At 45.9% G+C, this 144179-nt stretch overlaps 3 protein-coding genes across 6 annotated transcripts; all 3 read right to left on the bottom strand.

Annotated features, from left to right (window-relative positions):
* Positions 1-58058: 58058 nt before the first annotated feature.
* On the bottom strand, positions 58059-100646 carry LOC134406531 (RNA binding protein fox-1 homolog 1-like). Of its 2 annotated transcripts, none has more exons than XM_063138002.1 (12): positions 100410-100646; positions 83205-83426; positions 70199-70339; positions 69156-69209; positions 68061-68153; positions 67064-67124; positions 65623-65676; positions 64062-64197; positions 62882-62921; positions 61942-62018; positions 61457-61529; positions 58059-58522 (listed from the first exon to the last, which is right to left on the bottom strand). In XM_063138002.1, exons 1-12 carry the CDS (start codon positions 100494-100496, stop codon positions 58436-58438), a joined length of 1125 nt encoding a protein of 374 aa, XP_062994072.1. In that variant the 5' UTR covers positions 100497-100646; the 3' UTR covers positions 58059-58435. The 2 variants fall into 2 exon arrangements, with proteins under 2 accessions (XP_062994072.1, XP_062994073.1); XM_063138003.1 differs by having other exon boundaries at positions 58385-58527.
* A 6182-nt stretch (positions 100647-106828) lies between these two features.
* On the bottom strand, positions 106829-116638 carry JOSD2 (Josephin domain containing 2). 2 transcript variants are annotated; one of them, XM_063137716.1, is made up of 5 exons: positions 116518-116638; positions 115517-115703; positions 113235-113360; positions 112315-112509; positions 106829-107949 (listed from the first exon to the last, which is right to left on the bottom strand). In XM_063137716.1, exons 1-5 carry the CDS (start codon positions 116627-116629, stop codon positions 107847-107849), a joined length of 723 nt encoding a protein of 240 aa, XP_062993786.1. In that variant the 5' UTR covers positions 116630-116638; the 3' UTR covers positions 106829-107846. The 2 variants fall into 2 exon arrangements, with proteins under 2 accessions (XP_062993786.1, XP_062993787.1); XM_063137717.1 differs by lacking the exon at positions 113235-113360.
* Positions 116639-122044: 5406 nt separating this feature from the next.
* Positions 122045-142443, bottom strand: ASPDH (aspartate dehydrogenase domain containing). Of its 2 annotated transcripts, XM_063137697.1 has the most exons (8): positions 142362-142443; positions 139101-139160; positions 134615-134759; positions 132028-132112; positions 127350-127499; positions 125980-126206; positions 124696-124835; positions 122369-122502 (listed from the first exon to the last, which is right to left on the bottom strand). In XM_063137697.1, exons 2-8 carry the CDS (start codon positions 139153-139155, stop codon positions 122465-122467), a joined length of 840 nt encoding a protein of 279 aa, XP_062993767.1. In that variant the 5' UTR covers positions 139156-139160; positions 142362-142443; the 3' UTR covers positions 122369-122464. The 2 variants fall into 2 exon arrangements, with proteins under 2 accessions (XP_062993768.1, XP_062993767.1); XM_063137698.1 differs by lacking the exon at positions 124696-124835 and having other exon boundaries at positions 122045-122502.
* Between the last annotated feature and the right edge of the window lie 1736 nt (positions 142444-144179).

Raw genomic sequence — 144179 nt, 5'->3', positions numbered from 1 at the left:
TATGTCTCCAGGAAGTGCTCACATCAGCTATGCCAATGGCGTAGCTGATCTGAGCTCCTCCGGAAGACACAGAAGACCCTTGTATCCTCCCCCCCACCCCTGGTATATTGGGGGCCAGCCCCAGCTGCCCTGGAGATCCCACTTTTCTGGAGGTCTCCAGGGTTTTCCTGGTCCTCTGGTCACCCTAGTTATGTGTCTAGTGCTGCATACTAAGGAAGCAACATGCACACAAATCAAAGCAAAAACTGGAATTAAGGAGGACACGTGTGGGGTGGGAGGTTCCATGTGGGGTGTGTCTTAGCGCTTTCCTCGCCAAGTGTGCCACTGATGGAAAATTGTCCATCCCCATCGCGTTGTAGTTAAGCCTGAAAGGGGGGAACTGGCATCGGCAGTAGTGGCCACTCTGGGCTCAGAGAAATAAATCTGCTTCCCTCGGGCCCAGGCCAAGCAGCCTCCCCCGGCCTTTAGAAATCCTCCATGGCAAATCCACACTAAATGCAAACTGGGGGAGAGTTCTGTTGCTTCACAGTCAGTTTGCTGCACTGGCAGGTTGGTGGGATATTATTGAAGGCATGTTAGGTGCCAATAAAAGTCAGGGAGTCCTGCTTGATCACTGCCTGTTTTGCTCCTGCACAGCAGGATAAAGGCCTTCATTTGTGGAAACACAGGGCAGGGCCTATTCTGTAGTGGGACCTCCTTTTTGGCCAAGCAGAGGTTGATTGCGAGAGGCACTTTCTGTAGCCTTATTGGCTCAAAGGGTGGAAATGAGAAAAGGGTTCTAGTGAAATGGCTTAATCTGCATTATGTTTTCTAGACACAACCTCAGCTGGTATTGAACAGTTTGAGCTCCAGCTGGAGGAAAGGGTGCACCTTTGAGTGTAGGTTTCCCCTACTCAGAGTAGTGAGGAAGGGCTAGCTGGTTGCCTAGGTTGCCATTGTGAGGTCAAGCCAGCTTCCCTCATCTCTCAAAAGGCCTTTGTGATGCGGGAGTGACATCAGGAAGAGAGTCCAGCTTGGGCCCAGATCAGTTGGCAGATAACATTGACATTGACATGAGCCTCTTGTTAGGAAGGAGCAGCCCTCTGTCTCCTGGAATGGATGAACCAAGGATGAACCCTGCTAGCATCTCTCTCCCGGAGGCTGAAGCCATCTCCCCTGGTGGAAGCACCAACACCCAAGGACTGTTGTCTCAGCTGGACTCTCTTGGAGGTGAGCGTTTCTTCTTTTTGCCTTTTTGAGTACCTCCTATCTTAAAAGGTGCTGTTACGCTAAGAGAGGCTGTTTACCAACACCAGGCACACTTGGACATTCTCTTACTGTGGGCCTCCACCCAAATGCCCACATCCCACAACAGCCTCTCTTTTTGAGGGTTTTTTTTTTGGGGGGGGAACCCAGTGAAGCAGCCAGACAGCCTCACTAAGTCTTGGGTCTCCTGGTCTGTGGCTTGAATTTCTGAGGCTTGGAGCTGAATTTCTGAGATGAGGCCAGGATCAGTTGGGAGGTGTCTTGCCAGGGAACATATCAGACTATCTGTGTCTTTCTGTCTCTCCACAGGTTCTTCCTGCAGCCCTCCAGAGCCCCAGGAACTCTCTGCTCCCCACGTCTCGCCAGCCATACCAACAGGCTCAGGAGGCTGTGATGGAAATGAGGAGACAAGCAGCTGGGCAAACCCAGGAGCTGCCAAGCAGGTGCCATCCGCCTTCCCTCTGCCACAGGCAGAAACACTCCTGTCTTCCCAGGATTGGGCACATGTTGAGCCCTCCCCTGGAGAAGACCTCCTGCCTCCTGGGAATGAAACTGGGATTCCAAAGCAAATGGAGCCCTCCTCGCAGGATACAGCATCTAAAATAGTGATGGGAAAGCTCAGCCACCCTACAATCATCCAGACATCCAAGGAGCAGGATGATGTCCAAATCCCAGCAAAGGACAGAGGAGTTGAAAACAGGCCAGAGGAACAACTGCCAGATGCCACCCACTCTGCCTGTGGCCAGGAAGACCCACCCCATCACTTCTTCCCAATAGTCATCGTGAGAGAGAGGGCTGAACAGTTTAAGAAGACCCACGAACAGAAATGGAGGCTGCTGGAGAGGGTGAAGCTGGGCGAAAGGGTACCTTCCCCAGAGCCCTGCAGCGGGGCCAGGAACAGCAGAGCCCCTGGAGACCCAGGCACCCTGGCCCTCAGCAAGGGAGGGGTGACCAAGGAGAGTCCAGTGAGGACCCAAATCCAGGCTGCCGCCTCCTCCTCAGCCCAACAGGGAAAGAAACGTTTCAAGTTTTCCTTGCCATCGTCCTTCAGGCAGGCCTGGGCCCAGATCTGCAGGGGCAAAAGAAAACTCAATGTTTGTGCCTCATGCAAAATCCACCCCTTGCCTAATCCACATTAAATGTGTTCATCCTGCTCACCTGTTTGTAACAACAATATTATGTTTTAAGTTTGTTAATATCAAAGAAATAAATGGCTTCTATTCTCTTCAGTCTTCCCACCTTTATGAAACACCCCTTTAAACACTACCATGTGATTTTGAATTCAGACCTTCCCTTCTTGGAATAGCTCTATGTGAAGCAATGCTGGGCTGAAAATTTCTCCCATCCATTCTCATTCAGTTTCACTTCTCACGGATTAGGTTCAGGGTTCTTTTGCTTACCTTACTTATGAGAGGGCTGCCAAAGTAGTGTGAGTACCCTGTCAGGATGGGTACGCCTCCTCAGGGGCTGGGCATGTTGGGGTGGGCACGCCTCCTTGAGGGTGGCCATGTTGTCCTCCTTTTTGGTTTCCCAAAAAGGTGGGACAGTATTGATGTTAGGAGAATGGAGCTCCTTTAGTTAGGGCATTCTTCCGAACAGTTTACTTATTATTACATTTATAGTCTGCCTTTTTTCCTCCTTAAAGAACTCAAGGTAGCATACATAATCCTCCTCCGCTCCATTTTATCCTCACAACAACAACCCTGCAAGTTCGGTTGGGCTGAGAGTCTGCGGACTGAGAGTCTGTGACTGTCAGGGTCTGGGGCGTGGGCGGCAAGGCCTCACAGCGCAGGAATGCTGGGGCTAGGATGGACAGTGGTGGAACTGACAACAGAGTCCAGGAAGGGCCAGAGGCAAAGACAAGGTCCAGAGTCCAAAGGCAAACAGAATCCAAGCCGGGCCGGAAGCGAAAGGCGTGGGCCAGAGACGAACAGGGTTCAGAGTCCAGGAACAACTGGGTTCAAGCAGGGCCGGAGGCGAAAGGCGTGGTCAGGTGAAGCAGAAGGTCAACCAAGGCAAGGTCTGGAATCACAGGAAGACAGGAATGAGCTGTCAAAATGTTGATTCATAACTTAAGTTTAAGTTACAATTTGATGAAGACACTGAACAGAGGTCTAGGAACTCAGCATGTCTTAAAACCTGTTCTTTGAGCATTTTAAACAAAATTAAACTGGAATACCAAAGGCCAATTAGAAGTGAGCAAAGATAGCTTTGGGAGTATACACCATTGATTGATTGTCTTTGAGACTATCCCATGGGAAATGCTCTGGGTTGGACCCAGATAAAAATAGCTGAATTTAGGTATGATTAAGATCACCGTTAAGACCTAATTTAATCCCAATGATTTTAGTGGGAACTAAATGCAAGCTTTCTAGCCTGGATCCAACCCACTCATTTTATGGTTCTATGTCTTAATTGTTTGTAGTCCAGTAAAATGGGACTCCAACAATGTAATCCTATGCAAGTTTATTTGGAAGCAAGTCCTGCTGTTTTAAATGGTTTTATGATTTGCAACTTAATTTTCCTACAGCCCGTTATTTTCTACCTACTAAACTGTTTTCATGTTTATTCGAATGGGCAGGTGCCACCCCCTTCGGAATGTAACAAAAAGTGTCTTGCTGGTTCCAGAACCAAAACAAAGGAGGGGGAACAGTTCTGCTGCTATGATTGTGCTCCATGTCCCCAAGGCACGATTTCATCCCAGAAGGGATCTGCTTGGTGTAAATGAGCCCATAATCTACTGGCCTTAAACTTCCCATTCATTTAAGATTGAATAATCAGTGCATAGAATTGTTTGTAGGAAACACTCCAATCCACATATTAATTGTACAACCAGAATTGGCTCCAAAACCATGGCTGTAAAAAATTAGTTAGTTAGTTTAACCATTTTTTAAAAAATAAATTAACTAAATAGTTGCATGTAATTAAACTGTCAACACTGAGTATTTTAGTTCATTTTTAAATACCAGTAATTATAAAACCTGCAGATGGTAGACACAACATACTGTGTGACATACATATGCACCCTGTAAAATAAAGCAACAAATTTGTTTTTCCAACATTAGTGGTTTACTAACATGCACACTTATGAAGATCTTGATTTAAACCTATTTCATTGATCCAGAGGGAGAGGCAGGAAATAAATAAATAAATAAATAAATAAAGTTAATATTATTATTATTGTTATTATTATTGATCAACGAAGATTTTGTTAAATGCCTGACAGCCCTACTCACAACTCCTCTACACAGTAGGTGCTAACTTCCAGCCAGCTTACGTCTGGTACTTCCATTTCATGCTACATTGATAGATCCTGTCCAATACACACTTAGCCTATATCTCTTCTTCTTCTTTCAGACATGGATAACTGTGTCAGGTGCTCAGACCATCACTATCCAAATAAGGACCAATCGCAATGCATTCCAAAGATGATAAGCTTCCTGTGTTATAAAGATCCTCTGGGGATGAGCTTAGTCTTCTTTTCTCTTTCTTTTTCTCTGCTCACAGTATTGGTCCTAGCCATCTTCATTAAGCATCAGGACACACCAATCGTCAGAGCCAACAATCAGAATCTCACCTACGCTCTTCTCATCACCCTCCTGCTCTGCTTTCTCTGCTCCTTGATCTTCCTCAGCCCACCGGAGAAAGTGACCTGCCTTCTCCGACAAATGGCTTTTGGTGTCATTTTCACAGTGACTGTTTCATGTGTGTTGGCCAAAACCATCATTGTGTTCCTGGCCTTTGTGGCCACCACACCAGGGTCCAGAATGAGGAAATGGGTGGGGAAAAGACTGGCAAGTTCCATTGTATGTTATTGCACCCTTATCCAAGTAGGCCTTTGTACCGTGTGGCTGGGAACCTCTCCCCCATTCCCTGATTCTGACATGCATTCCGTGATGGGAGAAATCATCCTAGAATGTAACGAAGGGTCAGTCACCCTGTTTTACTGTGTCCTGGGCTACATGGGCTTCCGGCCATTGTCAGCTTTGTTGTGGCATTTTTTGCCAGGAAACTGCCTGATAGTTTTAACGAAGCCAAATTCATCACCTTCAGCATGTTAGTGTTTTGTATTGCTTGGGTTTCCTTTGTTCCGGTCTACCTGAGCACAAAAGGGAAATACGTGGTGGCTGTGGAGATCTTCTCCATCTTGGCCTCCAGTGCTGGCTTACTGTTCTCCATCTTTGCTCCGAAATGCTATATTATTGTGTTGAGGCCAAATCTGAACAGCAAGGAGCAGTTAATAAAGAGCAGATAATAAAGTATCCTATCATTTCTGTTTTCTGTTACACTGCAATATGGTTAATAACTTCCCTGCTGTCCCTCATCATACTTATTATTTCTATTTATGTGTTGTATTTTCTTTTTATTTTGTTGGCATCCACTCTGAGATGTAAATTCCATCCAACCTAGGATTACTATACCAATATAGTCCAATTACCTTAAATTTCTCCAATCCATGCTCAGCCCCCCTTTGCAATTGAACAAAAGTTTAATGCAGAATGAATGAATGAAGTAGATCTAAATATTAGGGGTGTGCACAGACCCCCCGCTCCGCTTCACTTGCAGATCCGCCATTTTCCGGATCGGGCCGCTCCGCCCCGCCCCCGCTCCACCCACTTCCGCTCCGCTCCGCCCGGAGCTCCGGATCCGGATCCGGAGCTCCGTTTCCCCCCCCCATAGGCTTGCATTGAAAGCTAAAAAATTATACAACTTTTTTTCTGTTCAAGTTAGAAACCTCATGTTTGGCACCATGACACCTCATGGGGATATACACACGCATGCCAAGTTTCAAAGCAATCCCATCATCCCCTGATTTTTGGCAAATTTTTGAAAATCGGGCACCCCACACACAACATCCCTGCGAGGTGGGCAGGGGAGGAGGGAGGGAAGGCAGGCAGGCATGCAGCTGGCATTTCTGGGGGCATAAGGAAGTGAGCCAAGGATAAGCCAGTAATGCATATAAAATGGAATAAATCAATCAATAAACAAAGGAGGGGTGGAATTAAAAGCAGCAGTGTTGCTCAATAAACAACAAGAAGAACTTTTTTTAAAAGGCTATATCTGTCTTTTACCAGCAATAGGGGGACGTGCCTGGGGGAGGGGGAAGTAGCTGCCAGTTCAAGACACTGACAGCCACAGCTCTGAGAAGAAGTAAAACGCTCACTTCGACTCAGAACAGGCATTGCTCCACCACTGAAAAGTGACCATTCACTTCAACTCATGATAGGCATTGCTCCACCGTTTTACTCTCTTTGGAAGGCTCTAATGGCCTTCCAGTGCAGGAGAGAGTGGGGGCACGTCCACGATGAGATGCCCTAGGGGAGCTCATCCCCTTGCACCACATCGATTCAGTTGTTCACCAAGGTTAGGGTGGGGAGCAGTGCTGTGTTTCTATCTCTTATTCTTGGCTTAGTATATGATTTCAGGTTGTGTTTGTGCATTTGGTGGGGCTACTGTGTTAAAAAACACGGGGAAAAGCCCGTTCAGATGAAGAAAGAGAAGTTTCCCAGAATCCCAAGTTACCTGTTTTGCCTATGCCCTCCTCCAACTTTGGGATCATCATGACCGGGAGCTGACTCTGCCCCTCAGCCCTTTGAAAAAGGTATTTTTCCCGCCGATTTTTTAAAAACGTCTAGCCCGCGACCCGTACGATGCAGAAAGTTGAGAGTGGTCTCAAAATGACCCCCATCCACGACTCTCTGTGCACAAGAATTTTCAGAACGATAGCTTAAACCCCCCCCCCAGTTATCCCCGATTCTTTCCCTCAATGCAATCCTATGGGCGAAAAGCCGAAAACGCAGTTTGAGCCGCGCGGTTGACCCGATTTTCACAAAAATATAGCCCGCGACCCGTACGATGCAGAAAGTTGAGAGTGGTCTCAAAATGACCCCCATCCACGACTCTCTGTGCACAAGAATTTCCAGAACGATAGCTTAAACCCCCCCCCAGTTATCCCCGATTCTTTCCCTCAATGCAATCCTATGGGCGAAAAGCCGAAAACGCAGTTTGAGCCGCGCGGTTGACCCGATTTTCACAAAAATATAGCCCGCGACCCAGACAACGCAGAGAGGTGAGAGTGGTCTCAAAATGACCCCCATCCACGACTCTCTGTGCACAAGAATTTCCAGAATGATAGCTTCAAAAACAACGTAGTTATGCGCGATTATTTGCCGCAATGCAATCCTATGGCGAAATGTTTTCAAGATGGCGACCGGAGCGCTCCGCCTGAACTCGGAGCTCCGAAAAATGGGCGCTTCTCTTCGCCTTGCTTCCAGGGGGTCCGCGGTCCGCTCCTACTCCGCCTCTGGGTAAGGCGGAGCAGGCCAATCCGCTACTGCTTCTACGCTCCTAATCGGAGCGGAGCACATCCCTACTAAATATGGGTTTGTGCCTTCAGTGATACATGATCTAATGCCCGTTTTCATCTGGCCTTTGGGGTCTCTGGTTGAATCACCCTGTCAGAACCTGGTGTCACACTGGAAGACAAATGCGCATAGCACAGTGCATTTTTGTCAGTCCTTTTTCTTGGCAGGCCTTTATTAAACAGGCTTCTGTGTAGAAAGGATTAGGCCAACAACAGGTTTCAAGTGCATTATAACTATTACAATTTTTAAATAAAATTTTGCATGCTCATCCAAAACCTATTAAACTTCCTGCTTATATTGCTGACTAGGATAAAGGTGTGTATTGTGTGACAGAGACCAGCATGGTCAAAGCAGCCTTGTACTGAAACTGCCTTTTACTGAGTGAATCCATTGGTCAGTGTTGCTCAGTGTTCTCTACTTTGAGTGCCATCAACTTTCTAAGGTAGGATGACCAGATGACCAGGAAAACCCCAGAGACCTCCAGAAATTCTGGGATCACCAGGGCAACCGGGTGTGGCCCCCAATTTACCGGGGTTGGGGGAAGGGCATGCAAGCGAGCACTTCTGTGTGTCTTCTGAAGGTGCTCTGATCTGAAGGTGCTCTGATCAGCTACACCATTTGCGTAAGTGCTACGCCATTTGCGTAGCTGATCTGAGCACTTCCTGGAGACATATAAGACATACATGTACACACACACACGCCCTCCCCATCTCTCACAAATTGAAAGGGCTTGTATTGGGAAAAACGTGGAGCACATCTACGTGCTTTTTTGGGGGGAAGGGAGGAGGAAAAGGTCTGTGGGAAGAGAGGTGGAAGAGGGGACCACGGGGGAGGGAGGAGGACACAGGGAGGAGGAAAAGGTAGTTTTTGCTTTGCCTGCCACAATCTGCAAAAATCATCCTGAAGAGATTATTATTGTGTTTATAATGACCTTAGCTACACTTATGGAAAGGTGGGATCTTAAAATGGAAAGCAAAGAATCTTTTTAAGATGGTATTGCTTTAGTGCTTTTGGGTTTTTCTGAGGCTGAATGATGTATGATGATTTGGGATTTTTACTGGGATTGAAGCTTGTGGGTTTTGTAATGTTGACGTTGTCATGTTTTAATTGTAATATTCTATTGTTATTTGAAATATACTGTACGAGGTTTGTAAGCTGTTTTAAGCCCACCCCCAATCTTTATTAAATTAAACCAGCAGGAAGCAATGGGGGGTATTGGGAAGGGTCGTGTGTCGGTGCCTGAGAAAGATGGAAGAGACGTTTGTGAGTGATCCAGAAAAGAGGAGTTTAGATGGATCTTGAAACAGAGTGAGTGTGGCTTTTCATGTTCTTGTATTGAGGAGAAGGGAGGTGTGTGTGTGTGTCGGTATACAAGCATGGACATATAATGGGTACACAGAAAGATTGTTTGTGTATGGATGGACAGATGGATCTGGTGTGTGTGCGTGAGAGAGAGAGAGAGGGAGAGGGAGAGTTCTGAGATCACAAATATAGGATTGCACTGTTCAACTTGCTTAAATTCTATCGCAGTGAAGATTTATCATGAACAGCAATAAAAATACTAATGGCCCTGTATGCACCTTCAATCAAGGCTAATTATTTTATAGCAGGATGGGCTTTGATAAGAAAGAACTAATTTATTAACAGTATAATCCTGTATTTGTCTGAACAAAAGTAAGAACCATTGATTACAACGGAACTTGCTCTTCAGTGAGTGAGTATTGCAACCTAAAATGCCTGCAGTAGCCAGTGAATTAATTGATACATGCACGTAAGTCTAATGGCCAGGTAATCTATGTTATAAGGTGGGAATGGGGAGGGAACGGGAAGGGTTGCAAAATAAGTATGGACGTGGTTTGTGTATTATAAAATAAATAAATAAAAACTGTAAAAAAAGACTCAGATAAGTGACTAAGGCCATGCCCCCTTGGGGTGGTTATGTCAGGATGGGCACGCCTCCTCAGGGGCTGGGCATGTTGCGGTGGGCATGCCTCCTTGAGAGTGGCCATGTTGTCCTCCTTTTTGGGTTCCCAAATATGGTCACCCTATATTCTGGGAGCCTCTATTGGCTGAACAGTGGAATAAAAAATCCTGCAGATAATGAAATAAAAAGATGACATAAATGGTGGCTGTACAAAAAGAAAGGCAGGTAATGGAATCAGGTATGAGGAGCCTTAGAAGCCACCGTGTTGGAGAAAGATATTTCAAGACTCTGGAATCTACACTGGTGTTATTCTAACGTTTTGAATGGGTTACTGTGACGCATAGCGTCACTTGACCCTGGGTCTCCAACGTTGTAAATGAGTCGTACTTACAGGTTCTGTTTCTTAGTTTCAGCATGGCTACAGATTCATGTGCCTCGTCCTACCGGTAATTCTCCTGTCCCTTTCTCAGAGCTGCTGGGTTTGCTCCGCCCACTTCCTGTTCTCCTTCCTTTGCCCCGTTTGCTATCTTATCTGCTACAGCAGATAAATCACACCAGCCTTATACTGTACAATCACTGACAATTGCATGCAAAGGACTCAGAAGTTTTCCACCTTAGAATCTGCTTTTATTGTGAAGTACTCCCATGCATCCTGCCTTAAAATTTGAATCAAATTGGGTCACTGGTTGATTTTTTATGATTTTTTTTTTAACATTTCCCCCCTCTCTGCAAAGGAGCTGAGGAGCACTCAAAGGATCGCTGTAGCTCCCTGCAGGAAAGTTAACAAGGGTCCCAAGTCCAAAACTCATGACTAGCGGGACTTAAATGCGGCTGCTGCTAAAACTTTTCAATTTGGTTTCCCATCCCAACCCTGACCAGACCTGACCCTGCTTAGCTTTAGTGAAGTGGCTGACTCCTACGCGTTCAGGCAATTCTCTGGGACTGGTGTTAAGATGTTTTGAAAGGGAGAGAGTTTGTATGTGCTTATGACAATTGCCCCGCACAGCTCTCACAGAGGAGGGAGAACAACGGAAGGATTGAACCATGTGCCCTGCAGTAACGTTATAGCTACAGAGAACCGATACAGAGAACCACGTTAGAAAGGGACACTAACAACGTTATAAGACTAGTGTAGATCCGGCCTAGGTGAAAGTGGAATTTAGCCAGCTGCCTATCAAGTCCAAGTCAAGTTTATTGTCATTCGCAACCAGCCATTATACAGTTCCACGTAGAGCCGTCCCCTTGGCCTTCGTGTTCAAGAGCATGGCCAGTACAAGAAAATTAGTAGTTCTAAAAGTTATGTATTCATTAAAATTGTTCAATAAGAATAGCCTTTCAAGGGATGACCTTCCTTTCATCCAAACCCGCAAAGGAAGGATATAAATTTTCCTAAAGTCAGAGTTCTAAAAATAAAGGTGGTGATGTCTTCTAAAATTAAAAGGTTTAGAGCGTTGGTGCAACTCGGTCAGTATTGCCTGCCCAGATCAGCTGCTGGGTGAAATTGCTTTAAAGAGGATTAGGCATATTCCTGAGGACAGGAAAATTGGAAGATTCTGTATGAGAGACAGAATAAATGAGCTTTCTGGGACTGAAGTTGTCTACAGTTTACAAAAGCATATATGGCAATATATTGTCTTGTTCTATCTTGCTTTAATGTAAGGGCAATTGTCCTTGGTGCACTCAAGGGGCTCATCTGTCTGGATAGGAAGCTAAATTTAGCCCCTTTATCAGTACTGAATGCTATCCCTTCCCCCCACCCCATTGCTGCCTGGGGGTGGGCTTCATTCATGGTAAAAATGTCATGTTTACGTTGCTGCGCAGAGAGTCACACCCTGACAACGTTATGTGTAGGGTAAGCATATTTGGGAAACCAAAAAGGAGGACAACATGGCCGTCCTCAAGGAGGCGTTCCAGCCCCAACATGCCCAGCCCCTGAGGAGGCGCACCCATCCTGACAAAACCGCCCCCAAGTGGGCGTGGTCTTGGTCACATGTCTGATTCTACAGTTCACAATTAAGACAAACCTGTTCTACATAATATGTTGATGTTAAAATCACTGAAATAAAGAACACGTATCAGAAGTTATACAATATCCTCATACAATATCAATAGAACACACACACCAGATCCATCCACACACAAGCAAACATCCTGTGGACCTGTGTACCCATTATATGTCCATCCTTGTATACCTACCGACACACACACACACAAACACACACACACACACCCTCCCTTCTCAATGCAAGAATGTGTAAAGCCACACTCACTCTATTTAAAGATCCATCTAAACTCCTCCTTTCTGGATCACCCACAAACCTTTCCTCTGTATTTATTTATTTATTACATTTATATACAGCCCCATAGCCAAAGCTCTCTGGGTGGTTTACAAAAGTTAAAAACAATGAACATTACAAAGAGATATACTAAATTTAAACCCACCAAAAGTATAAAAACAACAATATCCATTTAAAAACAACTATTCTCAGGCACAGCACACGACCCTTCCCAATACTCCCATTGCTTCCTGCTGGTTTCCCATTGGAACCCTTAGCTCCCCCACCCCCCGCCAGAAGCTTTCATTTAATAAAGATTGGGGGTGGTCTTAAAACAGCTTACAAACCTCGTTCAGTATATTACAAATGCTAATAGAATATTACAATTAAAACATAAAACTTAAACATTACAAAATCCACAAGCTTCAATCCCAGTAAAAATCCCAAACCTTCATACATCATTCAGCCCCAGAAAAACCCACAAGCACTAAAACAAAACCATCTAAAAAGCTTCTTTATTTTACATATTAAGATCCCACCTTTCCATAAGTGTAGCTAAGGACATTAAAACCACAATAATATTATCAGGAGGATTTTTGCAGATTGTGTCAGGCAAAGGAAAAACTACCTTTTCCTCCCCTGTGTCCAGCCATCATCCTTATTGGAGCGCACATGTGCCCCATGGTTCTCCCAATACTCACAAGTCCCTTCAATTTGTCTGAGGCGGGGAGGAAGTGTGCGCTATCTTCTTTGTCTCCAGGAAGTGCTCACATCAGCTACGCCAATGGCGTAGCTGATCTGAGCTCCTCTGGAAGACACAGAAGACGTGTGTATCCTCCCCCCACCCCTGGTAAATTGGGGGCCAGCCCCAGCTGCCCTGGAGATCCCTACTTTTCTGGAGGTCTCCGGGGTTTTCCTGGTCCTCTGGTCACCCTAGTTATGTGTCTAGTGCTGCATACTGAGGAAGCAACATGCACACAAATCAAAGCAAAAGCTGGAATTAAGGAGGACACATGTGGGGTGGGAGGTTTCATGTGGGGTGTGTCTTAGCAGCCTTTAAGAAGCCCTCCATGGCAAACCCACACTAAATGCAAACTGGGGGAGAGTTCTGTTGCTTCACAATCAGTTTGCTGCACTGGCAGGTTGGTGGGATATTATTGAAGGCATGTTAGGTGCCAGTAAAAGTCAGGGAGTCCTGCTTGATCACTGCCTGTTTTGCTCCTGCGCAGCAGGATAAAGGCCTTCATTTGTGGAAACACAGGGCAGGGCCTATTCTGTAGTGGGACCTCCTTTTTGGCATACCCTGAGAGCTCTTGCTGGGATTCAAAGGAACACACACTCCTCTGGCCAAGCAGAGGTTGATTGCGAGAGGCACTTTCTGTAGCCTTATTGGCTCAAAGGGTGGAAATGAGAAAAGGGTTCTAGTGAAATGGCTTAATCTGCATTATGTTTTCTAGACACAACCTCAGCTGGTATTGAACAGTTTGAGCTCCAGCTGGAGGAAAGGGCGCACCTTTGAGTGTAGGTTCCCCCTACTCAGAGTAGTGAGGAAGGGCTAGCTGGTTGCCTAGGTTGCCATTGTGAGGTCAAGCCATCTTCCCTCATCTCTCAAAAGGCCTTTGTGATGCGGGAGTGACATCAGGAAGAGAGTCCAGCTTGGGCCCAGATCAGTTGGCAGATAACATTGACATGAGCCTCTTGTTAGGAAGGACCAGCCCTCTGTCTCCTGGAATGGATGAACCAAGGATGAACCCTGCTAGCATCTCTCTCCCGGATGCTGAAGCCATCTCCCCTGGTGGAAGCACCAACACCCAAGGACAGTTGTCTCAGCTGGACTCTCTTGGAGGTGGGTGTTTCTTCTTTTTGCCTTTTTGAGGGCCTCCTATTTTAAAAGGTGCTGTTATGTAAGAGAGGGTGTTTACCAATACCAGGCACACTTGGACATTCTCTTACTGTGGGCCTCCACCCAAATGCCCACATCCCACAACAGCCTCTCTTGCCTGAGCTTTTGGGCGGGGGGGGGGGGGACCCAGTGAAGCAGCCTCACTAAGTCTTGGGTCTCCTGGTCTGTGGCTTGAATTTCTGAGGCTTGGAGCTGAGTTTCTGAGATGAGGCCAGGATGAGTTGGGAGGTGTCTTGCCAGGGAACATGTCAGACTATCTCTGTGTCTTTCTGTCTCCCCACAGGTTCTTCCTGCAGCCCTCCAGAGCCCCAGGAACTCTCTGCTCCCCACGTCTCGCCAGCCATACCAACAGGCACAGGAGGCTGTGGTGGAAATGAGGAGACAAGCAGCTGGGCAAACCCAGGAGCTGCCAAGCAGGTGCCATCCGCCTTCCCTCTGCCACAGGCAGAAACACTCCTGCCTTCCCAGGATTGGGCATATGTTGAGCCCTCCCCTGCAGAAGACCTCCTGCCTCCTGGGAATGAAACTGGGATTCCAAAGCAAATGGAGCCCTCCTCGCAGGATGCAGCATCTAAAATAGTGATGGGAGAGCTCAGCCACCCTACAATCATCCAGACATCCAAGGAGCAGGATGATGTCCAAATCCCAGCAAAGGACAGAGGAGTTGAAAAAAGGCCAGAGGAACAACTGCCAGATGCCACCCACTCTGCCTGTGGCCAGGAAGACCCACCCCATCACTTGTTCCCAGTAGTCATCGTGAGAGAGAGGCCTGAACAGTTTAAGAAGACCCACGAACAGAAATGGAGGCTGCTGGAGAGGGTGAAGCTGGGCGAAAGGGTACCTTCCCCAGAGCCCTGCAGCGGGGCCAGGAACAGCAGTGCCCCTGGAGACCCAGGCACCCTGGCCCTCAGCAAGGGAGGGGTGACCAAGGAGAGTCCAGTGAGGACCCAAATCCAGGCTGCCTCCTCCTCCTCCTCAGCCCAACAGGGAAAGAAACGTTTCAAGTTTTCCTTGCCATCGTCCTTCAGGCAGGCCTGGGCCCGGATCTGCAGCTGCAAAAAGAAACTCAATGTTTGTGCCTCATGCAAAATCCACCCCTTGCCTAATCCACATTAAATGTCTTCATCCTGCTCACCTGTTTGTAACAACAATATTATGTTTTAAGTTTGTTTATATCATAGAAATAAATGGCTTGTATTCCTTTCAGTCTTCCCACCTTTATGAAACACCCCTTTAAACACTACCATGTGATTTTGAATTCAGACCTTCCCTTCTTGGAATAGCTCTATGTGAAGCAATGCTGGGCTGAAAATTTCTCCCATCCATTCTCATTCAGTTTCACTTCTCACGGATTAGGTTCAGGATTCTTTTGCTTACCTTACTTATGAGAGGGCTGCCAAAGTAGTGTGAGTACCCTGTCAGGATGGGTACGCCTCCTCAGGGGCTGGGCATGTTGGGGCGGGCACGCCTCCTTGAGGGTGGCCATGTTGTCCTCCTTTTTGGTTTCCCAAATATGGTCACCCTTTCTAAGGTAGAAATCAAAGTCGCTTTCTCAACCTGCTCTTTGACATCCTTTCCAAACGGGGAAGCCAGAGGTTGAATGCCTAGTATGAGTTCTTCCACTGAACTATGGGCCCTCCCCAAAACAAAAACAAAAATGTATAACACAATTCCACATGGCACAAAACAATTTAGTGGGGCTGCAGAGAACATATGACAACAAATTGTGGTTCGTTTGCACTTTCTTCTATTTTGTGTCTAAGCACAATTCAAGGTTCTGTTTATTACCATATTATTATTAACATCACACTGCTCACGTCCCCTGTCCCAAACTCCTACCCTGCCATTACCTCATTAGTAGTTCGGGAAAGTGAACCTGACCTGAATTTCATGTTCTTTTCCCCCTTGTGGTTCACTTTGCCATGTGGGACAGTATTGATGTTAGGAGAACAGAGCTCCTTTAGTTAGGGCATTCTTCCGAACAGTTTACTTATTATTACATTTATAGTCTGCCTTTTTTCCTCCTTAACGAACTCAAGGTAGCATACATAATCCTCCTCCGCTCCATTTTATCCTCACAACAACAACCCTGCAAGTTCGGTTGGGCTGAGAGTCTGTGGACTGGGAGTCTGTGACTGTCAGGGTCCGGGGTGTGGGCGGCAAGGCCTCACAGCGCAGGAATGCTGGGGCTAGGATGGACAGCGGTGGAACTGACAACAGAGTCCAGGAAGGGCCAGAGGCAAAGACGAGGTCCAGAGTCCAAAGGCAAACAGATCCCAAGCCGGGCAGGAGGCGAAAGGCGTGGGCCAGAGACGAGCAGGGTTCAGAGTCCAGGAACAACAGGGTTCAAGCAGGGCCGGAGGTGAAAGGCGTGGTCAGGCAAAGCAGAAGGTCAACCAAGGCAAGGTCTCAAATCACAGGAAGACAGGAACAAGCTACAGAAGACTGTGTTGCTGTGGCAAAGGCACAGGTGGAAATGCCTTTCTTATATCGCCCTTTCCTGGCTGCTCTGCATCAGCCCATCTGGGAGTGCTGCTGATATGGGCCTGGGTCCTGCAACTACTCTGCAGCCAGCAAGGTGCACTGCGGAAACCAAGTGTTGCTGCAGGACAGTGACTGGCCCAAAGTCACCTAGTGAGCTTCCATGGCTGAGCAGGGACTAGAACCTGGATCTGCTAACTCCTAGTCCAACACTCTAGCCACTACACTACACTGGCTCCCAGTCATCTTTGACCATCTATCTTCCTGTATGTGAAGTTATGCCAGAGTTCTGTACTCCATCTGCTTAACAATAATACTGTTTTCAAAACAGGGATGCCATAGAAGCTTGAACACAAAACAAACACCCAGCTTTTATTTTATGAACAACTTTTATGTTTCCACACATATACTCTGGTTTCTCTGGTTCCAGAAGTCAGGGGAATTCTTTAGTCCTTGACACATATTTAAAGCTTATGGTACGAGAACAACAAATTTGCCACCGCAGCAAATACAACTACCCCATTTAGGAGAACTTTAGCGTTCCTAATTAGTTACCAAACAGGTTCACGTCCTCCTTCCTGGTATTTTCCCAATATCCAGCTCTTGTTCATTTATTTTTCTTCATTGTGGGTTATTCAACATGCTGTCCAACAGAGGCCACATGTGGTAAGATATGACAAACAAGTTTTCTTCCATTCTTCTGATGTGCCTGATGACACAGAGAAATAATTATTATCTCCCCTGTTATTATCACACCCGTGGTAATTGAAACATCTTTTGGGAAGGCCTCCATAGCATTCCAGTGAGCAAACTCTGAGGTCTAAATGCAGTTATTAAAAATCCCTTCTGTCACTCCAACCAAGCACTACAATAGTGGGTGAGGCAGTATTCATTTGGTTGGTCACAGCTTTTCTCTCAAGTTATATCTGAGGCACCAGGATTTTATGTGATGTATTGGTAGAGCCAAGTGCCATTTAAGATTACACTAATGCTAATATTGTAGATAGAAACACTGGAGCTGGTGGGTTGGATCCAGATTCATTCATGACTAACTTAAGTCCCACTGATTGCAATCAATGTATTCTAAGTTTGCCTCTGTTTGAAAGATTTGTGCTCAGTATGGTGCTATTTATAGTGTTAGTAATCTTGCTCTTTCCACATCCGGTGCACAAGGCTCATATCAGCTATCGCACCACCATCAATGATCCGCTCCGTATCCCACACCACTACTATCAGCCAGGTGACCTTATCATTGGTGGGGTTATTTCTCATCTCTTATCCTCTCTTGACAACGAAGCCTTCAAAGAATGTCTGCCCATCCATCAAAATCTTAATCTCTTGTAAGTACTTTATTTTATTTTTCAATTATCAGGTGATTTACATGACTAATTCCTAACAGAAGTACTTCTGTTAGGAACAAAGCAAGGAAATAAGAGGAGAAAGTGGCCAAGACTTTAGACACATCAGCTGAGAGCCATCTTTATTTCCTCTTCAACAACTCAGGGCTCATCTACACCAGCTGGATATTCCACTATGAAAACAGTATGAAAGCGGTATATAAAAGGCAGGAGCCACACTACTGCTTTATAGTGGTATTGAAGTGCACTGACAATGGTTGGGGCCCATTGACACATACCATATACCACTTTCATACTGCTATATGCTGCTTGGTGTGGCTCCTGCCTTTTATATAACGCTTTCATAGTGGAATATCCTGCTTGGTGTAGATGAGCCCTCAGGTACAGGCACCCAGACTTCTTTCTTAGGAGCCCTTTTTGACTGGGCACCTGCATTTTTGCACTCCTCTTTATAGATATCATTATGACTGTAGCTTTAGGATAGTTTACACTAGCCAGAGTGCTGGGGAAATCATTTTAAATAAATAAATAAAATATGGAACCTTAGGATAATTATCTCAGTTCATGTATCCTCTACATTTCTCCTCCCCCACTCTTATGCCTAACATATAAATTAACCATGTCCATTAAAATCTATTTAAATATTGTGAATCTTAGTGGAGGTGCCTTTTTGAGGACTCTGAAAGAAAAGAGCGGTTTGCTTAAGATGGGATACAAAACAACAACCAAACACTCATTGCTTATTGGAAACCTTTTAATATTTTTTCTGTCAGGTCTGAGAATAATGGAATATTTCCTATCCTATATCTGAAATTCTTTAGAATATGAATAAGTTGAAAATCCACCAGAGTTTGGAAGGATTTTGTTATGAAAGGCCACCATGCTTTTCCATACCTGCTATTTGCTGGAGGAGGAGGAGGAGGAGATATAGCAGCAGCCACGGATCGTCTCCAGTTCTGTGAAGTCCCACCCTTAGGATCTGTAAACTTGCATCTTTATGACTCTGTAATTTTTCTTGATATTCCAAAGCTCAGTCTTGGAGCCATGATAGAAACTGCATGACTTCACCAGCTTCTATTTCTTTTATGATATTTTATGGATGACATTTATAATATACCGCATTTGCAAGTGTTCTCAAAGCACTTTGTGCAGAAAGGTTAAACAAAATGAATGCTGGGGATTGGAGAATCAGTGAAGTTGAAGCATGCTGTGGTGCTCAGAGTTCTACCTCGAAGCTCTGTCCACCTCATTTTCATTCCTGATTGTAAGGTGACGGTTGTTGTTTGTGGGAAAAGTGCACATTTGGACGGATACAAAAGAGGGCAGGGCTCCTGCAGCTTTAACTGTTGTGATGAAGATGAGAATTTCACCAGGTGCTAAATGCATACAAATGGCACCTGCTGAAATTCCCCTTTCTGTACAACTGTTAAAGATACAGAAGCCCTGTCCTCCTTTCCATAGGGTCACCCTACAATAAGCAATAACCAACAATTCAAAAGTTCAACGAAATAATTTTTTTTACTTGTCTTTGCAAGGAAATAAATGAGGTGAATAGACACAGTGGCAAGGCCAAAATCAAGAATCAGGATGTCTGGAACAGGTCTAAAACTAATGATGAGAAGTTATGAATCTACTCAGGCCTTATCTACACCAGTGATTTATTCCGGAATAATATCAAGGTTGTCCCTACCCCTCCACATGACGTTCACCTACTCCTGCGGTGATGTAGGGATGACCCCTCAGTTATTCAGGAATATCGCTGACTGCTTTTGCCATGGTTTTGCCAGCTCTCTCGCTACAGTCCCAAAGTCCGCGGCTGGTGTGCCCCCCCTTCCCGAAGCTGTGACTGTTCAGCACGAGCTCCTGGATTGGCAACCCACAATCAGGGGTGTGTCCAGGAGTTTCAGACATGTGCGGCAGTGGGCAGCCACCATTCTCGGCACAGTTTTTGAAAGGCTATTGATGTCTTTTAGCACTGACTGTGTGCATTTTTTTAACACAGCCATATCAATGCGCAGGAGCACATCTTTGACACAGTACCTATCCCTCCCTGCATTACTGTGTATTTGCGCTGGTGCGCATCTTGGAGGAGGTATTTTAAAAAATCCATGCCCTGTATTCATCTGTTATGACCCATCCACTTCTCCTGAAACAGCTTTGGAAGCACCAGCACGGGGTGCACATCCTCTTGCAATGGCTCTCCTTTATGCACAGGAAAAATCCCTCGCATGTGCTCCATGAGGGACGATCGTGGACACTGGAAACCTCACAATTATCCCTCCTCCATTGCAACATGGTGATAGGTGTAGATTAGGCCTCAGTTAACCCTGCTCTCTGGCCTACCACTAAGATCCTTCAGGCTGCCAGACACCAGAGACTGGGCCTTTTAAGTGGTGGCCACAACACTTAAGGAATTCTCTCCTTATGGCGGTACACATGGCCCCATCTTACTAGCCTTTAAATGGACACTGAACATATTTTTGCTCCAGTCTGCCCTCCATTGAAGTATGATGCAGATTTACACTCCTGCTGGAGTGGAGTTGGTATACCGCATTTAATAGTTTATGCTACTTTAATGTTGTGAGCTGCCTTAGGAGGGCTATGCCCTGAAAGTGCCGAAAAAATCCAAATAGATAAATTACATTAAACCATCCATAAGAGTGGAAGTCATCATGTCAGGATCAACTAACGTTCAAGGGAACCAACAACAGAATGCATGCTTTTACTTCACAGAATCTGAAAGCTTTTAACAAAGTACACATCATAAGTCCATCAAGATGATTTTAACAAGAACTACACAGTAAACCAAGAAAATGTATACTAATGGGAGTTAAACCCTTTCAGCGTAACGTGACAAGAACTGAGGTTAGTCTAGATGCCACATGTGATGTTTCTTATAGCCCCGTGATTCCTGGTTGCAACTCTCATTGCAGCGTCGTGCCCAAGAACTACCAGCATCTTCTGGCCTTGGTGTTTGCCGTCCAAGAAATCAACGAGAACCCCAAGATCTTGCCAAATGTCACCTTGGGATTCCACATCTATGACAGTTATTTCAATGAAAGGATGACTTATCGGGCCACTCTAGAGCTTCTCTCCACACAGGACGGATTTGTACCCAACTACAAATGCAATCGCCAGAAAAATCTGATCGCCATCATTGGAGGACTTGACTTTCAAACTTCTCACCACATGGAAACTCTTTTAGGCATTTACAAGATTCCCCAGGTAAGAGATCAGCTTGATGATTTCACAACACCTTTTTTTTAATTTCTATTCAGAAAATTCTAATAATTTAAGAATGACATAAGCTCACACCTTCAAACTGTATTTAATAAAAAACTAGACAAAGGAGGGGAATGCAACCACTGCCTTCAGGGGTTGCACATGTTCATCAGAATAATAATAATAATAATAATAATAATAATAATAATAATAATAATAATAATAATTCTTACCCACCTCTCCATTTGGATCGAGGCAGAAATAAACAATAACTAGCTTAATTGATAACTAGCAAATAGAGGGAGAAAACGTGGAGGCAGTGACAGACTTTGTATTTCTGGGCGCAAAGATTACTGCAGACGCTGACTGCAGCCAGGAAATCAGAAGAAACTTCTTGGGAGGAGAGCAATGGCAAATCTTGATAAAATAGTTAAGAGCAGAGACACCACACTGACAACAAAGGTCCGCATAGTTAAAGCAATGGTATTCCCCGTAGTAACCTATGGCTGCGAGAGCTGGACCATAAGGAAAGCTGAGCGAAGGAAGATAGATGCTTTTGAACTGTGGTGTTGGAGGAAAATTCTGAGAGTGCCTTGGACTGCAAGAAGATCAAACCAGTCCATACTCCAGGAAATAAAGCCAGACTGCTCACTGGAGGGAATGGTATTAAAGGCAAAACTGAAGTACTTTGGCCACATAATGAGAAGACAGGATCCCCTGGAGAAGAGGCTGATGCTAGGGAAAGTGGAAGGCAAAAGGAAGAGGGGCCGACCAAGGGCAAGATGGATGGATGATATTCTGGAGGTGACAGACTTGACCTTGGGGGAGCTAGGGGTAGCAACGGCCGACAGAAAGCTCTGGCGTGGGCTGGTCCATGAAGTCACGAAGAGTTGGAAACGACTGAACGAATAAACAACAACAAACATAAAATACATAACACTAAATTTAAAACATAATATACATTATTAAAACATCCTAAAACCATCCTAAAATCCCACTGGATAGGCCTGCTGGAATAGATAAGAAGGTATGAATGGAGCCCTATGCATATATAGTTGTAGATCATAGAATCATAGAATAGCAGAGTTGGAAGGGGCCTACAAGGCCATGGAGTCCAACCCCCTGCTCAATGCAGGAATCCACCCTAAAGCATACTTGACAGATGGTTGTCCAGCTGCCTCTTGAATGCCTCTAGTGTGGGAGAGCCCACAACCTCCCTAGGTAACTGGTTCCATTGTCGTACTGCTCTAACTGTCAGGAAGTTTTTCCTGATGTCCAGCTGGAAGCTGGCTTCCTGTAGCTTCAGCCCGTTATTCCGTGTCCTGCACTCTGATGCATAGCTTCAGTCCATAAAATTTGACAGTTCCATTCGGAATTGAGTCAGGGTCAGGTGAGCAAGTTGCTGATCACTAGGTTGTACATTCCCTTAATTAACTTGACATGGACAGTTTGGCATACCAGGAGAAGCGGCTCCCAAATACAATATATTGGCCACTGCTCTCATTCATGTAGGCACACACACGTATTCCATCTATCACCTTTATGAGAAAGAACTATTTATTTCCTTTTAGTTTAGTTATGGCTCCTTTGCTCCAGAGAAGACTGGCCAAGCCCAGACCATTGCCTTCTACCAGATGGTCCCCAAAGAACTCTATCAACACCACGGTATTGTTGAGTTGCTTCTGCATTTTGGATGGACATGGGTTGGATTCCTTGCGATGGATGATGAGAGTGGAGAGAGATTCATGCAGGCCCTGCAACCTCTGCTTTCCAAGAGAGGCATTTGCTTTGCCTTCTCAGAGAGAATGTCAAAAGCCTCTTATTTATCGGATTCTTATGACATGCATCCCAGATGGCTCCAAATCTATCAGGTTCTTTTGGAAAGCAAAGCCAATGCTGTTGTTGTCTTTGGGGAGACCAAGTTCATGGTTTCTTTGCGACTATTGCTAGCAGTAGGTGAACTGGAAAATAGTCCCAATACTACTTTAGGCAAGGTATGGATTATGACCACTCAGCTGGATTTTACAGCAGTGATCTATCAGATGAGCTGGGATATGCAAGCGTTTCATGGCTCCATCTCCTTTACGGTTCACTCGAATGAGGTGCAAGGATTCAAACATTTTGTTCTGGGCAGAAGTCTTTCCAAAGTAATGGAAGATGTTTTTCTGGAGGAGTTCTGGGCGCAAACATTCAACTGTTTCTTACCAAATTCCGTTATGGAGAAGGAGAACAGTGAACCCTGCACTGGAGAGGAGAGGCTGGATGACCTCCCTTCTTCTGCTTTTGAAATGAGCATGACTAGCCACAGCTACAATGTCTACAATGCTGTGTACATTGTGGCACATGCATTACATGCAATGTACATATCCATGGCAAAACACAGAGCAACGGTGAAAGGCTTGCTAGAGCCTCAGGATTGGCACCCTTGGCAGGTAATGGCTTTCTTCAACAAAAAAAGGGAGAAACGTCTCAGGATGCTGTAGACAACTTTATTGTCACTGACTGCTAATTAGTTTCCAGGCGAAGTATAAAGTGTTGGTTATTACCTTTAAAGCCCTACATGGTTTGGGTCCAGGTTACTTGCGGGTTCCCATACAGTCCGCACACTCAGGTCCTCTGGGAAGGGTTTACTCCAGTCAGCCGCAACTAGGCTGACAACCATTACCCAGAGGACCTTCTCTTCTGCTGCTCCCAGACTGTGGAATGGCCTGCTGGAGGAGACTCGTCAGCTTAATGCTCTCTCTGAGTTTAAGACAGCTGTGAAGACTCATCTCTTCCGGCAGGCCTACCCAGATGAATTTTAAACCTAAGAATTTTAAGATGTTGTGATTGTTATTTTAATATTGCATTGGTTTTATATGATGTTATATATGCTCTTATAACTAATTTAATGTATTATATTTTATTTGGTGTTGTTCCAAGCCTCGATCCAGAGGGAGAGGCGAGTAATAAATATATTATTATTATTATTATTATTATTATTATTATTATTATTATTATTATTATTATTATTATGCCCAACACGTTTCAGCCTCTGGCTTTCTGTTTCTACATATATGAACAAATGAATGGGACCATCAAGCATTAAAATTATTATAACTGAAAAAGCACATTGCAGGCAAGGCCTGTGCATATTAATAAATTATAAAACCGTATTACATCTAAAATGTTTATAGGGCACATTGTAAACAAGGCCTGTGCATATATTTATAATAAAACAGTTTAAATATTAAATACTCACTTGCAACAATGTCTGCAGAAATTATCTCATATCTGTACACTGGCAGCTACATGGGATGAGTTGAAGCTATGTTTTTTATACTTTTGTACAAGTTTTTTCTTATAGGGGTTGCCATGGCAGGGCAATTCACTCAAGATCTTCTCATATCTGGACTGAGCTGCAAACACCAGTGAGTGTCTCAAAACCTACAGGCAGTTTCAGGAGTGGTAGAAATTCTAACCTGTTGGGCTTGTTCACAATACAGTTGTCTACAACATCCTGAGACGTTTCTCCCCTTTTCTTGTTCACCTTGGATGCTTAGCCACCTTGCACCCTAATGGCTTTCTTGAGACAGACAGGAATGATTTCCAGTGCAACAATAGTGGAGAAGATCACAAACCCGCTCTTCTCTTACTGATCTCTTGAACTCTTTCCTCTTCCCTTCCATCTTTCAATTCAAGAACGTTTCACTTTGTCTCCTGTGCCTTTTCTCCTTGGATAATTTGTTGAAGAGTGGAATGGTTCACACTTCAACATCCTTTTCTTAAGTCCAATTTATAGAGAGAGATTGTGGGTTGGGGAGGTCTAAGCTTCCTGTTCACCCTTGAGTGTTTGTGTCTTGAGTTAGGTACTCAGGTAAGATTGGGGATTCTCTTGATGGCATACCACCCACCCCACTGCCCATTGTTTTCCCTACCTGAGCTGAGAGAAGTGGTATTAGAACTGCACTGGATCTACATTACTGCTTTATAGCAGTATTGAAGTGCACTGATAACTCTTGGGCAGGGCCGGTGCCAGACTATTTTGCGTCCTAGGCAAGGCGAGATACTTGCACACACACACACACACACACCGCAAATTGCATGGAAGTCCGAACGTGTGTGCCGAGTGGAGAGCTGGGACTAGCTCACTTCAATTTGGGACCGAGCCGTCTGGAATTCACTGGGACTTACTTCTGTGCGAATGCAAGCCGCTATGCATCTTGGCGTCCCGATCCCCTCCGCACGTTTACTCAGGGGAATAAGGCTTCTGAGTAAGGAGGCATAGGCGGATCAGGCCACACTGGTGCCTCCCAGTGCAACGCTTTCTTGGATGCAAGTCCCGTTGATCCACGCATGCAGGATTGGGAAGCAGGAGAGTTTGCCTTGCGAGGAGTCCACAAGTCCCTAGCTTTCCTGGGGGAAGGGAGAGGGAGTCCCGCTTGCCCACCTGCCCAGACATCGCGGCCTGTTTGAGGAGAGAGGTGAGGCAACCTGGTGCCCTTTCCTCGGGAGTAAGGCAAAGGCTGGCTTGAGCCAGGGTCGAGCTCGCCACGTGCTTCTTCTTCTTCTGGCGGTGGCGGCCTCCTGGCTCTGGGAGGGCAGCTTCCGGGTGGCTAGAGTGGCTCTGGGAGGGCAGCTTCTGAGCAGAAGTCCAAATGTGGAGCTGCCTCCCTACCCCAGCATCCCTGGCTTCCCTTCGGCTGGGCGGGCGTGGGGTGCCATCTCGCCCGCCCAGGCCCAGCTGAATCCTCAGGCCAGCCTGGGCCGGCTCACAGCCAACAACGTGCGTGAGTGCTGCGTGGTGCTCCTCTTAGCTTGGCGCTCTAGGCGGCCGCCTGAGTGGCCTCTATGGTAGCACAGGCCCTGCTCTTGGGGCACATTTCACATTCCAGATACCATGTCATTGTGTTGTTTCCTGCTTTTTATTCCACATTCGCAGTTATTTGACACACGGTGTAGATCTGGCCTTGGTGTTGAGGACTCACAGGATGGTTGTTTTGAAGGATCTCATCATCAAGTCAAAGCCATGTGGTTCAAGACAATTGAAGACGTTATACCCACCATGACCTGACACATCATCAGCCTAACACATGTAGTCTCTTGATTTAGTGTTCTTGATTGGGAAGGAGAAGGGTGATCTGGAAGTTGGGGGTTTAGCATCTATTCCCTTGTCATGGTCAGATCACCTCCGACTGAGATTTAGGCTTTCAGCAGCATTACACTTCCAGAAGGATGTTAGGCTTGTTAGAATGGCCCATCCCTGAAGGTGGATGGACTCTGGAGGAGCCTAGTGGTGTATCCTGCTGGTACGGCTAGTGCTTCTGTCAAAAGCATTGTCATTCATATGATGGCTCAAGCAGTTGACATAAATACAACTGAGAAGTCTCTCCTTCTGAGCAGACCTTGTGCAGTTCCTAAGTATATACTTGAGCTGAGGGCAATGAAACAAAAGGGGAGACAGCTAGGACACAGGTAGAGGAAGATGCCTGTAGTGAACAGCCCAGAGTGCTTCAGCTACTGGGTGATACAGAAATTAATAAATAAATGAATAATCTGTTTGAACACATGTTTGAGGTCATTATTGAGTCTATTCTGTGGAGGTTATAATGGTAAAGAAAGAGTTCTTTTCCACAGCCATCTCATCTTATCAGAGCCATCCAGTGGAGTTTTTTCCCAGGTGTTGTGAGGCCTATTGCAATGTGGTCCAGAGAAAGAGGTAGTGGAATCCTTGGTAGCCTGTTGAGACATATTTGCAAGACATCTTGAAGATAAAAGTCATTGCCATCCATCACAACCTAGACTCCATAGGTAATGCAGTTCAGTTAGTGGAGGTATCCAGAGCACTGTCTGTTCCTGTTCTGGATCATTTTCAGTTGTTGAGGCCTTAAGATGTGGACAAGGTTCTTGGCCATGTCTGGTCAACTACCTGTATGCTAAGCTTTGCCCTTCTTTTAGATCTAATAGGAAGTTTGGCTGTTTTCAGGAGGTTGTACATTCCTCCTTGAGAGAAGGGGGTGCCTCTCCTGAAGAAACGTAACAACTATAGGCCAGTTACAAAATCCTTTTTCTAAGCAAAGTGCTTGAGTGGATGGTGGCCTGTCAACTCCAGATGCTCCTTGATGAAACTGGATTTGATCTACTTCCATTTCAATTATGTTTTAGGTGTGATATTGGAACTGAAACTATATTGATCACCCTGTGGGCTGTGTCAAGAAAGGGACAGGGGAGTGTAACCTTGTTGGTTCTCTTGGACAATGGCTTTCAGTGACCTTGTTCAGATGACACGCTAAGCCACAGTGGTTAAGCATTTTGAGTTAAACATTATGGCTTAGCATATGATGTGAACCACGACTTAACTTGCCTTGTGAATGTGAACCATTCCTAACCATGATGGCTACATAACCATAATTTAAACTTGCTAACTAGCCATTTGTTGCAAAAGGGTTACCAGTAGGGGTGTGCACGGACCCCCCGCTCTGCCCCGCTCCGCTCCTCTTCGCTGCGGAGCTCCGGCTCCGAATCGGAGCTCCGCAGTGGAGGGGAGTGGTGCCAGGTAAGGCCGGGAGAGGAGGGCGGGGAGGTTTACCGGGCCCTGCCGCCGTCGGCACCCATGCGGCGACGGCGGCAGAGCCCGGTAAGGGACCAAGGGGGAGGGGGGCCTTACCTGCCTTCGTCCGCAGTCCGTCGGCTTCTTCAATTGAGCCCGCGGTTCAGCCAGGAAGTTTGGGCCGCAACTGCTTCGGTTCCATAGGGCTTTATTTTATACTCCATGTTGTTTAATACCTACATGAAACTACTGGGGAAGTCATCTGTAGGTGTGGACTGAGGTGTCACCAATATGCAGATGATATCCAGCTCCATCTTTCCTTTTCATTGAATCCAGGTGAGACAGTAGCTAAATCAGGTAATGGGTGTGGTAATGGACTGGAAGAACAATAAACAGAGAGTCAATCCAGACAAGCCAGGTGCTGTCAATGAACAGTATGTCTGTGCAGTGAGAGGTGTCCCTCTTGTTATGGAGGGGGTTGCAATCAAAGCAGTTCACTAATATAGACCGACCAATGGTATAACTTTGTACAGCCAGCTTCATGTGTCAGTATAAACAAACTTCCATGGATGTTCGCATAATGATTTTCAGGATCTAGGGTCCTTTCAGATGAGACTTTCATTGGGCAATCACCCCGTACCATTCATCAGAATTTTAAGGGTAGGGTGTGGTCTGAACAATATAAGAACATAAGAAGAGCCCTGCTGGATCAGAGCAGGTTCCATCTAGTCCAGCATTCTGATCACGCTGTAGCTAACCAGCTGAGCATGGGAAGCTCACAAGGATGACGTGAGTGCAACAGTGTCCCGTCCCCCCATGTTCCCCAGCAACTGGTGTACATAGGCATACTGCATCTCATTCTGGAGGTAGCATATAAATATTAGGGTAAGTAGCCATTGAACAATGTCTTCCACTTGTAATCCTCCTGTTGTCCCACTGCTTCTTTCAACTTACCACGAAAAGGACATTGAGGGTGGGGGGGAGGACTTTTTTTTATTGATACTGCTAGGTGGTGTCTGGAGGCATCCCTAATCCAAGCTTTAAAGAGCTGACTCTGTCCTAGGTGAACGAATCCATGAGAAAGGCAAGGGGAGATGTTTTATTTGAGCTATAGGTAATTGTCTCTTTGTGTCTGTTTCGCTTTCAATACAGCTTCACCATTTTCTTAGGAGCATCTCCTTTAACAACAGTGCAGGAGAAACAGTATCTTTTGGTGAAAAGAGGGGATTAGAAGTTGGAATCGATATTACCAGCTTGGTCACATTTCCAAATAACTCTTTCGTGAGAGTCAAAGTTGGAAGGATGGACCTCCAGGCTGCTCCAGGCAAGCAATTTACCATCGATGCAGACAAAATGGTGTGGCACAGCAGCTTTCGCCAGGTGGGGACATGATTGCAAAATCCACAACAAAATAGACTATTAGTATGTTGTAAATCACAATTTCAGTGTGTTCTAAGCAACGTGCGCTGCATCTCTGAAACACTGGTGAGCTGAAACCTGCATTCTTTCTTATTCCCTGTTTATGTAGGCCTATATACAGTATGTGTAGTGGGGGTTCTGAGCAATGATGTCGAGACATTACCAAATCCACACATGCCAAAGCCACCCCACCCCAAAATCACACCCATTCTAGGATTATTGAATAAAAATTGATCTCTTACTTTGCTTAGAGTTCTATGAATGCAGCATGAGTAGGGTGACCATATGAAAAGGAGGACAGGGCACCTGCAGCTTTAACTGTTGTGATGAAGAGGAAATTTCACCAGGTGTCATTTGTATATATGGAGAACCTCGTGAAATTCCCTCTTCATCACAGCAGTTAAAACTGCAGGAGCTATACTAGAGTGACTAGATTTAAAAGAGGGCCGGGCACCTGCAGCTTTAACTGTAGTGATGAAGAGGAATTTCCCCAGGTTCTCCATATATTCAAAGGACACCTGTTGAAATTCCCTTTTCTATGCAACTGTTAAAGATACAGGAGCCCTGTCCTCTTTTTCATATGGTCACCCTAAGCATGACGATATGTCCTAGATGGAGCCCCAACCATATGGAAATTATTCTTGGGATGGTCTCACAAGGACTCAAAAATAGCTTCCTGATCCCACATAGAGTTTGAACCCTTCTCCCAAAGGAGAAGTCTAGATTGTTTACCGCTAAAGACTGGCAGATATGGCAGTATGAACCTTTATGGATCGCTATTTTGTATTCGAAATGGCAGACATCCCCCTCCAATCTGGATCAGGCCCATAGCAGGAGGGAGGGTTAAAGTCCTCATGCCCTCTCTACCAACTCTTAGGCTGCCCATACCCTCCGGAAAATTCCGGAAACCTCCTGGGAAAGCTGGGGGTCCGGAGGAACCGGACTTGGGGCCCAAAATACTGGGGTTGTTACTCGGCCCGCAGCAACCCCAACTTACCAGGCCTAAATTTCCCCAGCGAGTGGTGGCGGCCATCTTGAATTTCGCCCGAACTCACGCGAGATCTCGGCAGCTGGCTGGGAACTCTGCGAGACCCAGCCAACAGCCGAGATCTCACGTGAGTTCGGGCGAGATTCAAGATGGCTGCCATGAGGGGTGGGCGGCGAGGGCGAGTTGAGTGGTTGGGGGCTACGTGCAGGAACTTCCAGCAATGCAGCCTCCAGCACCCCACCCCCCAGCGCAGAAGAAGCAAGCAGGAGGAAGAGAAGATAGAGTAGGAGTTAAGACTGAGGTTTGTGTATGTGTTTGTGTGTGAGAGAGAATGTGTGGGTGCATGGGGTCTTTGAGTGAATGCATGTGTGCATGCGTGTTTTTGGAGTGAGTGATGCTGAGTGTGTGTGTGTATGTGTGCGCGCACACGTGTGCTGGCAGTGTGAGTGTTTTGATGTCTGAATGGGATGCCTGGTCGTTTGACTGAATGAATGCATGTGCATGTTTGTAGTGGGGGTGGCTGTAGTTTTCTGTGAGTTGGGGGGATGATTTGGAGGTGATGTTCCTATTAAATAATGCATTTTAGACCCATAGACCTTCCTTTCCAATTTGTTTACTATAATTGGCATGATGTATATTTTGTAACAGTGGCTGACAATTGTTCATCCTTCTTAAAGAAACTTTTAAAAAATTAACAGGGTTGCTATCATCGTCATCATCATCATCATCATCATCATCATCATCATCATCTATCTCTCTTTTCTTGCTTGTGGTGGTTTTTCTAGATGAACATGATGGGCTTTGCCAAGTCATGTTGTCTCTTACTGATTCAGAAATGTCCTGACTATTGAACATGTTTTAAGTATGACTGCTTTCTGGATGTTGGCGTGCATGTATTTTGGTAGGCCTAATTTTTGAAGGTTTTCTGTAAAAACAACCACGATGTCATGCTGGTGACTGATGTAACTAACAAATAATTGTAAGTTTTTCCTGTTGCCATAGTTCTTTAACTTCCATATCCAGTGGTGTATATTTTTCTTTTCTGCAACATTTTTGTCATTAGGTATTGCAATTTCAGTGTAGGTGTGTTTTTCTCGGTTGTTTTTGACTGTTATGTCTGGTTGAAGTTGAAACAAGCTAAGACACGCTTTAATCCATTTTGTTCCATGGCTAATGTTTGCAGGCTAATAGTAGTTTATACTCTTTCTGAATGCTTGGTTGTTTGGTTGTTGTATACTTGTCAACTGCTTCATTTGTTCAGTGGTAGCAGTATGCAGTAAGGTGATGGGGAAACAATGTTAAATGTTAGGAAAGGTTAGACTATGGTCATCCAGTGAAGGATTTGCAGTCAGAAAAGATATTTGAGGGAAGGGAAGACTGTATCACACACAGGGCTCATCTACACCAAGCAGGATATTCCACTTTGAAAGCGGTATAGAAAAGCCAGGAGCCACACGACTGCTTATAGCAGTATTGAAGTGTACTGACAACTGTTGGGGCCCATGACACATACCATATACCACTTTCATAACACTTTCATAGTGTTATATCCTGCTTGGTGTAGATGTGTCATGGGCCCCAACAGTTGTCAGTGCACTTCAGTACCACTATAAAGCAGTAGTGTAGCTCCTGCAGTGTAGTTGAATACCTCTATAAAGTAATAGTGTGGCTCCTGCCTTTTATATACCGCTTTCATATTGGAACACCCTGCTTGGTGTAGCTGAGCACACAGTATAGCAAAAGCTTCAACATACAGCAAAAGCTACAGAAGTAGGAATGAATGGAGTTAATTTCAGATACATTGAATGTCTCACTTATACTTTATTTCAGTGATTTTAACATTAAGATGTTATGTAGAACAGGTTTGTCTTCATTGTGTGCTGTGAAATCAGACCTGTGACCAAGGCCATGTTTGGGTGGGCACGCCCCCTTGGAGGCTGGACATGCTGGTGGGCACGCCCCCTTAGGGGCTGGACATGTTGGTGGGCACGCCCCCTTGAGGCTGGACATGTTGGTGGGCACACCCCATGGGGCGGCCATGTTGTCCTCCTTTTTGGTTTCCAAAATATGGTCACCCTACCTACTCTAGAGTAAAAATGAAAAACGAAGTAGATACTAGGGATGACATGGGCTTCTCCACATTCAGCAAAAATCCTACAGCCTTACGGAGGCTTTGTCTTCTGGACCCTTCACAGGTTTAACGACCAGCACAATACACATGCTCACCCCAACCTTGTTTTTGCCATATGTTTCAGTTCCACTGCCAGCAGATAGCGCTGTTTTATAGCGCATTTCCTATTCATTACTGCATTTTCAGGGTTTTCTAAAATCATGGATTCCCGCTTGAAAACAGTGGGTCAGGCATCGGAGGTTGATGACGTCATGAAAAGGAACTGCAAACTTCAATGAGTGACCAATCATGAGCGTGGAATAGAATGCTCATGTGGAAAGCTCATGAAGAGCGCCTACACTTCAGAAGGGAACATATTTTTCCAAGTAATTTGGTCTTTAAGATCACTGTTCAGAACATGTTCCTCACTTACAAAAATAAATAAATCATTCATATCTAAATTGCTGTTGCCTCATCTTCTGAGCTCTAGGGATGTCCTTTGTCATATTGAATGGCATTTTATTTCATCTCATTTATGAAATTTCTGTACTGCCCAAGATCTCTGGGCAGTTTACAAAGATTGCAAAGCATTAAAAACACAGGTTCTTTTTTTTTTTACATTTAGTGGTCCACAGCTGGCTATTGCATTCCAAATATTCTGAACATCCAGCGTATCATTTCTTCCGACCACTTGATGGCTTGCAGCCCAGAAAATGGAAGTCCAGTTCTGTGAAAGCCCCCTATTTTCTGTGTGCTAAACTGTTCTCATGTCTCATTCAAATGGGCAGGTGCCGCCCCTCTCGGTGTGTAACAGAAATTGCCCTCCCGGTTCCAGCAGAAAAAAGGAGGAGGGGAAGAAATTCTGCTGCTATGCTTGTGCTCCATGTCCTCAAGGCAAGATTTCATACCAGAAGGGTAAGAGACAAGACAGAGTTTTCAGAGATCCGTCCTGTTACGTCTTGTGCAAGACGACTGTGGCAGTGTGGAAAGTGTTGCCATGGCTGTTATTAATGTCTTCGGCCTTCTGTGCTCAATGAAGCTCATGGCCTTGGGATTCCACTAACTGTCCATTTGCAGAACATATTGGCACAATACTCTCAAACCCCATTTGGGTGAAATGGCTCTTATTAAGGTGGCACCTGTTGTATAGGGTGACCATATGAAAAGGAGGCCGGGATCATTTGTCTGCATGCAACATTCGGGTGAAATTCTCTCTTCATCACAACAGTTGAAGCTGCAAGAGCCCTGCCCTCTTTAGCTAGAGTGACCAGATACAAAAGAGGGCAGGGCTCCTGCAGCTTTCACTGTTGTGATAAAGAGGGAATTTTACCACATGCTGCATGCATACAAATGACACCTGTTGAAATTCCCTTTTCTATATAACTTTTAAGATACAGGAGCCCTATCCTCTTTTTCATAAGGTTGCCCTAGTATTACCTACTGTAGCAGCAGCACAAATAGGCTGTGTCTACCACATAACACAGCTTTCTCCAACCCACTACTTTCCAGATTTTGGGGACTACACCAGATTTTTGAGACTACAAAGCGGTGATTCTTCAGTTATCTGGGACCCAAGTCTTTCAGAGCTTTGGAGATAATTACTAACACTTTGAATTGAACCCAGAAGCAAATTGGCAATGAGGATATAAGTCACAAAAGTAGGATGACCATATGGAAAGGAGGACAGCGGTCCTGCATCTTTAACAGTTGAATAGAAAAGGGAGATTCAGCAGGTGTCATTCGTATGCATGCAGCACCTAGTGAAATTCCGTCTTTATCGCAACAGTTAAAGCTGCAGGAGCCCTGTCCTCTTTTGTATCTGGTCAGGAGGCCAGGGCTCCTGCAGCTTCAACTGTTGTGATGAAGAGGGAATTTCACCAGGTGCTGCATGCATACTGTCCTTCTTTTCATATGGTCACCCTACACAACAGTTGCCATCTTAATAAGAGCCATTTCACCCAAGAGGTTTGAGAGCTCCACTCTAACTCATGCTGAGTTTGTATCTGTTCTTTTTTCAGACATGGATAATTGTGTTGGGTGCCCAGATGATCGCTATCCAAACAAAGACCAATCTCAATGCCTTCCAAAAATAATAAGCTTCCTAACTTTTAAGGAGCCTCTGGGGATGATCTTGACATTTTTTGCTCTTTCCTTTTCTCTGCTCACAGCATTGGTCCTAGCCATCTTTGTTAAGCATCAGGACACACCAATCGTCAGAGCCAACAATCGGAATCTCACCTACACACTCCTTACCTCCCTCCTGCTCTGCTTTCTCTGCTCCTTGCTCTTCCTCAGCCCACCAGAGAAAGTGACCTGTCTTCTCCGACAAATGGCTTTTGGTGTCATTTTCACAGTGACTGTTTCGTGTGTGTTGGCCAAAACCATCACTGTGATTCTGGCCTTCGTGGCCACGAAACCCGGATCCAGAATGAGGAAATGGGTGGGGAAAAGACTAGCAAGCTCCATCGTGTGTTATTGCTCCCTTATCCAAGTAGGCCTTTGTACCGTGTGGCTGGGAACCTCTCCCCCATTCCCTGATTCTGACATGCATTCCGTGATGGGAGAAATCATCCTAGAATGTAACGAAGGGTCGGTCACCCTGTTTTACTGTGTCCTGGGCTACATGGGCTTCCTGGCCATTGTCAGCTTTGTTGTGGCATTTTTTGCCAGGAAACTGCCTGATAGTTTCAACGAAGCCAAATTTATCACCTTCAGCATGTTAGTGTTTTGTAGTGTTTGGGTTTCCTTTGTTCCAGTCTACCTGAGCACAAAAGGGAAATCCATGGTGGCTGTGGAGATCTTCTCCATCTTAGCCTCCAGTGTTTTCTTACTGGGTTCCATCTTTGGCCCCAAAAGCTACATTATTGTGTTGAGACCTAATCTGAACAGCAAAGAACAGTTAATAAAGAAGAGATACTAAAGTATCCTAGCATCTCTGTCACACCACAATATTGTAACAGAAAATATGGTGCCCTCCAGAAGTTTTAAAGCAACTTCCATCTTCCCCAGCCAGCATGATCAATGGTCAGTCCCAAAAAATGGTGTAGTCCCCAAAATCTGGAAAGTACTGGGTTGGACAAAGCTGTGTTATGTGGTAGACACAGATTATTTGTGCAGCTGCTTTAGTAGGTAATACTAGGGTGACCATATGAAAAAGAGGACAGGGCTCCTGTATCTTAATAGTTATATAGAAAAGGGAATTTCAGCAGGTGTCATTTGTATGCATGCAGCATGTGGTAAAATTTCCTCTTTGTGACAACAGTTAAAGCCACAGGAGCCCTGCCCTCTTTTGTATCTGGTCACTCTAGCTAAAGAGGGCAGTGCTCCTGCATTTTTAACTGTTGTGATGAATTTCACCAGGTGCTGCATGCATCCAAATGACACATGCTGAAATTCCCCTTTCTATACAACTGTTAAAGGTACAGGAGCCCTGTTCTCCTTTCCATAGGGTCACCCTACGTAGAGGGTAATTCATAGGGTGACCCTATGAAAAGGAGGACAGGGCTCCTGTATCTTTAACAGTAAAGTGCAAAAGGGAATTTCAGCAGGTGTCAATTGAAGAGGGTGAAATTCCCTCTTCATCACAGCAGTTAAAGCTACACTAGCTGTAGTAGAGTGGCCAGATACAAAAGAGGGCAGGGCTTCTGCAGCTTTAACTGTTGTGATGAAGAGGGAATTTCACCCCCTTCAATTGAAACCTGCTGAAATTCCCTTTTCTATATTACTGTTAAAGATACAGGAGCCCTGTCCTCCTTTTCATATGGTCACCCTAGTAATTCAGCAAATCAGTAGTCTCCTCAGAATATCATGGGACTAGGGTGGGTTGTGCTGACTTCATTGCAAATGCCGAAAGCACTAGGCAATGTGGTCAATTATTTCCCAAAGCAATTCTTTGCAGACATCTGAATTATGAACACAAGAAACTAGATAGGATTAGGCCCCCACTTTCCATGATATGAATCAATTGTGTAATTTAGACAACACTTTTCCAAACAAACTCTCTATCTTATGATTTTTTGCATGCTTGTGCAGAATGCATTAACTATCATTTTCTATTACTAAGCGATATTGCAATAAAGCCTGATGTACGTCCATTAGCACTCCATCTTATTTATTTTTCTGATTTACATGCTACCTTTCAATACGCTTGGTCACAGCAGCCCTCAAAGTACAGAAACAGGCCAGTGGTCCATCAAGCTCACTGTTCGTGCCAGGAAAATTCCCAGCCACCCAGGCTCAATATAAATTAGCTCCGAATACACCAAACCATTTTGTCCCCAAGTCAGGAAATACTGTATCTTTTCCCCAAGATAATTGAAATCATCTTCCCACCCCTCACTTGAAAGCCTCCAAGACCCCCTCCCTCAAACCACTTACGTAAAACTCTAAACACCTTAATCTCTTTACTATCACTTATTTAACCTCCTGTCAGGAACTTCTGTGTAGCTTCCCAAGTGGTGAACCTTTGAATTGTAGGTGGCAGCTTCTCAGAGCATCACTACATTGAGGAAAAACCCTGCACCCTTACCATTTTTCTTCTTCTTCTGGGTTCTTTCCACATTGACTATGGCTCCTTTAGGTGGCGACCAATGGCCACCCCTTGATTTGTAATTGAAAATTCTTGGCAATGCTCCATAAATGAAACAGCACCATCTAGTGGCCTGTGATGTTCCACAATAATTTTAAATGGTACATTATCTCTCACCATTTTAAAAGTGAGATTACCAGGGGAAGGTGTGTGAGATGTCTTGGAGGTTGACAGCATCATGTAATGGTCCTACAAACTTTTGCGAGTGGTCAGTCACGAGTGTGTAATAAATCACTCATGTAGTGAAGCTCTCAGTGATGTATCTCCAGTCCCTAGAACTGAGTCTACTCACCCAGACTGACTATTACATTCTCTAGGACAGGAAGGAGTCTAAGTGGCCTTTGTGTTCCAATTGAGCCTTGCTTGGGCAACAAGGTCTGCCTGAGCTCTGGTGTGTTCCTATATTTTTATTATTATTTTGTCCTAGTTTCTGGGTTGCTCCTCAATCCTGCCTCCTGGCTTATTCTCTGATTCTTACTCCTAGTTTGTTCCCTGACCCTACTGCCTGGCTTTTTCTTCGGTCCTGAGTTACTCTTTGACCACCCTGCCTTCTAGTTTTTTCAGTTGATGGCCAGCTCAAGACATTTTGCTGCCTGAGGCAAAGACCAAGTTTGCAACTTCCCCCATCCCATATACAACAGCTAATCAGACAGGCACTTGAATCTTCAAGACATGTCCTTGTCTGCTATTGCAATGTCTCCACGTAGATGGTTTTTTTTAGGGGAAACCCCATTTTAAAATTTCCCCAGGTTTACTCAAGCATGCTGTGACTTCCCTCTTGTTTCTCAGTGGCCCTGTTCTGATTCCAAAATTATTCACACTCAGCCACCTAATTTTGCAAAGCAAAGGAATGATGCTGAAATTGAAGGCACAATTGATAATGATTCTGTATGAATCTCAATTCACTGCAATTGAATAACCATTTATCTTTAAATGAGAACTAAAAGGGGAGTCTGAAACTCTATTTGTAGCACCACTTAGGCACTCTACATCCAGTTGTCCAGTTGGGTCAGAGAAGTTACATGCAGGCTTTAAAAAAAATTAAAAGGAGAGAAGAAACCAAATGTGGTGTGTGTGTGTGTGTTTAGCGGTTCCTAATCTCAATAGGTAGGCTTCTATTCTCAGATGCCGGCAAGTGGAAAACAATTCACCTTTCCCGACATCTGATAACTCCTTAGAAACACTCAGCAGACATCTCTTCAAGAAGTGTTTTGACATTAGGGATGCAGAAAACATCAGGGACCGTTCCTTCTTTCACCACCTTCTCACCACCACCATCGTAGCTTCCCTTTCTCCATCTCCCCTTCTCCCCATTTAGCCCCATAGAGATTACCATCAGAATTTTCTGGATCTTTTCCGAGCTTGAAAAAAGCTACATTTGCAGCCTGGCTCTGTCCCAGTCCCAATAAGGACAAATATTTGAGTTTTAAATAATTGTCCCTCTGTTTCTGTTTCTCCTGCAAATGCAGCTCCAACCCTTTCTTAAGAGCGTCTCCTTTAACAATGGTGCAGGAGAAACAGTTTCTTTTGGTGAGAATATGGAATTAGAGACTGAATTCGATATGACCAACTTGGTCACTTTTCCAAACAACTCCTTCAGGAGAGTTGAAGTTGGAATGACGGAATTGAAGGCTGGCCCAGGCAAGGAATTTCACATTGATGAGGACAGAATAGTGTGGCACAGAAGCTTTCACCGGATGGGGCATGATTGCAGCATTCCAGCACCCATAGGTAAATAGAATAAGATTACATTGCAAGTCCCAGTAGTCTCAGGGTCTTCTAAACAAAGGGTGTGACACATCTTTGATGTACAGGTGGGAATATGGGATCTCTGTTTTGTTTATTGTTTTAGGAGGAGTTTGGGGTGACTTGGCAGAATGGGATCACCATTTTTACTTCAAATGTTAATCAGAAGAGTATATGCCTTTGTAGGCCAGGTGAGCCTTGAGCAGGGAGTCTACAGTTTCAGGAGGGGGAATGTGAAAAATCCTATGTCCCTCTAACACTCTCTCAGGGGCCATAGGATTGCTATTTGAGTTACCTTACAGGAGTCTAGCCAAAAGCATTTAGACAGGACCTAAAGCCATCAAATGCATTGTGCACCTAGGCAATAATTCAGGAAACCTTTAGGAGAAGCTGCAGTAGCAACTGCTAAAAGTGATAAAGAGCAGGATGGAGGGAGCAGAAGAGGAGCCTGCCATAACTAGCAGTGTATCCCATGGTTATTAAACCTAAATGGACCCTTTCATTTCATGCTGGACAATTCATGTAATGGGAGAATGAAGTTCCACTTGTAGTTACCACCACAGTCCACATGTTATAAGTCTTCCACCAAGAGTTGGCTCTTCTGTCCATCTATAAGGTGGCTTAGGGAGAGCTAGCAAGCAACACCGTATATGCATGACCCAACATATCACATTATATGATTTTTTTTCTGGAAACACCTCTGCTACAATTTAACCCAAGTGTCTGCATCTCATCTTTTATTTCAGATATGGGTACCTGTGTTCAGTGCCCAGAAGATCAGTATCCAAATGAGGACCAATCACAATGTACTCCAAAGATGATAATCTTCCTGTCTTTTAAAGAACCTTTAGGGATGGCCTTAGCTTTCTTGGCTCTTTCTTTTTCTCTGCTCACAGCATTGGTCCTAGCCATCTTTATTAAGCATGAAGACACGCCCATCGTCAGAGCCAACAATCGCAATCTTACCTACATGCTCCTTACCTCTCTCCTGCTCTGCTTTCTCTCCACCTTGTTCCTCAGCCTACCAAAGAAAGTGACCTGCCCTCTTCGACAAATGGCTTTTGGTGTCATTTTCACAGTGACAATTTCATGTGTGTTGGCCAAAACCATCACTGTTGTTCTTGCCTTCATGGCCACCAGACCAGGATCCAGAATGAAGAAATGGGTGGGGAAAAGACTAGCAAGTTCCACTGTGTGTAATAATAATAATAATAATAACCTGCCTCTTCCTTTGGATCGAGGCGGGGAACATTAGAACAGGAATCAATACATCTTAAAAATTCTTGATTTTACATTGATCTGGATAGGCCTGCCGGAAAAGGCTAGTCTTCAAAGCTGCCTTAAAATCACACAGAGTTAAATTTACGAATCTCCTCTGGCAGGCCATTCCACAATCTGGGGGCGACAGAAGAAAAGGTCCTCTGGGAAACTGATGTCAGCCTAGTTTTAGCTGACTGAAGTTCACCCCAGAGGACCTGAGTGTGCAGCGCGGACTGTATAGGAGAAGGCGATCCCGCAGGTAACCTGGACCCAAACCATTTATTGCTCCCTTATTCAAGTAGATATTTGTACAATTTGGCTGGGAACCTCTCCTCCATTCCCTGATTATGACATGCACCCTGTGATGAGAGAAATAATCCTAGAATGTAATGAAGGATCAGTCACCCTGTTTTACTGTGTCCTGGGCTACATAGGCTTCTTAGCCTTTGTCAGCTTTATCGTGGCATTTTTAGCCAGGAAACTACCTGACCGTTTCAATGAAGCCAAATTCATCACCTTCAGCATGTTAGTGTTTTGGTTTCCTCTGTTCTAGTCTACCTGAGCACAAAGGGGAAATTCATGATGACTGTGGAGATCTTCTCCATCTTGGCCTCCAGTGCTGGGTCACTGGGTTCCATTTTTGCCCCTAAATGTTACATTATTGTGTTGAGGCCTGAAGGGAATCTCAGAGAGCAAATAATAATGAATGAGAGAACGTGATATTTGGAGAGAGGATTTTGTTTTGTAACTCTTCTCTTTATTTCTTTCCAGGTGATTCTCTAGTAATATTACATCAGGAATGATAATTCATACATTGTGTGCATGTTGTTGTTTTTTACTTTGAACTTAATCGATAATGGGTATTTTTAATGTACATTTTATAAGATGGGACAGGATAAATTTTGTTAGTTTTCCATTAATTTTCTATGAATGGGCTTTTCATCTCTCTGGGTTACCTGAGCTTAGCCTTGGACCTGTTGAGATTTGCCCAGGACCTCCTGTTCTCAAGATTATCTTTAACAAAGGCTGAGGGAGCAGCCAGACACTTTTTCTAAGAGACAGTGTTGTAGTGCAACATGGCTTGCAGGGACAAAGCAACAGTACTTTTTGACTTGCAGGGACAATGACATCATCTTCCAGCCTCCTCAGATTTTGCTATTCCCTCTGAGTTTAGATGCAATCCTCACTGTGGTCCTGAGTAAAAGATTTTCCAAACAGCACATTGATAGATATGGATCAAAACAGCTGCCTGCATTTTTTAAAAAATCTTCTTGGGGCGTGGCTATGGGGGCTCTCATTATGAGCACCTGCACTTCAACATTTATCACTCCACCACTGCAAAGGTGTCTTCCATCTTACACCTTCTCCTTTCTCGGGAGATGAGGTCATCAAGTGGTTAATCTGTGAAGAAGATGGCAGTATTTGGGGAAAAACTCAGACTGATGGGCTCTTCCAGACAGACAGCTCCAAGCACTACTAGTCAAAAGGCATTGCACAGCTATTGCATCTTTCTCTCTGAATGGGTGTTTTGTGGTAACAAGAAGATGAAAGAAGTGGGAGGACACAGGGGAATCAGGGCCCCTAGTGTTTGATGCAGAGGTGTGTGGAACATGGTCTGAAAGGGTTTATTTTGACCCTGTTCAAACAACATGCTAAGCCACGGTGGTTAAGCATTTTGAGCTAAACATTATGGCTTAGTGTGGCATGTCAACCATGACTTAGCTTGTCATGTGAACCATTCCTAACCATTTGCTGCAAAAGGGTTAGTAGCCTAACCATGGCTTAGCATGTTGTCTGAACAGGCCCTTTATTAATTACATTTCTGTACTGTCCTATAGCCAAAGTTAAAGGACTTTGGCTGTAGCCACCACTGCTCCCATAGGTTTGTGTATAGGACTTGTGTTCTTCTCCTCCTGTCAGTCAGTTCTGTGTTTGTGAACCTCTGTGCTCGTATTTGTTACTATAATTTAGGGCTTCTCTAAATGAGCTATTCATTGCATGCTGGTTTCTGGCCACTAACTGAAGTTTCTGGGTCTGATGCAGGAGCAGTGAACTTTGGGACCCCTGTTGGGGTGGTAAACTGTGCTCAGATTTTATATTCGTAAATAAATGCAAATATTACAAAACAGCAGTCTCCAGTAATCTCATTCCGAGGAAATCACTGAGGCATTTGAATCTCTGAAACCTCATTGCTCAGAGGATTGGGGTGCACGTAAAAAAGTATGGATGAATATTCTGAAGAAAGCCAACATTCTGAACATGAGCAAAATTAAGTTCATTTTTTTTATTACGAAATACAGTATTGTCACACACAATTTGAAAGTCTGTAAAGTTCAAATGAGGAGATCCATCATTAAAAATTAGAACTGTGAATTACATTCCATGACCTGCTTTGGATAATGAATACACCTGGGCTACTGTAAAGTCACTTCTCCTCTCTGTCTTGATAACTCTAGGGTATTAATGTGTCATTTTCTTGGCATTTCCGATCCTTAGGTGTCTTTTTGTCAGGAACATGAATGGTGACTTCGAACCACAACATTTCATGTGGGAAAATAAAGCCAGAAAAGGATTGGGGGGTGGGGGCTGCATGTTCTCATAGACTGTGGGGTGGATACAGCAAATACAAGTATGCAGTTTAGCTATGTGCCACTGTTGTGTAGCAGTTAGAATACCAGCCCGGGACCAGAGAAACCTGTGTTCAAATCCTTGCTAAAAAGCAGTGGGGGAGGGGTGCAGAAAACAGGGGGGGGCATAACCAGTATGAGGAAATAGAGTTTTAAAAATCCAAGCCAATGGGAACACACAAAAATGTGTTTTAATACTGTTACTTAGTTCCTAATCATATACGGTTTTGGCACTGCCTTGGACAGGGGGGAAATCTCCCACACAACATTTGCTCACACACACATACATGCTATCTTTCATCCATCCCTTTGCAAGAGGAGCAGTGTCTCCAAGTGAAGTTCACAGCTTATTTGTTTTATTTCCAAACCGTGGCTCAGCCATGAAGCTCAAGAGGCTGGCTTTGGGCAAGCCAAACAAACCCATGAACAGAAATGGATGTGGGTTTTCTACTTTGGGGAAAGCTCTGCTTCCCTCTGCCTTCACTTCTCAAAGAACACACATAACGGGCTCCAAACTGAGTGCTGACTCTTGCCAATACACACAAGCACCTTGCATGGCTATGCCATCAAAGTTTTAGAAACTCAACATATTTCAACAAGAAGTTCACCAAGAAGTGGGGGAAGAGGTGGCTTTGTGAATGACCCAAGAGCCAGCCAATCAGTGCTGTGCACAGCCCGGCTCCAAGAAGGGGGAGGGTGGCCTCATGATTGATACAAGGGCCAACCAATCTGTTCTGTACAATCTGGCTCCAAGAACACTCTGTGTGGCTTCATGATTAACGAAGGAGCTAGCTGATCAGTGTTCTGCACAGCCCGGGTCCAAGAACAGCGAGGGTGGCTTCATGATTGACATGTGTCAAACTATGGTGAGTGTATTTCCATAATGGACTCACCATTAAAATTATGGCTTGAACACATACCAAATCTCACCCTAGTCTGCTTACCAGAGTTCTTGAGCTCCTTTATGGATGGGAAAGAGGCGAATGTGATCAAAGCAGAAAAAGAATCACTCAAGCAACTGTTTTAGCGAAGAGTTGAGTGCTTTTTCACATGTTTGATCATAGCTTGATTGTATGAAAGAGCAATAATGGAGTAGCTCTCTTGCCTTATTGCATGAAGTATCCGCCACTTATTATTTGATTACCACTAAATAAGTATCACTTCAACCGAGTGGCCATTATAGAGTAAATTGCATGCTGCATAGTGGTAGAACAACTAAATTGAAGAGGAATGGAGGAGGGAGAGGGGGGAGAGGGAGAGGATAGAAAAGAATGGAAGAGAGAAAATAGGAGAGTGCAGGAGAGCAAAAGAAAGGGGTAAGATGTTTTAATTTTGTAAACCGCCTTGAGTCCCAGTACTGGGGAAAAGGCAGGATGATGATGATGATGATGATGATGATGATGATGATGATGATGATGATGATGATGATAGAGAGCAATTAAAGTGACTACTTGTGCTCAATAGCTCTTGGGTTGTGGGGAGTGGTTCATACAAGGCCCCACACACCACAAAGAGAATTAAGCACCGCCATCATTAAAGATGATTTGCAAGAGAGAGAAAAAAAGAGAGAGGGAGAAATGGAGGCAGCCAAGAGGAGCAGATGAGAAAACGGAAGTGAGCAGGGGTACAAGGAGAAATGTCACAGGGAAGGCAAGAAGGGAGTTGCAAGGAAAAGAGCGGGGAAACAGTAAACGAAACAGTGCACTGGTTTTCAACTGCTGGGTTGGGATTCACAATCAGGTTGCACCCCACCCTAAATGTAAGTCCTATCAGTGGCACCCTCATCATTTTTGCTTTCTTTTTTTTCTCTCCTTTTAAAGGAGTGTTTGTCTTTTGAGAGGCAAGAAGCAGAAAGAGAGAGGCTGAAGGTTTTGTGATGACATGGGGTAAGAGACTGGGAAGCAATGCCTTCCTCTTTGCGGTTGCACATGTGCAATAATTGCAAGTAGATTTCCAGGAGCAGCCAACAGATATCTGAGCACTGCTGCCATCAGGACAGGACTTTCAGGCAGATGTCGAGAACCCCATTCAACAAAATGAGCAGGAGGGCTCCCAAACGTAGTGGGGCTGGCTTATCCCACTTTGAAGTGATGCACGATCATCTAACCGGGAACAGTGTAAGTCCATTAGGTCCGGAGTCTAAAATTACTTAACAGCACCGGAGGGGGGTGTAAATTAGCCCGGGGAGAGAGAAAGCAGTAAGGGGGTATGCAAGTAGGAATCTCAATCAACTTCTAAATCATGCCTGGCACAGGGATAAAAACGACAGAAAAATGTGGATTCCACAAAAAGACAAATGAAAAGAACGAGTAAGAATGAAGAGTCGGCAAGGAAGAAAAGCAAGAACCCTATATGAGTGAAGCAAGAATAGGCAAGAAATCATGCAAAGAAAAAGAGAAAATCAGTGAATAAGGTGAGCAAGAGACAGAAAGCCAGTAGCAAAGCAAAGACTAACAGGGAAGTAGCATGATCAGAGGACAGGCATGCGCAAGGAATTAAATCTTTGTAGCTTCCGATATGAACCACGCGGACCTGTACGTCTTGCATTAATGTACAGGTTGGAACATAGCTAGGCATTAGATTTTGCACTTCTCTGAAAGTCACAACAGAATCTTCGGCACAAAAATACGTATCAGAATGGATTTAGAAATGAACATTTTGGGAGCTACACATGGACTTGTGAGTGAACATATGCACCAATGACACAGACCAGAAAAAGAATGATCTGTCTATCCCTACCAGAGGGAACCCATTTCAATGGGCCTTATGCCCAGTTATAAGAACATCACAGAAGTATCCCCAAGAAGAAAAAGCACTCTGATAGCACCTTAAAGACTAACCAATATATTGTGGCAACAGCAGCCTTCCTTTGCTGGAGACTAGTTCATCAGATGCATACTTACACATGATTGGTAGGCCTGTCCTTGCTTACAGCCAGCCTCCTAAAGAGACAGGGCTACTCACCAGCAACAACAGGCCAGTACAAGACACAGAATCTCATGGACTAGGCCCTGCAACTAACCTAGATGCCAGCTTTGCTCCCATATCCACCTAGGCAACACTGTAAATCTGTTCGTTCGTAACATACTACATGAATGCTTTTTGTTGTTGCATTTCAACAAATTAATATAGCTTCTCCTCACAGAAATATCTAGGTATTCCTTTTGTGGCCACACATTGCTACACTACCACCCACCCTGCTTGAGGGAGCATCATTGGAGACACTGCATGAGAACGTAGGGCCACACACACACACGGGATGAGTGCAGGAATCATCCAGAACTACTTAAACAATTCATGCTTAAATTAGAAAAGTGTTGAACCAGGCCCACCTCAGCAGTCCTGGAGTAGAAGGAAGGACAGAGAGAGAGAGAGAGAGAGAGAGAGAGAGAGAGAGAGATGGTGGGTAGAGAGTGGTAGGGAAAAATAGAGGCAGCCAAGAAGAGACCACTGGGCAAAAGCAGATGAGTGAAAGGAAGTGTACAAGGAGAAATGGCACAGGGCAGGCAAGAATAGGGGAATGCAGAGAAAAGACAGGAAAACAGCAAAGTATACAAAACTATGCATTGGTGTTCAACCGGTGGGTTTGAGTCACAACAGGGTTGCATCTCAACCTATATGGTGACACCCTCACCATTTTTGCTCCCCCCCCTTTTTAAATGAGTTGTTGTCTTTTAAGAGCCAAGAAGGAGAGCCTGAGAAGGACAGGGAACAGAAAGCGAGGAGGAAAGAGTAAGAAAGAAAGGGGTAAGGACAGAGGAGAAGATGAAAGATGGACATATACAGTAGGAAATTTAAATGTAGGTCCTATGTTACGTTTAAAAAGCAAAGGAACAGAGGATATACAGAGTCACTTGTACAAGTAAAACCAAAGAGAATAAGGAGTTTTCATAGGCGATACTATAAAATACATCTCATGCTTTGGTATCATTTATGAATGCAGTTAGTGTAAGAAGAAATTTGGATGAAATAAAATATAAATCCCAGCCAATGCTAGTTTTATACTGATGATAGCAGAAGATGATTTAAAGCAGAAGGCGATCTAAAGATCATGTGAAAAGACATTTGGAGAAAAGAATCAGTGCCCGAGGAAGCAAGAGCTAATGCCAGGGAGCAAAGAGGGGAGAAAGGAAATAGCAGGCAAGCAAGAGAAAGAAAGACTGTGTCATTCTGATTATTCTAGAGAGCAATTGTAGCAATTTCCCCTTTACCACTCCCATAGCACTACTCCCGATTCAGCATTGGCAGCTTGGAAATTGTACAAAACCTGTACAGGAAGAGAAGAAGAATCTTGCTGAGAGGACTGCAAGAGCCTAACCATTCCTACCCTCTTTCCTAATTGCAACTGATTCTCCTAGAGCATCATCACAAGGGAGAAAATCGTGTCTGCTTACTGTCACTTCTCCACCCGCATGTTTGTCCCTCATTACTTCCTCTTTTGAAAGAAGAAGTAAACAACATGCACGTGGCCCATTCAGGGGGCCATTTTGATCCTGCTGCTTCTCCTGCATGCAGCAGGAGATGGCAGCAACTTCCATCTTTAAAATAGTTGGGCTTACTGGGGTGTTTTTTTGTGGCGCAAAGGTTAGAAGGGGCAGGAGGCTTATGGGAGGCAGACAACACGATGAGAGGGACCCACGAAAATCCTTGAGTGTCCAGTAACAAGTGTGCAATAAAACACTCATCTGAAGGAGCTCCTAGTCCCAGAAAATATTCAATCAAGTGGTATTTCACCTTTAGGGAAACTCTAAAAAAGGCAAATGGTGGAAACTTGTTGAAAAAGGAGAGAAGAGAGAAGAGAAACCACGGACAAGCAAGCAAGCAGGCCATTGTGCAAATGAACAAAGCGTGTCTGAGAAAATGCAGATGTAAAGACAGTAAGAGGTTAAGTCAGAGGACGTGCAAATGGGACAGGAAAGGGACACAAAGGAAAGAGCGCAAAGCAATAGTACTCTGTATGAGCAAAAGAAAAAGATTGATCAGGCAGCCAAATGCAAGATAAAGACCAGCAGCATGGTAGAGGATTTGGACACGGTTAGAGAAGTGGAACGTATGCACACAGAAGGAATGAGAAAGGACAGTAAGGCATTGACAAGAAATCATGTGAATGCAGGAAAAGGGAGAAAGAGAGCCTGAAAAAGAGATGGTGGGAATGGACAGAGGGGCCTGGTTCACACCTAACTTTAACTCAAGGTTTATTTAACCTCTAGCACATTGTCCGCCCCAAGATTTGTCTGATAGACAACAGAACAAACCGTAGCTTGTTGTCTTAATCCCTGGGCTTTTTGTTTCCCTTTATCCATTCCATTTAGACTGCTGCAACGTGTTCTATGTGCAGCTACCTCTGAAAAGAGGATCTGGAAGCTTCAATTGATGCAAAATGTGGCAGCAAGGCTGCTAACCGGTGCATGGAATCAAGACCATGTTACACCTGTCTTGGAAGACCTCCCCTGGTTGCCAATTGCTTTCTGGGCTTAGTTCAAGGTGTTTGTTTTAACCTTTAAATCCCTAAACAGCTTAGAACCTGGCTGTCTAAGGGACCACCTGACTCACTATAAACCTCCTTGAGTATCAAGATCTGCAAAAAAAAGGGGGGGGAGGGGAAGGGTCCTCTTGAGGACATGATTGCCCACTGGTTGGCCTGTGGGTGACCAGAATGCTGGACTAGATGGACCCTTGGTTTGACCCAGTATGGCTCTTACATTCACATTTTTATAGCACATGCATACTAAACACATTTGAGCATCAGTCCAATGAAGAGTTAAGCTCATTTAAGCCTGTTCCTTTCACTTATGGACACTACCAATTGGCCACAGTCCAACACAGCGTGGAGCTTACAGAACAGAGGCAGGCAACCTGGTGCCCTCCCCATGTTTTGCAGTACAACTCCCATTATCCCTGCCCATCTGCCATGCTGGCTGGGGTTTATAGGAGCTGTGGTCCAAAACATCTGGAGGGGGGACAGGTTGCCTATTCCTGTATTCTGTAGTACATTTTACATAGAGGGATTTAGCAACGACATGCCCAGGATGGAGCTACAACCTGTGTAAGCTTCTATTTGTTTCAGGGCAGATGCATCGTTGGGATGCATTGTGTGAAGTGGGTCTCTAGGTTAAGGTAAGCCCTTTACTTGTAAAATCAATTTTAAAAGGTGCAAAACATAAAATAAAAAAGAAAGCCCTCTATGGTTACAGATGCACAATTTCCATAGAATTTAAGAGTTGGATGGGACCTTGGAGGCCATCATGCGCGAGGCCCTGTTCGATACAGGTTCTGCAAAGCAGGATGCATCTACACCATGCCTGACAACAACTATCCAGCCTCTATGAAGCATTCTTTTCTACTCTTGAACGCCATTTACCATTAGGGAGTTTCTCCTGTTTCACCAAAATCTGCTTCCCTGCATTTTCTACCCAATTCATTCTAATCCTGCAACAAAGAACAAGTCTGCTCCGTCTAGGAAAGGGCAAATAAGCGATGTTTGAGATCGCCAGGATTCTCCTAATGTTGTCTCACTGTTCATCTCTCAACTCCCATTCCTGTTTGCGATTGCCGCTCGCTTTGTGAGAATGGAAGATTTGCGCAAATCAAGTACTGACCAAATGGGAGATTTGCGCAAATCTCCTGAAATTTGCCCAAATTTCCTCCATAGACTAAAGCTGGGTTGATTTAGTCCACTAGGAAAATTTGCCCAAATTAGAAAATGTGTGTGAATCAAACTTTAAATCTGGAAGATGGACAACTGCGAGCATGCACTGGATGATTTGCGAACATTTTCGGTGGAGATGTGATTGCATCCGAGGCCTCGAATGGGCTATACTCACGTTTTGTGAGCAAAACCAAAATGCTCATACATCCCTAGCTTCATCTTCTGCACACCCCTTTCGATACTGAGGCTGTGAGCCTACTGTAGAACTTTGGGCACATGTACCCTCTTCCACCTTGGATCATGTTCAGAGGAAAATTCATTCTTCTGGTTTTCACCAGAAGCAAACTTTGAACAGTGGCGATGTCACCTTGCGCAGCCCTTGCACAGGGCTATGCACAGCGCTGATGGGCTGGCTTTTACGACCATCACAAAACTACCATCTCCCTTCTCAAAGCAGTTTTGAAAGGGCAAAGACAATAGTTAAAAATAATGATGAGCCAATAAAATTTGAGCAGATCAATATGCAAGGTTCAGGCGGAGTGGGGGAGGAACAGAAAGCAAGCAGCCCACTTGATGTGGGGAGGAGAGTAATGTTGTATTCAGAGGCTGTGCACATGTCGTTAGAGCCAGTGAGGAGCAGAGCGCCCCCCCCAATGGAAAAACACACACCCCTCCTCCCATTTGAAGATGTGTCTGCCTACAGCCTCACTAGATCAAATCTAATGGTTAAAAAGTGTCCCTTTACTCTCTTCCTCACCCATTTGCTTCCAGTTCTTTGTTCGCAGCCCTTGGATGCTTGGAGAGCTTCAAAAGCCACACACAGAAAACAGAGAAAGAAGGGGCAGGCAAAACTCAAGAGAAGGAGAGATGAAGAAGCAGCATGCAAGCAAGAGAAGAGAGCAGGCAAGCAAAACTGGGCAATTGAGGGCCAAACTGGATGTGCACGCCTTTGCTCATCGCATAAGGTCCCGCACACGTAACGTCCCCAGGTTGAGCACAGCTGGTTATATTAACGCAGGATTTGCCGTCTTTACATGTGAACCGGGTCACGGAGCCTGCCTTCTCACAGCCACGATCACCAGCTGTTCTTGCTCCACACCCGCTTTCTCATCTGTGCTACCACTTGCCTGCTTGGCAGGCAGGGAACCAGTGAGCTAGCAAGCAGCGGCATCTGCTGCTCCTTCTCACCAACCACCACCATTGTCTGGACCAGAATGAGAGAGACAGGTGAACAAGCAGGCTGCCAGGGTGGCGAGGAAGAGCAAAGTGAGGGGGCTCCTGATTGTGGGCCCCTGATGACATGTGGGCGTTTGGCAGTTGCCCAACAATGCCGACCCTTGACACTGGCCCTGAACACACCCATTCACTGGCTTGGCTAGAAAGCAAGGGTGGTTTTTTTTTTTGCTTTTGTAGGACCTGCCTCCCACCAGTCCTCGTAGCCAAACCGGTCTGGTTTGGTTCTGAATAAGTGATCCAAAAGGATGGCATTGAGGTCAGGGTAAGAGAAAGGCAAAGAGCTTGCGAGAGCTTGAGGCGAATGGGGAAGACAAGCAAATAGTGCAGAGAGCAAAAGGAGGTGGCGACGCAGCCAAGGCAAGAATGGAGCTGGAGAGAAGAGCAGCAGGCTAATGGAAAGAGAAAGGACCTGGGCAAGGGAGGGAAAAAGAAAGATAGAAGGAAGGAAAGAAAGATAGAAGGAAGGAAGGATAGAAAGGGAGAGAGGGGGGGGAAGACAGATGGAAAGGAAAAATAGAAGGACGAAAGGAAATAGAAGGAAGGAAAGACAGAAAGAAGGAAGGAAGGATAGAAGGGAGAGGGCGGGGGAAACATAGATAGAAAGGAAAAATAGAAGGACGAAAGGAAGGAAGGAAGGAAGGAAGGAAGGAAGGAAGGAAGGAAAAATAGAAGGAAAAGGAAGGAAAGACAGAAAGAAGGAAGGATAAAAAGAAGGATGGATGGATAGAAAGGAAGAGAGAGAGAAGGAAAGACAGATAGAAAGAAAAATAGAAGGAAGGAAAGACTGAAAAAAGGAAGGAAGGCAGCATAGAAGAAAGGAAGTATAAAAAGGAAGAGGAAGGAAGGAAGGAAAGAAGAAAAAAATAGGAAAGACAAAAAGGATAGGAAGAAAGAAGGATGGATAGAAAGGAAGAGAGAGAAGGAAAGACAGATAGAAAGGAAAAATAGAAGGAAGGAAAGACAGAGAAAAGGAAGGAAGGCAGCATAGAAGAAAGGAAGAGGAAGGAAGGAAGGAAAAATAGGAAAGACAGAAAGGATAGAAAGAAGGAAGGACGGATAGAAAGGAAGAGAGAAGGAAAGACAAACAGAAAGGAAAAATAGAGGGAAGAAAGGAAAGAAAAAGAAAAAGGAAGGATAGAAAAAAGGAAGGATAGAAAGGAAGAGGAAGGAAGGAAAATAGAAGGAAAGACAAAAAGAAGGATAGAAAGAAGGAAGGAAGGAAGGAAGGAAGGAAGGAAGGAAGGAAGGAAAAAAAGGAAGGAAAATTAGAAAGGAAGGAAGGAAAGATAGAAAGAAGAAGAAAAAGTAAGAAGTGAAGTGATGAGGAGAGCTGGGAACTGGTCCCATGGCATGATTTGAAGGCACATAATAACACCATCATCACTTTAACATTGTTGAAGCTAAGCAAGGCTACATCTGATCAGTGACAGGATGGGGACTAGGAGACATACATGACTGCATTGATCTAAAAACAGCTATATAAATAAAAATTAATAAAGAGCAATAAATAAAAACATTAAAAGTAAAATAAATTAATAAAAACAAAGCCCAAAAGAGACGTGGCATATAGATACTTGTATTCATGCCACACACACACACCCTGTCCTCAAGCAGAGGGAAGGCATTTGCGTTAAGAAAATGGTGCTGGCAGCAGGGAGGGCCTCTGTTCCGATAGCTGCCTGTGGACTGGTTTGTTTGTTAAAATAATACACCTCAAGGTCCTATCATGGGGCTCTTGCACAATGTCTGATTTGGCCCTCAAACAGGGAGAGAGAGGGAAGAGGAGGAGGAGGAGGAGGAGGAAGAAGAGGAAGAGGAGGAAGAGGAGGAGGAAGAGGAAGAGGTAAGAGGGAGAGAAAGGAAAGAAGAGAAAGCCTGAGAGAGGAGGCAGAGAGAAAGCAAAGTGGCACCAGAGAGATAAGAGATAGTAAGAATGTCAATGGAGATGTCGGCTAAACAGAGCGCAAGCAAAGCTGGAGACAGACAGAGAGAGAGAGAGAGAGAGAGAGAGAGAGAGAGAGAGAGAGAGAGAGAGAGAGAGAGAGAGAGAGAAGGCATGCAAAAGCTGAAGCCCGGCATTTTTTGTTGCCCCCAAGCCACGTGCATGCAAGGCGAGGTCTCACCATCATTTTCAGCTGGTGACTTTTCCTCCCCTGATGACAGCCCAATATAGCAAGAACTTGCTCTTACAGTTTAGCAGGTAAGGTGGCCACATATACATCACCAGAAATGGGAACACAGTGTGTATAATATTTGAACATGCTCTCTCTCGCTATATATATATATATATGAGTGCAAGTTTAGAAATGGGTATTATAATTAAATAGGGATACAATCCATCTCACCATTAAGAAATAATTATTCTTATTTAAGGAGAAATACAGGACATCTCATCATGGTGGAGAAGACTGCAACCAGGTATTGCGCCTGCCTGCCTGCCTGTATCGATGGGTGACTTCAAGGCCTCTGGGTGCTCTCCCTTCTGAGAGTTCTTGATCTTTAAATCGGACTTGAACCAGACACGCTTTCCAGGAGTGGACATTTTCAAACAGAGCATGGTCCTCTGGCAGCCTTTCAAATAGAGGACTGTCCTCTGTAAAAGAGGACACCTGGCCATCCTAACACCGGGAGAACTTGGGCAAGGAGAGGAGCAAAGCGACGACGACTGATCATAGGAGAACAGGAGACGCCGGCTCATGCTTTCATGCTGCATTGACTTATCGCAGGATTATGAAAACATGAGCAGACGCGCCTGGCTGAGTTGGAAAGAGAGCGACAGAGGGAAGGAAGGCCGGCAAGCCAGCAAGCGCACATAAGAAGACAGGAAGCAAAAGCGATGGAGGAGAAAGCAAACGAGAAGCGAGCGAAGGCAGAGGGAGTGAGGAAGAGAAAAAGGGGGAAGACAGAGAGCGCAGGATCAGGCTGAAGGCCAAGCGGATGAGGGTCAAACGAGGAGCAAGATGTGGTCATGTATAAGATTTCCTCCAGTATTTTCTTTAAAAATATATATAAATGCAGCCTCAGGAAGCTGTGAGTATAAGTGGAGAAAGAGGGAGGAGGAGAGTGGACAAGAGTTGCTTAAGCCAGCCTTCCCCAACCAGGTGCCCACCAAATGTTTTCAACTCAGCCCCAGCCAGCACGGCCAATGGACAGGAATGCTGGGAGTTGTAGTCCAAAATCCCTGGAGGACACCAAGCTGAGAAAGGCCAGTTTAAGCTCTCCAGACATTTCTCTGCTCAAAATCCCCCTGTAGCTGTTTTAAACCCTACAAGGGTAAGACTCTCTCTCTCTCTCTCTCTCTCTCTCTCTCATATATATATATACACACACACCGACCCTCCAATCAGAGTAAACAGATGGGTGATCTTGAGAAGAAAAATGGGCAGAGGGAAGAGGTCCAGCCATTCCGTCTCCACCCCCATCCCCATCCCTTCCCTTCAAGGAAAGGGCCGTAGCACAGCGGTAGAGCATCTGTTCTGCATCCAGAAGGCCCCAGGTTCAATTCCTGGCAGCTCCGTGTAGGCCTAGGAGAGAATCCTGCCTGTAACTCACTGCCAGTCAACGCCGACAATACTGGGCTAGAAGGACCAATGGCGGCTTGTTCATTATGTCTATTGTTTGTCTAATTCTGACCGTGTGTGTGTGTGTGTGTGTGTGTGTGTGTGTGTACTAAGCAAGAAGAGAGCATGAGATAATGAGCAAGCAGGCAAGCCAGAACAGAAGGAAGAATGATGGGAGATGCACAACCACGAGGTGAAGCAACAAGGAAGAAGAAAGGGAAACATGTGAGCAAGCAAAGAGGAGCAAGAGAAAAGAAGAGCAAGCAATGAAAAAGAGAATGAGAGGAAGTGGCCAAGGAGGGAGTAAGGCTCAGTGGTAACAGTCATGACAGCAGTGAACTGAAACAATAATTTCAATAATAACTTCAGTAGTAGTAAATTGAAATAATAATAATAATAATAATAATAATAATAATAATGCATTGAAATTGTTTTTAGCTATTTAATTGTCTTAAATTTTGCATCTTCAGACCATGTTTTATCATAATGTTTGTAATACTGTAGTTTTTGTATTTATTTTTAGGAATTGTTGTGAACCTCTCAGAGAGCCTCGGCTATTTGGCAGTATAGAAAATAAATAAATAAATAAATAAATAATAGGTAAGTGCAGACCTATTTCTTTGAGAGGCAAAATGCCTCCTTTCCAATTGAAATCGTATCTGCTCCATTCCCTTGCGGTCAGTTTCATATTAAATTCTGCCAGGTGCTAACTTGGAGCCAAGTTAATCAAAATAAGCATGGCCAGAGGTCACATGCAAACCAGTTTAAAAGCAAAAACTAGAACTCCCATGTGGAGCAGAACACAGTTTTTTGTTTTTGTTGTTTTTTTTAAAAAAGGAGGAGGAAATGGAAATCTATGGTTTGTCTCTAGCGCAAGGGTGGGGAACCTCCTTCAGGTGGAGGTCCGATATTCAATTTCAGAGCAGCTCTCGGGGGCTGCGTTCCATTGGTAGGTGGGGGCAAAGGGCCGGGCTTCTCCACTAGGGGAAGATAGATGTGCTGCACTTCTATTTAACCTATAGAACTTGTTTCCAAACTTGCATCTCTATACATACAAATTAGCATGTGCAAATTACATGCAAATCAGCACCCCAATTTGTCTTTCTTTTGGCGATGTCTAAGCTGCCGCCCTACACAGCAGGCAAAAGGGGAGGGTTTTTTTTTTTTTTAAAAAAAAAAAAAAACCTTTTCTCCCCCCGTGTTCTGATTTAGTTTCCTATTTGCAGGAATTTGACGTTTTTCCTGCATGGACACCTTCCAAAATGGTGTTCCCCAACTGCAGCCTGCACCTCAGGTGGCCAGAGGGGGGAGAAGAAACCCTACACAAATCTCCTTAGAAATGATGATAGCAGAGGTAAGGGAAAGAAGCCGCATATTTTGAAAACGTGTGCATCTCTCTTGGGACATAGAACTGGGCAGAGAACTGAAATCCCACCCTTTCACTGCTTTCATAGATTTCAGAAGGCATTGCCCACATGCTTTCAAGCTCCTTGGCCACAAGGACTAGAAACTTACGTGTTTTTTTTTAATTTAAAAAAGAGAGGAGAGGAGAGGAGAGAGAAGAGAGAGAGAGAGAGAGAAAGCTTGGGTTCTCAGGGAACTGGATTCTGAGCCTGACACTCATCCAGAAGAACACACAAATTGCTGTGGCTATAGAGAAATCCTGGCCCTACAATAAGGCTCTGTGGCAGTTTAAGAGACAAAAATGGCTGATACAGGTTTTCCCCGCTCCAAAGAGCAGTAGGGAAGCTACTCCACCTGTGTTACCCCTAACAGTCAAGTCTTCTTAGACTGGAAACAGACAAAGAGTGTTTACAACACTCAAAAATGATTTGACAGAGGCATTATTTCCCATGGCATATACACGGTTCTTTTGGTCTGCTATGACCTGTGGTCAAACAGGTTTGACAGGCTTTTTTGTTTGAATAAAAGAGGGGGGAACCTTCCAAACCTATTTAACAAGAGGCCAAAAAAGGGGAGGGGTGAATGTCTGCACCCAGAGCAGTGATTCCTCTTTTTCAAGCCACTTTCAGCTCTCTGGATGAAAGTCTGCCTGTCTTCAGACTCAATCTGCAACCCCGCACCTCCACACACTCACACACACACTCACGCACGGATACGCGCACACACACCTCATCCCCTGCCAACCAAGAGTGGAGAAATGGAAACAAGAAGCAAATCATCAGTCAGGACAAGGAAAGAGGAAGCAACAGAGGAGGACGAGGAGGAAGAAGAGGCAGAGTAATAGAAATTAGCCAGAATCAGGATTTTATTACAGTAACAAGGAAACAGTGAAAAGAAGAACAAAGCATCTACTTAGAAGGGTTTCCCTGAGATATTGCACCGTGAGCTGAGCAGACACTGCCAGAGACACTAAAGTCCAGAAATACATGTGAAGCAGAAGTGCTAGGAATAGAAAACAGGTTCTGCTTTGGGATCAGCAGCCTTCTGGGGAAAACAAAAGCTCTGGTAAAGACATATTCCAGTTCTGGGGGCGTTTTGGGCGTTGTTTCAATTGCCTAAAAAAAAATCAAAGGCTTAAGCTTCAGAACTGCACTAAGTTACATGCTTTATAAAATATGCATTAATACCCATTTGCTTCACTGGGACAATCTACATCTACATCCCAGCATTCTAAAAAGTTCTCAAGGTTACTAATTCACCGATTTTTTTATATCTGATATGACACACACACAGAGTATGTGTATACACACTCATATACACGCTGCAGTCCTATACACACTTATCTGGAAGTAAGTCCTATTGAATGCAACAGGACTTACTTCTGAGTAATCATGCCTAGGATTGCGATGCTAAATTATTTTCCAGCTATATCCTATATACATACCGTATTTCTTCAATTGTAAGATGCCATCGATTGTAAGACGTACACTAATTTCAGTACCACCAACAGAAAAAAAAACCCCTAAGACAGACTTGCAATTCCAAGACGCACCCCATTTTTAGGGATGTTTATATGGGGGGAAAAGTGCATCTTAGAATCAAAGAAATAGGATATATATATATATATATATATATATATATATATATATATATATGGTTATGAAGGAGCAATCCATGCAAAATCAGGCACTTAGAAAGTCCCATGGATTTGAATGGGGGAACGTGAACAAGATTGATACCAACAGAGTGTAGAAATGCCTAACTGCATGGATTGCAGTCTACATTTTCTGAAAATGTTTAATTCTTGATGTAACATTGACCAGGATCCAGAACTCGTGTGTGTGTGTGCGCGCGCGCACACGAGCGCGTGTGGATACACGTGCTTCTCCCTGCACAGATGTACAAAACCCTTTCTATGTGCCTAGGGGAGCTGTGCAAAACAGAATCCGCTTGTTGAATAGCGTCACATGGAATCTATCCCTTGGGTTGAGTTTGTGTTTTCTTGATGCAAGGACAATCTCTGCTATCCCTGTGCGCAAAGCCATTTCTCTGCATCACAGCGATTTGAGGGGGGGAGGAGGACAAAAACTGAAACATGCTTACATTTTTCCATGATAAAATTAAAAGTAGGGAAATAATATTTATAAACAAAATACTATGATTTCCCCCTTTAAAATCATCATCATTAAAAAAAAAAAATTCAAAAGTTTTCACAGAAAAAAAAGGAGGCTTTGCTTCAACCACTCCCTGTCCTGAGCTGATACCCAAAGCAGATCTGAAATACAGGTGAGCACACAGAAAGGAGTACAGCAGGACCACAGCATGAAGGAGAAAAATATACAAGAGCAGTCAAAGAGAAGGAAAAAGACAGGGAATGAGAGAAGGAAGGGGAGAGTGCCACAGGCAATTCTGAACGTGAACTAACCCCTATGGCAGAGGCAGGGGACCTGTGGCCCTTCAATGTTGTTGGATTACAACTCCCATCAGCCACAGCCAGCAAGGCCAATAGTCAGGGATGATTGGAGCTGCACTCCAGCAACATCTGGAGGGACACAGGCTTCCCTTGCCCTGCCATATGATGTGTCTATAACACAAAGACCTCAATTGGGAAAACCATATTTCCCTTCTCCCCAGGGAACCCTGGGAACTGCCACGTGTGTGTGTGTGAGGTGCCTCCGCATTTTGAAATGACAGTTCCCAGGATTCTTTGGGGAAGCTAGGACTGATAAACGCTTGTAGTGTGGGTGGCTCTAAATCCAGGGACTAGTTTGAAAACAGTTCCGAATGGCATCATTCCTCCGCACACACCAGAGACTATCACAGCATCCCCCAATCTGGTGCCCTCCTGATGCATTGAACTACAAATCCCAGCATCCCCCAGGAGGGCACCAGATTGAGGAAGACTGGTCTGCCATTTAGTGCAGGGCTTGAGTATTCATGGTTAAGAGACCTAGCTCCCATCTTGAACGTCTTCCAAGGTTGCTTAGCAGGACAATGGAACTGTTAAACCGCTTGGAAGCGGTTTCAACATTCTGGGAGAATCAGACAAAGAAGACCCAATAATGAGATTGAAAGCTTCCCTAAGCCCGCTGCGGAGCACAGAGAACTGTAGGATAGGGTTCAAAGAAAGGACTTCGACGAGACTCAAATTCCATTCCCCCACCCCCACCCCATCATAGGAATTGGCGATCCCAATTCCTGAAACCTACAGGAGCTGGGACTGCATGTTTTCAGTTTGTTCTGCATCTGAATTTGGTTTGCCATCCAACCACTGGCCTCGGTCTGACAGCAAAACGCAGGAGAGACCAGAATTGAGAGTCATGCTGAAGGTTGTTATGGGATCCATGGGAAACTCCTGAGCTGTCCACAGGGGCCACGGGGAACTCCTGAGCTATCTCCAGTGTCAAGTGTATTACTGGTTGTGAGGTATCTGAGCCAAGCCCCTCCCTGCCTGTCTTTCTCTCTCTCACTCACACACACACACACACACACACACACACACACACACACAAAGTTCTCAGCGCCGGGTCCCACCATCTGTGCCATCAGCTCACAGGCGCCTCCGACTTGCTCAGCACCAGCGCTTGGTCCTTCAGTATGGAGTGAAGCGGTTGCATCCTCCTCGGTACAAGCTGGCCTGCCAGAAAGAGAGAAAGCAGGCATGGGAGGCGAGCCTCCAGTCAGAGAGAGAGTCTACATGAGAGAACAGGAAGGAATCCAAAAGCTCTGGACTCCCCCACACCCCGCCTCTCCTGTAGCAAACACCCTAGCCATAACGCAACTGCTTCTCCCATTTTCTCCCTTTCCTCTGGAGTCTCTTGCATTTCAAAATATTACACCATCAGCTCCAAAGGGGGTGGGACCTGTCCACTGAAGTACACAAGTCTAGAAAGTGCTATATACATTTTAGCCATATACTGTATTTAAACAATAGGATCTGCAACAAAGTGTTGCAGTGTGGAGTGCTGGTGTTCTGGGTTCCAGCCAGCCACGCCCCTTTCCATGATACTCTATTCCATCCCGCCCCAATAGTCCAACAGCATTCCACTTTGAGGGTTCCCTGCCCTTAAGGTTTTTCTTTCTCTTTTCCTGAAGTCTTTTAGTACTTCCACAAATTCCAGGGCTCCCCCAAGCCTGTGGATACCTCCCCCTTGTGAGTGGATGGTGCCATTTTGGCTATGTAAGGGTCCCTACTCAGAGAATGAAGTTGGTATTTGTATGTATCATCTAGTCCAACCCCCTTCTCAAATATAGCCCATTCACACAAGCCACCCCTGTCCCATCACAGATCAACCCTGAATGTCTAAAATAAAGCACGATCCACCCAGCGAAGGGTGCACATCCCGAAGAGGAAATAACTCCAGATGATTTGGAAGGTCCACATGGAGAGGGGTGGGTGGAGGCAGGCAGGCAGCACAAGCACCTCATGCTTCCTGTCTCTACGCTTCTCTTTCACATCTCAAAAAAGAACTTCCATGCATCCCTCCTTTGGGGAGCTGCACGGCTGTCCTCACATGTGAAGCTTGTGCAGGGATATCCGAGAGAATGCCTTCTCCCGTATAGACCTGTCCGGCTGCCTCGATTATCAGCAGAGGCCCTCCTGGTTGGCCACATCCTGCAGATGCCCATCTTGTGACAACCAGGAAGAGGGCCTTCTCAGTGGTAACACCCTCTCCACCCAAAACCAAACATTTGCCAACCTTGCTGCGATTTAGGCGCACATAGAAGCCTTTTTCTTTTATTCGCCTCTGCATTTGATGATTTGCAAAGACCTGTTATGATTTTTAACGGATGGCCATCTGCTATGGCTTTAGTGTTTTTTAGTGATTGTTGTCTATTGATAGTGTAAATTTGAATATTGACGTTATGGTTTGGCCTTCAACTTCCAATCCTGGATAGATTTTTATGTTGTATACGTTTTGACAGGCGATCTAGAACATTTTTTGAATGAATGAATAAATAAATATACAAGAGATACAAAATTTCCATATTGGATATGCCACAGAAGACCAAGGCAATTCTGTCTTGCAATTTTTTTCCCCCATTGGGACTTGTTAAATTGCTAAACGTTAAGCATCAGAATTGGAATCCCACATAGGACCAAAGAGTGTGAATGTGAGTTGTACTCATTATGAACCTTGGAAAACCCTAAATGGTCAAGCAAACACTACCATCTGCTGATCATTTTGCAACAATGCAGCCAAGCAACGCCTGATATGGGAGCTTTCCCCAACCTGCAGATGTTTTGGACTTCAGCTGCCACTGGCCCCAGACAGCATGGGCAATGGTCAGGAATTCTGGGAGTTGTAGTCCAAAACATCTGGAGGACACCAGTTTGGGGATGGCAGCAATATAGTGCTGGGAGCTCCCCAAAAAAGTTTTCTTTTGAGTTCCCAGTGACCAAAAAGCAACCTGAAACCTTGGTTTTCATGAACGCTGAGAGGATAAAGATTTTTTGCCCTTCTGTATCTTAACCCTGCATGAAACACTGGCTGCTGTGTACAGATCAGAACTCTTCCTTTGCATGGACATCTGTATTCTTTGGCTCTAAGAATACAGTGATTGTATGATCGCCGGTGATTGTATGATTACGCAGCTATTTAGGGTTCTTTTTGCGAGAAATCCTTCATAAAATGGCAAGGTCAGCCTGCTGCAATTGTTGAAAACACTGAAACTGCTTCTTGGTAAATTGCACAGAAGAAGCTCCAGTCTCGGGAACAAATAACAACAACAGATCGAAGCGAAATATTCTCCCATTCTGATTTTCAGGTTTGAAATCACTGCGAAGGGAGGAGGAATATCCCCACCTCGGGGGATGGAAGGGACGGACATATTCTCCCAAGGAAGGAGTTTATCTTTTTTGCAATCCTGTTTACAGATCTTATTTCCCCTCAATTGCTGCTTCAGCAGCATTTTCCCCTCTTGTGATTGCATGTTCTGCCTCCGCCCTCCTTAGATACCTGAGCAATAACCCAGTTATGGCAGAGGTGGACAACTTGTGGCTCTACAACTCCCATCATCCCTTACCATCAGCTATGCTGGCTAGGGGCTGATGGGAGTCGGAGGCCCATCTCAGAGTTACGGAGTGTAGGGGCTGCTGTCACAATGCTGCATTACCAAGGACAACTCAAGCCAGTTAAAAGGAAAGGCACTCACTCCTGAACACACCATCATTTTCCACCTTTTTTTTTTTAAGTAGTCACCTAACTTGGGCTGGGGTTGGTTTTTTTGATGGAGGTAAAAATGTTCAACAGGGGGTTGGGCGGGTGCAGGAAACCACCCCCTCCCACTCTAGAGCAAGTCTAAGACAGAATCCTTCTTTTGGGTGGAGGCTGCCTTCCCATGTGTGAGTCAAGCTCACTTGCCTTCACCATCGCAAGCTGTCTGCTCTTCAAGCAACTTCCCTCCAGTTGAACTTGCACAGTGCTTACATGGCCAGGGCCTAGGCAGATCCCTGGGGATCCAGCTTTGCAACGGAGGATCGGATGAGATGGCCTTCTGTCCCCCCACCCAGCTCTGTGATTCTAGGATCAAGATGGGACACGCCCAGTGATACAATAGCTCACCATGGCACCGACTCCATAGGCGGGCGTCACTGCGTGGTGGTAGGGCTCGGCAGTAGTGTAGACCCGTCCATACCTGTGCAAGAGGGGGAGGGGAAAGACCCAAGAGGACATCTGTAAGCAAGCCCTAAGAGCAAGGGTGTTGAACCTTAGGCCCATGGGCCGAATGCAGCCCAACTGCAGGCCAGGGCCGACAGCCCACCCCCCCGGTTGCGCCAGATGGCCCCACCCCTGTTTCCCCTTGGCCCCACCCCCACTTCCTCCAAAGGCCAACTGATGACGGTTTTCTGGACATTGCATTTTGGGCCCACCCTTTTCCTATAGCCCCGCCGTGTTTACTTTCGGCTCCACCCGCTATTGGAATGCAGCCCCCGAGAGCTTTCTCCCAAATTGATTTTGGTCCATAGGCTGAAAGAGGTTCAACACACACACCCCGCCTTAGGGGCACCGGACTAGAGACACGAGGGATTCTTCTGCTTCCCACTCACCCATCACTATAAGCTGCTGCTGCTGTTGCAGCTGCTGCTGCTGGCGTCTGGGCCACTCTGTAAGCTGCAGGGTAGCCCTGCAATTCAAAGAACAGTGAAGAATCAGACCAATTGCCCACAATGTGTGTGAGTCCAGAAACCTCCTCCTCCTCCTCCCAATTTCTCAAAGGAAAACAAGACTTGCTCCAGACAGCTCCTTTCCCCTTTCCTCAACCAACCAAGCATGAACCCACCTTTTTATTCAACCTAACTGCATCTACAGTCCACAGGGTCACTTTTTTGCCAAAAAAACCCACTCCTGCCCGGTGGGTTTCTCTCCTCCTATGCACTCCCTTTGCATCCCGGAGACCTGCTATCCCGGCCTGCCCCAACGTGGTGCCCTCTAGATGTTTTGGACTACAACTCCCAACATTCCTGATTCTTAGCCATGCTGAGGCTGGTGGAAATTTAAGTCTAAATCATCTGGAGGGCAGGTGGCATAAGAATGCGAGAAGCATGCTGCAGGATCAGATCAAAGGCTCATCTGGGCCGTCATTCTGTTCACACAGTGGTCAACCAGCTGCCCACAGGAAATCCACAGGAGTCCAACAGCACCTCCCTGCCCATGTTCCCCAGGAGCTGATATATAGAGGCTGACCGCGTATAAGGCAGCTTCCTATGTCTCCACCCCAGCCTCCTTCCCCATGCCATCTTAAGCGTTGTTCCTGGAGCATCCCTTCCCTCCTGCTGACTCCATCTGGCCTGCCGGTTTCACTAGTGCTATTTGCTAGCTCACCCATCCTCAGAGCTGCCCCAAAGATCCACCCCACGGCCCTTCCCCTTCAGGGCCCAGGAAGGCAGCGCCTCTCCCCCCACTTTCTCTGCCCTCAGACTGCTGGCCCCAGCAAACGTACAGGACCTTTGAATCCTGCTCCCTGAAGACAACCATCTACGGACTTACGTAGAGATCAGAACCGTACAGACCCTCAGGATAGAGTACGCTGGGTGGGTAGAGAAGGAGAAAAGAAAGCGATAAATCAGTGTGAGGACTGGGGATGATAAGAATTGTAGTTCCATCCCTGCGAAGAACCCTCCGGCCTAACCGCTAGCAGCCACTCCAGCAGGGCTGTACTGAATGATTTGATTTTTTTCAGCCTCCCCTTCCCAATCCTTTTTCCACACATGCCGTGTCTTCTTAAACTTTAAGTCTGCAAGCAGGGACTGCTTTGTTTTACTGATTATATGTAAGCCACCCCAGGCTGTATGCCAACGCCATCCCAACTATCAGGACTATGTAGGAGCATTTGCAATGCCAAATTATATGTCAAGCCTATCAATTCCCAAATATAGGGAAGCTTTTATGTTAACCAGATTAAATGTTCTATACTCCTCGAAGGCAGATATAATAAGATCCCTGTTCAAGAGCGAATATGCCCTTGTGACATGGGAAGTGTGGAAATTGAAGCCCGTGTATTACTCCACTGTCTTTTTTACTGTGACCTCCGTAAAGATCTTATTACCCCAATTCTTTTTTTAAAAAAAAAACCAGGGAGATCTGAAGCATTTCATTTAAAACACCTATTATCAGATGTAGCATGATTCTGTGCTTCTGCTATCACCTGCAGAAAAATTATGATAAACCAAGGATAGTAAGCCTCTGCAATTACTATTTCGTTTATGACATTTTGTGTTTCGGATACATGATTCCTGTTCTTCAGTCTTTAACAGGACTGTCTTTACAATAGTTGTAATTGTAGTTATTCTAACCTGATGGTTAGAGACTGTTAGTTGCAACTTTTGTCTCCCTGTTCTTAATTTGGCTTGCTTTTATCATCACTGTATTTTGCTTTTAAAATGATTGTATTTCCTGCTATTTTTATTTTGCTGGTCTCTGACCGTAATACATTTTGAAAATTTGAAATTTGAAAAAGCCACCCCAGGAACTTTTTTAGCTGCGCAGTGGAGAGAAAAAACACCTTTAAATAAATAAATAAAAGCACACACGCACACACACACACACACACACACACACACACACACCTGAAAGGCACCAGGGTAGGGTAGGCTGTTTTATGGCCTCTCCCCATGAAAAATAAACAGCCAGCAGGGTCATCCTCCCACCTTGCCCCTGCGATGCTCACCTGCCATAGGCTGGAACTGGAGAGGGGGCGGGTGCCGCTCGGATGGGATTATAGATGGCAGCTCGGCCCCTCCCCCGCAGGGCCCCGCGATAGGCCAGGGCAGCCGGTGCCATCATGGGGTAAGGGATGCTTGCCACTGGGTGGGAGGGAGCAGAATATGCAGAGGGAGAGGGGCGGGGCAGGAGAGAGAAAGAAAGGATGAATGCACATCTCATTAGGGACAGAAATGGCCGTGGGGGGGGGCAGACTTGAACATGGAGGTCAATAGAACTGGGTGCAATCTGTAGTGGCCCCTATGCTCTGGAAAAACCCTCCCCCCGTGTGGTTTGGGAGGCGGAAAGTGTTATAGCTTTTAAACGCCTTCTAAAAATGGGCAGTATAAAAATGTAATAAATAAATAAATGAGAGCACATTGTGAGGTCTAAAGCATTTGCCAGAGAAGGGGACAGAAGAGCCCAAAATGCCCTGAGGAGCAAACTACACCTTATGCTACATTGTGTAGTATGTAGCGCAGGGCTGGGCAGAAGGTCGTTTTCCAAATGTTTTGGACTTCAACTCCCAGAAGCCCTTGCCAGCATGGTCAATGGCCAGGGATGCTGGGAGTGGAAGTTTGGAGTTCCACTTTCTGTTCACCCCGTAGCTGAATTTTTTGGGGGTGTTGGGGGGACACCTGAGGCACTTTCAAAATCCTGCGCTGCTACGGTATTGGTATGGGGAACAGCTTAAACCCGGTATTGTCTCAGGGGCAAGAGGCTTCAATGGGCTTAAAACGTTGCAAGAGAAGATAGGATACCAGAGCTCTTGGGCAGCAGGACTGCAGCGGGACAGGAGGACGACTCAAATTACACATAGTAGCTTAATTAGGTACGAACAGTAGCTAATTAGCCCATGCGTGTGGCAGGGTATCATGGACTACTTAAAAACTAAGCTACTGTCCGTAGCTTATTAAGCCATCCTGGATTAAAGTGACGTCCTAACCTGCCCTCTGCCTCTTGGCAGAACCAGCGCTGCAGAGGGTCAGTAGTAAGAAGGGGAGTCATCAAACAGAGCTTACGCAACTCCATCCTAAATACATGCAGGGATTGGGAGCTGGGGTAAGTGGCCCAGGAGGGTCAAGCGAGGGGAGAAAATGGGACTGCGACCAGATAAGGAGGGGGAGAGAAATGGCAGGAAGGGTCCGTTGTGATAGAGCAGGGGCGGGCGACCTGCGGTCTGGCAGGTGCTTGGGCCTGCAATTCCCATCAGTCCCTGGCAACATAGCCAGTGGCGAGGGGTCATGGGAGTTGTAGGCCAAAACATCTGGAAGGCTACAAGCTGCCTAGCCCTGAAATAGAGATTTAGCAGGATCCCGGGCTTCCAGTAAGAACAGACATAGCTTCTTACAAACCTAAAGCAGCTTTTTTTCATCTAAAACACGACTGAAGCTTAGAGCTCTTAACTAACTTTGGCGTTCTGCTTCCCATGCTGCCTCTGGGAAGAAGATGCCCCCCCCCTCCTAGAAATATTAGCTGTTCACTCACCACAGTACTGTTGCATGCACTTTACCACAGAGCCCACTTACCCGTGTACAGGTCAGGAGCGTAGACGGCCCCAACGACAGGATTGATCTTCCATCCTACAAAAGGACAGACACACCGGGGCGGAGAGGATGTGTGACACAGAAAAGAAATCCGTCCCTTAATTGTCGTTACACTCACCCGCACATAATGATACTCGGATCCTTCCCACTGCATCCAAAAAGAACCTCACCAGAACACACACCAGCCATGGCAGAAAATGCCCCCCTTCACAAGCAAACACCAAAAATTGCGGAATCCACTCCCTGGGGCGCTATACCACACCACTGTTGTTCATAGAATCATAGAATCATAGAATAGCAGAGTTGGAAGGGGCCTACAAGGCCATCGAGTCCAACCCCCTGCTCAATGCAGGAATCCACCCTAAAGCATCCCTGACAGATGCTTGTCCAGCTGCCTCTTGACTGCCTCTGGTGTGGGAGAGCCCACAACCTCCCTAGGTAACTGATTCCATTGTCATACTGCTCTAACAGTCAGGAAGTTTTTCCTGATGTCCAGCTGGAATCTGGCTTCCTTTAACTTGAGCCCGTTATTCCGTGTGAATGCTACAATTATGTGGAAGGGACACATAATGTGTGAATTGTGATTATGACACATTATGTCATAATGAATTATGAATTATGACATCTTATGTGTGAATGCTACAATTATGTGGAAGGGACTGAACACATAGTCAGGAATGGGCAAGAGATGACCCCTGGGCATCACACATGCACACACCGGGCCTTTTTGGCAGCACCCGCTACCCCTGAATTTGCTGCTGCAGTGGCCAAAAAGTGTTGGGCTCTCTTTAGGACAAGGTCTTGTTTATCCTTAAAACAAGGAGCATGTGCCTTTGTTTTGAAGCAAAAATGTGCTCCCAGAAGCCCTAGAAGGGGACAAGGGTGAAGGCCCCAGCAGGGGCAAAGAGGCCCTAAGCTGCCCATTCATGACATAAATCTTTCCCACATGCTCACACAGTGATCTTACCCATGTGTTTGCAGCTTCACACACACACACACACACGCTACCGAACCAGGGTATAGCACCATGTGTATGCACATGAGAGACAGGGACCTGACAGACTAAATCTGTCATATAAAGCTAGGCCTGCTAACTGCGCTTTGGTTTAGACCTTTATTTTAGATCTCTACCCCTTAAGGCACTTCTGCTGAAGAATTGGGGAATGGACAGCTCAGCAACACTGCCATGGCAGAGGCTTCTTGGCAGAGGCTATATATGTGAATGAAAATACAAAAAAGACACAAGGCTTTGTCTAAGCCAGGGCTCACCTGTTTTCAGTCTCAGACTGGGCAACAGGACATATAAAGTAACGATAAAGTAGAGAGGGACTCGATCAGCGTCTTTCCGTTTCTGCTAAATAACCGAAACTGGGGCGGGTGTGTGTGTGAGAAGTTTCTGCATCCAAGGATACAATGTACGTACCATTCATCACAGGTGCTGCTGGGGGCTTCTTGGTGACCAAACGGGCAGTGGCGTTGTTGACCTGGAGCAGAGGGGGAAGCAGAGGTGATCTCTCTCTCTCTCTCTCTCTCTCTCTCACACACACACACACACACACACACACACGTCAAGTTGTTGTCAGCTTTTCCTCAAAGAAGCGGGACAGACACAGGCTCTAGCCACTCAGACACAGTCTCGAAGGTGGGAAATTTAGAGTGTATTAACAAGCGTTAGATTGTTTATGGCTATGATGGTATTCCTTGAAAGTGCATGCAGGTACACACGCACACACACACACACACACACCGGATCCTGCCTGCTGGACAGACAAGGAGAGCATTAAATCATCTAAGTGGAACCTGCAACAAGATGTTGCAGTGCGGAGTGCTCTTTTCCAGGATACTTCATTTCCCCACCTCCAAAATTTAACTTAAGGACCAGCATTTGGAGAAATGGATTTGCTATTATTCATGGATCAAGGCTCCTCTTTTATAGGACTGAGCAGTAGGGTTGTGCATGGCCTGCCCTACCCACTTCAGAGGCCGATTCAGAAGTTCCGAATCGGCCCCACTCCACCCCATTCTGGATCCAGATCTGGAGCAAGAGTCAGATGTCCAAATTATCTGGACATCCGACGTGCCCACGATAGCACCCCCCACCAAATAAGCCCCGCCATTGCGTGATCCCCCTGCTCCTTACCTAGACCTACCATAAGTGCCTGCAGCCATCTGGGCCTCCTCAAGGGAGTCGCCAGTTCAAAAACTGGCAGGCGCTTCAGGAAGCTGGAGCCAACCTGCTACTGTTCCTGACAGATTTGGTTCGAGTCGGCCTGCTTTGGCTTGGGATTTCGATTCGGAGCCGAAGCAATGCACAGCTGCGCTAAGCATCCCTAACTTCCAACAGCTTCAGTTGGCAGTCAGAGGTTATAACATTTGGATGCTGAAACACACCACACACAGAGACTAAGAAAGAGCCTCACCTCAATCTTCCTCCCTTCCACAATGCTGCTATTTAGCTTCTCCCGTGCCCGGTCAGCATCCTGGCTGTTTTCAAAGGTGACAAAGCCAAAGCCCTGGGAGAAACAGACCCTTGTAAGCATGGAAGCCAAAAAGATCTATTTGTGAATGGAGAAGGTGATACCAGCTAATTCCCCAATGCACACCAACATTGAACCCCCTTCGAATTTAGCAGCCGGGGAGTATTTATTGTATAGCAATACAAGGATGCAGAACCCAATCCGGTCCCCAGGGTTCCCCAGACAGCCACACACCCCTTCCTCTGCACTCCCTCACCACCAATCATTCAGTGCTTTCCTGGCCTTTCCGCCCCATTCTAGAAGGTTGAAATGCCTCTCCTAAGTCTTAGTCACTGGTAGTAAGAGCTTTAAATTAAAATATGCCAGTATTTTGGAGGGGGATTTTGGTCCCATCCCTTTGCCCCTGCCCCCAACTAGAATGTGGCCCCCAAGAGTTTTTCCAAAATAGAATTCAGCCCTTGGGCTGAAAGAGGTTGTAAGCCTATGCGGCAGGGTCTTGCTATTTACTGTGTAATCTGTACAGCACCATGTACATTGATGGTGCTATATAAATAAATAAATAAATAAATAAATAAATTAATAATAATAATAATAATAATAATAATAATAATAATAATAATGTTTGACAGCCCTGGACTAGAAAGTTAAACCTTTGGTTCAATCGAGCAGAGCAATTCTGCTATGGCAGCTGACATTCTCAGGATCCTGAATTTGGCACTCGGGGGGCATCTCGGGCCATTTTGCAACTGACAAAACCTGCATCGCATGATCCCAGAGAGGCTCTCCAGAATCCCTTGCAGCATCCCAGAGGATGCTGGGGCACAACCAACAAGACCACATCGTGTGTCAGAGGTGCTCTGAAAAACCACTGTGACCTCCTAGCCACCCTTGGGTGGCATTGCTTGTGGGATGTGACTGGCCCTGCCAACACCAAATCCTGCACCTCTGTGGTGCCACTCTAAGAGCATAGACACTGCACAGCTTTGCCACAGAGACCCTTATCTTCGTGTCCCCCCGTTCTTGGCAGCAGCCGGGTACCTTAGAGCCACGCTCGTTGAAGATGATCTCCACATCCAGGATTTTCCCAAATTGCTAGAAAAGAGAGGGGAAAGTCAGTCATTGGCAAAGGCAATAAATAGTCCCTTGCTTGCCCAGAGACCCTTTCAGGACCATATGTAAAAAGGACAGGCGAAGTTTTTATGTCAGTGGTACTGCTAGGTCTAGGCTTATGGCCCCCCGGGCCCAAAACTATTTCCCAAGACCCCAAATCTATTTCCCAGGGCCCCCCAAGTGTCTATTGATGCCAATGGGAAACATTTTTTTCCTAAGCTTAATTGCTCTTCAGGGGGCAATTTTCAAGGGGCTTACAGCTGGCGAGGGAAAGGTTAACTCCCTCTCCCTACATGCTGCAACAGACGTGCCCCCAAAATATTTCCCTGAAGAGCAATTACGCTTAGAATTAAAAAAAAACCTGGTTCAATTTCTTTGGGATGATCTGGTTGAAGAATTTATTTCATTTGAGACTATTTGGATGAGAAATTGGCTGGCTTCATCTCCTGTGAAATTTAAATAAATCTTCATAATTATTTCTAAATTTGCAAGGATAGATATAAATTAGCATGCATAGATTCAATGCACATTTGCATCCTGTGGGCCTGAGCTCTGAATCCATTAAGTGCCAAACAACATCCCTGCTAGCGGCCATTAAAAAATACTTGGTGCTTTTCCGACAACTTGTTGAAGGCATGGCCACATACACCCACTAGCCAGCGTGGCAAGAGACTCAACTCATCCCAAGTACCTTGGCCCTGTCTCTCCCCCCGCCCCACTCCCCACAATCTAGAAATATGGCATCTGCAACCCACTCCCTTTTTTCATCCAACATGGCGGTGCCATCCCAGGCCTTTGGAGTCAGCAACGTGCTGGAGTGTGCACCACAGTGTCCGGCAAAAAGTTGGGCGGCTACCCAGGGCCCTCATCTTTTTCCAGGTCAATCCCTGAGGCTCCCTACTCTGGAGATCAGCAAAGAGGATGGGTCAAAAAAGCAGCCTGGTGTTTTGCAGGGTGGAGGATCAACTCACTCCAAACATCTGCCGCAGGTCTGGATCCCGGAAGCGGAAGGGGATGTTCGACACATGGAGGCGTTTGGGCTGGGCCTTGTTCTCGCCGTTTTCTGCTTCCTCTGCCTCAGGAGACAGCTCAGGGGCCGGGACCTCTTCTGGCTGAAGTTGGGAAGGGGCGGAAGGGGGGCGTGGAGAGGAAAACGAAGCAGGATCACACACACCACTGAGGCAACCCTCCCCTTGCACCCCCTGCGTAGAGGGTGCGTGGCGTCACAGAGCTGCGAGGGGCCCAGAAGGCCGGAAGTCTTCTGAGTCCCTTCGTTCAGCCACAGGCAGGACAAGATGGTTGAAACTGGGCAACTCTCAACAATGGGTATTTATTATTAATTATTATTAATAATAATTATCATTATTCTCCACTTCCTCTTCACGTTTCAGGCAGACATGAGGGAGGGTACAGAGATTTCCTACATGACGACTCCAGTCTATGAGGGCCAAAGGTTACTGGGGCTGGCGTGGGAGGATGTAAAGAGAGACTAGCTGCCACGTTTTGGCAGGGGGAGTCCTATTCCACAGCAGCTCCGTGACAAATGAACTGTGTTGCCAGTTCATGTGTGCAGCAGTGGCCAGAGCCAGCACCCTGCCCAACGTAACAGAAGTCAGTGGCCAACAGCATTCTGATGTTGAATGCTTCAAAGTGCCCCCCATTGAGTCACACTCTGGCTCCATCTGGCCCAATGGAGGCTGGTGATGGTGGCGAGTGAATCCGCTCTGGGTTTCATTCAGAAACAGTCAGAACTCTGAAGGAGTTACTAAGGCGCGGAAGCACCTCGGATAACTTCTTCGGAGTCCTGACTGAAGCCCAGAGCGGACTGGCTGCCCATTGATACTGGAGCCACCAGCCTCCACTGGCCAAGAACTTCGTATTTGTCTGCCTGGCAGAGGCTCTCCAGGGCCTCCCCAAGTATTGGCAACCTAAGATCCTTTTAACTCAAGCGTGGGGGAGCTCCGATCCGTGGGCCAAGCCACGTCCCATCTCTAAACACAAGGGATTACGGAGACCGTTCAAACAGAGCCCCTCCTCACTGACAGTTTGAAGTGGCACCGTCCAGCAAGAGCTTAATGATTCCTCTGCCACGTGAAACTGGGAGCTGAACTAAACGCGATACCACGCGCGCGATCAGCAATTACGCGAATTATCCTTTAAGAGTAAACAGCAAGTCGGCCGGTGGGAGTGGGTTGCAATCTGGAACTAGATTGCACCAGGAAAGCAAAGGGTAAAAGCCTTCTTCCTGCCATGGCCCCAATCCTGATCAGGCTCCCACAGCCGCTGTTTACCCTTTAAAAACCACATGCACAATTGTAGCAAAGGAATTCAGCCCTTCATCTTTCTTGTAACCAGATCTCTTCATTTCTGTCAACCCCCATTACCAAAACCAGATCCTTTTTCGAGGAAAACCGGGCTTTTTTCTTCCCAACCTCCCCGCCCCCCAACACACACATCATCATCCAGAAAGGACATGGCCCAATGCACCAGCAAACGTTCTGTCTCGGGTTAATGAACAGGACTGACACACGCACACTAGCACACAGAAGAACATTAGTGGAGAGAAGCAGCACAGGGTGAGAGAGGACACTTATGGGGTCTTTGTGGAGAAGATCGAGGGACAGAGAGCCGCCCCAAACCTGCACCTCTCTCTTCTCCATGCAAGATGGCCCCCCCACTCGACCCACGATGCAGTCACCACGATGCAACATGCCGAGGGCACGGCGAGGTGCACGCAGCCTCTTTTGCAACGTCTGCAGTGCCGAGGGGTGGAGGGCAGGGGGAAGAGGAAGCAATCCATTCGGCAGCGGGACAAAGTTGAACTTGTCTTTAAAATCCTGGCTACAGTCTAGCAATGAGGGGCAGAGCCTCTCTCGGGGCATGCATGGCCACACAGGGATGTGACGCTGACCACGGGCATGTATCGACCCACTCTGCGTATGAGTGAAACTCATAGTGTGGGTGTGTGAAGCAGTGTCATGTGATCAGTTGATGCGGTAGCAGCCATGACAGGCCAACTCTCCTCCTCTTATTGGGCTGCAGCTCCCATCATCTCTCATCAGGGCTGATAGGAGCTGTAGTCCACCAACATCCAGAGGCTACCAACATCCCCTCCAACAGGCTAATCACAAACAAGACTGACTCTATGGCTTTGTTCTCACAGACTGCAGATAAGGTGGGAAATCTGCACCTAGACTTTACCTGCCCATAGAAAAATAGCTTGTCAGGGGGAAGGCTGAGTTAGAACTGTTCTTTTTAACATCTAACTTTCTATGGGTAAGGATTTAGTTCTTTTCTATGGAGGGGGATTTAGTTTTTATTTTCTATGGAGGGACATTCAAGCTGGACAAGCATCTGTCGGGGATGCTTTAGGGTGGATTCCTGCATTGAGCAGGGGGTTGGACTTGATGGCCTTGTAGGCCCCTTCCAACTCTGCTATTCTATGATTCTATGTGAGACTCTGAAGTGGTACAGTCCTGACAAAGGTCTACTATCTTACCCACTGTTTGTGAGAACTAGGCCTATTGCATTACCCAAGGGAACTAATTTAATGTGCGCATTACCCATCTTCTGATTTATCTTTTATTTGTATTTGGAGACTGGCAAAATACCCACTTCCACTTGTTAAGGGTATTCTGGTTTTTCAGATTCCAAAAACGTGTATGGTGGTGGTGGTGGTGGTGACAGGTTTTTCAACAACTGAGAGTTCAGAGTTGTAATACCGAAATCGGAAGTGTGCTTCTACGTTTTGTCAGGAAAAGTATATTCAGGCAATCACACAGATGTGTTTCATTTAGGGCCAAACTAGACATTGTACAGCAGACAAACATAACAGTTCTCCAATCTTCTTCTTCTTTTTATAATAGGGAGGTCAAAGGTTTGAGTGAAGGAATAGAAGTGGGGAGGAGCTACTTAATCTCTTTTCCTCCCATCATTCCCCCCCCCAAACTTAAAAATGTGTTCAAGAAAAGCATCCTGCAAATGCAATCCTCCCTCCACCATAATTCAGTCGTGGTGGCAGAAGTGGGTTTGGGCTCAAATAAAGCTTCCTCTGAACCAAATTCCTAGGACTCCTATGGTTCCTCCCAACCCCTGTGGCTAAGCCCTCCTCCTTCTCTCAAAACAACTGGGGACGGTGGGTGGGGAGGGAAAGGAACAGACTCTGAACGGGGGAAATACTGGAGGTCTGGAGCCCAAAGTCAACATTTCAGGAATGAGGAAGGGCAACGACAGAAGAAAAGCCTCAAGAAAAGCCTCGTCTGGAAGCACCCCAGAGGGATATTGTCCAGAAGCACGAGGGAAACAGTCATGCATACATTCACCCGGGGCCAGTTTTGAAAGGGGTTCTGACCTCCTGCTATTTTTCTGCAAGAACAAGGTGTTCTATGTTGGTAAAGGCCCTCTCACCTTGCCCCCTCTCTCCTGAATTTAGGCCCTTTGAATGTCCGCAAACAGAAATCCCATTTCTAAGATACGGGGAGCAATACTTGTGTGCTCCATAGGCCTCGCAATTAACACACTCTTGTGGGCATACTTACAGGCTTGGAGGCTGTGTCATCACTATACCTATCTGAGCACATCGTCCCTGCAGAAAGGCTAGGGCGGCTGCATGTCCTCTTCTACAAAGGACAGTCCTCTATGTAGGGCTGTCTGATCCAAGTCCACAACCATTACCCAGCCATAGTTAGCACCTGAACAGGTGGGCACCTAAGTCACCTGGCCATAGTCTTCCCCATCACGATGAGATGTCCTGTATTTCTCCTTACATCAGAAGAATTATTGCTAAATTTGCACCTATGCATATAAATGAGCACATGCAAATTGTACGCGAATCTCGTTTGGGTGATGCACTTTGCTCCTCTTCTCTGGCAATTTGTAAGTGGCCGTCCTAACAAGGAACGCCCATAAAGTTGCTATTAAACACGACACACACGGACCCGATTCCAGCCACCCACAAATGCAAACAATCCACCAGGCAAGCAGCCAATCCGCCTCAGCCCTTCAAACCTTTCCCCCAAACCCCCCCATCGCACTCCCCCCTCCATTCCCTAGCAATACGCCACACGCCCTCGCCCCAAGCTAGATGCATCCCTCAAGTGCTACCGACCCTTTTGCTCAAAAAGACAAGTTCAACAGGGATTAACCCACCATGCCCTCCCTCCCTCCCTCCCTCCCAGGCCCAGCATTTGCTGGGAGGATAAAAATGCACAGGGGTGGTGGGATGGGAAGGTGCCAGGCTGAGAAGACAGGCAGGTGCAGTTGCGCAGTGAGTAAAGGGTTAACTATCCACGGATTAATGAGACGTGATTGGGAGTCCAAGATGCCTGGAAGAAAACCTGAGTTTGATGGGAGGTCCACGGACGCCGCTGTTTACACCCCAGGAAAGGCCCTAAGTCCGGGAAAGACACAGCGGTCATTGCAGGGGTAGATTTGCTACCAGCCAGAAGATCTTTTGCAACTGGTACTTAGCAGCGACTTTCCAGAAGGAGAGAGAGAGAGAAGGAAAGAAACACACACACACACGGCACATACTTCTCCCAACAGCCTCTATTTTGCCCACAAAGGCAAGCAAAGAGGTACCCAGAGCTAAAAATAAGGTGTGCTAAAGAGCGAACTACAAAGCTCATAAATGGGGTTTAAGACACTGACCCAGACCCAGGAACGCTGCAGACCTACACACAGTATGGCAATATTTATTATTTATTTACAAATTTATATACTGCTCAATTATCTGACACAGATTCCAGAGCGGTGAACATAGATATAAACAGTAAAAGAAAGATTTAAAAAGCAAATTAAAATTATTCAATTTAAAAACAAAGGAGCCAGAAAAACAATGACTAGTCAACTGGGGAAGCCTTCTCGAAACAGAGATGTTTTCAGGAGGCGCCAGAAGCGACCTAGCGTTGGCGCCTGCCTGACCTCCAGGGGCAGAGAGTTCCACAGAGAAGGGGCCACCACACTAAAGGCTCTTAGAAATTAAGTGTTATGATTAAACATTCTGTACATGAAATAGGGCCTTCAAAAGACAAGTAATCTCAGGATGAAGACAAATGTTAACATAGGGTTGCATATACCTATGTCATTATGCATTGAGCAGGGGATGGACTGCAATTCCCATAATTCCCAGCCTGTCCAAGTCATCTGAAGGACACAAGGTTGGAGAAAGGCTGTTTCCTGCATACCAAACTGTCATGAAAGTCAGAGGAGCAGAGCCATGAACAGTGCTAGTTCCAGGATTTGGGAGGGGGGGTATTCTTGGGCATGCCCCCCCCCCCCCGCTCCAATGGGACGCCCAAACCTAGAAGAGGCAGAGCACACAAACTGAGAATTCTGTTTGAGAACTCTGAACCAGTGCCTGGGCACGGTAATGGACTGGATGAGGGCTAACAAACTGAGACTCAATCCAGACAAGACGGAGGTACTGTTAGCGGGTGGTTCATTTGTTCGGTGAGGTGATGTTTGCCCTGTCCTGGACGGGGTTGCACTCTCCCTAAAGGATCGGGTCTGTAGTTTGGGGGTGCTCTTCGATCCAGAACTGTCACTTGAGGCACAGGTGAACTCAGTGGCAAAGAGCACCTTTTATCAGCTTACGCTGATATACCAACTGCGCCCTTATCTGGACAGTGATAGCCTAGCTACAGTTATCCATGCTCTGATAACCTCTCGTTTGGATTACTGCAATGCGTTATACGTGGGGCTGCCTTTGAAAACGGTCCGGAAGCTTCAGCTGGTACAAAACAGGGCAGCCCGTTTACTAGGGACTGGCTGGCAAGATCACATTACGCCAGTCCTTTTACAACTTCATTGGCTGCCAGTCCAGGTCCGGGCCCGATTCAAAGTGCTGGTATTGACATTTAAAGCCCTAAACGGTTTGGGGCCAGGTTATTTGGAGGAACACCTCCTCCCATATGTACCTACCCGGACCTTAAGATCATCTACAGGGGCCCTTCTCCGTGAGCCCCTGCCAAAGGAAGTGAGGCAGGTGGCTACTAGGAGGAGGGCTTTCTCCGCTGTGGCACCCCGGTTGTGGAATGAGCTCCCCAGAGAGGTCCGCCTGGCTCCTACACTGTACTCCTTTCGTCGCCAGCTGAAGACCTTTTTATTCACTCAGTATTTTAACACTTAATTTTAACTTAAATTTAAATTATACTGTTTTAACTCTGTATTTTAACCTTATATCAATTTTGCTGCGTGGTTTTATCCTGGTTGTGCTTTTTATATTGTATTTTGTATTTGTATTTTTAACTTGTTGGTTGTTTTATGATGGTTTTAATTTTTGTGAACCGCCCAGAGAGCTTCAGCTATTGGGTGGTATAAAAATGTAATAAATAAATAAATTCCCTTTGGCCATATAAGATCTCCTGGGACACCTGGTACAAAGCAGAAAACGTACCAATGTTACAGCGATGGGTCCCTCCGCTGGTTTGGGAACCCTGCAAATGCCCAATCTTGCCATCCTCTGCAGACAATGCCAGGTTGGGTGTGAGTGAGAACTGGAGGCAGACAGCCAAACAGGATTAGAGCTTGTTTCCCCAGGGGGTATTTCGTAGCCTGGTTTGTCTGAGGAAATGAAAGTTCAGAGATAGCCTGGATGCAAAATAACCAGGTGCTGGATTGGCGAGTAACTTTGCCAACTCTTTAACTGGGCCCTGCAGCTGTGCCTTTAACAATAGTGTAGCTTGAAGGAATGAATAAATTCCTGGAGGAGAAGACTATCAATGGCTACAAGTCCTGAGGGCGATGTGCTATCTCCAATATCAGAGGCAGTAAACCTATATACACCAGTTGCTGGGGAACATGGTTGGGAGAGTGCTCTTGCACTATGTCCTGCTTGCAGGTCCCTGGTTGACAGCTGTGTGAACAGAAGGCTGGACTAGATGGATCCTTGGTCTGACCCAGCATGGCTCTTTTTATGTTCTTAACGAGAAGGCAAACATGTTTAGCAACAAGATATGAAAAGGCTGACATGCTGATTTCTGCAGCTTCTGCCGCTGTTTAAAGACAGAAGAGCAGGCCAGCTCATTTTCTATTCTAGTAAGTTGGCAACCCTATGGGTTCGGATAGGGAGCAAAAGAGGGAGAAATGAGCAGACTTTGAGGCTTCTTTTGGAAGTGGTGGGCCAGCACTCCCATAATATGGAGTGAGGCAGGTTGCTTCAAGTGTCAGAATTTGGGGTGGCATTGAAATGCAGCCCATTGTCCATTATTTAGTTTATTTATGTATTATTATTTTTCGCCACTGGGAAGAGGAAAAGGATGCTGTTTGGATTTTCTGCCTCAGGCACCAAATTTTTCTTGGGCAGAATCTGTTTACAGTCTCGCAGAGGGCAGAGTGTCCTTGAGATGGGGCTATCAACAAGGCACCACTTGTCCTGTGTGGAGATAAAGCAGCTGCTAGGGAAGATGGTGAGTGTGTGTGGGGGAGAGAGCGAGTGGAAAAGAGAGAGCAGGGAATCCGATAGGGGCGCAGCTGTCTCGGCTGGAAGAAGAAGTGTTACCCAATATGGACACAGAGACCATCTCCTCAGAGTCACTGGCTCGGGGAAAGGAAAAAAGGAATCCATTGGCCTGAAGGGCGGAAAATGAGGGAGAGACCCGGCCATGTGTGAAAAACGGGGACGTGGGCCTCTGGTTCTTTCAAGAATCAGGGTTTATCTATTTTGGAGAGGAGCCTGCAGGAGTGGATTTGAAACCTTCAAACCTTACCTATTTAATAGGTCTAGTAGAGCATTATCTCTACACCTATTTAACAGCACCTTCTCCCAACCCCACCCGTGCCGGCTTGAGATGGTAATAGACTATCTCACATTGACAGAATGCAGTTTTAAGTAACCACTCACCTGGTCACCTATGGCAAGTAAAAACAGCCCGCAGGGACATTGTTTTTTCACCTTCTTTTAAAGTAAAAAGGCCGACAAGGTATGTGTAGGTAAGTGGGTCTGCTAAGAGTTTATTGAGCACTAGACACTTTTGAAGATGTATTTGGTATCATTATGAAACCATAATACTTCACATGTATATAGCACTTGTCCAAAGTGGGCCTTCGTGGTAGAGTAGTAAAGGCACTGTTACCTGAAAGGTACTTACTCACTCTGCTATCTGTTGTCCCTCATAAAGAGGTGTTTGCAGTGCATCAAAAGCCTATAAAATTTGCAGGACAAGATTGACTGTATGCTAGGGTGACCATATGAAAAGGAGGACAAGGCTCCTGTATCTTTAACAGTGGTATTGAAAGGGGAATTTCAGCAGGTGTCATTCGTATATATGGAGGATCTGGTGAAATTTCCTATTTATCACACCAGTTAAAGGTGCAGGTGCCCTGCCCTCTTTTAAATCTGGTCACTCTAGTATAGCTCCTGCAGCTTTAACTGTTGTGATGAAGAGGAACTTTCACCAGGTTCTCCATATATACAAATGACCCCTGTTGAAATTCCCTTTTCTATGCAACTGTTAAAGATACAGAAGCACTGTCCTCCTTTTCATATGGTCACCCTACTGTATGCACCAGCCTTCCCCAACCTGGTGTCCTCTAGATCTTCTGGACCACAACTCCCAGCATTCCTGACCGTTGGCTACAGTGGCTAACGGTCAAAGTGCAAGACATCTGGAGGACACCAGGTAGGGGCAAGGCTGGCATAAACAATAGGCAACAACAGCCCTTTCACACCGGAGAGAGAGTTAGCTGGTCCTAGTTAGGGTGGCCAGATGGACAAGACAACAAGGCTCCTGCACCTTTAATAGTAGTGTTGAAGGGGGTGTAGCTTGTCTTGTCATGTAAGCTACACCTGCTGAAATTCTCTCTTGGACACATCTATTAAAAGTGCAGGAGGCCTGTCCTCTTCTCCATCTGGAGATCCTATCCCTTCTAGTTCAGGTTGGCAACTAGCCAGAAGAAAGGGGGGAACCTGCCTGGGATTTTGCCTTCTCCCTTAATAGTAGTTAGACTAGGGGTGTCGGATGTCTTCCAACCCACAGACCAAGTTCCATTTTGGAAAAGAAGCGTATGGGGACAACACTCCAGTGGTTGGTGGCGTCAAAGGCAAAAGGGATGGCGCTAAAGGCAGTGCCCACAAGGCCAGGCTGAGGCATCCTCCAAGCTATTTGACCCCTCTGCAAATGAATGGAGTGATTCCTCCATCTATTTGGTGGGGGGGAGGGGAGGAGGAAGGAAGAGTTCTCCTTGGCAAAACAGCTCAAATTCGCCCCCCACCAAGGCCTCTTGGGGCAACGAGGTTCCTGGCAGGAAGGTAACCTTCACCGCCGCCCCTCCAGCCAATTTTCAGCAGGGTAGCTTTTTCCATCCCTGTTAAAGCCAATGGAGCTGGGGGAGGCGGGCAAAGTCCACCCCTGCAAAGGTCCTTGGGGCAACAGGGACCTTGACAGAGGAGGACCTTCTTCCCCTCCAAAGTGTTTGGCAGTGGGGCTTTCCTCACCCCATGCAAATGAATGGAGAAATAGCTCCATATACTTGCATGAGGATGGGAAGAGAGAAATAAAGAGTTGGGGGGGGGAAGAGAAGGGGAGCCAAAGAGAGGGGGAACCAGGGGGAGAGAGAGAGAGAAGAAGGAGGGGAGGAAAGGAAAAGAGAAAGGGGGAAGACGGAAGGAAGGAAGTCAGAGAGAAAGATGGGGAGAGAGGGGGAGGGAGAGAGGCCGGAGTGAGTAGCACTCATGCAGATGCAAATACAGAAGAGGGGGTGCTCCCAACATTTTTGGAAGCCCCACCACAACTGGCTCTCCACCCCACTACAGTAGCTAATTTGTGATGGTGCCAGGGCACTTTCTCAAAGTTCCCCCAGGCCCCAAAAGATTGGAGACTCCAATTTCAGCTAATAACTGTCATGGCACCCCTAAGGAATTTTGGGAACTGTAGTTGACAGTGATGGCGGTGCAAAGAATTCATGCTGGGAATCGTAGTCCAACCCATCAGGAGGGTGGTAGGCTGGGGAAGGCTGCTGTAAAGCAATCCCTCCCTAAATGATGGTCCTGATTTTTTAAGATAAGTGAAATAGTAAAAGACATAAAGGTTAAAACACTATTTAAATGATATAGTTTTTTTATAATAAAAAAAAACAGAATGACAATAAAAAGCATGGCTATCAGTTAAGGAATGCTTCCTGGAATAGAGCTGTTTTCAGGTGCCGTTGGAAACAACACAGTGTTGGTACCTGCCTGGCACGGAGTTATCAAGAAAGGGGGCCACCATGCTGAAGGCTCTTCTCCTGGTGAACTCTTCTCCTGGTGGACATCATCGGGTCATAGGTCCATGATGAGGGAGGAAGTCAAAACATTTAGCTCACTCTCTCTTAAATGCCCTGTTAGCATTTATTTTTAATATTTCCTATATATTTTACTTTAAGCCTGACTGCAGCCACAGTGGATCCAGAGCTTCTTTGTTGAGTTATTTACCTGAGCCATTGTAAGGATCCCTGAGATGATGTGCAAGAAGTGCTCCAAATATGAATGCTAAGGATTCTTAGGGAAACAGGCACTCTGGGACTAAGTGGCTAAGTTTTCTGCCCCGACACTCAGGATGGGTCTGAATGGCAGCACAACGAGGTGTAGCATTCTGAAGTGGTAGAGAGGACTGTTCTGTTTCAGGCTGCAGAGGTGCGTGTGTGCGCATGCGCGCACATGGTGATAGTGCCATAGACATAGTCCTCCTATGTCTTTTTTTTTATTATTAAAAAAAAATCTATGCAGGAACAAATAAAAACTAACACGTGGGGTGGGGTCTAGCATAAATATCTAACACATGCGGAAATCAGGGGAGAGAGAAATACACAGAATTAAGGAACAAGGCACCTCTGAGCATATGCTCAGCCTGGGAATTATCAGCTGATGTTTTTTATATTATTAGCTTATGGTTTTTATATCAGACAGGAGTTCACAGTCCTTTTGCACAAATATTTACTTCCAGACACAGGTCTCCTAGGTGCTACCAGTCCAAAGGCATTCTTAATGGATTTGTTCGTAGGGTGAAAAAAGATGGAAGGAGCAGTGGGAAAGTCCTGGATCAAGCCAAAAGGATCTGATTCTTTGACTCCACACATACTCACACACCCTTCTTTACGGTGTATTCACACAGGACCTCTCCACACTCTCCATTGGATCCCTTCACACTAAACATGGCATGCAGAAACAAGTTCCCCAGCCCTCCCTACAAATACATTATAGTGCAAGGGGTGCCTCCAGTGTGCAGAACAGATAGATATGAGGATACAAGGCACCACAAGGCTGCATGACATCCAAACCACCATGGCCCATGAGGACTGGACACAGATTCGAGGGGGTTATCCCTGGTGAGCCCTAGCACAAAGGAAGCCCAAGGCAGGGACATTGTTTCCCCAGTTTTCAGCTGTGTGTGCATTTTGCAGGAGGGAAGGTGACCCAAGAAGTTTTGTGTGTTCAGGTGAAGCCTCTTGCTTTCCATGGAGCCAGGACTATAAGGCAGGGACGGCATCAAGGGTAAGCATGATTGGTCACCTGCCAAGGGCCCACACGCTAGCAGGGGCCCACTGACAAGAGCTTCCTGGACTTCTCCTCCTCTTCGCCACTGCGACTTTCACCTGCCTCTTGCTCTGGCCCAGGAAATGGGGGCGGGGAGGAGGAGGAGGAGGAGATGCCACTGCCCATCTGCTCACTGGCTCTCTGCCTGTCAAGCAAGCAAGTGGTGGCAATAAGGAGAAAGAGGGGGAGAAGCAAAAGCAGCTGGGGGCAATGAGAAGGCAGACTCACAAAGGGAGGGGGCCCATGGAGAGCGCCTTGCTCAAGGGCCCCCAAACACCTGGAGCCGGCACTGCCTACGCGGCGGGGAGTGGGGAGCTTGTGGCTTGAATGAAAGAGGAAGACAGGCAATCAGCTCATGGCTGGTGAGAATGTGGAGATCACGGGGGGAAAATCTGATACATAATTGGGAAACAAGGGGTTCTCATGGTGCTGGAGGCTGTGGCCTCCAATGAGATGGGTGGGATCTTGAGGGAGATGGATTTTTCCATTTTGATTGGAATTAATCCAAAATGTGGGATGCTGGACCAAGTATTTGTAATATTGCAGAACGGCTGAGAAACAGGTGTTTGCCTAGTTTCTCGTCCCCCACCCCCACCGTGTCTCTCTCTCTCTCTCTCTCTCTCTCTCTCTCTCTCTCTCACACACACACACACACACACACACACACACACACAAACACACACACCTACCTGCATTATACACAAAATCTCACACGAATCTCACAGGAACCCAACGGCTGTCCTGTGCAATATTTTGTAAGTGAAGAGCACCACAGACCTTGCCCGTCCCAAAAATTTGCAAGGCCCCCCCCCTCCACTCCACTCCTCTCTCTAACTCCACCAGCATAGGAGCCGGTTGTGGTTTACTTCGTGGTGCAGGGAAAGACTCTCTGCACATGGTCAGAGACATTCTTCTTTATTACTTCACGTATGGCAGGGCTCAACCCTGAAAATCCAAATGGACTCTGGGGCAAAAGCAATTGTCCCCGTGACCCAAGCAAAGCCCTGCACGCCTGCCCACCCACTCAGTGCAAGCCCTGCTTTAAACCATCCCCATCCTAAGTCCCTGACCCTTTTCAGAAAACCCACTTGCCAAACACCACACCCCGATAAATGTCACCCTTTCCCCAGAGAACCCTGGAATTTAGGCTTCTGGAATAACAGGAAGCAGCACTGCCCTTGCATAGCTTCTGTTTGGGATGCAAGACGTGGCAGAGGATGAGAGGGAAGGGAAATAAGGGCCACCCAATTCTCTGGGCTCGCCATATTTTCTACACCAGGCAGGGTTCCTTGATCTAGATCTTGATCTAGCACCAAATGGTTAGGGTCGCTATGCAGACACCTGGCTGGGACCCATAGCAATACCCCCCACACACATAACTGCCTCAGAAAACAAACCTTCCCCCACGGAGTCACTGACATTTGCCAGAGCAAAGCCAGCCAGCCCGCCCCTCAACCATCACCTACCGCAGGAGGTGGGGGCAGTGGTAAGGCCTCTGGCGCAGCCGGCCCCTGCTCAGGAAAGATGCGTAGGCTGTGATCCGATGCTGTGGGGGACGGGTACTCTGAAGGGGTGCTGTGGAGATGGTACTGTGGAGGCAGCCGGGCCTGGGGTGGTGGCGGAGGGTACTGAGCTGGGAACGTCTGTGTCATGGCATCCGCTGGTGGCACTGCGGCATCCGGACTACCCTGCAGGGAGGGAAAAGCAGAAAGACAGTGAAGCTAGGAAGCACAATCACCAGCGAGCAAATGGAGGCCTTTAAAATGAAAAAGAAGTCAAGCAGGACTTCCAGGAGTAGAGCAGGGCCAGGCCTCTATCGTCACCTGCACCACCTATGAACACCAACTCCTCTCTCAGAGAACCACCCATCATCCACTAACCGCCTCCTAATACGCTGATCTCCTTTCCAGAGCTTCCAAGTATCCTTTCTCAGAAAGGCAAGGAAGAAGAATGTTTCTTCTGTGCTCAAAGTGCCCCGCAGAGATTTCATCTTGCAACAGCCTTCCCCAACCTGGTGCCCTCTGGATGTGTGCTAAAGTACATCACCTAGCCAATGCAGGTGGACAAGTGGGGTGATGGCCATTGTAGTCCAACCATATCTGGCAGGTGCTCTGTTTGCATTAACAATCTTGCAGGGGGTGGGGGCAGCATTAACATCTCCATGCCACAGACCTGAAGCTTAAAGTGTGTGTGGTGGTGGTGGTGGTGGTAGAGATAGGGGAAGGTATTTGCCTACAGCATAGAGGTGCAAGCTCAGTGGGGAGTGGGGCTTGGATTTCCCAGCTCATCCCACTCACATTAAATCCAAGAGTCTAGCATCCCGTCCTTAAAAGACAGGAAGGAGGGAGAGAGGGAGGGAACAGACTTCCAGCCCCCACCTTTATGCTAGGCTCACCCCTTCCCTTCCTCCTCAAGGACCCAGGAGTCCTGCTTTTCCACCGCTCTCGCACTAACAACGCCGCCGCGCCCCCTACACAGGGAATCGGAGGACCCAGGCTCCCAAACCCCTAATTTAAAGTGTCCCAACAAGAACCTGCGGGGGGGGGGATTTTACCCACCTACACCAACGGGCCCCATCCCCTGCCACCTCTCAGAATCTCTGCCAGGCTGGGATGCTCGGAGGGGGGGGGGACGCACACCCCCTTTCTTTCGCGCGCTCTCTCTCTCTCTCTCTCTCTGCCCATGGCCCAGGACTATAAAGGCATCCCTTGTGCTTTCCCTTCAGCCAATGAGGAGAAACCACAGCAGACGTCGGCTCTCCGATTGGCCACCCTCTTATCAGCCTCGCCCCGGCCCACCTCTGCCCTTATTCGGAGCTCGTCTCTGCGCCTTTCAGCTGTTTGGGGGGCTTTTTAAAAAACCGAAGAGCGATCAAGGAGGCGGACAGCTGCAGATTTGCCTGGAATTTGCAATTGGCCAGGCGGGCCCAGCCCTGCGCCCCACGCACCTGCCCCACCTGTCCAATGGCAGAGGCGGGGGATTAATCTGAGCCAAGAGGGCTTAGTCCTAGGAGGAACCGGGTAAAGAATGCGGTAGTAGTAGTAGAGAGAGATGTCGTTAGGAGGGGCACTAAGAACACGCCGAATCGGTAGGAACCATCAACGAAAGCAGCCTTCCCTAAGCTGTCGTCCCTAAGGATCTTTTGGACTTCACCTCCCATCAGCCCCAGGCAGCATAGCAAGTGGTCAGGAAGGCTAGGAGCGGTCAGCCAAAACAGGTTGAGGAGGGCTGATCTCAAGCTTTAGCTACTCAATCAGTAGGATTGAAAGTTAGCTGCACATTTATATTTATTTATAACTTCTTTTTAATCCCACTCTTCCTCCAAGGAGCTCAGTGGGGGCATACGCCATTCCCATTTTATTGTCACAATAGCCCTGTAAGGTAGGACAGTACGAATAGCATAGCCACTTACGCATCTCCACCCTTTCTCCAAGGAGTTCAGGGGTGGCATACACCATTGTCCCCATGCCCATTTTATCATCACAACAGCCCTGTAAGGTAGGATAGTGCGAGTAGCATAGCCACTTACACACCTCAAAAAAAGAAAGAGGAAATACTTCACCAAGAAAAAAGAGGGCACAGATTTGTGTAAGATTTGCATGTGATTTTTATGTATAGAAGGAAATAGAAATGCAATTTCCCCCTCACCACAGTGGGAGCAAATGTGCTGTCCAAGTGCTAACTGTTGATGGGCAACTTTGAGATAAAGAACCTCCTGATGAAGAAGCTTCTTTATCTTTAAAGTTAAACCAGACTTAGACCGGACAGCCCTTCCAACAGAGGATACCTTAAAATAGAGGAGTGTCCTCTGTAAAGCAAGACACATCACCACCCTACGTGTGTGAGAGAGCGAGATCAAGAGAATGGCTGGCTCAAAGTCACCTGATGTGCTTTATGTGCTGGTGGGAATTTGAACCCAGGTTTCTCCTGTCTGAGTCCCAACCTCTAGCACTACACTATATTTATTTTAGGCTATTTTGGGGTCTGGCACGCTACTTAGAAAATTGAAAAAACTATTAAAATGGTCTTTCTTTTTAGGACATGGTAGCTTTTGTATATTATCTCATGCTTTTCCCAGCCTCCCAAAAGGGCATTATATCAAGGTTCTGGCACTATGCAACTTTAATTGGTTCGTTTAAGAGATGATTCATCATCAGAAATCTTCGATGGACCGCTCCATTTTCAATGATGGGTCTCCAAATGGTTCCTGGAACTCGTACAACCCTCGGCACAAGTTTGCATTAATACACAGGGCCATGCTGTGAATTGTGGGCTGTGTGTGCCAAGTCCATTTTAATGCATGTCCTATGGAGGCTGCTGCTTGGGGAGGATTAAAGCACAAACATCTTTGCACCAGATTGGACTTGATCTTTCTGAGCCCTCTTCCCACACATCTTCTTTGCTAGAGCTTGGAACAGATGGGATGGGAAGCTCTTACGAGGACATTTTGGTCACTGTTCCGCACAAGCATGCACTGGAAGAACCTAGAAGACACTGAGGCCAAGTTATCATCTCTGAACCAAGTGGTAAACGTGTGTCGAGACTGTACCATTTTAGACGGCAGTTTAGGAGTAATATGACCAAATATAAAATACATGACTCCATACTAAATTAAAGAAAAAAGTCCTTTCACATAGAAAACTAGTAGAGAGGATTTTACCTTAGCCCTCCCCCTGATATGCTAGTTTTTAATGTGCATGGTTCATCCACTTTTCACTCAACAAAGGAGCATTTCCTCACTGTAAACCCTCATCAGCAGTTGGAGAACAAGCAACAACAGGATCCACCAACCTTCTTGGGTTAGTGGGCACATCTAGACTTTTGAGAGCATGTCATGGACACACACAAAACGTTGTGGGGCACCAATGTTGGAAATCCTAGAACTATACTTCACATGGCAGGTCTGTGATTGGATCACCAAACAGTGTGTGTGTTTATTATTATTTCATTTATATCCTGCCTTTTTTCCTCTAAGGAACCCAAGATGGTGTACATAATCCTCCTCTCCATTTTTATTCTCGCAACAACAACCCTGTGAGGTAGGTTGGGCTGAGAGTCTGTGGCTGGCCCAAAGTCACCCAGTGGGTTTCCATGGCCAAGTGGGGACTAGAACCCGGTTCTCCCGACTCCCAGTCTGACACTCTAGCCACTACACCACACTGGCTCTTAAACCACACTGTGTGTGTTTGTTATCAAAATGCAGCCTTGTGGTGAGCTGAAAATTTTGTGGTGGGGGGATTATTTAATTTTAACCTTCTCCCCACCCCTACAATGCCATTTTCCTGATCAAAATCGCCACCCCACCCCGGCTGACGGAGGGGGGTGGGAAATACAGCAATGTGTACTTTGCCCCAGTAGTGGTACAACAGAGGCACACGTTTACCATCTGGAGTGACCACTCATATATTGACAACAAAGAAAAACTCCCATCAGCGAAAAAGAGAACAAAAGATGAAACAGATCTGCATAAACCTTGTACAAATGAATTCATGTATATACATACTCATTTAGAAATAATTATAATTGAAATTGAAATACATTACATCTCAAGATACTGGGGAAGGCTGTGAGCAGGTGACCTGATTGTTTAGGTACTTAGTATTGATGGGCAACTTCAAGGCCCCTTGCTGCTCTCCCTTCAGATGGTTCTTGATCTTTAAATCAGACTGGGACCAGACAGCTCATCAAATACAGGGAGACTTCAAATACAGGACCATCCTCTGACAGCCCTTCAAAGAGGCCACAAGGCCATCCTAATACCACTTCATTAACTGGGCTCCAGTCTGTCTTACAGGTTGATCCCTTTCCAGAAGAACAGCACCCACACCTTCCACTTACGGTTGCATGATTCATTTTCCCAGCTAGAGGAAACGGCCTCAGTGCTTCACTTGAACTTGGGCTTGTCAACGTTAGGACCTGACATCTCTTTTGGAAGCTGCTGGTGGACCCTGGAACCATAGTCCTGCAAAATGCTTTGGCTGACGATGGTTATTCCATGCATCTGCAGATGGGCAAAGAGCCTCCTCTAATCTCAAAGACAAGCAACTGGGAATTTGGGGCATGATGATACACTACACAGCAATATTTTTGGGTCACCAAGCAGTCTATATACTGAGAGGTTCACCCAGCAGCACCATCTGTAAAGTTGCGCAAGGCATCCTGGCAGCAGGAGCTCTAGGTTTTTGAGGGCCCTCAGGCAAGACACCTCAATGGGCCCTTTCTTCAGTGAGTCTACCTTCTCGTTGCCACTGTCACCATCTGCTATTGCTCCTCATCCTCTTTCTCCTCTTTGCTACTACTTGCTTGCTAGATAGGCGGAGAGCCAGTGAGCAAGTCAGCAGTGGCATCTCCCGCTCCATACTCAGCACCACCATTGTCTGGGCCAAAGCGAGAGGCAGGTGAATAAGCAGGTTGTAAAGGTGAAGAGCAGATAGTACAGGTGGGGTGGGGGCTTGTCAGTGAGCCCCTGCTGGGGTGTGGGCCCTTGGCAATTGTCCAACCATGCCTACCCTTGAGGTGTATTCTGGGATGTGCACCTCTTGGGGCCAAACTAGATATGGTGATAATCTCGTGACTGGCGCTTGCGTACTTGTTTTGTCTTTACTAAACGGCAGCCATGGAGGAGGATCTGGATTGGGAGTGGAGAGATAGTGGGTGAAGCTTTAACCTTTGCCCCTCCCCAATCCCAATTTGACCAGAGGGAGCATGGCTGCCATTGGTGCCAATGAAAGCTTCCCTCCTATGGCTAATAGAACCTAGGGGCAGCAATTTTCATCAGGAGTGTGGCAGGAGAGAAAGGGTTAAATCCTTCTCCCCTCTTGATCCGGATCATGTGGAGCTTGGCTGCTATTTGGTAAAGAAAAAAACAAGCATGCAGATCATGTGGTTGTCAGCATCGAGTCTGATCACACGCTGTAGCCCTTCTGGGTAGAAAAATGGCTGAATCTGTGCTTTACAACCCATAATTCTCACAAGAGAAGGTTAAATCCCGAGGGGGGAATTTCCTAGCATCTGCAATGCAAAGGAAAAATCTACGTTAGCTAGGACTAGGCGATGTACGTATTTTGATAAATCCCTTCCATCTGTGCTTCGTAGATTGTCAGGTATCTTTCATTCACTCATTGACGGAATAGGATTTTGTCTCAATTTCCTGAACGTGCATTTGCATTAGGAAATGTGCACTTTTGCAAATCCTCCCCAGAATCTGCCTTTTTATACTTTAGCCTATGGGGAGGAATGTGCATTTTCAGTTGGCGGTTCCCCCCCACCCCCAATTTTATTTTATGACTAAATTTGTATTCAGTTCCAGAAAGTTTTAAAAAATGGTTTGCAAGTCCACAAATCCCACACAATTCAATCCACTGCAGAATCTGCACATCAGATTCATAGAAATCCAAATTCATTTGAATCTACTGCATATTTCTCTGACATCCCTAGCTACGAAGAGCATTTGATTTTAAAACGCCTCTCCTTATGCTTTCTATATTTACAGCGTTCAAAAGATGGGTGCAAATACCCATTTAACAATCAAAGAAGGCCTCATCAAAGCCTTGGAAACAGCAGTTTGAAGGAGAAATGGATTTATTGTTTCAGTATTATTAGCAGGGAAGTGGGCGATTTTTGTTAATTATCGAAACCTACACTGTAATTTCATTGTAATGGACCAAAAATGGATTTTGTAGAAATCTTTACTTCAATTCTGTTTTTTTAATTAAATGCAAACAGTGCGAATTAAGTTCAAAGTCATTTTAGTGTCGTGTGCAAAACACCAATGCATCATTTATGAAAGTTGTTAACATCCAAGCGACACTAAGACCACCTTTCAAGCCATTTTTTCCTCAGTTGATACATTTTTTTCATGGGTATTAGAGCAGAGGTGAGCAGAAAGTAGATCTCCAGATATTTTGGACTTCAGCTCCCAGAATTCCTGACCATTGGCCATGCTGGCAGGAGCTTCTGGGAGTTGAAGTCCAAAACATTTGGAGATCTAACTTCTGCCCATCCCTATATTAGAAGTCCTCTCCTGGCCCTCATCCCTATAACTACAGAGGTATAAGGGCTGGTTTTATTTTCCTGTGTTTCTAATTTAGAGCTTTATCACACCAGCATTATACTGTGCAGTCACTGCGAATTGCTGCAAAGGACTCTGAAGTTTTCCATCTTATAATCTGCTTTTATTGTGAAGTACTCTGAAGTTTTCCAGTTTATAATCTGCTTTGACTGTGAAGTACTCCCATGCATCCTGCTTTAATTGTGCTTCAAAGGCAAAAGACCCAACCTATTTTGGTACTAGTTCTGGAGCGAATCATTTGTTGTTTTCTGAGCGGCCACTGGGGGTGCAGGAGCAGGATTTGATACTCTTAAACTTCAGATTAAACAAATGTTACATCTGCATAAATTTTAAAGAGAAAGGCATCAAAATTGGCACAGTAAAAGATATTAAGGAGAGCTTTAAGCATACCAAATTTGAATCAGATTGGGTCATACGTTGATTTTTTAATGATTTTTTTACATTTCCCCCCTTAAACCCTTTTCCTGGTATGCAAAAGATCTTAGGAGCGCTGCCGCCCAGGGTGTGATTTAGCTAACAACAACAACAAAAGCGACAGTTTAGCGCTGTAGGGGATAATTCGAGGGAAACAGGTACATGGGATGAAGCTATAAGTTTCAGCTTGTTCATCCTCATCCATCCCCAAATAGCCTCCAAACACTGGTTCAAGAGTTCCACAGCCTTCCTGGGATGTGCAGATAGAAATGAGAGGTAAAGCTGATATCACCTGCATACTGATGACCCTTCAGTCCAAGCCTCCTGATGACTTCTCCCAGCGGTTTCATGTAGAGGTTAAAAAGCATGGGGGACAAGATAGAACCTTGCAGCACCCCACAGGCTAACAGCCATGGGGTGGAATAGAAGTCTCCCAGCACCTCTTTCTAAGACCGCTCGTCCAGAAAGGACCAGAGAACCACTTTAAAACCGTGATGCCCAATCCCAATCCAGAAGTCTTAAAGTGCCTCTTTTCCACTTTTCTGCCCCATCATCTGAAAATGATGCATTCCTAACTAAAAAACATTTATTAGCAACATGTGAAAACAGCCTAGTTTGCCAGCACAACTCTACCAACATTAATCTGTTTGTTGTGTTCATTTTCCAGGCTGATGCTTTAAAATTTCTTTAACATTACCACTGAATCGAAGAAATATGTTCCTGTTTCTAGAACAGGAGTGGATAGATTTCATTCTTCCAAGATCTACTATTTTGACTAGGCAAGCTCCACCAACTCTAACTAGTTGCAAATGGAGGCTCTGGGGGGCAGAACCAAACACAAAATGGTGTCTTGAGGGACATAGCCAACTTTCAGTTTTAGCCCATGTATGCTGGGATATAGGATAGCCAGGTGTTCTACTTTACAGCAGACAGTCCTCTGTTTGAAGGACTGCAAAAGGATTGTCCTCTATTTGAAGGTGTCCTCTGTTCCATGGGCTGCCCAGGCTGGTTTAAAGTCAAAGACCTGTAAGAAGGCGAGGCTTGGTGCCTTGAGGTTGTCTATCCACAGCACCTGGACAGCAGGTTGAGCAGTCACACTCGCTATGATGAGATGTACTGTATTTTTATTTAAATTATAGTTATAATTTCTAAATTTCCATTTGTACATAGAAATTAGCATATGCAAATTGGTGCCCTCTTTTCTCCTTTTATTGGCGACGCTTAGGTAGCTACCCGACTGGGACGGCCAGCATAAACAAGTAGCGTTCTACATCTGAGGACTCATCTACACCAAGCAGGATATTCCACTATGAAAGTGGTATGAAAGTGGTATATAAAAGGCAGGAGCCACACTACTGCGTTATAGCGGTATTGAGGTGCACTGACAACTGTTGGAGCCCATTGAGACATACTATATACAGCTTTCATATACTATATGTTGCTTGGTGTGGGTCTTGCCTTTTATATACAGATTTCATAGTGGAATATCCTTGGTGTAGATGAGCCCTACAAAGCAGGGGTTCTGACACAAAACTCAAACTGGCCAAGAGAGCTGGACAAAGATCTGGCCAAAGGCAATCAATCAATACTCCTATCTTACTGGTGAGGAACAACTGAGGCTGAGAGATTTGGTTAGCACAAGGCCAGCTATGGTAGAAGGTTTTTTTAATCTGTTTGATTGTTTTACACCCACAACTTTACTTGCTTTTGTGAAGCTGCTCTTGGCGATCCACTGCAAAACGCGCAGGGATCTACGTGTTTATGATTCTGACCTACCTTCTGCCTGTGCCTGTTCTAGAAGAGCAAAAGGGACTCAAGAGAAGCACCTTAGTAGAGTGGCGACTTACAAATCGCCAAAAAGAGAGGAAATGCATCAGCAAAAAAAGAGGACAAGCAAGGAAACAGATATGCACAGAATTTGCAGAATCTACTTTATAGGTAGAGAGATACAGAATTAAGATTACTGTATTTTCTGGCGTATAAGACTACTTTTTAACCCAGGAAAATCTTCTCAAAAGTTGGGGGTCGTCTTATACGCCCAGTATAAGATGACTTTTTAACCCAGGAAGATCTTCTCAAAAGTTGGGGGTCGTCTTATACGCCAGAAAATACGGTACTTATTTCCATGTTGTGTGTGTCTTCTCAGTCTAGGGGCTAAGCGCTGATGGTCAACCCTGACTGCTATCCCTTCTTACAGATTGGTTCTTAATCTTTAAACCAGTCTTGGGCCCAACGACTGTTCAAATAGAGGACTGTCCTCTGTAAGGTAGACCACATGGCCAGTCTACCATTAGCCATCATCTCTTCCAATGGCTTACCTAACTATATTGCCATTGTGCTACTTAGAACGCTTTTAACCGCTTATGTCGAGTGAACTTTTCAGGGCCAGATGAGTTTAGAATTTTAACTTTATATAAATACAGCCCACAATCCACCGCAATGCAAATCCGCTCGTTTCGGAGCTAGCAGGTTTGATCCAGTCGTAACAAGACACGGCTGGAGAGAAGGGGTCTCACAGGACGCCTCTCTGATCTGAGGAACAAATTATTCTGGCAGTGGAAGGAGGGTGGTGCTTTCCAGAGCCACCTGTTTCCTATAAAGTCGTGTGCTCACTTAGGACATAAAGGAAGCAAATAAAGAGGTGACATTTTCCAGCCGTGCAGCCTGCTCCTGGGATTTATGCGCTGTTTGCTGAGCCCTTCAGCACAAGAATCCCACGCACACATTGCTGGAGGGTTTGAAAAACAAACAGCCCCCCCCCCCTCTCGGACGCCATTTCTTATCATGGTTGGCTCCACTTTCAATCCTTATAAATAGCTCCGCTTCACTGCAGCACCTTCTTGTCACTCACAAGCCAAGAGGGGCCCCAGAGAGGGGGTGGGCAAACATGTTCGTAAATAGAATGTGTATCAAGGGATCTTTCTCAGGCAGGACCTGGGATTGTTGAGGGGCCTTTGGCAGGAAGCCAAATTAGTCTGTTCCCCCCCCCCCCCCGGAATTCCATTACTTTGCTTTTAAAACAACAGTAACAAGGAAATATTTTGTGGCCCATAGCTGTTGCAGACCGCAGCCCAATGCAATGAGCCAAACACAGTGCAACCATTTTTGAGTTTTAAGAAAGCTTCAGAATGACCTCAAATCCTAAATCCATATAATGCAATGCCTTTATTGGGCCAACTCAAAAATCGCACAAAAATGTGCAAGCTTTTGAGAGCTCCAGATCTCTTCATCAGGCAGGAGGTTTCAAAAAGCAAGATGGCGGGGTGGAATAGGAGGAAACGAGGCTGACTGGATGCTGTAGACAAGCTGTCTGCATATAGTCAGTCTTGAGATGACATGGAAGAGGAAGAATTTTATGATTCACATTCTTTGGCAGCTCCAGCCAAAGGAAATGAGGCAGGTGGCTACCAAGTAGAGGGTCTTTTCTGCTGTGGCACCCTGGTTATGGAATCAGCTTCCTAGAGAGGCTTGCCTGGAACCTATATTATGCCCTTTCCAGCACCAAGTATAGACCTTATTTCTGAAAGCATTTTAGTCTTTCAGTTCTGTTGTTTTAAAATCTGTTATTGTATTTTATATCTCTGCGCTGCCCCTAGATTTTATTCTGGTTTTACTTACTGTAGTTTTAAACTTTTAAATTTTACATTTTTATGCTGCAATTTCTGGTATTAATTGTTGTGACCCGCCTAGAGAGCTTCGTCTATTGAACGGTATAGAAATGGAACAAATAAATCAATAAATCCTAAGATTTTCCTGCACTCCTATCAGCTAGACTAATATTGTCTTGTTCTTCCCCTTCCCCCAGATAGGAGGAGGTTTATTGGCTTTTTAGACTATGAAAATGGGTTGTAGCTTGGGGGTAAAGCCCAGGCTTTCTTTGCATGCAGACTAGATCCCAGATTCAATTCCTGCCTTCTCTAGTTAAAAAGGATCCGGTAGCAGGTGATGAGAAAAACCTCTGCCTGAGACCTTGGAGATCTGATTCTAGTAGACGTGTGAACAGTACAAGGGCCAACGGAGCAATGATCTGACTTTATAAGGCAGCTTCCTAGGTACTATGATACTACAACTGAGCTGGATAGTGAAAGAAGATCTCACACATCCTATAGAAATTTGCAACAATATTTTGAAAAACTGATATTGGAGGTGATAGTCTTTGGAAAACTATTTTTTGTAATGAGTTAAAAAGCAGAGCAACATTTGAAAGAATGGTACGCAGGCTCCATTCACGAATGGACTTCTATCTTCTATTGTTAGCAAAGTTTACCTGTAATTTACTCCTTTCCCCCCACTTTTTTTTTTTAGAATGTTGTAATATTTGAAATGAAGGCCTTTAAACTATGTAATTACACTTGTGGGTTTTTGGTATGGGTTTTTTTTGGTAAGCTTATAATAAAAAAATGATTACAAAAAAAGCAGAGTTGAGTTGACTTTTGCAGTGGAATTGCAGATGCAGGGTTGGCCTCCTGCAGTGGTACCCAGTGCTGCAGCTAGCGCTGGTTCTCAGGGCCAGAGCGCTGCAGCCCGTTGGGGTGGGGTGGGGGGTGTCCCAAACCACTATCCAGAGAGCAGCAAGTGAGAGGCCCAGTGGCCAACAGGCCCAGCATCAGCATGTGGGCTGCATGGGCAGTGTGTGTGTGTGTGTGTGTATTTCTGCTCTTAACATATCAGGAATGTAAAACACAGAATGTAAAACACAGTTGTAAAACACAGAATGGTGCAGTGGAGGAAGGAATTCAGCATTAGTGGTGTGTTTCATAATTGAAATAATAAGCAGGCCCATCTAAAGGGGGGTCCTCATAAGACCATTAAGTCCAAGTTCTAAAATTATCCAGATGCCCACCCAAGCAGCATAGCATGTATGTGGCCCCCATCCAATTTTTTAAAATAAATTAACGGGAAAGACGATGTCCTTGGCCATTTTCCCTCTAAATATATATATTTTTAAAAAATCATTTGAGTCTCCCAGCATACTACAGGCCATGGTCAGGGTGGGCAGGGACAAAATGGCCCCCAGAATCCCCAAAGTTGCCCACCCTTGGTATACACTATGACCCAGAAGCACGTCGTTGCAACAATGTTCTGGTGCAGTCTTTCCCAACTTGGTGCCCTTCAGATGTGTTGGAATACAACTCTCATCATCCCCAACCACTACTGTGTACGCAGTATACCAGAGACAGTGTGTAATTTGCCTTTTGAGGAGGTGCTGGAGATGCACTAGTATCCTTCCTTGCAATAAATATCTGAGCAGTGGGGTTGGGGCAAACCCATCTCGACTCTAGAGCACCTACATACAAAGGCACAGACACAAAAATACAAGCGTACCACTTCCTATAACCGCCTACCTAGATGTGGCTGAATATGTTTGAACATATTCAGTTGAGAGTTTCATAAATGGTGCTATCAGATCCATTGTAGCATTGTGCTCTCTAAACTGCTGCAGTCCATTTATCAACCCCAACCCCAACTTACCTCTAAAGCAAATGCCAGGAAAGCCTATTCAAATGCAAAACAAATGAATACAATACAAAAGAGGAGAGGATCAACAATGTATAAGTGGGATGGGGACTTTGCCAGCTAATAGCAATGATTCCCACTATGAGAATCCAGACATTACAAGTACACTACTTTCATCTGCGAAATTTGGAAACCATGCCTGTCCATTCACTGGCTTCTAATAACACTCCAGGCATAGAGGTAGTGGCCCAGTTCGCATGTAAAGAGAAGCCACCATGGGTGAATTTCCCCACAGAGCTTGTTGTTGAGGGAGCAGCAGCCATTTTGAATATTTAGGGCATGGCAGGAGCACACTATAGTAGGGTGACCAACTGTCAGGATTTCCCCAGATTTGTCCTGGTTTTTGTTCTTTCCATGGTGTCAGGGGGGATTTTCTATAATTTTCAATAATGTCCTGGAATGACACACCTTCCCCTTTAAGGCTGCCATTAGCATGGCAGGAGGGAATGACATGCTTTCTTGAGGGACATCATTCCCCCACCCCGAGCTCCAATTGAGGTCTTAAAGGGGAAAGTGGGTCATTCGTGGACATTATAGAAAAGGCCCCAACTGGAGTGGATGGTGGTGGTGCAGAATGAAATCCTTTCCCCTCCTCCACTCCAATCGGGTTCTTTAAGGTGGCGGGGGAATAATGTACTTTCTGCAGGACTCAGAAAGCTGCTTCCCCACACACACACTAGGTGTCCTCTTTTTTGGTTTCCCAAATATGGTCACCCTACACTATAGCTTCTTGTTACATGTGGATGACAAGCCACCCACAACCCTGAAACTGCCATGGGTTCAGGGTGGCAACCACCTCAACAACCCACCTTAGCATGTATTGAAAAACAGCAGTGGCAGCTTGGATTAACAATTTGGCACCTGTTGGTGCCACAATCCATTGTGGCTGATAAATCAATAAGCCATGGTGGTTGTGGTGATCAAGCAAACCATGTTAGTGTGATATAGCACTATAGCAGTCATGCACCTGGATTGCACAATTGCAGGGTGGTTAATAAGTCACAGTGGCTTGTTAACCACCATGTACCTGCTGGTCACATGCATGGTTTGTCATGTCACACGAACCCTGCCAGGTTGGCTTGAGCAACAGGGTTCTGGATGGTTTGTTACCCACAGCAACAAGCCACCCTGGCCAGGTTCGCATGACATGATATGTTGCTAAGAGTAATTTTGCTAATCTCTCTGGCATGTGACCAGCACATGCAGCAAGAGGAAATAAACCACAGTGGCTTATTTCCCCAGCTGTGATCGTGCAAACCAGCCTAGAGTGTTGCTTGGGCTATAGAGAGGTAGATTCAAATCCTCACTCTGCCATGAAACTCAGTGGGTGAACTTGGCCTACTCTTGGTCCCTAGCCACTTAACCCACTTTACAGGGGAAGGCGGATCCATAGGCTCATCTACACCAAGCAGGATATTATTATTATTATTATTATTATTATTATTATTATTATTATTATTATTATTTATATAGCACCATCAATGTACATGGTGCTGTACAGAGTAAAACAATAAAATAGCAAAACCCTGCTGTATGAAAGTGATATATAAATGGCAGGAGCCACACTACGGCTTAATAGTGGTATTGAAGTGCACTGCAAGATCTACACTACTGCTATATAGTGGTACTGCTTTATAGTGCACTGACAACTGTTGGGGCCCATGACGCATCTACATCAACCAAGATACAACTCCATGAAAGCGGTATATGGTATGTGTTATGGGCCCCAACAGTTGTCAGGACACTTCAATACCGCTATAAAGCAGTAGTGTAGATTCTGCCATATACTTCAATACTGCTATAAAGCAGTAGTGTGGCTCCTGCCTTTTATACACCACTTTTATATTCCACTTTCATAGTAGAATATCCTGCTTGGTGTAGATGAGCCCCATGTCAGCCACCCTGATGTCATTGGAGAAAGGGCAGGATATACATGTAATCCCAAATATTTATAAATGGTGGCTTTAAAAAAACAAAAACAAAATGCTGCATGGTGTGGGCATTACTTATCTTTGAAACCACCTTCTTTAAGTCCCTTCGTCATTTCTAGAACTTGTACCCTCTATGCACTAATGGTAGGGTGACCATATTTGGGAAACCAAAAAAGAGGACACCTAGTGTGTGGGGAAGCAGCTTTCTGAGTCCTGCAGAAAGTACGTTATTCCCCCGCCACCTTAAAGAACCCGATTGGAGTGGAGGAGGGGAAAGGATTTCATTCTGCACCACCACCATCCACTCCAGTTGGGGCCTTTTCTATAATGTCCACGAATGACCCACTTTCCCCTTTAAGACCTCAATTGGAGCTTGGGGTGGGGGAATGATGTGCCTCAAGAAAGCATGTCATTCCCTCCTGCCATGCTAATGGCAGCCTTAAAGAGGAAGGTGTGTCATTCCAGGACATTATTGAAAATTATAGAAAATCCCCCGACACCATGGAAAGAACAAAAACCAGGACAAATCCGGGGAAATCCTGACAGTTGGTCACCCTAACTAATGGTGAGTGTGTGTGTGTGTGTGTGTGTGGAGAGAGAGCAAGAGTGCAGAGTTAGGTAACTTGGTGCTCTTCAGATGTTTGGACTACAGCTCCTATCAGTCCCAACGGTCAAGGATTATAGGACTTTTAGGGCAAACCTTCTGGAGGACACTTCGTTGCCTACCCGAGGCACTTTCAGTAGCTGCTTCTTAGGTGTTCAAATCCCTTCCTCCCAAGTCTTGACAAAGACCTAGTCTGAATAACTACTGGAAGCGATAGAAGGCCTTATCTTAAACATTCCAGCCAGAACTGAGCATGGGTCTTTGCCCTGGCTCATTTCACTTCCTACCAGATATTTTATCTTTATATAAGGTTTCCTCCACACACCCCACACAACCATTTCTCATCGTTTTCACCATTCATAATACACGTGAAAGAAAAGGGTAAACATTTCGAAAGCTTATAATGGCTTTTCTGTTCTGCCAGGTTTTCAGTTGGCATGAGTGGTATTGTGATACACGAAGCAAAACAAAAAATTCAATTGTGCTCCTCTCTTCATCCTAAAAGAACAAAAATAGCTGCAATTTGCATGTCTTTAATGGTACACGAGAAGGGTAGGATGTACCCCCTTCAAGCAGTGGGTTTTGGGGGTACCATTTAATGGCAGGAAATTGTCAATTTATCATTTATAGTTTTTTCCTTTCTATTTTTTTTACTACCATTTAAAGTTTTCTGCCCCAAGCAGCAACATGTCTGGGGTCTACCTTGGTTTGTCATCAATATTGTGTGTTTCTGCTTTTGTCGTTATCGTGAAGCAATAAAATCATCGGCAATATTCTAAATGAGAACCTTGCAAGAGTTTGAACCACTTAAACTATTTTGTGAGCAATCTTGAGTGCCTAACTGAGGTAGAAAAGGTGAACGATTTTTTTAAAAAAATGAAAATAACATTAAATAAATTAAAATAAAACCTAGGAGTTCAGCTAGGTTTTTTGGCAGATGAGAGACAGGAGAAAAAATGTCAACACCTGACCATCATAATCATTCCAAAAGCACCTCAAGCAGTTCCCTTTGTTGGTAGCACTTTGGCCACAGACCTTTAAATTGTTTCCCTGTCACACGCAAGAGACCCACAAAAATAAAAACACAGGAGAATGAAAGGGACAAAAAATGAAATAAAAAAGTGAGGGCAATTTGAGAGGTAGTTGTGTCGTTCCTCTCAGGGGAAATCCAGGCGCTGCGGAATGGCACATGCAACCCAAGCAATTGCTTGAGATAGCCATGTTCTTTGGGGCATCGATGGCACACCTCATGCTTCAAGAGTTTTGTGTCAGCAGCACCCTCAGCATAACTCCAAGGGATCTTAGAGCACCCCGCCCCTGTGATGAAACCATTTGGGCATCACAATGTCTTTCTCTATGCCAGTTTCCTTGCCCAGTTAGGCTCATTTATTCACGTGTGCCCCCGCCTTCCCCCATTAAATAGTTCACAGCAGCGTTTACGTCTGTGAGGTAAATGAGAGCATGGCTATGTAAAGTCCCTCACAAATGGATCGGAAGTGGCCATTGACTCATAAGGGCTTACACATGGCATGGCGTCTTAAAGCATTTTGATCAGCTACCAGGTTAGCTGGTTTAAAGGATTGGAGAAAGTGTGGAGTTACTGGGGGGGGGGGGAGAAACAGTTCTGGGAAGAGTGAAACCCCAAACATGGTGAATTCCCAGATCCCAGAGTTTGAGCAGTATGAACCTTGTCTTTAGCCACACAAACGTTTTTCCCTCCTGTCAAAATATATCCTTCTGCCTGCCGACATCAGGAGCCACCATTTTAACGGCGTAATTAAACCTACAGGGACCTTACCCATGATGGGGCCTGCCCATTGACACAGCCCATCTGGAACACACGCTGAACAGAACCCATAGAATCAGGTACCAAATGGATTGATCTCTCTCGGTTCCCACAAGAGCCGTAAATATCTCTCCCCTTACAAGGGAAAGGCTTTCTATCTCTCGCACTCAATCACTGAGCAATTCTGTAAAAATAACTTAGGAATGGAGGGATTTATCTGTGGGGGAGGCTTTATCAGCTGTCCCCTCAAGACCACCAGCCAGACACAGCTGGGCCCTGTCAATGGCACGGAGATCGCACGCTCACACACCGACGCATGCACACATATATGAATACAAATGGTCATACCTGAACCAGCCCGGAGTAACATTGGGGTGCCGGAGGGTAGACAGGCAGGCTGTAGGGGTGCAGAACCACAGCTGGAGGGGACAACATGGCACATAATAAAGACTGGGCCCGACCACCCAGTACCAAGAGGAGTCAAAAGCACCTCTGTCCGAGCGTCTTTGGCACCGGCGGAGGGAGTGTTGAGTGGCAGATGGGACGGTGCCATTGAAAGACGCCAACAGCTGTCGAGAACACAAGCTCCTGTCACAAACTGCTTGGGCAAAAGCATCTGCACTGGGATAGAATCTCGCCAGGGACACATAATTTTATGAGGTACAAAGCAAGCATGAGGTACTGAGGTAAACATGACTTTTGCCACAGGTTTATGACTGCCTTGCCACCATTCTATTTTATCTATGTGTTGCACGCATATACTCATGCAGAGGCAGTATAAGCTTCACTCATTATTATTTTTTAAAAAAACACAAGGTGGTTATTATTTATAATTGGTTTAGAGAGCTATTTAGTTTATATTTAAACGTTGCATAATTCAGCCAAATTAAAAGTGTTCCAATCCCATGGATTTTAATGGGAACATTAGACATCTCTCCCTCTGAAATCTATGGGACTTATTGCACAATACTTGGCATGTTTACACAGAAGATAGAACCACTGAATTCAGTAGGGCTTCTTCACAAGTAAGTGTGTATAGGATTGCAACCTTAGAATGGTTAACTTTGATTGGATCATGGCAATTATATTGTATAGTTTTACATTGTGTTGTACACAGCCTTAAATATGCAGGGTCAGATGGGATATAAATATTTTATATTAAAAATAAAATAAAGCTTATCAATACTTGCCCAGTAAAGATTAAACCCTCACCCAGAAGACCAGGAACAATATATTGTTTGGGGAAAATTTATTTGCCCCCAGTTCCTGTGAAAATTGCAGCTAAATTAGGATGGAACAGGGAAATCTGAAGGGGGTGGCATAGAAGGTCAGCATTCCTGTTAACAAAAATGTCCTGGTGCTTCAACTTTGTCAGCCCTGGCTTTGCTACACCATTGCCACCCACTCATACATATACAGTGTTGTCAGGCCATCAGCACATCCACCTGTTCTACAGATCTCTGGCATATACCAACAGCATGTATGGATGGGAGAATATGTACACAGAGCATTTTTAAAACATGACACTGGCCAAATGGAACTCCACATCGGTAACTGCTGACCAGAGAGACCACATCTAAGTTGGGCCTGAGCTACTAGCTTGCGTATACCTAAGTGTAGAAATGGAGGGCTAAACAAGACCCTTTGATGAGGATGCACTGCTCCACCTTCCCATGCAATTATCAGTAGCAAATTGCACAATATCCCATAAAATTGGGCAGTGAGAACATCCACTTTCTTCCTACCGTTTTAATTTATATAGGGCCCATCCCACCTTCCTATACGTGTGTGTGTGCTCCCACGCTTTAAGACCCGGTGATGAAAATCTCCAGTCCAGCAAGAGATCTGCCGCTTACGTCCTTCTTCTTTGGGCATTTCATGAGCCGTAGCTGTTTCATGCCACCTCTGGATTCTATCATGTCCTTCCATAGTTTTATTACGGTTTGATTTTATCTATGTTACTAGATTTTAATTGGACCATATTTTGGGAAATCTATTGATTGAAAAGTGGGCTAAAAAAATACCTACAAATGGTTTGAGGCAGCTAACATTATCACAGCTGTACAAAGTTTCCATTCTTGATTATTATTATTTTTTAAACATCAAGGGAGTTTTTACAGAAGCCCTTTGCCCATCTCCAGACTGTGGTTATGTATATGGCGAGGGGGGGGGGGGAGGGATAATAATTGCAACTCTCTACTGCCTCCCAGAGCCCAATGCATATACTACAAAGTTCATTAAAAGAAAAGAAAAAGGAAGTTGCGCTGGCCATAAGAAGTTTTCCAAAACCCAGAGTCAAGCAAAATAGTGCCCAAAGTTTCACAGGCTTCATCAGGCTGGACATTAAGCAGATTGGGGCGGGGTAAGCTGTCTTGATATTGAAGCCATGCGGTCTACATTTAGTCACAACTCTTTGTAGTCTTAAATTGCAGACTTTGTGGCTCCAACATCAAGCCAGCCTCGCCCACTTGGGCTTGCTGAAGAGTTCTGGAGATCTCAAAAGCTTGCTCACTAATTGTTTATGTGTTGGTCAGTCTTAAGAATGGTATTTCCCAATAGATTTTACCAAGTTCATGAAGATGGTTTTTCCACATTTAAAAAGGGTTATATCCTTTTGTTTGTCCATCTATACAATTAGGAATAATAGTATAGTAATAAGTCACGAAGAGTCGGAAGCGACTGAACGAATAAACAACAAAAAATAATTAATAATTAATAATAATTAGCAATAATTTGCAAGATTGCAAAGCACTATAATTTACCATTATAAGCCTATTACTATTATTTTTATTATTAATCATTTGTTATTAAGACAGCTGAAGTCACTAGTTCCTAAATTACGCAATTAGCAGCCTGATCATACACAATGTTTATGTTAAGCAGGCCTGAAAAAGCATATTAGGTAGGATAAAACATGGTCCTAAATACATGGTACACCAATCTATTGGGAGGAATCAATAGAATCAAGGCTGGAAACTGCCTAGTGGTCCTGATGTTGAGCAATGGGCGAGGGACTTGTCAGCCATCCCCAAACTGGTGGGGGATGCTGGAAGCTGTAGTCCAACACATTGAGATGCATGTGTTAGAGCAAGGCACAAAGGAAAAGGTGGCGAAAATAAAGAGTTTAAAACACTGAGAAGTTTCAAGGATCGTGGCATAACATCCTAGGCTGTGTCTATACGCCGCCACGTTGCCTCTTGATTCTCCTCAAACCCCATAGCATCACTGCTGCGAAGTAGAAGCGGAAGAGTTACACGGCAGGAGTAAACTTGGGCTATCCAGCCTGGGGAAAAGTACAGTGCCGTTGTCAGATGGCGGGAACGGAAAACCACGTAAACCTTTTTTTGATGGCAACTCTGTGCATTATATATCTTAACTGTCCTTAGTTTCATTCCCCGACTTTTACATCACCCTGGCTGCCATTAGGAGGCTTGTTGAGACCGCCTGGTGCCCCCTGCCCTGCATTCCCATGCCTACCCTGCGCTGGGATCCGCCCCTAGGTATGCCCAATTTCTTAACCTGGACCAAAGCCTCCACTGACAGATAAAAACAACAACGTGGTGATATTGGAGCAACTGAAAAAGTCATAGTAAAATGACATTTCAAAAAAATGCAAGGAAAAGCCCAATGCATCTGTGAGTTGGCAGCTGCGCCATTTAAACAGCGCGTACAGACAAGCCCTCAGACCTTCAGAGACTGGAAATTGGAGTCCTCTGTCCTGTCGCCAACAATAAAATCTAGCATTTGACCGTGATTATTTCCTTTCCTTCTTCCCCCTCGCCTATCGTTTTTTTTTTCTAGGTTATGAAAAGACAGGGCAGGAACAGGTGGTGGTATTATGGAGAATGAGAACAGAAAGGGGGAGAGAATTGCTCGACAATTGCTTCTAGTAACCCTGCGTATTGCCAATGTAGATTTTAAAAAGTAGCAAGAAAGATTACACCAGAGCGTGTGCCGTAAAATCCAACAAGCAGAAACTGAACCACTGAAAACAAGGTATAAAGATGTCAAAGCGATGATAGAATACGTACAACAGCCTACTCTGTGAGGAAGTCAACTCAGTGGATCTTAAAAGCAGAGCCTATTTCTCCTGCCTCGCTGGGGCTGCCTTTGTGAGAGGAGAACTTTACTTCCCCTTTGGCCACAAAGTCGAGGGAAGTGTTTTTGTTTTTGAAGAAGCAGCTACTGGCTATTTCACCCTGAAATGCCCCCCTCACTCACTCCCCCTCTGTTTACCGGTACCTAAGACTCACTGTCTTTGGGTGGAGAGCTGGACAAACTAGCTCCACAGGCCTCCGGAGAAAGCTAGAGCCTTTGGGAAAGAGTCCAGTTCATTTGGTCTTTCTTGCTTTCAGCCTCAGGGCCAATTCTTTGAAGCTGAGAACAGCAAGGCTGTTCAACCTCCTTTGGGCCCAGTTACAATCTCTGTATATGCCTGCTCACCCACCCACTCCCAGGCCACACTCCCCTTTGCCCCAACTACGTTTTTAACTAGGAGCAACCCCTATTTCCAAATACTTGCACTGAAAATTGCAGTTTTGCCTCCTCCAAAGATGCTTAATTTTTAAAAAAATGTTTTTAAAGCCTATGCACTAATTCTTCAGCTCTCTCTCTCTCTCTCTCTCTCTCTCTCTCTCTCTCTCTCACACACACACACACACACACACACACTTTGTGATATTCTCTAAAAATTTAAATCTTGGGGTGGTAGGGTGACCACACACCCCATTTTACAGAGGGCAATCTTCTACACTATGTTCAGCATTGAGGGAGGCTTGGAGAGTAGCAGTACGGTAGAGGCCTTCTCAGTGGTGGCCCTCAAATTATGGAATATCCCTGATGAGGCCTGCCTGGCTCCAACCCTTTCAGAACCCAGTTAAAGCAACCCTCTTAGTTCAGGCATTTGGCAGCATTTAATGAGTTTTTAATCAGGTCCTGGATTGTCTTTGGCTGACTGTGGTATCAAAATATAATAAATGAAATGAATGAATCTGAAGGTGTCCTCTCTTTGAAGGGCTGAACTGTCCAAGTCCAGCTTAAAGATGTAAGAAAGAGGGGAACCAAGGGCCCTTGGAGATGTCCATCAAGCACACCTGGACAGCAGGAAAAAAGGAGGCACTCTGGTCACTTGGACACAGTCTTCCCTGCTATGGGGAGATGCACTCTATTTCTATTTATGGCCATGATTTCCAAATTTGCATTCATACATATACATTAGCATATGCAAACTGCTGTCATATTTTGGGGTGTTGCGTAAGTGACCACCTGGGGAAAGGGGGGGAAGGAGGAAGGGGGAAGATGCATCGTGACTCAAGCACCCACATGCAAATAAATGCATATGGACCACAACAAATGGTCATTAAACCACTTCCCTTCTATCATGGCTACCTAAATATCGCTGGAGGTTTTAGGTGCCAAAATGCTGTTTAAAATACACGCAGAGCCATTGTGAGGTTGTGTGTGTGTTTAATATAAAGGAAGCTGTTACGGTCAGCTTACGCGCACACGTTTCTGAGGACAGTGGAGGATTGACCGCTGCAGAATAAGTGAACAAGGCACACAACGACATGGTAAAGTAATGCCTTCAGCAATGTTCTGTGTAACAAGCTAGGGCCAAGGCAATGATAGTAGGTAGGGGAAATGGGGATGGAACCAATATACAAGGACGTTTCTATTTTAATCTGTGAAATGGTAGAAGATAAAGGACTTTCTCCCTCCTCCCACCATTTCCCACGCGCAAATCCGTGCTTACCTCCAGAAGCCCTTTCACCCCCACCCCATTCACTTACCCCTAATGTGGTCACCCCAGCCTTTCCCTACCATTCATTTATGGCATTCTCCCTGCACTCCACCATCACACTTCACACAGAAGAATCACAAACTCTGATGCACGTTTATTTGTTTTGCATCATTTAGCTTTTGCAGCGGCGGTAAGGGGCATTTTCCACCAGGAAAAGGACAGCGTGAACCAGAGTTGCTAAATTTAAAAAAAGGGCAGAAACATTGGAGGATAGTCACGGGAGATCCACAGAGGCGGGCAGTGCAGTAGCTTACCACTGCTCAGTTCCCCATGCTGGGTTTTGACCTTTTGCAAGACGCTCCGCATATGCTTTTGCAATTTTTCCTCCTCAGCCATGAGAGATAGATTTTCCTTTTACAGGAAAAAAAAAAAAAAACCTCCAAGTGGTCAAGGTTTTCGCTTGTATGGAAAGGATTGCTGCTTCTATTCCCACCCTGCAGGTTTTTTAATGCTTTAACTGCAGGCAAAAATTCAACAGGCACAGGTTCCCCCAAACATACCACTGCTAGGAGAAGCTGCCCCTTTGAATTTCTGCCAGCCAACAATTAAAGGCAGAGAGGCCCCATTGAGTGCTTGCAACCTGGGGTCTCCAATTTGCTCTCCACAGCCCAAACCAGGACTCTAGTACAATAGTTCTTCCCAATTCCCCACACACATTCCCATCTCCTTTTCTCCCTTTCTGACTTCACTCCAGGCTATTCCAGAGTTCTTAATCCCATCTTCCCTACAGCCTGCCTGGAAAGCATTCCATTTTCCCTGCCAATGCCATTACAGGCAAGCTTCAAGAGAAAACAGAAGGAGCACGGCTCACTCCGCCAGGGCTGGAATGGTCAATTTTGAAGTGCAGGCTCCCATCGTAACAATCCCCATAGCAACGTCCCCAAGGTAGTCCAAAAATTCAGTCAGCTGTGTCAATCCATTCCAATAAACCAGTCCTAGCAGTGTTGATCTCTACCAGAAGCAAGTATTTTGTGAAGTTAACCAGCCTTTATTGAACATTCAAGACCAAGCCACACCAGAATACTTTGCTTTGCAGCAAGGAAAAATATATTGCTGTTGGAAGATTCATTTTCCTCCCAGCTACAGTGAGAATTGCAGTTAAGCTCAGAGGGAGCAGGGAATGCTGAAGAGGGCGGCAGACGATATCTGAGTCCCTGCAACTAAAAAAGTGCCAGTGCTGTGTCCCTGCGGACCTTGGTGCCACTACACCACTGCTCTCCACATATTCCCCCCAATGGAAAGTGCCGCTGTTCTGAGTACAACAGCCCCCAAGCTCCTCAAAAGGTTCCACTCGCCGACGCAAGCTTTGGCTTGACATCTTCGGCTCTTCCACATGCACCCTCCCTTCCCTTCCCTCCCAATTTCCTTCAGAGCAACGCCTTTCAAAAGCGTAAGCGGGGGCAGATTTAAGGCAAAGGCGAAGACGTTCTTACTTAACCCAATGAACCTATTACAATGCTTAAGCGGAAATGGCTTTCTACAAAAGGATCACAGCAGTACAAAGAGGAGAGCTCCGCTATCCCTGTTGGTCAGATGCACAGCCTCCAGGCCGAAGCCACATTCGTACCACCGACTGTCACATGGTGGGGATCACCCAGGGGACGGCTATCACCATCAAGCCCTGCCTGTAGACTCCCCCCGCCTCCAGAAAGATCCGGTTGGCCAAAGACCCTTGCATGGCTATTCCTGTGCTCTAAATGGTCATGCCAGGAGGAGACCCTCTGCCACTTGGTACCACATCCTTTATTCCATAATGTCCTGGAACAGGCAAAGTCATTAAAAAGAATGGAGGGGGGCTGGGAACACCCATTTCCTGGAAGGGGAGAGGGAAGGATGGATTTCACGGACAGCTCTCAGAGTGGCAGTGTAAACGAAGGGGCACTGCTGCCCTCCTTCCCCATAGCACATGCAGCAACCGGCACAAAGGGGACGGAGCAGAGTGCTTCAGGTCCAGCAGGCCCAGGTGGAGTCTTGGGTGCCAGGGATCACCTGACAGTGCTTAGCCAGTTCCCAGCTTCGCCGGTCTCTTGGGGGACAACCAGCAGCAATTCGCAGGGGCCCTGAGACAGAACATCCTGGAGGAATACCCTGTGGGGGAAGGGGAGGGAGAGAAAAACAACAGGTCAGGAATCTTGCAGGCCTCCTAGAGGCAGCCTGGGGCCAGCCTCCCAAACACCCATTCTCAGAAATCCAGCACCAGCCCTGGGTGGCTGTTCTCCAGATTTCGGCCTTGCTCCATTGCCACCTCTAACCCGGAGGGATCTCGTCTGTTCTATTCAGCACAAGTGGGACCTCCCCCAGAGCACAGCCCAGCATGAGGAGGAATGAGATTCCAGGAGCATCACTGGGCTGGCTTTGACCAGAAGGGAGATAAAAGCACCGCAGCACTTTTGGAGACAAGCTGGCTTAATGGTGGCTTTTGAGGGCAAGGGGTTATTCTCGGAGCCTCTATGCTTTGATGCTCCAGCAACTGTTTAGATTACAGATGGCATCCATGTTTCACACCCCCGGATGGCCATATTGTGTTCTTCACATTCCTCCTGCCTCATGTCTCCTCTTCATGTTAGCTTGGCTGATCCCACACTGACCCCTACCCCAGCTATGCACACACACGCCTCCCACCTTTTCCCAGTCCATTACATGAATTTGATGAAATCTGTCCTTGTCTGGAAACTCCCCTGGCCACAACAAGCCAGGTAGCTTCTATGCAAAAATCATTTTAGTTTATTTATTTAAAGCTTTAATACTTAAGAATATAAGAAGTGCCCTGATGCTGGATCAGACCAAGGAACAATCTCGTCCAGCACTCTGTTCACACAGTGGCCGACCAGCCATCGGCCAGGAATGAACAAGCAGGACATGGTGCAACAGCACCCTCCCACCCATGTTCCCCAGCAACTGCTGCACACAGGCTTACTGCCTCAAATACTGGAGATAGCACACAACCATCAGGGCTAGTAGCCACTGATCACTACATCTTGTGGTAGTGAGTTCCACAATTTAACTACGTACTGTGTGAAGAAGTACTTCCTTTTATTTGCCCTGAACCTCCCACCAATTAGCTTCATGGGATGACCCCAGGTTCTAATATTTTGAGAGAGGGAGAAAAATGACTCCATCCAAGATAAGCAATCCCAGCTGATGTAACCTTCCTTCATAGGGGAGATGGTCCAGCCCCTTAATCATTTTAGTTGCCCTTTTCTGCACTTTTTACAGCTCTATAATATCCTTTTGTAGGTGCAGTGAGCAGAACTGTACACAGTATTCTAAGTGTGGTCGCACCACAGATCTGTATAAAGGCAGTACGATACTGGCAGTTTTATTCTCAATTCCTTTTCTTATAATGCCTAACATGAAGTTTCCCTTCTTTACAGCGGCCTCACACTGGGTGGACATTTTCATCGATCTGCCCGCCACAATCCCAAGATCTCTTTCTTGTTCGGTCATCACCCGCTCAGGTCCCATTAAGTTATACTTGAAGTTGGGGGATTTTGCCCCAACGTGCATCACCTTACACTTGCTTACATTGAACCGCTTCTGCCTCTCCACTGCCGGATCAAGGCAGCTGACAATTCCAAAATAAGTCATCAAGTAAAAACTTCTACTTCTTCTTCTTCTTGTTATTATTATTATTCAGGACAGAGTCTGAGTAACAGAAACAGACAAGCAACCATTGACAAGAATGAGCACATCCTTGATTGTCAAAGGCTCCACCAACCGTTTTGAGCTGTAGCCGCAAGGTTTGAATCTGTTTTTGAGGGGCGGAGAGCTTTTAAAAAACGCCCCAATCATGCAGCAGATTTTATACAAGAGTTTTATTATTTAATAGCCGAATTGCAAAAAATTGCAGGCTGCAAATGCCATTGTAGCACCTCTAACAGGGGCTGACCGCTGTGACACAGACATGCATCTTCTTAAACACACACAGAAAATACACATTTTGCTTCGATTTTATTTTTAGCTGCAGCTATATAAAAACACAGCTAGAGTTATAAGCAATAACTGTGGCATATACCCATGTGCAAATTTAAGAAGTCATGCAATTAACCAACAGCACAACCTGTTTTCTCAGCGACAGGTCCCCACACTGTTCAGGGGGCCTTACTCACAAGTAAGTAAGCAAGGATCACAACCTCAGATATATATATATATATATTTGGGTAACAGCCCTAGTTTTAGCACAGTGGCTAAAAGAAAGGTGGGCACATGCCAAAGAGTGTCTCTGGAGGGGGTAATACTTAAGCTGGGACAGCGTCATGCAGGTTCGTGGCTCTAACTCCCATCAACCCCAGCCAGGCTGGACAATGGCCAGGGGTTGATGGGAGTTGGGAATTCCGACAACACCTTGAGAGCCACAGATCTGCCACCCTGGAGGCAGAAGATGGTGGCCCTTCAGATATCTTGGTCCTAGGCTGTTCTAAGATGGTTTCAGATTTCTGGGGGCTGGAAAGGGAAGAGCAGGGGAGTTGCGCCTATCACTCCTTGCAACATCAGCACATACAAAAGGGGGTGGGATCATTTCCCCGAATTACAACCCCTCAGATCCATATCCCCTGCATTATTCTATTTAGACCATCCTCCAAAGAGTATAACCTTGGATACACTTGCTGGGGTAGATGGAGAGACCCTAACCTTTTCCCAGAGTATAACTCAGGGCTAATCTATTCCCGTCTCTGAACCTAGTCTGGGCACCTTAAGAACCACCTTCTTCCATAGATTCCTCACTGCATGCTCCATTTAACATCCTACAGGCCTTCCTCCAGATATCATTGTTGAACGAGATGCGTAGGGTAGCTACTAGAAACGGAGCCATTTCAATGGCTGTTCCGGAAGGCTTTTGGGCACAGAAAATGTATTTATTTATTTATTTAATTACATTTATATACCGCCCCACAGCCGAAGCTCTCTGGGCGGTTTACAACAATTAAAAATAGTAAACATTAAAAGTATACAAAAATTTTAAAAACATAAAAACAGTGTAAAAACAACACTATCCATTTAAAAACAACAATTCTGGGGTCCATTAAAAACAAACTTAACGTTGTTAAATGCTGTTAAAATGCCTGGGAGAGAAGTCTTGACCTGGCGTCGAAAAGATAACGTTGGCACCAGGCGAGCCTCATCAGGAAGATCATTCCACTGTCGGGGGGCAACCACTGAGAAGGCCCTCTCCCTTGTTGCCATCCTCCGAGCTTCCCTTGGAGTAGGCACTCGGAGGAGGACCTTAGATGTTGAGCGCAGTGTACGGGTAGGTTCATGTCGGGAGAGGCGTTCCATCAGGTATTGTGGTCCCAAGCCATGTAAGGCTTTGTAGGTTAAGACCAGCACCTTGAATTGGGCTCGGAAACATATAGGCAGCCAATGCAAGCAGGCCAGAATCGGTCTTATATGCTCAAACCTCCCTGTTCCAGCTATCAATCTGGCCGCCGCATTTTGTACAAGCTGCAGCTTCCGGAATAGGGCGAATAAATGACCCAGGGGCTGGAGCAACTCTGAGGGAAGGTTACAACAGCTGGGATTGTTTAGTTTAGAAAAAAAAAGGAGAGAAAGGGGGAGAGATGATTGACGTGTACAAAATTATGCATGGCGTGGAGAAAGTGGATAGGGAAGCATTTTTCTCCCTCTCTCATAATCAGTGGGGGTCATCCCACGAAGCTGAATGGAGGGAGATTCAGGACATATGAAAGGAAGGACTTCTTCACACAGCAAATAGTTAAACTATGGAATTCGCAACCACAAGGCGTAGTGATGGATACCAATTTAGATGTCTTTAAAAGGAAATAAGACAAATGCACAGAGAAGGCTATCAATGGCAACTGGTCCTGAAAGCTATGTGCTACCTCCAGTAGCAGAGGCAGCAAGGCTAGGTGCACCATTTGCTGGGGAACATGGGAGGGAGGGTGCTGCTGTACCTGTGTCCTGCTTGTAGATTCTTGGTCAACAGCTGGTTGGCTTCTGTGTGCTGGACTAGATGGGCCCATGGTCTGATCCAGCATGGCTCTTATGTTCTTAACCCCATGATTTGATGTTTTATTATTTGTGGTTGTTGATTTTCTTGTCATTTGACATTGTGGTTTTTTTAATTTATTGCACAATATGCTTTTCTATCAGCTGCCTTGAATTCACTTTGAGGGGGTAACGACAGCATAAGCATTTTAAAATAAATAAAAATGAAGATATTCTTAGGATATACCAGGGACAGGCAACTTGGTACCCTCCAGATGTTTTGGATGACAACTCCCATAAGCGAAACCTAGCATGAGCAATGGTCATGGATTATGGGAGTTATTATTATTATTTATTTATATAGCACCATCAATGTACATGGTGCTGTACAGAGTAAAACAGTAAATAGCAAGACCCTGCCGCATAGGCTTACATTTGAATCAAAAACATCTGGAGGGCACTAGGTTGCCTATTTCTCAGCCTCTAAAGCCACCATTCTATCAGTACCTGAGATCAGCTTCACCACCAATCGGAGCCGGAGCCTTCAGCTTGGAGTCGAGGTTGTAGTAGATGCCATCAAGCTGACGCACAGCGAACCAGTGCCGACGCCTCAAGGGAAGAGACAGGAAGCCCAGACACACGTTGGACGGGACGTTGACAATGAACCCAAAAACTCCTTCCAAGGAGAGCTGCTCCAGCGGCCTAAAACAGAAAGAGAGACGTGGGACCTGGCAAGGACAGCACGTTACTCTACAAAGCAGGGGTGGGGGAGCATGCACTCCAAGAACTCTGGGAGGGCTGCAACTCCTATCAGCCCATGGTCAAGGATGATGGAAATCACAGCCCTCTGGAGGCTGTTTGACTTCCAACATCCCTGACCGTTGGCCATGCTGGCTGAGACTGATGGGAGTTGGAGTCCAACAACATCTGGAAGGCTGCAAGTTCTCCCATCACCACCACCACCACCACGTCGCAGCGTGAAAGTGCTAGCACCTGAGCCTGCTTATTTCTCCTCTGCCCTCCGCACGCCTGCTTCCTTTCGCATCGTGCATCTTTGACAGTAAGCTAATGTTTGAAATGGCAAGCTGCCTTGGGCGATTTGGCACAAAGGCAGTATAGAAATATAGCAAATTAAGTGAACAGAAAGCAGGAGTGTCCTATTGGAAGAGGGAATGGCAGATGCTCGCAAGCCAGCTTTTGTAGCAATCTTGCAGAAGCTTGGAGCTTGCAAGGCACCCTTGTGCAGAGGGGAAGGAGACAGATGAAACCAGATGTCCCCAACCTGTTGCCCTCGAGATTATATTGGACTACAACTCCCAGTATCCCCAAGCCAGCTGGGGGATGCTGAGAGTTGCAGTCCAACACAACTGGAGGGCACCAGGTTGGGGACAGCTGGAAGAAGCAAAGGTAGATGCTTGCTCCCTGACCTGCGCTTGTCCCACCAGATGGCTTCTAGCCCGGCGCTTTGGAGAGCTGCCATGATGACATTGACGTCATAGTTCCCGGTCCCCAGAAAGCTGCGGTGGGGGTTCCACCTGGCATCGGGGGCCAGCCTGTTAGCGGGGAAAAAGAAAGAAAGACAGGCTTGTCTTAGCATCAGAGTGCTGGACACAGACAACAGAATAAAGCACTGGGGAATAGCTGAGGTCTCACTGCTCCAAATGACCCCGTCTTTTCTCCCTTGCTGCCCCTTATGCCTGGAACTGCCTGCCACAATTCCTGCATGATGCTACCTCTCTTCCTTCCTTCCCCTGTCCCTTACTGCAAATAGGCCCAACTCCCTATAAGCCAGCCTTCTCCCTCCTGGTGCCCTACATCAGCCCAAGCAAGCAGCGTCAACAGTCAGGGATGCTGAGACTTCTGGTCAAAACCATCCGGAGGGCACCAAGGATTTGATTCTTACCACATTTATCCTCCGTCTTCCTTTTCCTTTGCTACCTCCCTTGAATTACATGTTAAATCAGCCTTCCCCCACTGGTGTCCTCCAGACTTATTGGACTACAACTCCCATCAGCCCCACCAGCATGGTCAGTGCTCGGGGCTGATGGGAGCCACAGTCTAAAACATCTGGAAGGCACCAGATTGGGGAAGGTACTATGTTATTATTAAATATCATCGTCATCATCACTATGAGTAGTATTAAGATAGTTCTTTTCTTGTACATTCAGGTTCACATAACCTTGTCCAGAAGGAAATTACTTCCGTTTTAAACATGTTATTTCACACATTAGTGTTTGGCTGGGGTGGTTTTGTGTTTGTTTCAAGCTGGACAACCCTTTATCCCCAGAGAGTTACCCTGGAAAACACATCAAGAATAAAGGATGCATACTTCTTCCTTTATAACTGTTGTCTTGGCTTTCCCAGAGAAATATTGTACCCCAGGGAAGTCTCGCAGGCTCCTAGTTGTTCCAGAACAACACAGTATAAATGAACTATAAATCAAGAGATCCATACTGGAGAAGAAGCCGTATTTCAGATGCTTACTTGTGTAGCTTACACCTGTTTCACTGAAGTGGTTACAGAGTGCAAGATATTATCTGCACGGTGCTAATTAAAGTGTCACGATGACCAATGGTTCTCAGTGAAACTGAATCTCAGTGTCTCATGCAAGACACCTTGGGATTTGCCCATTCCACTCATGAAGGATGCAGGTGGCCTCTTCCATCGGTGATGAGGAAGCTGAACCAACAGCTTCAAAGCACACGAGGAGAAGGGGGCCCTTTCAGAGAGCGGCAGGTGCACATTGAGCAGAAGAGGTGTGTGCGGTTTAAAGAAGACCCATTTAAGAGGTGCGCGTGCGTGCGCAGCACTACCTATGGAGCCCTGTGAGAGGAGCTCTTCACCTTTTCCATTTGAGGCATGCAGTAATTCCATCTGGAGCTTTCAGTTTTCTAGTCCTCATCATTGTCAGATTGTGGAAAATAAAGGAAATGATGCAGATACACTCCAGGACCCAACAGGTCAGCTAGAACAGGCACACTGAATCACCCTCCTCCTACCTACCAAATACTTAGTCCAGTAAATAATTATTTAATAACTACTTAAAAGAAAACAATTACTTGCTTTCCTAAAATTCTAACCTGAGAGCTGAACATAGATGAAAAAAATCTCCAAACCGCATTTCTCTCAATTTTGCCCATGGGATTCATAATATATACACACAGGCCTAAGCATCACCCAGGACTAGCCACTTGTCCAACTCCACGCTCCAGCCACATTTCCCAGCCCAAACACGTTTCTCCTCTTGCTGCCCACCATCCAGTTTCCATATTTTGCAAACTCTCAAGTTTTGCAGTTGAAATTATGGTCATGTTAGTAGGCAGGCTTATGAGGGGGAAAAAACAACCCATTGGTCTGTTACTACGTAATTAATTCTGAACTTAGAGTTGATCTCCCCAGAATCCCAAAATAAACATTTTTAATGTATTTAGTTTTTCTTTGGAACCAAAACCAGGTGTTGGTCAGGGGATGCTGATGGTACTTGGTGGCCTCTGGATATATTGAAATACATCTCCCATCACTCCCAGCTAGCATGGCTCAAGGACAGGAATGATGGGAGCTGTAGTCTAACATCCCTGGAGGGCACCAGGTTGGAGAACTCTCCTTTAGACTGATCACAGGAGCATCCTGTATACATCCTGTGGGGAACTTGCAGTGTTTATAGCCATACAAACACTAAGCCAAGCTACCAGACGCCCAAACCACTCACTTCTTGCAGATCTCATCAGCCGCCTCCTGGGTGAAACGTCGTTCCTGCAGGACATTGTTGAGGGCATGGACAGCACACAGCTCAAGGCGCTGCCGCTCGTGGTAAAGCCCAGATGCCGCGTTTTGTCCTGGGTTCCCTGACATCACATCTACACCGGCCCGAAAGGGCCTCCCCAAGAAGATCAGCCCTGGAGATAAATCCCAGTAAGAATCACAAAGCGGGAGAAGAAGGCAGACAAATCAATACAATCCCATTAGTGGCCTACTGCCAAAGATCTGGCGGTAATTTCACAGCAGCATATGCTCTCTGGAAGTGCTTTGCTAGCTCTGGGCTGATGGGGCCTTGGCCCTGAATCTATTGCCCACAAGCCCAGATCTCTTCTATGGGGCTTGAAATGTCAACAGGTGTCAATGGAAGGTGTTTCCCCCCCCCCCTCAGCTTAACTGCCATGAGCAATTTTCAAAGGGGACTGCAGCTAGGGAGGGGAAGGGAGAGGAGATTCGTAAAATTAACTTTCTCTGTGATTTTAAGACCGCTTTGAAGACTAGCCTTTTCCGGCAGGCCAACCAGATGAATGTGGAATCAAGAATTTTTTAAGATGTGCTGATTCTTGTACTGATATTGTTCCCCGCCTTGATCCAAAGGGAGAGGTGGGTAATAAATAAATAAATAAATAAATATATTATATTATTATTCCTCTTCCCTATGTGCTACAGTGCCCCTCCCCCACCCCCATACATGGAAATTAACCTTAAGGAGGAGGAAATCTACTCAGGCTAATGTGAGGTTTTTCCTAACACAGGCAGGTTTTTTTCCCTAAGATTGGCAGCGGCGGGGGTAGGGGGATTTCCACGGGGATAACAGTTTGGGAGGGAAGGATTAACCCCCTTCCTGTGCATTGCGGCCCCCTAAAATCCCCCCTCCATATGGCACTTTAAAAAGAAAGCCTTAGATTGAGCCCTGCATTTTTCCATGTCCAGTAACGCCTCCGGGTTCCTCACCTCTGCCCCTCCTAGCCACCCGCAGGTCTCCCAACTTTCCATTCTGTCTCCCGCTTTTCCTTGCCCTCTCAGATTCTTTCCTCTGGCCTTCTCTTTTGCCCCTCATGCCCATAAGCGACTTGTCCAGACTCCTACCCCCTTGCCTTCACTTCCACCCTTCTTTCCCCAGACTCTTATATCCCTGCCATATGCCCTTCTCTAGGATCACAGCAGCTCAGCCAATAGCAGGTAAAGACTCTCCTGCCTGCCCCACCCGTCTGTGACATTAGGGAAACTCGGCCAATCGCTGACAGAGGCTGCGCCTGGTTCTTCGCCACCCTCAACGCAAAAGCCCCAAGTACACAGTGACATAAAATGCCCCCAAATTCCACACAGGAGTCCCTACAGCCGGATACAAACAAAGCGCACACACATACACCATTTACTGCTAGAGGTAGAAAATAAAACACAGGCACTACTGAACTGCACAACACACAAATACCCTATTTCTTCAATTCTTAGACAAACTTTCCCCCCCATATAAACATCTCTAAAAATAGGGTGCGTCCTAGAATCGTAGGTGAGTCTTAGGGTGTTTTTTTTTTTCTGTTAGTGGTACTGAAATTAGTGTGCGTCTTACAATCGAAGAAATACAGTACATCTTTTAAACACTTTTAAACACAAGAGTCAGAAATTCAAGATACAACTGTAAGTGAAATGAATATCTTCATCTGTGTAGTAGGAAGCCACAAGCGGAAGTTATTACAGAATAAGGCACCCTTAAAGGATATGTATCTAGGCCATAACCCCCACCATTACCTCCTGTCTCTTCTGACACCACTGAAAATCCTCTGAACTATTCTATTAAAAACTGTCACTCCTCCGCAACCCTAAAGAACATTTGAAGATCAGAAACCTTGTTCGTTTGCTTTAAAAGACACGAAGTCGATTGCAATTTGCAGAGACTGTCGTTTCCCAGCCAGTCCCCGGCTAACCAAGTTCCCAAGGCAAGTAATATTTGCACCAGCTAACTAGGGACAATTCATTTCATCATTAGAGTACTGTTGTCGTTTTTAAATAAGTAGCCACCAGCTTATTTGCCAAGGAACCAGGCCCTGGACTCGTTAAGATGCTTGGTCGCCCTAGCCCAGGCGTCTCCAGCTGGGGGCCCTCCAAATGTCTTGGACTACAACTCCCACCAACCGCAGCCAGCATGGATTGGGGGAATCTCAATGCCACAAGCAGTATTAAAGTTTCTAGAGATGGCCGGGCGAGTCTACAACCGCGTCTTTTCCACTAAGATACTTTCCCCTACAATCTCGTAGGGTTGTGTGTGTGTGAGTGAGAGAGAGAGCGTTACCCGGAGGAGCGCACTCTGTACATGCTCTACAAAACCACTCCTCATTAGGAGTTTCCATGGCAGTACAAGCAGGTTCCGGGGCTTAAAAGCTGCCGTAACTTCTCACGTCCGCACCCTCCCGACTTGTTTTTAAATTCCTTCCACCATTGCCCAGCCTAATACCCACTTTCCATTCTGGGCAAATGCCTGCCGCGGCGAGGAAAAGAAACACCCGCCTTCCCCCCGGAAACCTGGATGGAAGACATCTTACCCTGAAGAAGCTGAAGCGCAAAAGTCTCCCCACCACCATGACTGTCCCCGAAACGGCTTGTTTTAAGGCCAGTCTGACTGTGCAGAGGAGGGAGAAACTACGCTTCCCAACAAGCCCTGGGCGTCAGGATGGAACCACAACTCCCGGCATGCTTCACGGGCCGGACGGAAGTGAACTGGGAACCACCGTTCCCAAAATGCACCAACAGGGCATTGGGAAAACTACAGCCCCCGGTATGTATTGAGGCAGAAGCTGGGGAGGACTGAAGGATGAGAGAGACTGACTGTAATAATAATACAGGTATAGAAGCTAGAGCTCCATTGTGACACAGAGAAGACTACAACTCCCAGCATGCAGCGCGAGGGTGAGTAACAGTGCAATAAAAAGCGTGCGGATGCGCAGCCCTGGTAACTATGGTTCCCAGAATAGACTGTGTCAATGGCTTCTACTATTCCCAGGTCAGTAACAACATTTTCTTTTCGTGAATTATAGCCCAGCCTCCCTTACCTGATTCTCTCTGGGACTGATGCGAGTTGAAGTCCAAAACATCTGGAGGACACCAAGTTGGGGAGGGCTGTTTTGGGCGTTTTTCCTGACGGATGGGTTGTGCTTTTAAGAGCTGTGTTGCAGAGAGAAGTTCTATCGGTGCAGCACCCGGTGCAAATACAGGGATGGCTGGCAATGTTAAAAGTTAGATGTCAGCATGGTCAGTTCTGGACAAGGTTGCAGACCTAAGTAGATTGATATGTAACCTGGCGCCCTCCTGATGTTTTAGAATACAGCTCCCCTAGTAGCTGATTATTGGCTGTGCTAGATAGGGCTGATGGGAATTGTAGTCCAAAACATCTTGATGGCGCCAGGTTAGTTACCATGAGGCAGGGGTGGGCAGAAAGTAGATCTCCAGAAGTTTTGGACTTCAACTCCCAGCATTCCTGACCGTTGATCATGCTGGTAGGGGCTTCTGGAAGTTGAAGTCCAAAACATCTGGAGATTTGCTTTCTGCTCACTTCTGTCCTAAAGCTCTGCTGTCCCCAACCTGGCAGCCTCCAGATGTATTGGACAGCAACGCCCATAATTGGGAGTTGCAGTCCAACACATCTGAAGGATGCCAGGTCAGGGAAGGCTGCTCTTCTAGGCATTATACAGGTTTCAGGTTATTGAGATAAACAAACACATAATGGATGATTTCCCCATTACATGAATCAGCCATTAAGTGTGTGTTTGTTCCCTGCAATCCTAGGTGTAACCTGAAACCTACATGACACCTAGTAAAACCAATCCATTTAATGTATGCAGCTCTTCCTCCATTCCATCTTAAGACTCTGACCGTGGATTCAACATCAAATCAATTTTTTCTTCTTCCTCTCTCCAGCCCATCTGTTTTTGTAATATCTTGCCTGATGAAGAGATCAGACAATTTTGTGCATATCCTATTGGTTCTAGGAGATGTATTACCTGACAGTGAAACTTGAAATGTTTCTTACAGACACACATGGCTTACTTTGTGTTATGTCTGACAAATGGTTAGCATCTTTACTCAGGAGTAAGCCCCACTGAATTCAGTGAGGCTTATTCCCTAGCAAGTGTGCTTGCAAATTTACTGTAAGAGTTATTTAAGTGGGTGACTGCCTCAAATCTAAATACAAACAATGTCCGGTCCCCCCCAAAATGGAAATGGAATTTGAGGAATAATGAATCTAACAAGAAGAGAGCAAGGTGAGAAAGGGGAAGGGGAAAGCAGTCAAGTTGTTTGTCCAAAACATAAGTTTTTAAATTTTATTTAGGCTAAATGTCCAGGAAGGGAGATCAGATTTTCTCCCCAGTCTCTTTTGCATCACTTCTTAAAAAATAAATAAATTGACAACTGTATGTGATCTGTCCATTCCTCTGTCGCTAGAGGATATTGAAATTTCCAGTGATGTAGTGACTATTGCCGAGGGTGCTGCTTGGAACATTTACTCCTTGTCCCTCCAAAATTGATGAGGGAGCCTCTCTCTCTCGGGATGTCTCTCATGTACGCTCAGTGGGACTTGCTCCTAAGCAAGCACACACAGGATTGCAGACTTTTAAGTTAGTGCTGGGCTGAAAATTTCTCCTACAAAATTTTCAACCATTATGGAACCTTCTTCTTATATATGATAACGGCAGCGAGACTATTATGTGCAAAACAGTGGAAAGGATCAACATTACCTACAATGGATGAATGGCTGGTGAAGTTGTTGGAATTGGTGGAGATGGCAAAACGTATGTCAATAATTAGAGAAAAGTCAACATCTAGGTTTATAATCGAATGGAAACCTCTTATTGACTTTTTTGCGGAATTAGAAAAAAATGATTCGTTTCTCTGTGGATTCAACGAATAAGAAAACTTTAAGATAATAGAAAGAGGGGATTTTTTTGTAATTATAGAGTAAGAAAAATATTGTTATATCTTTGCTGTGGAGAAAATCGGAAGCCCATTTTAACTTTGTATGTTCTTTGTTGTTTTTGCGATGTTTGTGTTTTTGAAACAATAAAACATTTAAACTGAAAAAAAATCCAACCATTCTTATTCAATTCAATAGAAAAGAAATTGCTTTCGAAAAGAAATTCATTCTCATGGGTTTTGTTCAGGGTTCTGGTGCTGACCTTACTTATGAAATGACTGAGGAATGTGTGTGAGTGTCCTGTCCTCATCTCTCTGACAGCCTGAAGCCTCCTTGGGGAAGACATCATGAATTAATTCCTCACCTAGAGCCTTTTTCCCCGATCAGGGAGTGGAAGCAGCCTGGGAGGTTGTAGAACAGCAGAGAGATGTGTAATAGAAAGAAAAATGTAGGCAGTCCCCTCAGCCACCTCACAGGGATTACTTAAGGTCAAAAACACCAACAACACACACTCAAAATAAATTATAATCTGCTCTGAGAATTATGCAGAAAAATGGAAGCCCCTTTCATGGGGAAAGAAAACTTAAAGGAAATTCTTGAGATTTTTCTTTTCGTACCTCCTAGAAATAAAAAGATACTTTTCAGAATTTTCTGTATATTCCCATCACCATTATTTTTTGTGGTGGCTGCATTCCCTCCCCTCAGTGCCCTAGAGTGATGCTAGGTATGTGGGGCATTGTCACTGAGGTCATCCAAGGGCATAGTCCTGGTGGTTCTACATAGACCTATCGTCCAACTGGAGTCCACCAGGGGAAGAGCCTTCAGTGTGGTGGCCCCCTTCCTATGGAACTACCTGCCTCTGGAGGTCAGGCAGGCACCAACTTTGTATTCCTTCCAGCACCTCCTGAAAACGTTGTTCCAGGAAGCCTTCCCTTAATGACCAGCCGTAGTTTATTTTGTACTTTGTTTCTTTTAATAATGTATTTTAATGTGTTTTATTCTGGTTTTGTTCTATTTTATTTTGTCCACCGCTCTGAAATTCTGAATGGGGAGTGGTCTATAAATGTAAATAAACTAATAAAATAAAATGTGGGCCAGGCTGTCAACACAGTGGATGGTGTTGCCACTTGCACTGGCAGTGCAAAAAACCCAAAATCCGTTAGAAGAAAGAAGCTGTTCTGCAACCCTTGTCAATGGCGATGCCGAGCTGTGAGAAATTGTTGGAGAATTTCTTCTCCCTCTGGAGAAATTTGGTGAAATTGTCCTCCCAATTTCTCTGCCACAAATAGGGTGGGGAATTTTGAGAGGCCACTTGTGCACGGCTCTACTTAAACTTATTGGTGTGGATGGTTGATAGACTGAGAACTCTGGTGGACTTTGGAAAGAAAGGCCATCATTTGAGGCAGGGGTGAGCAATCTGTGGCCCTCTGGATGTCGTTCGATCAAAACATCTGTAGAATCTCCTTCCCAGGGAGATCTGCCTGATGTCTTCACTGTGAAGAGACATTTAATTGTTAATGTGTTACTCTGATGATTAATTTTACTTCTGACCTTTTCATATTTAAAAATATTTTTAAAAATATTTTTATTGTTGCATTTATTGTTTCGGAGATGTTTTCGTTTAAGTTTATGATTGTAAACTGCTCCAAGGACATCTGTCAGTTGGGTGTTACATACACTTATCCAACAAACAAACTCTAATTGTCCCTGACCATGGTGGCTGGGATAATGGGAGTTGTAGTCTGACATATCTGGAGGGCACCAGGTTGAGGAACGCTGAGTTACGGAAAGAGACAGAGGTGAAGCTCTAGGCATTGCTAGCTCAATGTTTCTATTGTTGCTAGACTGAAAGCATGGAGGGCGGGAAGGACAGATATGTCTCCTTTGCTCAATTGTTGCTGCCTTTCCCTGCATTCTGTGCACCCTGTAATTGAACCTCCGGCACCAACAGACATCCTCCACGTATCCTCTTGAAAACAGGCACCTTAAAGCTCAGCAGAGATAGACTCGACCTCCGTGACCTTGGCATACTGCAGGCAGGAAAAGAGAAGAGATCAAGCAGAGCCCAGAACATTGCCTTCCCACAAAAACAAACATCCCCCCCAAAAAACCCACCCACCCAACTTCCTGCAGAATTGCCAAGACACCCAGATTTTCTGAAGCGGGACTTTGCCTTCTGTGCTAGATAAACAGTGCAATCCTATATATGTGTGTGGCTTACTCTCAGGTAAGTGGATAAAAGGATTGCAGCCTGTGCTGTACCCTGTTGGATATTAGTCTTGCCTCCACCTATGACACTTTCCTGCATTGATCCCTCAACAGCTGCCATGGAAGGCTCAGAGGATCCACCAGTCGGGAAGCCAGACAAAAACGTTATTCTCTCTCTCAAACATGAACAGAACAGCCACTGGAAAATACTGGCGGTACCCGGATATAATGAAGTCAAGTCGCCTCTAGTGACTAAACAATGGAATGACACTGTCCACACAACCGCCTAGTTCTTCGAAAAAGTGCTTATGTTATGAGTCTCACTATTGAACCCTCGGAGAAAGAGTGTGTATGGGCGTGCTAGACCAGGAATGGGCATGTTTTGGTAACTTAGGTGGGGTGTCCTTTCTTTTGCCCCTTATGAACTACAATCAAACAGGTGAAATGAAAATGATTAGGGACTGGAGGGGGGCAGCAGCGGGGGCTGCATGTGGCCTGCAGGCCATGTGTTGCTAGACCCACCTCTGCAGCCCCTCGAGTTCCGCATAATTTTTCTAAGCGTTTCTATGCGTAAAAACTGATTGGGACCCAGGGTGCAATTTGTACACGTGTGGTTGGCCCGTCCAGAAATTTTGCTGAGTGTGTGTAGGAGGTCAAGGTGGGACCAAGAGGCACGATCCTGTTCCTTTCCCCTCTACCCTAAATCAGATTCAGTAGAGAGGTTTTGAATGCCTGCACAGTCTTGGTGCCTCACCGGGCCTTTGCTGGGTGCCGAACAGGGATATAATTCTACTACTGACTTTATTATTTAATTTAGAGATGGGCAACTTATGGCCCCAGCTATTTTAGCACACAACTCCCATCATCCCCAACCAGTATGGACAATGGGCAGGGATGATGGGAGTTGTATTCTCGACCACTTGGCGGGTACTAGATTGGGGAAAGCTGCAGTAGGGTGGCTGGATGTAAAACTGGACAGGGCTCCTGCACTTTTAACAGTTTTGTAGAAGAGGGAATTTCAGCAGAGGTAGAAATTTCCTCTTATACACAACTGTTGACGGTGCAAGAGCCCTGCCATCTTTTTCATCTGGCCACCATATAACGCAAGAATGCATTAAATAAAAAGTAACACCTTTACTAGTAGAATGCAGGTGTTAGGATTAAAAGGCTCAGGCGATTGATGTTAGGATTATGAGTTACCAAAATTCCAAGCCCGTAGCCAGAAATGTAGTCCAGGGGCATAAAGGGATGAAGAATCAGTGCTGAACAACTAGAACACGGATACCAGGATCTCAATACATTGTTACATTATTTAGTTGTATTAAATAATATTAATTTTAAAATAGTTTAATGTTATAACATTCAAATGTAAGGGTCTAGTCCTTGTTAGTGATCACAGTGCCTTTGCCTTGCTTGGGCAGAATATTAGGAAGCAGGAGCAAATTTACTTTTTAGTAAACAGTTAGGTACAACAAGTGGGACCTGCAACAAAATGTTGTAGTATGGAATGTTCCTTCCTTCCAGCCAGCCAGCCATGTCCTTTTCCAGGATACCATTACATGCTCACTCCCACACTCTGCATTCTGTGCCTAGTGAGCATGTTCAGTCATAGCACTGTTTCCAGTTCCCCACCCTGAAGTTTGTTCGTACTGTTGCAAGTTTTGGGTTTTCCCTGAGTCTGCTGATCCTTCCCGTGTGTGGGTGGTGCCATTTTGGCTACATAAGGACCCGTACCGGTTATATAGGATGCTGCCTGCATCCTTCCCCTTATGTCTCCACAAGTAAAGAGCTAGAGACTGGCCTTTTGAAAAGACGGAAAAGAAAGCTAAAAACACAGCGAGGGACCTGTAATGTCCTCTGAAAGGCCAGGCACAGCTCTGCAAAAGATGCCGGTCCTTAAGATGCTACAGCAAAGGATGAGGGACGTGGTTGCTGTTAGGGCCATTTGAGCAAGCTGTCTCATGATCGGGATGGAGAGTTGGGAGGTTCCAAATATGGGAGGGTTCGGTCCTCACCCAACAAACTGCTCCAGAAAGCAGCAAAGGTGGCTGCCCCTGTGACGGCCCCACAAGCAGCTGGGTTCTTGCGCCTGGTGCTGACGGAGAAGCCCCCTGGCCCAGTTGCCTCAATTTCCACCACGTGGTAGTCAGGGAGGCTGCAGCAGAGAAATGTAGTCAGTTAGACTCGATGGGGTAGTGGAGCCAGGACTTGTAGGGACAAGGCACCGGGATGTTTTGATCAGCAGGGATGCTGACATCATCCCATCAGACCTCCTTGTTCCCTCTGAGCTTAACTGAAATCCTCATAATAGCTGGAATGAATTTTCCCAGCAACAATATATTATACCTTGTTGTAAAGCAAAGTATTTGGGGATGGCTTGGTCTTGAATGTGACATTAAGACTCATTAGCTTTACAAAAGACCTGTTCCTGATGGAGAGGAAAACTGCTACAGACTGGTTTGTTGCCTTTGAGACAAAAAGCTTGCAGGCTTATTCCCTGCTCTGCATGCCGGATTTCCCTAAGTACCCTTCTGGCATAGCTTGCCATCTCATCCACACCCGGGTGGGGCATAGCTTGTTTGGGGAGGAGGATCAGCAACCCTCAAATAACCCAACAACAACCCATGGTCTGTTTGGTGGTTGCTGCCCCCTCAAACGCGCTATGCCATGGCAAGACACGCCAGCAAAGATAATCAAGGAAATCCGGCCAGTGCGCACAGCAGAGTTAACCAAGCTGTGGTTGTGTGAACTGGGTTAAAATGGGGCTGTTTACATGACAGCCCACCGTGGGTTATTTAACCCATGGTGAGGCTGCAGGGCCTGTGCAGCCCCCATTTTGAACACGCAACCCGTGCTCTGGGGGTTGTTGTGCAAACCTGGCGAGTGTTAAGAAGCCTTCACATAACTCATGGTTTGTTTTAGGGTTATGAGTGGGTTGTTTAACCCTTGCATAAGACACATTTTCCCGGTTCACATGACATGACACTCCCCCAAGTGGGGCTTGGATATGCAACATGGCACCTACGGGTATAACCCATGACCAGTCACAATGTCTCGTCTGAACCTAGTCAATGTTTCTCCCAGGTGCTGTGAAAAGAAACTCCTGGAAAATCTTGCACTGATGGTCTTATGCTATTTGGAGACATGTTGTGTCCCTCTCTTTCCCTTCTCTCGTGCAATCTTCGGTCTCCCCAGCCAACTTCCAACATGCTCACCATGACACTGCTCTTTGCCAGCTCACTGTTCGGTGACTCTCAGCTGATCCTAATAAACTAAACAGACATGGTTAAGGAACTCACTTAGGATCAGCTACAAGGCAGCCTTTTACACCATCAAAGCCCAGGCTAGGGGCGGCCATACAGGCAGCTGCCATGGTGTTGACGTTGTTGGGGGCCAGAGGGCACAGCCTCCGCACGGGGCCATTGTACAGCACCACACGCTCCTGCCAGGCTCCTTTGGCAAGCTCCCCTAGGTGCCCAGCTAGCCGGAAGCTATCAGGGTGTTTCACCATGGTGACTGTTAATGCCTAGAAAAGTGGGGGAAATCACCAAAGTCAGAGAAATCACAAATCCTAAAGCTTCTTTTCCCTCCGTTTGTTTAGCTTGTGACATCTCTGGGGCAGAGACCAAACCTTCTTTTGCATATGGTACTCTATGCCACGTACCTTGACAGTGCAATATATATGTTAATATTAACTGCAAGGATAATAACGGGCAGCTTAATCCAGAGACATCCACCTACCTTCCAGAGTTATTAGGACGATAAAATAAGAACCGTAGGGATTCCAAAGCAATTCTGGTATAATTAGAAGTGCTACAGTAATTGACAATAACCTGTTTAACCTGTTGGGTGTTTTACTGTGGTTTTAATTTTTGTGAACCGCCCAGAGAGCTTCGGCTATTGGGCGGTATAAAAATGTAATAAATAAAATAAATAAAATAAAATAAATTGAACCAGTGTGTCATTTCCATGACACAGCAAAACGGTAACTGGGTTCCACCATTGATCCTGTTTACATGCTTCCCAGTATTGGCCACACTCTCATCTGAGCAAGAGCGTCTGGGTTCTTGCCTTGCAAATCTGAAACTGGGTTTAATGGTTACCAATTGTGGGTTAGTTGGTTTCCCATGTGGTCAGATCCCACGCTAAGCCAGGAATGTCAGTTTACTGCGGGGGTAGTCAACATGCACCCCCCCCCACGGCTTATTTGTGCCTAGCCACGACACCTATTATACGGGTGACACAAAACATGGAGCTCTCAACGAGATGATGGGGGCAGGAGTGGAATTCCTTGGGGTCTTGGACTTACAGCAGAGGCTGAGAGGGCCAGGGGTTGAGAGATCAGCGTTGTGTGAGGGTGTTATGCCTGTGCTGAACTCCGGATTAACAGTGCAACATTTCATGGTGTTGGGGCATGGCCTGAGAGCACAGGATGTCGCCACTTTGCTGAAGTGAAGTAGAGCTGGGTCTTGTCAGTGACTGGATGGGTGACCTCCTGGGACCCCATAAAGGCTGGCTTGAGTTCCATCACAGAGGAACGGCGGTATAGAAATGCAACCCATCTCAATAATCCTGGCAGCAGATCAGCTGCCGCACACTTCTTGCTCTGCATCTCTCTCTCTCTCTCCACCTTTCCATTTCTCAACTCAGACCCTCTGCAGGATCTTACCTGAAGCATCCCAGCGTCGTCCAGCCTCTGGATGTCTTGGCCACCCCACAGAGCCCCACTGGGTATGTAGAGGGTGTGTCCAGACTGTCTTCCAGCTTTGCGGAGTTTCAGCTCTGTACCTAGATCTGCCAGGGCTGTTGGTGACCCCACCTAGTGGACACAGAAATGTTTGCAAGGACTGGTGTCTGGAAGCCAGGGGCGGGGTTTGGGGCTGGGGAGAGGACCGCTTTACTGTTCTTACACATTTATTTAGAAGTCCCCAACAGGATTGAATAGATTTTGTCAAATGCTTTCCGTCCAGTTGGTGGAGATCAAGACAGTTCTATTATCCAGTGGATGGAGATCAAGAGAAGACTACAGTCAGCCACTGTGGGAACTAGGATGCTGGACTAGATAAGTCTTTGGTGGAAATGATGTTCTTACCATGGCTTGATGAGTAGAAGAGATTGGGTAGGAGACAGCTCACTTTGATGAGGCTCGCCTGGCACCAACGCTGCTATCTTTCCGGTGCCAGGTTAAGACTTTCCTCTTTCCTCTTTCCTCTTTGGCGGCACATCCTAATTACCCACATGTTTAGTTTTTAATCGGTTTTTAATGCTTTATGTGTGCATGTTCTGTGTTTTAGAGTTTTAAATTTTGTATTCTTGTTTTTACCTCTATTTTAGAATTTCTGTAAACTGCCCAGATAGCCCTGGCTATGGGAGCGGTATATAAGTGTAATAAATAAATAAAATAAATATAAATAAATTGAGAGGGAGGAGAAGCAAAGTGAGGCAAGAATGGTTCTGGAAGGGCTTCAAGGGAGGGGGTTTAAGACAGAGAGAGAAACAAGTGGTAACCCGGAGGTGGACTTTATTTACCGAGAGAACAATCCAATGGTCCCTGGGATGGTGTCTCTGGAGCAGAGCCAGCATCAAGGGTAGGCGTGATTGGGCTCTTGGTGGGGTCCCACATCTGAGAAGGGGCCCAATGAGAAGAACTCCCTAGACTTGCGCCTCTTCTTCACCATGGCAACCTGCTTGTTCACCTGCTTCTCACTGTTGGCCCTGACAACAGGGGTGGGGTGAGAAGGTGGAGCAGTAGATGCCACTGCCTGCCAAGCAAGCAGGTGGTAGTGATGATAAGGAAGAGGAATAACAGGAGCTGGTGACAGTGGTGGTGAGAATGTAAATTCACCGAGGAAGGGGGTCCGTTGAAGGTGTCTTAGTTATTTTATCTTATTTATTTATTACATTTTTATACTGCCCACCAGCCAAAAGTTTAAAAAAAGCAATATAAAAACAAGCTAAGCTAAAAGCCAGAGAAAGTCTGTGTGTAAAGGTGTGTTTTCAGGAAGCGTTTTAAAGATGTTAAGTTTTCCGCCCCCCGAACCGCATGGTCCTCCAGAGGGTGGGTGCCATCACAGAGAAGGCCCGCCACTGAGGTTCTACATGGCGGCATTCTGTTCATTTTGGAATGGCCAGTAGGGCCTCCTTTGAGGATTGTAGTTGTCATCCGGGAAGGTGGTCTGCTGGTCCCAAGCTGTTTAGGGCTTTGTAAGATAACCGCATAACCTTGTATGTGGCTCAGTAGCTAACAAGCAGCCAGTGCAATTCTTTTAATACGGGTTTTATATGAGCAGAGCTAGGTGTCCCCGTGAGCACCCTAGCTGCTGTGTTCTGCACTAGCTGCAGCTTCTGAACCACACACATGGGCAGCCCCACATAGAGCGCATTACAGTAAACTCATTGTGAGGTTACCAGTGCATGAATGACTGTGGCCACAGCTAGACCTAAGATTTAACCTGGGATCATCCAGGGTTCGCCCCTGCCTGAGCACTGGATTCCCTGTGTGTCACCTAGATGAACAGGTTTGACCTCTGGACGATCCAGGGATAAACCTTAGGTCTAGCTATGGCCTGTGGCTGTCCAGGAATGGGTGTAGTTGGCATTCCAACCAAAGTTGATAAGGGGCATTCCAAGCCACTGAGGTCACCTGGGCCTCCAGTGACAAAGATGGATCCAGAAGCACCCCCTAACTACGGACCTGCTTCTTCAGAGGGAGCGCAACCCCATCCAGAACAAGAAAACACCCCAATTCCCAGACCTGGGAACCACCAACCCACAAGGGCCCTGTCTTATCGGGATTCAACTTCAGTTCGTAGACCCTCATCCAAGCCATAACTGTATCCAAGCACTGGTTCAGAATGTGCATGGCCTCTCTCAATTCAGATGTTACAGAGAAACAGAACTGGGTGGCATCAGCATACTGGTGACAACTTGCCCCAAATCTCCTGATGACTGCTCCAAACAGCTTCATATAAATATTAAATAACATTGGGGAAAGGATGGTGCCCTGAGGCACCCCACAGTTCAACTGCCATGGGGCAGAGGTACATTCCCCCAATGCTATTCTGTCCCAAAACCAGACCTGAACCCAGAAGGTCTTGCTCAAGATCCCTCAAAAGAAGAAGCCAGCACTGCCCCGGAGCTATAGGATATAGCAGAATTCCCCTTCCAAGGGTGGGGTGAGAGGACCAACCTTGCAGGAGATCTTATCTCAGATCTCCTCTTCCCAGCCCCTGCAGAAACTTCCACAGGGGGTTCCTTTATGGGGTCGAAGCTCTGGTGTCGGGGGGGGGGGGGGGAAGAGGCATGTCAGAGGTGTGCCAATGGGTGGGAAGGAGAGGCTGTGAATCCACACCCCTTCCAGCTCCACCTCTATCGGAAGATGAGCATTACGCCAGCCTTGGAGCGGGTATAACTTATTTTCCTGTGAATGTTTGTCTCCTTCCCAGTGGCTGCAGGAATATACCGTTCAATTAAATATGGCCATTGCTATCCACGCTGGCTTCAGGTTTTTGAAGGCCCCTCGGGCAATTCATTCCTTTCTCAGTGAGTCTTACCTTCTCAATGTCATTGCCACCGGTTGCTATTGGTCCTCCTCCTCTTTCTCATCATTGCTATCACTTGCTTGCTTGACAGAGAGCAAGTAGACCATGGCATCTACTGCTTCTGCTTGTCACCACCTCCGTTGTCTGGGCCAGAGTGAGAGGCAGGTGAATTTGCGGGTTGCAGTTATGAAGACGAGAAACAACTCTAGGGCGCTCTTGGCAATGGGCCCCTGCTGGTGTGCGAGCCCTTGGCTGGTGCCCAGCCAGGCCTACCCTTGATGCCAATCCTGATTGCTAAGGCCATTCATAAATTCCATGTATTTCTAAGGCCATTCAGAAGGAACCAATGCCATTTGGTGGCATTCTTTGCAGAATGTCCTCTCTATAAAAGAAAGCTCAACGCAGATGGGCATCTCTGAAGAGGAGGGAAGTAATTATCTACTCCACTCAGCCGCCCAAATTCATTGAGTGGACCCGAGCAGTCGATCTCGCAGGGTTGTTACATGTATAAAAGGAGATGGAATTGTAAAGCATTTTGTACACTGACGGCAACATCTGGTGCATGTTTACTTAGAAGGGAGTCTCACTGTGAGCTCAATGGGACATAATCCAATGTAAGTTTGAATGGGTAGTTAGCCGGTGGGGGGTGGGGAAGCTATAAAAATTAGAAATTTGATGGCATAGAGGTTAAACAATATTCAAGCATAGGCGTGCGCAAGGGGTGTGCTGGGTGTGCCCAGGCACAACTTAATGTCTCAAGCAATAAACACTGAATTGAGGGGGGCATTGAGTAGGGAACCTGAGGGGGATCCAGACACAGCAGGAACGGTCCTCCAGCTGCCCTCCGACTGCTTTGCTGCCACCCCCACCCCGATTGTGGACCATTGCTCTCAGCAGCAGGAGTGAAAAGAAATCGCTCTGCCAGGAGCTTCTCTGCCAGGAGCCACGCTTCAAGGAGGCCAGGAAGAGGACTCCCGAAGGCTAATATCGCCCCTCCATAAGCCCCTCCTCTGGCCAGTGTCACTACAAAGCCCCACCAATGCCCTACCGGCAACGGCCCTCCTGCGGTCAGGCAAGCCGGATGTGGAGTAGGCATCAGTGCCTACAGTGCTTAATAAATAAATGAATAAAAATTAATGTCCTTTATGATTGAGTATTCAATAAATGTTCATCTCTAAAAAAAAGTATCCCAGGATGCCTACCTTAATGAAATATGCTGTGCACGCCTATGTATTCAGGGATAGAATTGCAGACAAGTTTTAAAAGTAAGGAAGTTTGATCTTGGTGTGAAGGCCATTGGGCATCGCATGTGATCTTAGTGATAGGCAAGAAAGATATTTTTTGCTAAAATAAGGAAAGGAAATGTGCCCACCTACCTTGAAAAGACTGTGGTTGGGGTGGAGGGGCGACAGAATGTACAGATGCCTCCCTCTAGAGCAAGGGTGGTGAACCTGCAGGCCCATGGGCCAAATCCATCCCGCCTGGAGCTCCAATCTGTCCCTTTGGGGTTCCCCAGATGGGCACGCCCACTTCCCCTGACCCCTCCCAACCCTTTCCTCCCCACTAACCACTGATGATTTGATGGTTTCCTGGTTTTGTCTGTCCCCCCACCCCCATCCCCATTCTAAAAAGTCAAAATACCAGCACATCCTAAGGGTTAGTTACTGGCAGTAAGAACTTCAAGCTAAGACGTGCTGGTAGTTTGTCCCCGCCCTGCGGCTCCCAAGAGCTTCTCTGAACTTGAACGTGGCCCTCTAGGTGAAAGTAGTTCAACACCCCTGCTCTAGAGGCACCTGGAGCCCTCACCATGAAATCCGCAGCTTGGAGAAAGGACTCCCCATAGTTCTGGGCAATGCACGGATGTGCCACTTCGATAACAATGTCAGCACGGCTTTGGAAAGACAAGAGAGACACAGTGACAAGGCTGGATCTACAACAATGTCAAAGACGCTCTAGATGAGGGCCCCGGCCAAACTCTTCTGGAGACTATGCAAAAGCATATGTGTCACACCTTCTAGCTGGTCATTGCTTTTCACTACATTAGGATTTATTTATCTTTAATACAGACGGACAAATCTGTCCCTGAATTTGCAACCATTATTCAGGAAGAGTGAGGCAGTTGCCTCAGGCAGGAGATGCTGAGACCTGGTGAGCAGACAGCGCTTGTGTGACACACCGCTTGCCTTTCGCCCTTAAGTCTGCTTTCTACATTGAAAGATGCCACCCCATCGCCAGTGTTGAAGTAAGGTTCAACTGCCAGTCCGGTGGCTTCTGTACAATGAAGTGAGGTGTATGTGTGTATGTGTGTGTGTGGATTTTGTCTTTTGCCTCAGGCAATAAAATGTCTTGAGCCAGCCCTGTCATGACTGAAACATATAGAGTACGACTGTACCTAGGACTGACAGCTCCGTGATGGCAAAATATGTAAACATGGAAAAGTGATGTCAGAATGGATGCACTGCAAATCTTTCAGGTGATCCCAGGAGGATTAGCCCACAACATGTTGCCACCCCAAGCCACTGTGATGCAGGGTCCTGATTGCTGAAGATGCCAATGCTGGGCATCTCTCCATCCATGTGGGGCTGTCTGGGACCTAACAAGATTTGTGTCTCGGCACGCTCTGCAGAGCTGCAAGGGAGCTTGACGAGGGCATACCATTCAGGTCACACCCTGCTTCTTTCCATGGACCCCCCCACCCCACCCTCTGCAAAAATATGGCTACTCCATATTGGTGAAAGGACCAGAGCTCAGTGGAAGATCACCTGCTTTGCATGCAGAAGGATCCTGGTTCAGTCTGTGGCAGCATCTCTAGCTAATCAGATCAGTTGCTGGGAAAGACACTTTGCTACCCGAGACTGCTGTTGCCATTTGGACTAGAACCTAAGGTCTGCAGGCCAAATCCATTCTGCCTTGTCATGTCCCCCAGATTCGATCTATCATCTGGTACCAAAGAGGACTTGGGGGGGGGGGGAAAGAAAACTCCCTCCATTAACACAGCTCTTTCTATGCCAGGGCTTTCCAGGTCAGAAGATGTGCCTCTATCTAACTCTTCAGATGCTGAGGACACTCCCCCATTACAGCCTTCACCACCCTGGAAGAGCCAGCAGCTATAAAATCAGGCAATGGTCCTTAAAGAAAGAAGCTGCTTCTCAGATGGGATGTGGCTAACTGCAGGTCTTTGCAAGGCTTTAGAAAGCCTCTGACTGTTGCTGAGTCAACAGCTCTCCTTGACTAAGTCTCAGCTAACTCGGAGCTGCTCAAGGTTCTGAAACACTTTGCCTGGTCTAATCTTGCCTTGCTCTTCAGCAAACCTACTCTGCCCTGCCCTGACTCAACAAGATTTGACCCAACTTGATCTGACAAGACCTGACCTGATTGGACATGATTGAACTTGACTTGACATGACCTGATGTGAGACTTATCTTTCCTCTGTGTTCTTATATGTGACCTGCCTTGCTGGTTTCAGCACCTCTGCGCGCTTTGAACTGAGTTGGACAGGACATGCATGGAGACCCAATCTATCCCTCCATGGTTCCCCAGGTGGTCACACCCAGTGGAGGCTGGTGACTCTGATACAGTGAAGCTACTCCAGGTTGTAGCCTGAAGTTTAAAGAAGCTATCTAAGGTGCTGAACCCTATCCCTTTCCTCAACCACCAATTTTGGTGTGTGTTTTTCCTGCAGTTTTCCCCACATTCTAAATGGCTGAAGTCTCTCTTAAGGCTTAATTACTGGCAGTGAGGGCTTGAAGCTAAAATATGCTGGCATTTGGGGCCCTGCCCATTTTTCACTCAGCCCCATCCATTACTGAAATGTGGCCTGCCAAGGTGTTCTCCAAACTGGAATTCAGCCTCCAGGCTGAAAGAGTTTCTCCATTGTAGGGAAGGCTGGTGTAGAGGAGCACAGCCCGAGGATAGTGTCCAGTGGTAGCCCTACATACAGTAGTCCTATTTAAATGAATGGGAATGGAGTTAGTTGTGATTAACTTAAGTCCCACTCATTTCATTGGGTCTCCTCTACGTAGGACTAAAACTGGAAACTACTGAGAGTGTATATTTGTAACTGCTGTGACTAACCCTCAGTCTTCCCCAAACTGGTGCCTGCCAGATATTTTGGACTTCAATGCCCATCAGCCTCAGCTAGTACAGCCAATGTCCAGGAATGCTGGGATTTGTAGTCTAAAACATCTAGATCAGCCTTCCTCAACCTGGGGTGCTCCAGATGTGTTGGACTGCATCTCCCAGTCCAACACATCTGGAGCACCCCAGGTTGAGGAAGGCTGATCTAGAGGGTGTACAGTGTGGCAAGTGTGCCTGAGGGTTCATGGTGGCTTTGTTTTGCTTATCCTTGCCATGCCCCCCAAAACCCCGTCCCCGGCTGGGCTTGCCTGCTCACCGCTCCAAGAAACCGGAGAGCTTCCCCAGCCGCAGCTCCGCCGGCACCGTCTGCTCCAACTTCCCAGCGTCCCGGTTCCAAACAAAGGCCAGCTCCAAGCCATGCTGGAGGCCGTCGTCTTGGAGCCGTTTCACCAAGTACTGGCCTGGAGAAACAGAAAGCCGGACTGAAAAGCATTGCCAACGCAGAGATTGGCTCCGTTCCTTCTACACCCCAAATCTGTTTCCTGCAGAGCGACGAAAACCATCTACAAAAGCTTGACACATTTACCAGTATTGCTGAGGCTCTTGTAAAAAAAAAAAAAGTCAAAAAAGAATTCAGAGTTGGCCTAGCAGGCAGAATTCATCCCCCCCTCACCATCCAAGGGGTCACCATTTAGAGTCCGAAATGGAGGACCCAGACACTTCCATGCCCTGTTTTATGAGTATCAAGGAAGAGCTGAATGGTCACCATTGGAAACAGAACGCTGCAGTAATAATAATAATAATAATAATAATAATAATAATAATAATAATAATAATATATTTATTTCTTACCCGCCTCTCCCTATGGATCGAGGCGGGGAACAACATTAGAGCAGGAATCAATACATCTTAAAAAATCATGATTTAACATTGATCTGGATAGGCCTGCCGGAAAAGGCTAGTCTTTAAAGCTGCCTTAAAATCACACAGAGAGTTAATTTTATGAATCTCCTCTGGCAGGCCATTCCACAATCTGGGGGCGACAGAAGAAAAGGTCCTCTGGGAAACTGATGTCAGCCTAGTTTTAGCTGACTGAAGTAAGTTCACCCCAGAGGACCTGAGTGTGTGGGGCGGACTATATGGGAGAAGGCGATCCCGCAGGTAACCTGGACCCAAACCATTTAGGGTCCAGTTTGTACTTTGTACTTTGTACTTTGCCCGGAAACTAATTGGCAGCCAGTGGAGTGATTTTAATGTTGGGGTAATATGCTCACCCCTAGATGTACCGGTGGCCAACCTGGCTGCCATATTTTGAACTAGCTGAAGTTTCCGAACTAGATACAATGGTAGCCCTATGTAGAGCGCATTGCAGAAGTCAATCTTGTTCTGATCCAGCAAGGTAATTCTTATGTTCTTAGGTTAGGAATATATGTATAAGAGCATAGAGAACTATCACACTGGCCATCAGCACAAATTAATGAAACATTAGACGGCTTGCGTTAGACAGGCATATTACATTGATCAGAACAGGAAGGGCGGGTTGGCATTCTGCCCCAGGCCAAATCAAGCCCTAGGAAAAGCCTGTGTTTAAAAGTGTGTGTGTGTGTGTGTGTGTGTGTGTGTGTGTGTGTGTGTGTGATGTTTTAATATTCCCTCTAGTCCACAAGATCAACCTGCCATTAGCAGCTAGTGGCTGCTGTTGCTGGTGGGGCACAAGGTGGGACAGCTAGATCTCGTGTGCTACCCAATCTCCTTGCTTAAAAGGAGTATGTGCACTTGAACCCATCACTTTCTCTGCCACCACAACATTCTGCCTGTTGTGTTGATTGCTTGTTTGTATTTTAATCCACCCAATAACAATGGTTCTCTAGCTGGATTACAAATGGTTAAAAGAATAAAACGTAATACAGAGGGTTACAAGATTAACGTGAAATGCAAATGGTTGAAAGTATACAATGCAACGCAAAATAACACACAGCACAGGATATATAAGAATACCTCAAAAAATAAATAAATCTAAAAACCAAGTCCCTGAAATACCTGGGAGAAAAGAATGGTCTTTGCCTGACACTGAAAATATAACAATGTAGGCCTCAGGTGAGCCTCTGTAGGAAGGGCATTCCACATCCCCTGGTATAGAGATAGTCAACTGGTAAGGTTTGTTGCAGGGGAGAAAGCAGATGAGAGAGAACCACTGTGACCCACAAATGTGCTGGTGTGGAGGTCTCATCACCACCAAACTCACTAGTGTGGAGGACTCATCACCACCAAACTCACTAGTGTGGAGGACTCATCACCCCCAAACTCACTAGTGTGGAGGACTCATCACCCCCAAACTCACTGGTGTGGAGAACTCATCACTACCAAACTCACTGGTGTGGAGGACTCATCACCACCAAACTCACTAGTGCGGAGGACTCATCATCACTAAACTCATTAGTGTGGAGGTCTCATCACCGCCAAACTCACTGGTGTGGAGGACTCATCACTACCAAACTCACTAGTGTGGAGGACTCATCACCACCAAACTCACTGGTGTAAAGGACTCATCACCACCAAACTCACTAGTGTGGAGGACTCATCACCCCCAAACTCATTGGTGTGGAGGACTCATCACCACCAAACTCACTGGTGTGGAGGACTCATCACCTCCAAACTCATTAGTGTGGAGGACTCATCACCACCAAACTCACTAGTGTGGAGGACTCATCACCACCAAACTCACTGTTGTGGAGGACTCATCACCACCAAACTCATTAATGTGGAGGACTCATCACCACCAAACTCATTAGTGTGGAGGACTCATCACCACCAAACTCACCAGTGTGGAGGACTCATCATCACCAAACTCACTGGTGTGGAGGACTCATCACTACCAAACTCACTGGTGTGGAGGACTCATCACCACCAAACTCACTGGTGTGGAGGACTCATCACCACCAAACTCACTAGTGTGGAGGACTCATCACCCCCAAACTCACTGGTGTGGAGGTCTCATCACCACCAAACTCACTGGTGTGGAGGACTCATCACCACCAAACTCAGTGTGGAGGACTCATCACCACCAAACTCATTAGTGTGGAGGACTCATCACCACCAAACTTATTAGTGTGGAGGACTCATCACCACTAAACTCATTAGTGTGGAGGTCTCATCACCACCAAACTCACTAGTGTGGAGGACTCATCACCATCAAACTCACTGTATGGAGGTCTCATCACCACCAAACTCACTGGTGTGGAGGACTCATCACTACCAAACTCACTGGTGTGGAGGTCTCATCATTACCAAACTCACTGTATGGAGGTCTCATCACCACCAAACTCACTAGTGTGGAGGTCTCATCACCACCAAACTCACTGGTGTAAAGGACTCATCACCACCAAACTCATTAGTGTGGAGGACTCATCACCACCAAACTCACTAGTGTGGAGGACTCATCACTACCAAACTCACTGGTGTAAAGGACTCATCACCACCAAACTCATTAGTGTGGAGGTCTCATCACTGCCAAACCCAATAGTGTGGAGGACTCATCACTACCAAACTCACTAGTGTGGAGGACTCATCACCACCAAACTCACTAGTGTGGAGGACTCATCACCCCCAAACTCACTATTGTGGAGGTCTCATCACCACCAAACTCACTGGTGTAAAGGACTCATCACCACCAAACTCATTAGTGTGGAGGACTCATCACCACCAAACTCATTAGTGTGGAGGTCTCATCACCGCCAAACTCATTAGTGTGGAGAACTCATCACCACCAAACTCACTAGTGTGGAGGACTCTTCACTACCAAACTCACTAGTGTGGAGGACTCATCACCACCAAACTCACTAGTGTGGAGGACTCATCACCCCCAAACTCACTGGTGTGGAGGTCTCATCACCACCAAACTCACTGGTGTGGAGGACTCATCACCACCAAACTCATTAGTGTGGAGGTCTCATCACCGCCAAACTCACTGGTGTGGAGGACTCATCACCACCAAACTCATTAGTATGGAGGTCTCATCACTACCAAACTCAATAGTGTGAAGGACTCATCACTACCAAACTCACTAGTGTGGAGGACTCATCACCCCCAAACTCAATAGTGTGGAGGACTCATCACCCCCAAACTCATTAGTGTGGAGGTCTCATCACCCCCAAACTCAATAGTGTGGAGGACTCATCACCCCCAAACTCATTAGTGTGGAGGTCTCATCACCCCCAAGCTCAATAGTGTGGAGGATTCATCACCACCAAACTCACTAGTGTGGAGGACTCATCACCCCCAAACTCACTATTGTGGAGGTCTCATCACCACCATACTCACTGGTGTAAAGGACTCATCACCACCAAACTCATTAGTGTGTAGGTCTCATCACCGCCAACTCACTGGTGTAAAGGACTCATCACTACCAAACTCATTAGTGTGGAGGTCTCATCACCGCCAAACTCACTGGTGTAAAGGACTCATCACCACTAAACTCATTAGTGTGGAGGACTCATCACCGCCAAACTCACTGGTGTGGAGGTCTCATCACTGCCAAGTTCATGAGCCAGACCATCGTCAGAGGAAAATGGCATTCTATCAGGTATTCTGCAAATAATGTTATCTTCCCTAAACTGGGACATGATGAAATGTTTAATGAAGCACATTTTTAATGTTCTTTTGAAATAAAAGACATCTGTGTTATTGCTGAACATATGACAATTTTGTCCAGAATAGGTAGAATACACATGATTTGCCAGATCCACTGGCAAAGCCAGGGTTGATATAGGAGTGATCCGAAATTGACAAGAAAGGCTACCTACCGAGATGTCCGTAGCCCACAATTCCAACCCGCCTCTTTCTTTGGCCTCCAGACATTCTTCCTGCCACACGATATAAATGGGGAGGAGAGAGAAACAGCCGTGTTAGTCATGTGGTTTTACCACAGGGAAGAATGAATCTGAGATGGAGGGGCTTGCATTGACTTCCACATTTTTAATTATTTTGGCTCCCACATTCATGCCGCAGACTGTAAATGCGTGTCATTGAGCAAAACACTTGGAGCTTCATCTTCGCTTGGACTCACAAGGGGGAACAAAGTAATTGTGGCAAGACATTGCAAGCTGCAAATGTAAAAATCAATGGCAGTGTTGGTTACACATTAAGCTCTGCACTCAACGCTCTCTGTATGTGTGGGTATATAAATGGAGGCTGGTGGCTCTGAATTTGGTGGGGCTGTGAAGCCATCCTGGGTTTCAGTCAGAACCAGCAGGAACTCTAAATGAGCTAGCCAAGGTGCTGATCCCTGTATGTTTGAGTGACTGTATGGGAGAAGGAGGGGGACGGTTCATGATAAAACTTTCCAGATGGTCTTTTGTGTGTGTGTGTGTGTGCATTTTTGTGCATTTTTTCACACCTGTTCAGGGCCATTGCAGATAAATTGTAATTAAAGAGGAACCACTGATTTAGGTTTATTGGGGTGGGGTAGGGGTGGGGCCGAGTGCAAATTTATTAAATCACTTATTTGATTTGGATGGGAAATTAATTGGCTTTGTTTGTCTTCTGTGAAATTTAAAGACGTCCTAGTAATTATTACAAATTTGTATATATAGATATAAATTGGCATGTATAAATTTTATACCGATTCGTGCCCTGTGGCCCTGGGCCCCAAATCTTTTAAGAGCCGAGCAGCGTCCCTGATGCCAGTGATATCTGTTCTGCTGGCAAAAGGACACTGTGGGACAGTGTCCCATCATTCCCTCTATATTCAATGTTCAGGTTGTGAGTGCCATTTAGGGTGGCCATCTATGCATCACCCCAAAAGAGAAAATGCATCATGGGGGGGGGGAGGACAAAAGAGGATACCAATCTGCATAATATTTGCATATACAAATTTATATGCATGGGTGCAGGTTTAGAAATAACTATTATTTAAACAGAAATACAAGACATCTCACCATAGTGTGTGTGGTGGTGGGGGTGTGTGTGTGGGGGTGGAAGGCTGTGATCAGGTGACATATGTACCTGCTCAGTCTGCTGTCCTGGGGCTAACTCTTGATGAGCAACTTCAGAGCCTCTGCCCTACCCTCCTTATAGTTCTTTGACATTAAACCAGACCTAGAGATGAAACAGAGGACAGTGCTCTGGCAGCCATTCAAACTGTAAGGGAGGGGAGAGACCCAAAACAGCCAAATGAGGACTGAGCATGCTCAATAGCCGTGGAATGTTGACTGATTGTTGGGAAGGGAGGGGGGAATGGAATGGAGCGGCTTGAATCTGAACAGGAAGCACTCCGTGCTGTAACATTTTGTTGCAGGTTCCTCTTCTCCTTGACTTTAGTTAGCTTGCTACCCTTGGTATGCATTCCTCTCTGCCCCTCTCCAATCTCTCCTTCCACCCTGTCATTTTAGACAGGGCTGGCATCAAGGGTAGGCATTGTTGAGCACCTGCTGAAGGCCCAGACCCTGGCAGGGGCACACTGACAAGAGTAGGGTGACCCTATGGAAAAGAGGACAGGGCTCCTGTAAGAGTTGTAGAGAAAAGGTGTCATTTGGTGTGTGTTTTACTATTATTATTATTTACATTGAACTCAAAAATCAAGAATAAAAATAAAACATAAAACTATACACATCAACACTTATTCTATACCCCTCCCCGTTCCCTCCCCACACTTGGTCAATTACATGAAAGCACAGCACAAAGTATGCAAACTAGAAGTATCTCATTAATTGTGACAAGTCCAACAAAGTATTGCAAGAAGATTGTTGATTATCTCGTTTTTATGTTGACACAGAAGTTAAGAACACATAGAGGGATAAAGAAAAGAGATACTTTCAGGACGGATTGGAAAAAATATATAGACTACATGAAAAAAGAATCAAACAGAACAACTTTGGCAGAAGCCTATAGAAATCTGTGAGCCGGTGTCATTTGTATGCATGCAGCACCTGGTGAAATCCCCTCTTCACCACAACGATTAAAGCTGCAGGAGACCTGCCCTCTTTTGGTCATGCTAGGCAGGGCTCCTGCAGCTTTAACTGTTGTGATGAAGAGGGAATTTCCCCAGGTGCTGTATGCATACAAATGACACCTGCTGAAATTCCCTTTTCTCTATTTATTTATTTATTAAATTTATATACCACCCATAGCCAAAGCTCTCTGAGCGGTTTACAAAAGTTAAAAACAGTGAACATTAAAAAGTATGCAAAATTTTAAACCATCAAAAATATATAAACAACAGTATAAAACAACAGTATCCATTTAAACAACAACAGTTCTGGGGTCCATTAAAAAACAAACAGACTTAGCATATGCTGTTAAACATTCTCTACAACTGTTGAAGATACAGGAGCCCTGTCCTCCTTTCCATAAGGTCACCCTAGACGAGACCAGCCTTCCCCAACCTGGAGCCCTCCAAATAAATTGTTGTTGTTGTTGTTGTTGTTATTTCTTACCCGCCTCTCCATTTTGATCGAGGCGGGGAACAACAGTAAATATAAAATACATAAAACTGAATTAAGAACATAATATATATTGTTAAAACATCCTAAAATTCTAAAAACATCCTAAAATTCCACTGGATAGGCCTGTCGGAAGAGATTAGTCCTGATAGCTTTCTTGAATGCTAATAGACTCTTAAGTTGACGAGTCTCCTCCGGCAGGCCATTCCACAGTCTGGGAGCAGCAGAAAAGGTCCTCTGGGTAATACCCATCAGCCTAACTTTGACTTACTGAAGTAGATTCTTCCCAGAGGACCTGAGTGTGCGGGGCTGATTGTACAGGAGAAGGTGATCCCACAGGTAGCCTGGACCCAAACCATGTAGGGCTTTAAAGGTGATAACCAACACTTTTTACTTCGCCTGGAAACTAATTAGCAGCCAGTGAAGAAATTTTAAAACTGGTGTAATGTGGTCACCCCTAGGTGTACCAGTGACCAGTCTGGCTACCATATGTTGTTCTCCCTAATCCCCCAGCCATCTGTGCTGGCCATGGATGATGGGAGTTGGAGTCTGGCAAAACTAGAGGGCCCCAGGTTGGGGAAGGCTGCTGTAATTCCAACCCATCCCCTTTCTGAGCTGACTCACCGAGGTTTGCTCCCCTTATTCTCCGGCTCTCCACAGTGGCAGGATCCCAGCAAGAAGTAGAATTATTTGTCTGGGTGCCCTTTGGCCGATCCGTCTTTGGGCGATGTTAATGATTAGCCCAGGCTGGGCCTGTGATCCTACAGGGAATGAGCTACCGGCAAGCAGATGGTAGCAGACTTCTCTCCGAAGCTCAGCCGACTGGCTTTGATAAGCAGAAAAGGGCAAGTAAAATGATCAAGAGAGCTGGAGCATCTCCCCTATGAAGGAAGGTTACACAGTTGGGACTGTTTAGCTTGGAAAAAAGGAGGCTAAGGGGAGACATGATAGAGGTGCACAAAGTTATGCATGGTATGGAGCATGTGAATAGGGAGACATTTTTCTCCCTCTCCCATAATTCTAGAACCCAATGGGGGTCATCCCATGAAGCTGATTGGTGGGAGATTCAGGACAGATAAAAGGCAGGTCTTCTTTGCACAGCACATAGTTAAACTGTGGAATTCACTACGTCAAGACGTAGTGATGGCCACCAACTTGAATGGCTTTAAAAGGAGATTATAACAATTAATGGAGAAAATGGCTATCAATGGCTACTGATCATGATGGGAGGAGAGCAATGACAAATCTTGATAAAATAGTTAAAAGCAGAGACACCACACTGACAACAAAGGTCCGCATAGTTAAAGCAATGGTATTCCCCGTAGTAACCTATGGCTGCGAGAGCTGGACCGTAAGGAAAGCTGAGCGAAGGAAGATAGATGCTTTTGAACTGTGGTGTTGGAGGAAAATTCGGAGAGTGCCTTGGACTGCAAGAAGATCAAACCAGTCCACACTCCAGGAAATAAAGCCAGACTGCTCACTTGAGGGAATGGTATTAAAGGCAAAACTGAAGTACTTTGGCCACATAATGAGAAGACAGGATCCCCTGGAGAAGAGGCTGATGCTAGGGAAAGTGGAAGGTAAAAGGAAGAGGGGCCGACCGAGGGCAAGATGGATGGATGATATTCTGGAGGTGACGGACTTGACCTTGGGGGAGCTAGGGGTGGTGATGGCCGACAGAAAGCTCTGGCGTGGGCTGGTCCATGAAGTCACGAAGAGTCGGAAGCGACTAAATGAATAAACAACAACAACAACAATATATTATCTGCAGTATCAGAGGGCGTATGTCTCTGAATACCAGTTGCTGTGGAACATGGGTGGGTGGGGTGCCGCTATTGCACTCATGTCCTATATGTGGGCTTCCTCCAAGCAGCTGGTTGGCCACTGTGTGAACGGAATGTTGATCCAGATAGGTCTTTCGTCAGATTCAGCATGACTTTTTAATATATAGATCAAAACAACTAGAAGGCACCAGCTTAGGGACGGCTGCTTTATATTGTAAGCGCCTTGTGACGGAGACCTTTTTTGGAGCAGGTAGCGGGGTTGCTTGTGCTGTAAAATACCATTACGTCAATGGTGCTGTATAAGACATTGGGCTGGATCAATGGGTCTACAGCATAACTAACGAATTGCTCATCTACACCAAGCAGGATATTGCACTATGAAAGCGGTCTATAAAAGGCAGGAGCCACACTACTGCTTTGTAGCGATATTGAAGTGCACTGACCACTGTTGGGGCCCATTGACACATACTATATACCGCTTTCATACTGCTATATGCTGCTTGGTGTGGCTCCTGCCTTTTATATACCACTTTCATGGTGGAATATCCTGCTTGGTGTAGATGAGCCCTTAGTCTGGATCCATCACCACCTTCAAAAAAATGACATTTTCTTATCTCAAGTAATGGACTGGAATTCATCAGCAACTTCCACAATAAAT

This window comes from Elgaria multicarinata, chromosome 11 (assembly GCF_023053635.1).
Source record: "Elgaria multicarinata webbii isolate HBS135686 ecotype San Diego chromosome 11, rElgMul1.1.pri, whole genome shotgun sequence".
Classification (NCBI taxonomy): Eukaryota; Metazoa; Chordata; class Lepidosauria; order Squamata; family Anguidae; genus Elgaria; species Elgaria multicarinata.
Note: the sequence above shows the minus strand (reverse complement) of the source record. Positions and strands in the feature narration are given on the sequence as shown.

Coding starts and splice junctions, on each gene's coding strand:
- LOC134406531 (XM_063138002.1), bottom strand. CDS start 100,496: ATGTTGTCCCCTCCAGCTGTGGTTCTGCACCCCTACAGCCTGCCTGTC. Junction 67,125..68,060: donor TGGAAGGGAGGAAGATTGAG/GTGAGGCTCTTT, acceptor CCTCTGCTCCAG/GTCAACAACGCCACTGCCCG. Junction 62,019..62,881: donor TGTACGGTTCTGATCTCTAC/GTAAGTCCGTAG, acceptor TTTGAATTGCAG/GGCTACCCTGCAGCTTACAG.
- JOSD2 (XM_063137716.1), bottom strand. CDS start 116,629: ATGGGCATGAGGGGCAAAAGAGAAGGCCAGAGGAAAGAATCTGAGAGG. Junction 113,361..115,516: donor GCTGATGAGATCTGCAAGAA/GTGAGTGGTTTG, acceptor CCCCGCTAACAG/GCTGGCCCCCGATGCCAGGT. Junction 107,950..112,314: donor GGTGGTGAAGCTGATCTCAG/GTACTGATAGAA, acceptor CTTCCCCCACAG/GGTATTCCTCCAGGATGTTC.
- ASPDH (XM_063137697.1), bottom strand. CDS start 139,155: ATGTCTGGAGGCCAAAGAAAGAGGCGGGTTGGAATTGTGGGCTACGGA. Junction 126,207..127,349: donor ACGACGCTGGGATGCTTCAG/GTAAGATCCTGC, acceptor CCACTTTTCTAG/GCATTAACAGTCACCATGGT. Junction 122,503..124,695: donor TTTCTGGAGCAGTTTGTTGG/GTGAGGACCGAA, acceptor TCCTGCCTGCAG/TATGCCAAGGTCACGGAGGT.